This window comes from Amblyomma mixtum, chromosome 1 (genome assembly GCF_055824585.1).
Source record: "Amblyomma mixtum isolate Tamu chromosome 1, ASM5582458v1, whole genome shotgun sequence".
Classification (NCBI taxonomy): Eukaryota; Metazoa; Arthropoda; class Arachnida; order Ixodida; family Ixodidae; genus Amblyomma; species Amblyomma mixtum.
The window spans coordinates 90,986,474-91,117,262 of NC_143012.1; the positions used below are offsets into that span (position 1 = coordinate 90,986,474).

The following is a 130,789-nucleotide window of genomic DNA, read 5'->3' on the forward strand; positions in this document are numbered from 1 at the left end:
TGTTCGACTTGGTACACCAATGCTTGATTCTCAAAGACGAGATCTATACAAGTGCCTCGCGAGGTTGACACAGCCGTGGGACGCGTTACGAGCGAGAGGAACGGGATGTTCTCCCGCATAAGTGTTAGGAAATTGCTGTTTGTCTTTATGTCAACATTAAAGTCCCCCACTACTAACATCGGTGTGGATGGATGGACGGTTAATGCGAGTTGCAGGAAGTGCACGACGTCTTTCGTGAGTGCGGTAGGGGCGAAGTAGGCAGCTACTACCAGCAAGCCGTTGGGCAACTTTGCGGCGCACAGTTCGCCAACTTCATGTGACGTGCCAAACATTTCGACTGGTATTGCAGAGAGACCTGTGCGCAAGTAGATAGCGACTCCCGCCGCTCTGTTGTGGTCTCTGCGAGCACCACAGCAGTATAGGAAATCTATGATTTCGAGAGGCTCTTCGGGATCCATCCAGGTTTCAGCAAAGCAAAGTACAGAGGAATGGCGCAGAATGTGATCGTGGTGTACGTCCTTGGCATGTGCGGCAAGGGAGCGTACGTTAAGAATGTGGTTGTGAATGATGAATCAAGTGCTGCCAGCGAATGACGCGTCCATTGGCTGTCTGCGTGTGTTACTGATGTGTGGTTAAAATGTTAAGCTTCGCCTGTAAGAGTGGAACGCGACAGCGTCTTGCAACGCTGCCAGGGAGTCCACAGAACGCCATCGCCAATTCGGCTGTACGCCTTGCTCATACCCCTCGCCCGGAAATTGGCAACTATTCCCTACCTCAAGCACACTCTTTATGCCGACGATATCACCCTGTGGACCACCCACGGCAGTGACGGCGACATAGAGAACACCTTACAGGAAGCAGCCACCCTCACCCAAAATTACGCACGGACCATCGGACTGTCTTGCTCCCCAGAGAAGTCCGAACTGCTCCTCATCCGGCCTAAGAACCACCGATGTCCCCGCTCCCCCATTGCCATTGAATTGAATGGTTACCCGGTACCTGAGGTTGGCACCCTCCGTGTATTGGGCTTGCACATCCAGAACGATGGCAAAAACACCACTACCCCCAAGAAACTCAAGCAGGTTGCAGGCGCGATATCGCACCTCATCCGCAGGGTTTCGGGACATCATAGAGGCATGAAGGAGCGCGACCTATGTCGCCTCATTCATGCCTTTGTCCTCAGCCGTGTACTGTACACTACCCCATACTTACAACTATCCAAACATGACATAAACGCTTTGGATGCTTTGATTCGCAAGGCATTCAAGGTAGCACTTCATCTTCCCCTCAACACACCCACAGACAGATTACTAGGCCTGGGCCTCCACAACACGATCGGGGAACTGGTGGAGGCCCACCGACAGGCCCAATACATCAGGCTCACAAAAACTTCCACAGGTCGGTATATCCTGGACTCCCTGGGAATCAAAATACCGGCCAACGACCCAACCCTTCTCGCCATCCCACGATCCCTTCACCGAGAGCTTCTCATCAGGCCGCTCCCGAGGAATATGCACCCGTCCCACCATGAGCAGCGCCGCAGAGCCCGTGCGAAGGCACTCCATCGAGCGTACGGCCCCCAGCCGGACGCCGTATGGGTGGACGCTGCCTGCACGGGTGATGAAGCGACAGCAGCTACGGTGGACTCCTCTTCATCCACCCTCCTCACACTACCTCTCCCTCCAGATACGTCCCCAGAGGCTGCAGAGGAAGCCGCCATTGCACTTGCTATAACCCGCACGGAAGCCCGGTATATTTTAACTGACTCTAAAACTGCGATTCTAAATTTTGATCGAGGCCGAGTTCATGTCCCTGCTTTTGGCATACTGGACTCGCCCGATGCACCCCCGCCCCGCCAAGTGGAGCTGATATGGGTGCCTGCGCACTCCGGGAATCCCGGAAACGAGGCCGCCAACCTTTTAGCCCGAGGTTCTTTAAACCGGGCTCAGGTGGCCTCGGATCGGGGATTCACGAAGGATCGTATGCACTCATTCAGTGAGCTGACCCAGGCATACAGAGCCTCTCGCCAGCTCTACCCCCCGCCCCACCCCTCCCTAGATAACAGACACGCAACACTCTGGCGCAGATTACAAACACATACTCTCCCCTCGCCCCTTACCCTATCCCACTATCATCCCTCCTTCCCCACTCCTGCTTGCGCCCTATGCCCAGAACCCTTCGCTTCTTCCCTCCACATCCTTTCCCTCTGCCCGGCGGACCCTCCCCCGCGGGACCTAGAGAACCTCAAGACCTGGGAGGACTGGGAGACCCTGCTGCATTCGGAGGACCCGGCCGTGCAGACCATCGCCACCGGCCGTGCTGCCAGTGTTATGGACCTCAGGAACATAAACACTTGAGTGCAGTGGGGTCGTGCGGGGACCCTGGGGCGTGCCTCGAATTCCTTTGTAAATAAAGTTTTCTCTCTCTCTCTCTCTCTTGCTGGACGGTAAATTTATTTTTTGAGGAAAGGAAATGTATCTGTCTCGCATATCTGGGTGGACACCTGCACCTCGCCGTAAGGGAAAGGGGGAAGATGGGAGTGAACGAAGACGCCGTATTAGCTAGACGCGCCTTTGTTCATTCCAAACCATTCAGCTAGCATTACGGAGCGGCTAGCGTGCTCGTATCGCACTCCGGAGACCCTGGTTCGATTCCCTAACTCGACCAATTTCGTTCTCGGTTTTATTGATTTATGCGGTCTAACTAGAAAGGTTAATTAGGCTATTTCATATTTATATTATTGTATTTCTATCCATCGTGTTCTGTCATTAACCTGTCAATTGTTGGAACTGTCTAGGATGTTCGACACAACGTATATGAAACGAGCAACGTCTTGACCTCGTTGAGGCGAGCGCGGCTTCGGCCGCTTATCTGATTTTTTCAGCAGCGTCCGCTCCGGCGGACGCAGTTGTTGCTGCGACGCGCGTCTTTTCTCGCCTTTTTCTCTTTCCTCTTATATCTTACCTCTCCTCCATCTGCACGTTGGCAGCGGTGGTGGCTTGGCTAGAGCCAGTAGCAGGCCCGTGCAATTTCCTTTTCATCCTTCTCTCAGTCACAACAACAACAACTTACTGAGTGGGGAAGTGCGTGGTGGTGGAGGGAACGCGGCTTCGTACTTATGTTTCTTTCAGCAGCGTCTCCTTCCGCGGACGCTGTTGTTGCTGCGGCGCGCGTCTTTCTTTTCTTTTCTTCTGACCTCTTCATTCTCCTGTATATTAATTAGGCTAATTGATTAATTAAGCAATTAACTGAACCCAGTCCAACTTATAGTTGCAGCATCACTATACGATCCCTTTGATTGGTTGCATGGTTACTAGCCAAAGTACAATTGGCCCCATTTGAAATTCGCGCACTGTGACGTCACGAGCATTTCGACCAATTGAAAAGCGTGACATTGGGGGCGGAGCTGGTTACGAGGCCGACGCCGACGACGACGCGAAACCCAGGAACGGACGCCAAAGAGCTGCGCTCTAAAATACATTTCTCAAGCCATGGTGCCCCCATGTACGTATAGAAAAATCTCTGCCTCTCCCGTAACCAAGAGTAGAGTAAGCATGAAATGTTTACGGGCCTAATGTCATCTCGGTGGACACCCGAACCGCACCGTACAGGAAGGGAGGAACGCCACCACCCGTTCAGCGCGATGCCTTGCCATTTGGTTTTTTGAGGAAAGGAAATGGCGCAGTAATTCTCTGCCATCTCGGTGGACACCCGAACCGCACCGTAAAGCAAGGCAGGAACGCCACCACCCGTTCGGCGCGATGCCTTGCCCTTTGAACGCAGCGCTTCTCCCCCGGGCCCCTGTGCACCTGCGCAGCTTTGCTTCGATGCGCGAAGCCCCTAAGTGATCACGTACGACAACGAAGTGTACGTGGCATTTATGTGCTTTTTGCAGGCGTTATTAGAAATCGGAAATTATAATTCCGTGCATTATCAAACGCACAGCGCGACTGATATCTTGATAAACATTGAGAAGGCACTGGCAGCAGCTATTTTTTGTGACTCGTTTGGAGACCAACCGTTGCTTGCATGCCGGTCGCGTAGGAGGGCTTAGAGAGTCTCGTTAAATCTCGTTAAGTCTCGTACGGTGCCCGGATGTTCTCGTTTCAGAGCCCGGATGACTGGAATTCAGTGCCCGGATGACTCGATTTCAGTGCCCGGATGACTCGATTTCAGTGCCCGGATGACTCCATTTCAGTGCCCGGATGACTCGATTTCAGTGCCCGGATGACTCGATTTCAGTGCCCGGATGACTCGATTTCAGTGCCCGGATGAGTGGATTTCAGTGCCCGGATGATGGCTCTCGGTCTCGGCGTGACGTCACCACACTGCCGACAACGGGGGCTAAAAGCATTTCATGCTTAAAAATTCGAAGGGCACTTTGTTGACCTAAAGTGTGGTGAGGCGAAAGCCTTAAGCGCGGTGAGCAATTGCTGCTTGTGTCACTGAAGCGTTGTTAAGATGTTAGACTTCGCCTCTACGGGGACGAAGCAGAGAGAGGGACACGACAGCGTTAAGAGTGAAACGCGACAGCGTCTTGCAACGCTGCCAGGGAGTCCACCGAACGTCATCACCCGTTCGGCTGCACACCTTCCTCGACGGTAAACTGGTATTTGTGGAAAGGAAATGCATCTGTCTCGCGCATATCGGTGGACACCTGAACCTCGCCGTAAGGGAAGGGAGGAACATGGGAGTGAACTAAGCGCCTTTGTCCATCGAGCTGGCATGGAGGAGTCAAAGGCGCTTAGTTCACCTCTTAGGCGCTTTGTCCATCGAGCTGGCATGGAGGAGTCATTCTGCTTCCGGCAGCCGAGCTGAACGGATCGCAGGGTCATGGGCTCCAGCGGAGCAGCGATAGCGGCCTTTGACGGCCGCGGAAACAGGATCGATGACTGCGGTGATAAGGATTACCAGATTATTTTGCCGACACTGCCAACAGGACGTGTTGTTTTCAACACCGTTTTTCTTCACGGCGACGTGCGAGCGAGGCCGTTCCGGGTCGAGGATTTCCGAGACGCCCTGGCCGAGACCGGTACGCTCCCCGACGTGGTCGCGTTGGGGGCGTACCAAATCAACCACGTGTGGGCGGTTACCCTGCGGAACACGGAGGCAGCAAAGAAGTTGCTCGCCTTCAACGAGCTGCAAGTTAAGAAACGCCGCTGCCTCATTATCGACCCGGAAGACCAGCAGGTAAAGCTGCGGCTACACTGGATGCTTCACGGTGTGGCCGACGACGACATTCGGACGGCATTCGCGGGGTTTGGCAAAGTGACCGACGTTACGCGTGAGCGGTGGCGGATACAAGGCGTCAATGACAAGAGCTCAACGACAAGAACGGTCCTACTGAAGTTGAAGCCCGGCTTGAAAGTGGATGACCTGCCACACCAGGTACGTGTCGCCGGAGAGTTGGCTCTTGTCGTAGCGCCTGGGCGTCCAATGCAGTGCTTGCGCTGCCATGGTACAGGCCACGTGCGGCGTGAATGCAAGGTTCCCCGCTGTACGAAATGCCGGCGGTACGGCCACGCGGATGATGAGTGTGTCCGCACTTACGCGGTGGCTACGGGCGGGGCGTCGAAAGACGACTCTGCGGAACTCCTGATGGATGTAGTCGAGGCTGAAGAATCTGCGAAAGGCATAGAGGAACCCGAAACGCAAGCAGGATCGACGGGCTCTTCGATGCCGGACGCAAGCCGATGCCGGACGCAGCAAGCCGATGCCGGACGCACCGATGCCGGACGCAAGCCTGAGGGGGCAGAACCTACTAGAAAGGAGACGGAGGCGTCGAGCGGTGAAGTAAGCGTGCCAGCGCTCCAAGAAACCGAGCCAGCGACTCTGACCGAGGAGAACCTTGACCAGAGCGGCGTCCGCACGACCGGCGTCCCTGCCCCAGCGAAGCGGCCACACGCCCAGACCGGAACCGAAGACGACAAGGCCGGAGCCCCCAGCGTCGAAGAGCCGCCGGCAAAAACGACCCAAGGACGGCGGTCGTCCATCCGGACACGATCAAATGTGTCGACGGAGAGGAGAGCCCTTGACAAGCCGCCCCCGCTGCCAGGCCTGGCACCAGCACCGGATGGCTCCGGTGTCAACGATGTCGTCTAGCCAAGCGCTAGACGTGAAGGGTAAGCACCATGTTCCCGGCCTCTTTCTTCTGCATTAAAATGGCTCATGCGTTCCCATGAGAGTCGGTACACTTAATGTCAGGGTTCTGGCAAGTAAGAAGAAGCAGAGCCAGGTGTACCGCCTTTTAACTGAGCACGACATTGACGTCCTGGCAGTGCAGGAAACGAAAATTGACGGGGAAGAGGAGACCGGGAGCATGGTGAGACGTTTCACGTCTAGGTTTTTTGCAGTTGTCGCCCACGCTGTAGGAACGTCTGCGGGTTGTGTCATCTTTGTAAAGAATGTACCGGGACTTGAGGTTCAGGCATATACGGCGTGTCCTTCGGGTCGATTTGTTTTGGTTGACCTCCTGTACGACAAAACATATTGGCGCATCATTTGTGTGTACGCCCCAAATGCGGTGGATGAGAGGACAGCGTTTTTTCAACGCGTACAAAAGCACTTCAGTTGTGAGAAATGCCTGATCGTAATGGGTGACTTCAATTGCGTCCTGAGGGGCTGTGACAAAACCAGTGCAAGGGCATTTAGGGACAGAAGCACTGAAGTACTCTCAGAAATTATAGACACGTGCAACCTCGATGATGTGGCCGAATGTTTAGAAGGCGAGCGTTGTGTGAGACTCACCCATTTTCAACGGTCAAGCCATGCACGGCTAGATCGCATTTATGTGTCACCGAACGTTATTTCAAAATGCAGTAGCTACAATGTAGTACCGGTATCATTTTCGGATCATTGTTTAGTGAAGTGTGGGATAGGGACAAAGAAACGAGGAAATCAGTTTTCTTGGGAGATGTGGAAATTAAATAATAAGCTCATTACAGACGACATCTTTAGCAGGAAAGTAAACGAACAAATCAGTAAATTAAAGCCGAGCGGGGAACTGAAAGTATGGCAGCAGTGGGAACTTTGCAAACAACAAATAAAAATAGCAGCAATCGAAAGGTCAAGTTGCATACGACAAGAGGAGAAGCGTGAGGAGGACAATTTAAGATCTTTACTAGCTAGACTTCTCGAAAGAGAAAGCGAAGAGCCTGGCAAATGGATGGATGACATTCGGAAAATAAAAAATAAGATTGAACTCTTTGACGAAGAACACTATCGTGGCGCACTGGTTCGGGCTAGGGCGCAAGATATAGCTGATGGGGAGACACCTTCAAAACGAGCGCTAGGAATGGAAAAAACGCATGCTCAACGAAACCACATTGAACAGATTGAATGGGGCGGGGCGTTATCTGGAGAAAGCGGGCATATCCAGCAGGCATTTCTTGAATATTATCAGGCGCTGTTTGCAAAGCAAGAAGTGGATGTGAGCGCATTCAAGGAAAAGTTTCTTGGCGCTTTGCCGCGATTAGATGACGAACAGAAAGAAAGGCTGCAGCTGTCGATAACTGCGTCGGAGGTCGAGCAAGCGATAGAAAATTTGAACCTGGGAAAATCTCCTGGACCTGATGGGTTAAGCGCCGCTTTTTACAAAGCATATAAACGCGAAATAGTGCCAGTACTGACAGCAGTTTTTAACGAAGCCTACAAAGAAAATGAATTGCCCCCGTCTTATGGTAAATCCCATACAGTGCTAATCCCTAAATCCGATGACGCAGAAAAGTTAAAGCAGGTCACAGCATATCGTCCTATCGCCCTCACAAACGTGGATTATAAAGTTTTCATGAAGATTTTAGCCTGTAGACTACAGTCAGTAATTCAGGATATAGTCGGTCCCCACCAGACGTGTGGGATCAAGGGACGCTCTATTGTTTCCAATATTCATAAAGCGAGGTGTGTGCTGGAATGTTGTGATTACACAAATTCGAGGATTCCAGCTACAGGCAGCAGAAGTTAAGCTGCTGGCTTATGCGGATGATGTCGCGGTGAACCGGGAAGGTATAAACGAGGCCGTGGCATGCGTAAAAGAATTCACCAAGATCACCGGTAGTAAAGTGAATTGGTCAAAGTCCCTGGGGCTTTGGCACGGAGAATGGCCAACGAAGCCCGGCAATTTTGCAAACGTGTCCTGGGTGACGACCCCAGTAAAGTACTTAGGCGTTCCACTGGACGGTTATCGCGATAGCGATTCGTACTGGAAAGCACAGACGCAAGCTACGCGTGAAAAGGTGGAAAGGTGGAAAGGGCGACACCTTTCAATTTTCGCAAGGGCCACAGTGTGCAATCTGTTTTTTATGTCTAGGCTGTGGTACGTGATGCAAGTGTTGCATTGTGCAAGGATGAACGTACAGAGACTGCACCGGATCTTTGCCGTTTTTGTGTGCGCTGCGGACTGGGAACGCTGTAGCCGGACCAATTTGTTTAGGCGGGTGAAGGATGGCGGCCTGAGTCTGGGACACTTATTTCTGCGGCAGATTGTAAGCAGATTTTGTTTTGTGCGCGATGTAAGCGATCCGTTTTTGCGCACTGTGTGTCAATTAAGGCTCGGAAATGCACTGCCGGACTTTGTTGTCACAACCGAAAGTTTCTCGGGACGTATTTTTGGTTACTTTAGAGAGGTTGTCGCGAGTGTTCGATTCCTGTCTGTTCGATTTTCGTATGAATATTTATCTTCTGTTAGCAGCAAGAAGTTGTATAAAGATTTGTGCGATGTAGTTCTTCCACAACCTATGTACAGGGCCTTATACAATGGAGGCCAGGGACGCGACGTACTTAAGCGTGTGAAGGCGATGCAGGTGCCGCCAAGTGCAAAAACTTTTTTCTTTAAATTACATACCGGAACACTACCAGTAAAGGAATTCTTGGAAAGGAAGCAGTTATTTCTACCTTGGGGATCACATTGTTTAATTTGTAAACAACCAGAAACAATAGACCATGTTTTTTTGCACTGTTGGGAGGGGGTATACTTCTGGGACATCTTGCAACGGACTTTAAAAAAGGAATTTCCGCTCGACGCTCATGGTATTCGGTACTTGCCTGTAGAGAGGGAGGATGGGACACCATTCGACCTCATTATGCTAATGGGCCTCCATTGTATTTGGCGCTCCAGAATGGCAGGATATCATTGCGATCCTGATGCACGGCCAGCACGGATCTATTTTCGGGAGTGCATGCATAAGTATATTGAAGTTCAGAAACTTGCTCCTGAAGCTCCCGAGTGGCTCGAAAGAGTCGAGCCTTTGGTGACGCTTAAGGAGTTTTAATATGATGAAGCCACGCACCCCCGGGCGGATAGTGTTGTTAATTATTGCTCATTGCGCTCTGTAAGTGTATTTGTGTACTGTGGTTCTTGCCGAAGTCAGGCAATAAATAAAAAAAAAAAAGCTGGCATGGAGGAGTGGTAGCGTGCTCGTCTCGCACTCTGGAGACCCAGGTTTGATTCCCCAACTCGAACAATTTCCTACTCGATTTTATTTATTTCTCTGGTCTGACTTGAAAGGTTAATTATGCTAATTGGTTATTTAATGAATTAACCAATGTCAGTACCATTTAAGGCGGGGACACATGTCAGGCGGGCGCTCCGAATCCGGTCCGGCTCGCCGCGTCCGGCGGCGCCGCTCCGGCCAGCCGGCGACCGCCGGACGCGTCAAACCGCGTAGACATGTCCGGTGCACCGCGTCCGGCGAATGTCCGGCACGCCGCTCCGGCGGGCAGTGGCAGCCAATGCGAGCGCGCAGAGCGCCAACGTCACAGGTGAGCACGACAGAGGTACAGTGCGCTAGGCGACTATCTACAACGGGAGTCTCGGGGGTGGCGTCTAACTTTTGCGTGAATGCCTGGACATACTGTTTCAGCTCTGTCATCCATGTGTGGAGGTTAAAGGGGGATTCTAATGTTTTGGCGTCTCTGTGCTTTCGAAGATTATCCCAGCTGGTAATCCGGACACGGTAGTTTTTAGCTTTTTTGGCGAAGTCAAGCTGTATAGTTATGATTTAATGATCACTGCCCAGGGCCTCATTTGAGTTCGTCCAGACCGGTGTTCGAAGGTTGCGACCAAAAGTAAGATCTGGGCTAGTGTCGGCAGTGACACTATTTCCGATTCTTGTAGGTGTGCTCAGATCATTATATATGGACAGGCCGTGCATCTGAAGGGTGTTGCGCAATTCCGGTCCTCTCTTGTTGGTGCGTGTGTACCCCCAGTCTACATGTGCGCAGTTGAGGTCACCTAATATAATGAGGGGGTCCTTTTTTGGAGCGTTGGAGGCGGTTTTAATTAGAGATATTAAATCTGAGACCGGCTGCCGCGGAAGGAGGTAACAGTTGAGGATGAAGAGGGGTTGAAATCTGTGAGTGGAGGGGATTAATTCTAGGAATGTGTCAGCTACCGGCGAAGTTAGTACATGGCAAGTGTATGGTACAAAATGTCGGAGGTACGTGGTAACCCTGGGGTGTGGAGTGGTGTCAGAGGGTACCAGAGCGTATCCTGGCAGCGATAAATTTGTGTCTGCATCCTGAAGTGATACTATATCAGGTGGTGTGAAGGAAGCAGAGAGGAGCTGCTGCAGGGGGTCTCGTTTGCGGCGAAACCCCCTGAAGTTCCATTGTAGGATGCTTAATTGGAGATTATTGCCCGTCAACTGGGCCATGCTGGAGGGTGGGGGGCGAAGGATGGGAGTAGCTATGGGGTTGCTAGCTGGGATATGTGAAGACATTCCAGCAATTATTTGTGGAATTTGTTGCAAAGTGGCAGTGGTTACCTCACTGATAATCGTTTCTGGCGGCTTCATTGTAATTTTGAGTCTGAGCCAGAATACTGGCTTCTGAGCAAAGTTTTTCAATTTAGAATCCATGTCTGTAATCTCGTGTGGTCTGCGTATCTTTTGTGGAGGGGGTGTGGGGGGTACGGGTGTTGGTCAAGGGATTTGGGGTGTTGGTGAAGGAGTGGGTGGAGAAACGGTAGGAGGGATAGAACTGATGGCTGCCCTAAGGTGCCTTACCTCTTCCCGCAGGAGAGCTATCTCTTCCTCCCGCTGTGAGGTTTGGGGTGTACTGGTGGGTGTGGTCCAGGCTCGCTGGCGATCCCGATGAGGCACTAGCGGTGGAAAGTCCTTTGGCGTGGGCACTGGTTGCTTGGGTTTCGGCGCGGTCTGTCTACGGGGTGGAGGGGTCCTGGCTTTGCACGAGCCTGTGCCGGTAAGGTGGGAAACACCACACAGAATGCAGCTTGGCGTGCATGGGGTCTCTTGAGGGGTGTGCTTCTCGCCACACCGCGGGCAGAGTCCAGCCTTCGGGAGAGGGCACACGTCGTACCTGTGTCCAGGTTTCCTGCAGTTTGTGCAGGCGTCGGGGCTACCCTTGTATTTGTTGCAGCGGCGTACCACAAACATATATTTAATTGTGTGCGGCACGGGACCTGAGGCAAAGGTTATTAGGATGGACGCTGTTTTTCCCATGCGTCGGGCTGTTGTCAAAGCCGTGGGAGGCGTTACGAGCGAGAGGAACGGGATGTGTTCTTCATAGGTGGTAACAAATTCCCGTTTCTCTTTATGTGTGATTTAAAGTCCCCACTCACCATGCCACCCTGGCAGGTTGCAGTTAATGGTTGATCGCGAGAGTTCGCTCACCGTTCTCAGCGCTAACGCATGCAGTCTACATCTCTCTCTGATCACCCCACCGCGATTCAGGCGTCCGCTGACCCATGGGGCCAGTAAAGCGCACTTACATTCCTTAAAGTGATCGGAGTGTAAAACGCTATCAACGCCAACGCCAATGAACACAACAAACGCCAACGGCCTATAGCTTCAGCGCCGCGTTTCTGGCACAACGTTGTCAGTGCCAACGCATGCAGCGCACATGTGTCACTACCGCCACGTAGCTTAAATCACTATTGAGGTGTCCACTATTCCAAGAGGGCAGTTATCCCTTTTCTCTTTCACTCCCACCTCCTCCCTTCAATTACGGTGTGGTTCAGGTGTCCACCGGGACATGTGAGGCAGACACCACGCCATTTCCTTTCCTGAAAAACCAATTTACGAATTTATAGCCTTCCCTCTGGTCTTCAAGCTCCCACTCCATAGGTTGGTTTGGTTGGTTTATGGGGTTTAACGTCCCAGAGCGACTAAGGCTATGAGAGACGCCGTAGTGAAGGGCTCCGGAAATTTCGACCGCCTGGGGTTCTTTAACGTGCACCGACATCGCACAGTACACGGGCCTTTAGAATTTCTCCTCCAAAGAAATTCAACCGCCGCGGCCGGGATCGAACCCGCGTCTTTCGGGTGGTGGTGGTGGTGGTGAAAACATTTATTAAGAACGAACAGGAGGTATGTTTGGATGAGCACGTAAGGGACCGATCCGTACAAACTCTAGGTGGAGGTCCCTAGTATGGGACCCCAGAGGCGGTTACGGGTGGTGGTGGTGGTGAAAACATTTATTTCGAATGAACTGGAGGTATGTTTGGATCAGCCCGTAAGGGACCGATCCTTACAAACACTAGGTGGAGGTCCCTAGTATGGGACCCCAGTGGCGGTTGCCGCCGCCCGGGCGCGCCCGACTAAGGCTTGTTGGGCCTGTAAGTCGTGGCAGCCGAGCAGGGTCGCCTCCCAGTCCTCCCGGGTTGGGTTGGGGATGGGGGGAATAGCGGGGTTGGAGGGGCAGGCCCACACCATGTGATAGGTGTCAGAAGACACTGCACTACAGTGTGGGCAGCTGCCGCTAAAGGAGGGGTCAAAATGTTTTAGCGCTGCCGGGCACAGCAAAGTATTGGTGAGAAGGCGGAGAAGGAGCCGCTCATCCGCCTTCTTCAGGCCTTTACATGGGCTAGGGTAAAGGCGATGACAATTTTGATAATATGTTGTAATATCTTTGAATGTATAGACCGGATTAAAATCGGGTTCCTGATCGGATGGGGAGGAGAAAACAGCCCGGTGAGAGAGCGCGCGGGCGGCTGCGTCTGCTGCCTCGTTTCCTGCCAACCCCTGATGAGCAGGGGCCCATATGAGGTAACGGTGTGCGGGGTCCGTATCCCGTATGCAATTTTGATATATTCGATAGGCTAGGAAGGGAGTGCAGCCTTGTTCGACGTTCCGACAGGCCCCTCGCGAGTCGGTGATTATGTATTTTGAATTGGAATGTGAGGCCGCGAGAGCAATCGCGACCTCTTCTGCTTGTGTCGCACTGCGAGCTCTAAAAGTTAGGCCGTTAACTGTGTTGCTGTTGTGAACTACCGCGGCCGTGTACCATCCCCCATGGTGAGGGCCGGAGGCGTCCACGTAGTATACACCTGTTTTGTTGCCATAATATCGGGCTAGCGCTTCCGCTCGTGCCAGGCGCCGACCATTATGGTCTTCATGTGACATGTTTGCTGGAAGAGGCCGCACGTGGAGGGCACGTCTCCACAGTTCCGGGATGCGAAACCTGTCTTCCATTGGAGGGGTGTGTTGGATATGGAGTCGAGCAAGAAGGCGGCGACCCGACTCCGTTAGCGACAAGCGCGTGTACTGGTTTGTAAGGTGCGCCTCCCGGAGCTCCCGGAAAGTATTCACCACCCCAAGAGCCATAAGCCAGCTGTTTGAAGTAGTGATAGGGAGGTCAAGGGCACGTTTAACAATTTTGCGAAGGATGACCTCAAGGGCGTCCTCCTCTTGTTTCCGTAGGTGGAGATAAGGAGTCGAATAGAGAATTCGACTAGTTACGAAGGCGTTTGCCAGCCGCAAGGCATCCTTACTTCGTAACCTACCGCGTTTGTTGGAAACCCGGCGGACCATGCGGCCCACCTGGTCCCCCACCTTACGGAGTTTGGCCAATGTAGTGTCTGACCGCCTGTGTTTGTGGATGTAGAGTCCGAGTACCCGTATCTCATCACTTTCGCGTATGGGACCACTCTCAAGAGAGAGAGATATTTTAGTTGTGCACTTCTGTGAGGGGCGGAGGTGCACAAATTCCGATTTTTGAGGGGAACATTGAAGACCGCAGCGGCGGGCGTAGCGGTCTACTATCGTCGCCGCTGTTTGCAGGCTGGTTTCAATGTCTCCTGTGCTGCCCTGCGTGGCCCACAGAGTGATGTCATCAGCGTACAGGGCGTGCTGCACGCCGGCGACACCACTCAGCTGGGCCGGCAGGTGCATCATGGCCAGATTGAAGAGCAGCGGGGAAAGTACCGCGCCTTGAGGGGTTCCCCGCGTGCCGAGTAGGTAAGGACCATGGTCTCTATCTTGAATTCGAATGTAGGATTGACGATCCATTAAAAATTGGCTTATGTATTGGAATGTGTTGAGGCCACAGTCGGTGTGACTTAGGTTAGTGAGTATGATCTCATGTGTTACATTGTCAAATGCCCCTTTAAGATCCAAGGCGAGTACTACCCGGTCATTATGGGGGCATTCGAGGGGGTCAAGGACTTCCCGATTGAGTTGCAGGAGGACATCCTGTGCGGATCTGTGTGGGCGGAATCCGAACATGGTGCTCGCAAAGACTTGTTTGTGTTCAAGATATGTAGATAACCGATCCCGCACCATCGTCTCCATTAGTTTGCCCACGCATGAGGTGAGAGAGATGGGGCGGAGGTTATCTGTGTCAATTGGTTTGCCAGCTTTAGGAATAAATGTGACCAAAGCCGTTTTCCATTCGATTGGCAGGGGGGTGTCCCCGCGCCAAATCGCATTTACGTATTCCAGGAGGGACTGGTACGCCAAGTCGGGAAGGTTCGTCAAAAGCTTGACGGTGACCTTATCCCGTCCTGGCGCAGTGCCCCGTTTCATTTTGGCGAGAGCCGCCCGCAGATCATGGAGCTGGAAAGGTTGATCCAGCTCCGTGTTCTCTCTGCCTGCATAAGAGTACGCAGATCCACGGGGGTCTTGGGCTGTACACAGATACTGGTCCCGAAGTTTCTGTGCCAGTTGAGTCGTGTTGCCAGGAAAAGCGTGCAGTGCTCGCTGCAAATGTTTTTGTGTTTCGGATCGTGTTTGGGTTGGGTCGATTAGGGCTCGAAAGAGACGCCACGTGTTTCGGCTGGACATTTGTCGCGCGGCCGTGTTGCATCTATCTACCCAGTTGGAGTCGGCGAGTTGGGCCGCGTACTCTGCCGCTTTCTGGGTAAGCTCGGCAATTCGAGCTTTAAGCTTTCTATTGTGTTTCTGCCGTCGCCAACGGCGGACGAGGCTGCGACGGGCTTCCCAGAGGTGTAGAAGGTGGTTATCCACGTCCGTGACCGCCTCTGAGAGCTGGATGTGTGTTTCATGCGAGGAAAGGTGTGCCAGCAGCTGTTGGGACCATGCTGTGTAGCCTTGCGCGGAAATGGGTGTATTATCAAGTGAGTTAAAATTTTGCCTGAATTTCGTCCAATCTGGGATATGGGCTTGTGTTCTTGGACGCTTGAGGGGGCGTGTGCGTAGTGTAGTGTTAATGATGCAGTGGTCGCTACCGAGGGTCTCCTCGGTGTTGAGCCAGTCTGCGTGTCGTATGTTGCGAGTGAAGGTTAAGTCCGGACACGTATCCCGTGTCACGGAATTTCCTAGCCGGGTTGGGTGGACAGGGTCCGTGTGGAGGGTGAGGCCCAACGTGGACGCAAGCTCCGCCAGCTTACGCCCGCGCGACTCCTCCTTGCGATACCCCCACTGCTGACTGGGAGCGTTAAAGTCGCCCACAATCAGCAGGGGATCGCGGCCCGCTACTCTTAGCGCGCGGCTAAAGATTTCCGCAAAAGTCACTCGCTTTAGTTTGGGAGAGCAGTACACGTTGAGTATATGCAACGGTGGGTCCCTGCGGCGGACTGGTAGGAGGGTCACCATTACATAAGAGTACTCTAGTTGGAGGTCGAGATCCACTAGGTTGGCTGTGTAGTCTTTGTGAACGAGAAGACAAGACGCGGGGTCCTGTTGGAACGTCGTGTAATTTGAAATTGTGGCGCCCAGGCCTGGCTCTTGGAGGGCAACCACGGCTGGTAAGGACTCGAAAGTTTCAAGGTAGAGGCGGAAATTGGCCCGCTTAGTGCGGTCCTTAAAGCCTCTACAGTTCCACTGTGTTATTGAAGTTGACACGGCCGAATTGGATATGGCCGAACTCCTTTGATTAAGGTGTCTCGCCATGATTTAAAATTCTTGGGGGGGAGGAGGAGGGATTGGCTGCCTCAGAGCCAGCTACTTGCGCCATCAAGGGGGTGATGACGGAAGGAGCGGGGCAGCTGTCCTCATTGTCCGAATCAATAATCAGACGGTTGAATTTTGAAGGACGGGATACGTCCCTAATGGGCCCCGTCCGACGGAGGAGGCGGGGGTTGTCCAATATGTGTTTTGATACTACCGCGGGGATGGCAGATTTGACCTTGGTCAAAATTTGGTCCATGGCGGTCTCGATCATAGATCGTAATTTAGAGGTTAAGCGCTCCTCCATCGCGGAGATGGCTGTCACGAGGGCAGGCGAGATCTCCGCGTCGCTCTCCATTGCGTCCGAATTCTGCGGGCTCGGAGCGGCGGACGCGAATTTTGATTCTAAATTTTGAATTTTGTTGAGCAAAAGCTCATTCTGTGCCCGGAGCACGTCGATCTGTTTTTTGTATTCCGCATCGAGTGCGGAGACGGTAACTGGGGAGGAGGGGGAATGGGAGGAGGAGGAGGCGATCTCAGCCCAGCTGCTCACCTGTTGTTTGCCGTGTTGAGACGCTGATGCCCGGGCGCCGGCAGCGCCATTTGTCTTGAGCGCCGGGAAGTGGCCAGCGTCCCTGCCGCTGGGCGGTGGCGGTGGGGGCGTAGTCTTGTTCCCGGGTGGTGACTTCACCGAGGATGATGATGATGACGTTTTGTTGTCGATGCCGTCAGCTCCACGCGGCGTTCCGCCACCGGCACCTGAATTGGGATGACTTGCCTGCCGGCCAGGTCGCTGTTTTCCAGGGAGCTCTGGGCGCCTAGTCTTGCGGCCGGGCACCTTGAGCTGCCTGAATTTCCCCGTGCAGTCCCGGGAGTTGGTGGCGTGGGCTTGCCCACAGACTGCACAGGACGGTGTGCACTCATGCGGTGTCTTCACCCCGTCGACGGTCGACACCGCACTGCCACAAAGGCCACACTTTTGATCCGGGCAGGGGCATGTGTCCGCTCGGTGTCCCACGGTGCCGCACCGCACGCAGGCCGGGATGGTTTTCTTATATGTACGCACAAGGGTGACTTCCGAGTTGTAATGAACGTATCGCGGCACCACTTTGCCCACGAAGGTGAGCACCGCGACGTCTGATTTTCCAAACTTGCGGATATCGGCAAGCTCTCCAGCACGCCACTGGATCTTGTTTTGCAGGGACTCACTGGTCTCGTGCTTGGCCACGGTGATGACGCCGCGGCACACGTCACCAGTGAGCTTCAACTGGCCGTACATAGAGAGCTGGCCTTTCGGTGTTGTTAGTTCGAAGTCCCGCAATAGCTTGTCTGCGACGTGCGGCTCTCGGGTGCCTGCCACGATCAGGTTTTGCTCCCATGTGGGGAGCAGGCTGAGCGATGCTGCGGCCTTGGCGCCCAGGTAGGCCGCGAGCGCTGCTCCCAGCTCACCATGTTGAAAGACATCCTTCAGAGCGACGGTCACCCGGGGCTTCAGGATGATAACGATGTCTTCGGGATGAAGCCGCGGCAGCGGCTTTGGTTTCCAAGCAGGTCCCTGGGGCCCACCGTGAAGCGCTGCAGCGCGCGCAGCAGCGTTGTGCCGTGTTGAGCGGCCTGGCGACGTGGCGTCCGCTTTCTTGGAAGCGTTCCGCTTGCGGGAGCGGCGTTCCACTAGCTTGAATAACTTCAAGTTCTCGATGGGCGCAGAGGCCGGGCTATCAGGCGCTGGATTTGCTGGAACCTCGGACCAGGCCATGGCGTCCGGGTCGTAGCCACGTTGCAGGTTTGGCGAAGCCATCTTGCCGCGGGTGGGCGACTCACTCACGGCCGGGCGCCGCCGTAGGCGCTAGGCCCAGCGCCGCCGCCACGACACCTAAGTGAAGATCGGCCCTAAAAGGCCTAAATTTTGCACCCACCTGTGTGCGAGAGGTATGCACAGGTAGCTGACGACTTCGGGAAGCCAGACGCGGCTGTGTTGACGGGGTTGCGGTCGAAGATACGTGGCTCCAGCCGAAAATTGGCGGAGCCGATGCACCGACGCTCTCTCGCTCCGCGCGCTCACAGCGCCCCCGTTACGGGTCAGCAGCCGAGCACCATAACCACTGAGCCACCACGGCGGCAAAATAGGTTTCTCAGCTTAAAGCGCGATTAAGGTGTCCACTGCTGGTTACAACGGCAACGGAGGTGGTAGTGGTGAAAACATTTATTAGGAAGGGTTTGGTTTGGTTTATTGGGGTTTAACGTCCCAAAGCAACTCAGGCTATGAGAGACGCCGTAGCGAAGGTCTCCGGAAATTTCGACCACCTGGGGTTCTTTAACGCGCACTCACATCGCACAGTACACGGGCCTCGATAATTTCGCCCTCATCGAAATTCGCCTGCCACGGCCAGGACCGTACCCGCGTCTTTCGAGCCAGCAGCCGAGCGTCGTAACCACTGAGCCACTGCGGCGGGTATTTATTAAAAAGGGACAGGAGGTATGTTTGGATCAGCCCGTAAGGGGCCGATCCTTACAACCACTAGGTGGAGGACCCTAGATTGGGACCCCCGTGGCGGTGGCCGCCGCCCGGGCGCGCCCGACTAAGGCTTGTTGGGCCTGTAAGTGGTGGCAGCCGAACAGGGTCGCCTGTTGTTGTTGCGACTGAGAGAAGGATGAAATTAAATTGCACGGGCCTGCCAACTGGCTCCAGAGCCACCACCGCTGCCACGTGCAGATAGAGGAGAGTTCAAAGATCAGAGGAAAGTGAAAAAGGAAAGAAAAGACGCGCGCCGCCGCAACAACCGCGTCCGCGGAAGCGGACGCTGGCTGAAAAAATAGATAAGCGGCCATAGCCGCGATTCGTCCCAGTTCTCCCGGGTTGGGTTGGGGATGGGGGTAATAGCCGGGTTGGAGAGGCAGGCCCACACCATGTGATAGGTGTCAGAAGACACCGCACTACAGTGTCGGCAGCTGTCGGTAAAGGAGCCGCTCATCCGCCTTCTTCAGGCCTTTACATGGACGAGGGTAAAGGCGATGACTGTCTTGATAATAGGTTGTAATATCTTTGAAGGTATAGATTGGATTAGGATCGGTTTCCTGGTCGGGTGGGGAGGAGAAAACAGCTCGATGAGAGAGCGCGCGGAGACGGCGGCGTCGCGAAACGCAGAAACGGGCGCCAAAGAGCTTCGCTCTGAAACACAGGTCGACGTACCAGCACTGTTTTATGCGCCAGACAAGCTAGCCGCCCTATGTAAACCGGTCAACGCTGACACGACTAAGAAGACGGTGTGCAACAAGAATCATCAGCAGCCATTGAATGCATGCAAGTCAACTGTAGTTTATGAGATTCCGCTTTCATGCGGCAGGCACTACATAGGACAAACCAGAAATTTGTTCACGCTGAGAGTTAAATGTAACTTACACAACCAAACTTCCAGAACATTGAGGTAGGTTTGCAAATACTGGTACAGTGAACGAATATTTTTAACAGATGCGAAAAAGGCTGCCATCCGCACCGTCGGACGGGACCCATTAGGGACGTATCCCGCACTTCAAAATTCAACCGTCTGATTATTGATTCGGACAATGAGGACAGCTGCCCCGCTCCTTCTGTCATCCCCCCCTTGATGGCGCAAGCAGCTGGCTCTGAGGCAGCCAATCCCTCCTCCTCCCCCCCAAGAATTTTAAATCATGGCGAGGCACCTTAATCAAAGGAGTTACGCCAACTCCAATTCGGCCATGTCAACTTGAAAACACAGTGGAACTGTAGAGGCTTTAAGGACCGGACTAAGCGGGCCAATTTCCGCCTCTACCTTGAAACTTTCGAGTGCTTACCAGCCGTGGTTGCCCTATAAGAGCCAGGCCTGGGCGCCACAATTTCAAATTACACGACGTTCCAACAGGATCCCGCGTCTTGTCTTCTCGTTCACAAAGACTACACAGCCAACCTAGTGGATCTCGACCTCAAACTAGAGTACTCTTATGTAATGGTGACCCTCCTACCAGTCCGCCGCAGTGATCCACTGTTGCATATACTCAACGTGTACTGCTCTCCCAAACTAAAGCGAGTGACTTTTTTTTTTTTTAATTCGAGCTGTTTGCCATCAGGCATAATGAAAAAGGAGAGAAAGTTATAAAAAGGAGTGCAAACAAGCCTCGCTTAAAAAGCGGCACAAGTTCGTGATATAGCGATTATCTAGAGTCCACTTGGTATAGTCGTCTGCAACGTCCCATCGCAGGCCAACCTTTCTTAGTAAACGTCGTCTCACGGAAGCTGTAGCCGGGCAAGTCCACAGCAAGTGTTTTTCATCACACTGGTCGGGCGCAGCACCACAATGGGGACACTTGTCTGTCACTTCGTAACGTTTGTCACGCCACCGATGACGCACACAAGGAGTCAGAGCCGCTCCTGCCCGAATCCGGCGCACAGATACCTCCTCCTCCCGAGTGAGACTCCGGGGGAGAGGGTACGAAGACGGAGGAATTAGAGCGCGTGTTCGCTGACGCAAAGACTGTTTCTCGGAAACATGGGACAGGAACGGATCTGAGCGAAGAGGGGAAGGTGGCGGGATATCGGATGTGTCAAGGTGTGTCATTGCATCCACATGAATATTATGCGGATCCTGGGCATGCCCGCGAATCCAGTGTATACGCACAGGATAGGGGTATTTTGTGCAAAGTTGGTGAATGGATTGTGTAACTTGGAATGTGCGCCGGACAGCCTTAAGCTGCTTAAGGGCGGCAAGGGAGTCGGTGTAAATGTGTACAATATCGAAAGTAGGTACAAGTGGAAGGGAAGCAATGGCATTTTGTATCGCCTGAAGCTCCAAGGCCAGGGGGAGCAAGTATCCGTGCTATATGTAGCGCGGGAGTTGAGATGAGGATGTGAGGGACTGTAAACTGCAGTAACTCCCTGCACTGCTGTGTGTGATGCATCGGTGTATATTATGCACCCTGAAGGAAGATGGGCGGCTGATATCGGCGTCGAAGCAGCGGGGCGATTGTCTGTGAGCTGACAGTATGACCTTGGGGGAAGAGTCTGTAAACGATGAAGCTGAAGCGACGTCTTGCGTGCTCTGTTTGCCTCACGCTGGTCGATAAGTTCACTCAATGTATTAAGTTGAGCGTACTCTTGCAGAATGGGTATGGGTGTGATACGCGGAAGATAAGTTATGGCGCGCATAGCCTCCCGATTGATTGATTCAAAGGAGTCCCACTGTCGTCGGGTGAGGCGATGAAATTGCGCTTGGTACACTATGCGCGGCTGAAGGATGGAGCGCACGAGCTGACGGGCAGTATCAAAACGCGCTCCGCCAGAGCGCATAGCTATGCGTCGAATCAGACCGAGAGTAGCGTGAGCCGATTTACGGGTCGCGTTTAGCCACGGAGTCCCAGTCCCAGATGTATGAAGTAGAAGACCTAGAACACGCACACTTTCAACTTGAGGAATTGGAGAATTGTCTACCGTAAAGGTAAAAGGTGCTGCTTTCCGTAAGCCACTTCTGTTGCCAATGCGAATGAAACAAGATTTATTACACGAGAGGGTCAGACCCAAAGGGGGTAGTCGTGATGTTAAGGCATCCAGCGCTTGCTGAAGCGCCGACTGTTGCACAGACGCATCTGGATTACAGGACCACAAGGTTATGTCGTCGGCGTACGCAAGGACGCGCACAGAAGGAATTTTCTCTAGGGCTCGGACAAGAGGTATAAAAGTTACATTAAATAATGTGGGGGCGAGGACGGAGTGACTTTTGCGGACCTCTTTAGCCGCGCGCTAAGAGTAGCGGGCCGCGATCCCCTGCTGACTGTGGGCGACTTTAACGCTCCCAGTTAGCGGTGGGGGTATCGCAAGGAGGAGTCGCGCGGGCGTAAGCTGGCGGAGCTTGCGTCCACGTCGGGCCTCACCCTCTACACGGACCCTGTCCACCCAACCCGGCTAGGAAATTCCGTGACACAGGATACGTGTCCGGACTTAACCTTCACTCGCAACATACGACACGCAGACTGGCTCAACACCGAGGAGACCCTCGGTAGCGACCACTGCATCATTAACACTACACTACGCACACGCCCCCTCAAGCGTCCCAGAACACAAGCCCATATCCCAGATTGGACGAAATTCAGGCAAAATTTTAACTCACTTGATAATACACCCATTTACGCGCAAGGCTACACAGCATGGTCCCGACAGCTGCTGGCACACCTTTACTCGCATGAAAAACACATCCAGCTCTCAGAGGCGGTCACGGACGTGGATACCACCTTCTACACCTCTGGGAAGCCCGTCGCAGCCTCGTCCGCCGTTGGCGACGCCAGAAACACAATAGAAAGCTCGAATTGCCGAGCTTACCCAGAAAGCGGCAGAGTACTCGGCCCAACTCGCCGACTCCAACTGGGTAGATAGATGCAACACGGCCGCGCGACAAATGTCCAGCCGAAACACGTGGCGTCTCTTTCGAGCGCTAATCGACCCAACCCAAACACGAACCGAAACACAAAAACATTTGTAGCGAGCCATGCACGCTTTTCCTGGCAACACGACTCAACTGGCAGAGAAACTTCGGGACCAGTATCTGTGTACAGCGCAAGACCCCCTTGGATCTGCGTACTCTTATGCAGGCAGAGAGAACACGGAGCTGGATCAACCTTTCCAGCTCCATGATCTGCGGGCGGCTCTCGCCAAAATGAAACGGGGCACTGCGCCAGGACGGGATAAGGTCACCGTCAAGCTTTTGACGAACCTGCCCGACTTGGCATACCAGTCCCTCCTGGAATACGTCAATGCGATTTGGCGCGGGGACACCCCCCTGCCAATCGAAAGGAAAACGGCTTTGGTCACTTTTATTCCTAAAGCTGGCAAACCAATTGACACAGATAACCTCCGCCCCGTCTCTTTCACCTCATATGTGGGAAAACTAATGGAGACGATTGTGCGGGATCGGTTATCTACATATCTTGAACACAAACAAGTCTTTGCGAGCACCATGTTCGGATTCCGCCCACACAGATCCGCACAGGATGTCCTCCTGCAACTCAATCAGGAAGTCCATGACCCTCTCGAATGCCCCCATAATGACCGGGTAGAACTCGCCTTGGATCTTAAAGGGGCATTTGACAATGTAACACATGAGATCATACTCACTAACCTAAGTCACACCGACTGTGGCCTCAACACATTCAAATACATAAGCCAATATTTAATGGATCGTCAATCCTACATTCGAATTCAAAATAGAGACCATGGTCCTTACCTACTCGGCACGCGGGGAACCCCTCAAGGCGCGGTACTTTCCCCGCTGCTCTTCAATCTGGCCATGATGCACCTGCCGGCCCAGCTGAGTGGTCTCGCCGGCGTGCAGCACGCCCTGTACGCCGATGACATCACTCTGTGGTCCACGCAGGACAACACAGGAGGCATTGAAACCAGCCTGCAAACAGCGGCGGCGATAGTAGACCGCTACGCCTGCCGCTGCGGTCTTCAATGTTCTCCTCAAAAATCGGAATTTGTGCACCTCCGCCCCTCACAGAAGTGCACAACTAAAATATCTCTCTCTCTTGAGAGTGGTCCCATACGCGAAAGTGATGAGATACGGGTACTCGGACTCTACAACCACAAACACAGGCCGCCAGACACTACGTTGGCCAAACTCCGTAAGGTGGGGAACTAGGTGGGCCGCATGATCCGCCAGGTTTCGAACAAACGCGGAGGGTTACGAAGTAAGGATGCCTTGCGGCTGGCAAACGCCTTCGTAACTAGTCGAATTCTCTATTCGACTCCTTATCTCCACCTACGGAAACAAGAGGCGGACGCCCTTCAGGTCATCCTTCGCAAAATTGTTAAACGTGCCCTTGACCTCCCCATCACTACTTCAAACAGCCGGCTTATGGCTCTCGGGGTGGTGAATACTTTCCGGGAGCTTCGGGAGGCGCACCTTACAAAGCAGTACACGCGCTTGTCGCTAACGGAGTCGGGTCGCCGCCTTCTTGCTCGACTCCATATCCAACACACCTCTCCAATGGAAGACAGGTTTCGCATCCCGGAACTGTGGAGACGTGCCCTCCACGTGCGGCCTCTTCCAGCAAACATGTCACATGAAGACCATAATGGTCGGCACCTGGCACGAGCGGAAGCGCTAGCCCGATATTATGGCAACAAAACAGGTGTATACTACGTGGACGCCTCCGGCTCTCACCACGGGGGATGGTACACGGCCGCGGTAGTTCACAACAGCAACACAGTTAACGGCCGCACCTTCACAGCCCGTAGTGCAACACATGGAGAAGAGGTCGCGATTGCTCTCGCGGCCTCACATTCCAATTCAAAATACACAATCACCGACTCACGAGGGGCCTCTCGGAACGTCGAACAAGCCTGCACTCCCTTCCTAGCCTAACGAATATACCGAAATTGCATACGGGACACGGACCCCGCACACCGTTACCTCATATGGGCCCCTGCTCATCAGGAGTTGGCAGGAAACGAGGCAGCAGACGCAGCCGCCCGCGCGCTCTCTCACCGGGATGTTTTATGCGAAGCATACTAAAATAGCCCAACCCAGCTCCTCGAGCGCGGCGGTGTCGTTACCATTGACCTTTCGTGACCTCCATGTCATACCACGTGATGCGTGACGTCACAGCAGATGAAAAACGGGGGCCCAACTCGCGCCGTTGCGCGAGGCGTCGTGACCCAACGTTCTTAGAAGGGATCTAAAAACGTTGTCGTGACCAAGGATGACCACGTGGTGCGTGACGTCACAGTAGATGAGAAACGGGGGCCCAGCTCGCGCCGTCGCGCGAGGCGTCGCGACCAAGGAGGACCACGTGATGCGTGACGTAACGACATAGGAGAAACGGGGCCCCAGCTCGCGCCGTCGCGCGAGGCGTCGCGACCAATGTGTTTCCTGCTTCTGCCGCTAGGTGCGCTGTAGTGAACACGTGATGCTGGAGCGGCTGCCTGGGGCTATTACCCACGAGCAAAGGAGTTGTTGCCGTATGACTCGGCGCACTCCAAGACTATCAAGAGAGGAATAGCTCGCTATGCTTGGAATCTTCTCTCCAAAAATCGTGCCCACATCAGATGTTCCAGAGCTTTAATTATCAGATAAGCCGGCTTGTGGCTGCAGGGTTTCCCTGGTCGGTTCTGACAGCAGTCTCTGAGGCCATCCTTCAGAAGTTCAAACGTGGAACGACACAAAAAACGGCCGATGCTCTTCAAAAGGCCCCTAGGCCAGAAGATGTGCCCGACCTCCAGAAAATCTCGCACAACCTCAAAAAAGTTGCTGGCAGGCATGGAGTACCAGTCTTGTTCTCGGCTCCCAACAAGTTGGGAAAGCTCTGTCCGTGCCTTTGCAGTGCAAAAAAGCGCGAGTGCCTGAAAAAGCATCAGAAGCCGTTTGTAAGGTGTTCCACTGGAGTGGTTTATTCCATTCCCCTGTCTTGTGGAAAGTTTTATGTAGGCCAAACTGGACTTTGTGTCAACGACCGTCTAGGGGAACACGCCCTAAATTTAGAAAATAAAAGCGATAAATACAAGCATCTTGTTGCACATGTAAGTAAGTGTGGAGCATGCGTGGCCCGGTTTGAGGAGACAAAGGTTCTTGGCAAAAGTAAAGACATGTCAGCACGGATAAGCCTAGAAGCCTACCACATACAGAAACTTGGCAGCGAGTGTATCAGCGAACCTTCTTTATCTCTGTTCCAGGCTGAGATTGACTATTTTAATGCAGCTACTTAGATGGAAGATAAACCGAAGTGTGATGCCCTTGTCAACCCGCGCATGCGCTCGCGATTTGATGGCTCTGACTAAACCCTTGCTTTTTTTGTTTTTTTTCTCTCACGATCCTTCGGCCTATAAAAAGGTGTGGCTTTCACCGAATAAATTCAGTTGACAATAGCGCTTGTGTGTGTATTTCCTCTCTTTTTTGTCCGTGTCTTTGTTTGCGCTATAATATTTCTAATTCAATATGAACTACCAACTCGCCGAACAGGAAGTTTTAATGCCTCTGCTAGGCGTACACGGGATAGAGATGCCTCCTGGAGACAGGGCTGCTCGTTGGAAAGAGAAGCAAAAGTTGCGGCGTGCTACAGAGACTGATGAAGAGCGTGAAGAACGTCTAGCCAAGCGGCGTGCTCGATATGCAACTCGGCGACAATATGCTTCGCATCTGACTAGGCTTAACCTAAGCTAAGCCTCAGCCATTTTTCTCCTCCCCATCCGATCAGGAACCCGATTTTAATCCGGTCTATACCTTCAGAGACATTACAATATATTATCAAAATTGTCATCGCCTTTACCCTAGCTCATGTAAAGGCCTGAAGAAGGCCGATGAGCGGCTCCTTCTCCGCCTTCTCACCAATACATTGCTGTGCCCGGCAGCGCTAAAACATTTTGACCCCTCCTTTAGCGGCAGCTGCCCACACTGTAGTGCAGTGTCTTCTGACACCTATCACATGGTGCGAGCCTGCCCCTTCAACCCCTCCAACCCCGCTATTCCCCCAATCCCCAACCCAACCCGGGGGGACTGGGAGGCGACCCTGCTCGGCTGCCACGACTTACAGGCCCAACAAGCCTTAGTCGGGCGCGCCCGGGCGGCGGCAACCGCCACTGGGTCCCATACTACGGACCTCCACCTAGTGTTTGTAAGGATCGGTCCCTTACGGGCTGATCCAAACATACCTCCTGTTCATTCGTAATAAATGTTTTCACCACCACCACCACCATGCACATGCAGTTTGATGTCACCCTGAATAGGTATATTGCGCATGAGTATGTTAAAAAATAATGGCTTAGCTCTTGTTAAGCCTGGATATACAAGCGAAAAGCTGCAGTTGTGCTTGAAGTCATGGCTGTGGCAGTTGGCGCACAATGCACTGGGAGAACCACGATAACGGTGGTGGTGGTGGTTAAAACATTTATTAAGAATGGACAGGAGGCATGTTTGGATTAGCCCGTAAGGGACCGATCCTTACAAACATCAGGTGGAGGTCCCTAGTATGGGATCCCAGTGGCAGTGGCCGCCGCCTGGGCGCGCCCGACTAAGGCTTGTTGGGCCTGTAAGTCGCGGCAGCCGAACAGGGTCGCCTGCCAGCCCTCCCGGGGAGGCGTTCGGCCGTCCCCACACTGCCTGTACGGAGGCGGAAGAAGTGGTGGTGGTGGTGAAAAACATTTATAAGCAATTAAATTTTTTACAGAAAGGTGATTGGGGTAGGACCCAATTGGCCCTTTCCCCTCACAGTACTAGGTGGAGCCCCTATTCCGGGGCCCCATTGGCAAGCAACGCCGCCCGCGTCCGTTGAACCAAGGCCTTTTGGCTCTTCAGGTCTTGACAGCCGAGCAGGGCCGCCTCCCAGTCCTCTCTGGTGGGTTTGGGATTGAGGGGGATAGATGGGTTAGATTGACACGCCCAAACCATGTGGAAGGTGTCAGACACCTCCCCACAGAACTGGCACGTGCCATCAAAGGATGTATTGAAATGTTTAAGCACCGCCGGGCAAAGTACAGTGTTAGTGAGAATTTTGATGAGGAGGCGCTCGTCAGCGCGATCCAGACCCTTACAAGGGGCCGGGTAGCGCCGGTGCTCCTCCTTGTAGTAATCGGTGATTTGTTTGAATGTAATGGCCAGATTGTCTGATTGGGAGTACCCTTCCAAGGACAGGGAGATAGCCCGGGGAGAGAGGCGCGGGCGGCCTGATCGGCCTGTTCGTTTCCCTGGATTCCCTGGTGATCGGGGGCCCAAATCAGGTTGCGTGGAGTTGGGTCTTCAGATCTACAGCTATATTCTAGTATACGCCAGGCAAGCGGGGGAGCCCAGCCCAACTCGTAGTTCCGACAAGCCCCTCGCGAGTCGGTGATGATGTGTTTTGACTTGGGATTCGTGAGAGCCAGAGCAATGGCAATCTCCTCCGCGTGTGTTGCGCTGTAGGCTTTGAAAGTGAGCCCGTTAACTGTGTTTGTGTTGTGTACGACTGCGGCCGTGTACCACCCTCCGTGGTGTGGGCCGGCAACGTCTACGTAATACACATGTTCTTGGTTACCATAGTATCGCGCCAACGCTTCCGCGCGCCTGGCGACGACCGCTATGGTCTTCTGTGGACATGTTGCGGGGAAGGGGTCGGACCCGGAGGGCGCGTCTCCAGGGCTCTGGCACTCTCTCCCTTTCCTCAATGTGGTAGTCGTGTTTGATGTGTAGCCGGTCCAAGAGGCGGCGACCGGACGTGGTCTGTGCAAGACGCGTATATTGGTTGACTAAGTGGGCCTCTCGAAGCTCCCGAAATGTGTTCACCACGCCCAAGGCCAGAAGCCTCTGGTTGGACGTGGTGACCGGAAGATCGAGAGCCCGCTTGATGACTTTCCGCAGGATGGCCTCCAGTTGGTCATCATCGTGTTTGCGCAGGTGCAAGTAGGGTGTTGAGTAGAGGATTCTACTCGTTACGAAAGCATGGGCAAGCCGCAGTGCATCCTTGCTTCGTAATCCGCCCCGCTTGTTGAAGACCCGGCGGACCATTCGGCCCACCTGGTCTCCCACCGTACGAAGTTTGGCTATGGTGGTGTCGACTCTGCGTTGGTGGTGTATGAAGAGGCCAAGGACGCGGATCTCCTTGGCCTCCCGGATCGGTCCCGAGGGGAGACTGATGCGAAGCGAAGTTGTGTCCCGAGGGGAGGGACGTAAGTGCACAAATTCTGATTTAGCTGGGGCGCACTGGAGTCCGCAGAAGGCCGCGAAGTCGTCGACTAGGGTCGCCGCTGCTTGCAGGCAGGACTCCATGTGGCCCAGGTTGCCTTGCGTGGCGCAGATTGTAATGTCATCCGCATAAAGAGCGTGATGTATCCCGGGCAGAGAAGACAATTTGGAGGGAAGGCGAAGCATTGCCAGATTGAAGAGCAGGGGAGACAGGACCGCTCCTTGAGGTGTTCCCCTCGAGCCGATGGCGTATGGCCCGTGTTCCGCATCTTGTATGCGTATATAGGCTTGACGGTCTGTAAGAAATTGACTTATGTAATGAAATGTTCTGTGGCCACAGTTGGTGTTACTGAGGTGGTTCAGGATTACTTCATGTTTGACGTTGTCGAATGCGCCTTTAAGATCCAAGGCCAGGACCACCTTGTCGTTGTGGGGACATTCGACAGTATCTAAAATGTCGTGGTGGAGCTGCAGAAGTATATCCTGTGCTGACTTGTGAGGACGAAAACCGAACATAGTGTCCGCGAAAATGTGGTGTGTTTCGAGATAATCGGAGAGTCTGTCGCGCACCATCGTCTCCATCAGCTTGCCGACACAAGACGTCAGAGAGATGGGGCGAAGGTTCTCCACATCGATAGGTTTGCCGGCCTTCGGAATGAAGGTCACGAGAGCCGATTTCCAATCGAGAGGGAGAGGAGTCTCTCCGTCCCAAATGCTAGCGCGGCGTAGGCTGCGTCGGGAAGGTTGGCCAAAAGCTTGACCGTAACCTTGTCGCGCCCAGGTGCAGTGCCCCGCTTCATCTTGCTTAAGGCCGCCCGGAGGTCGTGGAGCTGGAACGGCTTGTCCAGCTCCGTGTTCTCTTCGCCTGCATACGAGTACGCCGCCTGCCGGGGGTTCTTAGTGGTGCAAAGGTATCGATCCCTGAGCGTGTGCGCTAGCTGTGTTGTCGTTGCTGTAAAGTTGTGCAATGCCCTATGTGAGTGGCGTTGGGTTGCCGTGCGTGTTTGTATTGGATCGATGAGAGCGCGGAATAGGCGCCACGTGTTGCGGCCAGACATCTGGCGCGCAGCCGCGTTGCACCGGTCCACCCAGTTAGTGTCGGCTAGCTGAGTAGCATATTCCGCTGCTTGTTGTGTGACTTTGAGGATGCGTTTCTTTAGGCGTCTGTTATGTTTCTGTTTCTTCCATCGTTTGGTGAGGCTACGGCGGGCCTCCCAAAGGTGGAGCAAGTGGTTGTCCTCGTCTGTTTGTGTTTCTGTGAGCTGTATCTGCTTTTCGTGTTGCGTGAGTGTAGACGTGAGCGATTTGGACCATGCGTCGTATCCCGACTGGAGGGGATCTACGATAGGTAGAGATGTGCGGAAAGTCGTCCAGTCCGGTACACGAGCTTGTGTTAGTGGGCGTTTCAGGGGACGCATTGGAATGGTGGTGTTGATTATACAGTGATCACTACCCAGAGTGTCCTCTGTATTCAGCCAGTCGGCATGGCGTATGTTGCGTGTAAATGTGAGGTCCGGGCAAGTATCTCGTTGAATCGAATTGCCGACACGTGTTGGGTTGGCGGGATCAGTGTGTAAAGTAAGTCCAAGTGTGGAAAGAAGTTCCGCAAGCTTCCGCCCACGTCTGTCCTCCCGGGGGTACCCCCATAGCCTGCTCGGGGCGTTGAAGTCGCCGACGAACAGAAGGGGATCCCTTCCCGCCACCTGCATTGCTTGGGTGAAAATTTCATTGAACGTGACGTTCTTAAGTTTAGGTGGGCAGTAAATGTTTAGAATGTGTACAGGTGGGTCAGACCGCTTTAGGGGCAGCACGGACACCATCGTGTATGGGAAAGGCGGTGTTGTGGGGAGCGTGACCTCCTGCGCAGTATACTGCTTGTGAACAAGTATACATGTCTGAGGGTTGTGTTCAAATGTAGTGTAGTTTGTGAGTTTGGCACCAGCGCCGGGTTCCTGAAGGGCAACCACGGCGACGAGAAACTCAAAGGTCTCAAGACAGAGGCGGAGATGAGTCCGCTTCGTGCGGTTCTTGAGACCTCGGCAGTTCCACTGCGTTATTGTAAGCGGCTGAGTTGCTCTTGCTCGCGACTTAGGGTTGGGGGCCATGGTCGGAGGCAGAGGGTGGGGTTACGTTGTTAAGACTCCCCAGTCCGCTAGTGCCCGGCGCAGACGTGGAGGAGTCTTCCGAGAAGTCAAACTCATCGGGAATAACTCTGTTGAATTTGGAGGGGCGGTTAGCGTCCCTGATGGGCCGTACGCGTTTAAGGATGAGCGGATTGTCTTTTATCCATTTTTGGATAATGTGGGTTACGGCTTGTGTCACCTGTGCGATGACACTCTCCACTTGACGCGGAATGGTATCGTGGATAATTTTGGGGAGGTCAGCCAATTGTGTTTCAATTGCGGTCACCCGGCTCTCCAGGGCCGCGGCGCGACTCTCCACAGGAGTAGGAATCTCCCTGTCTGTGATATTTTCTTCCTCGTCGCTCGACGCGGGCGGAGTAGGGAATTTGGCTTTGAGCGAGTTAAGCTCGCTGGCTAGTTTTTCGTTTTGAGCTCGCAAGAGGGCGAGCTCGCGCTTGAGTTCCTGCGTCTCGGCGGTGCTGGTGGTGGAGGAGGGAGGAGGGGAAGGAGAGGAGGCGACCCTCGCCCAGCTGCCTACATTGGGTTGGTTGCAGGCGGCGCCGCCAGGTGAGGCGCTGAGAGCTGGGAACTCCGCTGCTCCGGGTGGTGGCGTTACCGTTGCTGTCTTGCCTGGGGGAGGCATCACGCCACGTCGTGGCGTCTTGTGGTTGTTTTGCTGGAAGAGGAGACGCACGTGTAGAGAATACGGTGCTGTCTTAGAAGGTTGCTTTAGAGACATTACTGTGGTGTCCATTCCTTTCGGGTGTAGTAGACCAAGATATGAGAGACAGGCATTTACTTTCCTTAAAACCAATTTTCATTTCATTTCATTTTCCTTAAGGCCCTTACGGCGCAGTTAGGGTATCCACCGAGATATGAGAGAGACAGGCGTCGTTTCCTTTCCTTAAAACCATTTTTCTTTTCATTTTTCTTTCCTTACGGCGCGGGTCGGGTGTCCACCGATATATGAGAATTTCCTGACGCCCTGTTCGTATTTTATTTATTTTTTATTTGTGCCGCGTGTGACGTCACTCGGTTTCGCGCATGCGCAGCTTTTCTCAAATCTTGGCTCCGACGGCTCACGCGAAGCGCGGCTGTGGTGCGGGTAGTGAAGCTTTTTGCTTCAAAAGTAAAGGTGACAGGACCGATCCCTGAGGCACACCACTAGTCTGAGAAAAGGTTTCGGAAGTAAAGGAACGATCGGAAGAGAAGAAACGTCTATCTCTTAGGAATTCCTGTACCCATGCAAGAATCTTAAAAGGCGGCCAAATCTCCTCAAGCTTGTTCAATGGTACTGAGTGCTCTGCGTTGTCGTATTGTCACGTTGTAGTGACGGCAGTCCAGCGGTCAGGAAGACACCAGAAATACTTGCAAAGGAAGCTCTTTATTTGGGCAGACTTGCGCCCGCAAAAGAACTGAATCACTCGGTGGCGCCGTAAGCAACAAGCCTGCTCGTCAATCGTCGAACTACGAAATCCCGCTGCTCGCGGCATCGTTCAATTTAAAGCCGGCAAGAAAACTTCGAGATAACAGGTCGAGACCATCTAGAGTAATCTAGAAACAAGTAGATGCAGCTGTACATGGATGTGAACAATCGTGATTAGTCCGGTCGCTTCTCGCGTCAGGAACAAAAATGATAACACCCCTTTTGTGCGACCTTGCGCGAACGAACGGACGCTACAATGATACGTGTCATTACCCCCCTCCCAAAGAAGCATCGTCTCGATGCTTTAAAATGAAAATAAACACGGAGAATGCAAACTTCGAGTCCTTTAGCGTGCATAATATGGTTTAAGGGCAGCCGTAAAAGCTTCAAGTCTGGCCGTGTTGTCGTCGTCGTCGTAGTTGTCGTCGTCGTCATAGTTGTCGTCGTCGTCATAGTTGTCGTCGTAGTTCTCGTCGTGGTTGAGGCATAGTCTGGTGTTTTCGTCAATGGACGATGTTAGTTCTTGCCCTCAGAAGCAACCTCACCTCCAGAGGCTGCTTTATTTAGTTTAACCTTCGGGGGCTGGGGGAGCGTCCACACACTGTGTAGCCTCAGTTAGGAGATACAAAGCGCGGTGACGATGGCGACGGGGTACGTGATAGGCGGCTGGGCGGTGAGCATTCTTCCCAACGCAAAAACTCTTCGATGTCGGCTGGTCGTTGGCCGGGTCGGGGTCGTGGGGCGTCGTAAGAAAACCCTCGAATACCCCTTCTCCTGTATGGGCAGTACCGGAGAATGTGACCGGCTTCGCCGCAGTGGAAGCATAGTGGACGGCGCTGGTCGGGAGTTCTCCACTCGTCGCATTTCCTCGTCTGTGTGCGGCGCTCGTAGGACGGGCGGGTTGGGGCGAGAGGGCGGCGGTCCAACGCAGCTGGCTGTGAGTGATAGGGGCTTGGGTCCCGTCGTCGAGGTGCAGGACGGCGCAGAGCTGCGGCGTAAGTCATGGCTGGGGGCTCCATAGGCTGCGTGGCGGTCGGCGTCACACCCAAGGCCTGTTGAACTTCATCCCGGATGGCGTCTGTGAGTGATGAAAGCTGCGGCTGCGTTCCCGTTGGCAGCAATCGGCGGAGCTCCTCTCGCACAACAAAAACGGATAACCTCCCGCAGGTTATCGTTGTTAGCGGCGTCCATACAGTTTGCTGAGAAAATGCGCTGCTAGCGGTCATACTGGCGGGCTCGGGCATCAAGAGTTTTTTCCATAGTGGAGGCCTCTTCTACGAATTCCGCGACGGTTTTCGTTGGGTTCCGTACGATGCCCGCAAAGAGTTGCTCTTTAACTCCTCGCATAAGAAGCTTTACTTTTTCTTCTTTCATGTCTGCGTCGGCACGCCGGAAGAGACGCTTCATCTCCTGAGTGTACATTGCAACGGTATCGTTTGGATGTTGTATGCGAGACTGTAGCAGCTGGTGGGCTATCTCCTTTCTTACGACGTTTGTGAAGGTCCTGAGAAGCTGCTCTTTAAAGGTTTCCCAATTCGCGAGGCTGGCTTCCTCATTCTGAAACCAGACCCTTGCTGGTCCCTCCAGGGCAAAGAAGACGTACCTAAATTTCATCGCATCGTCCCAGGTGTTAAAGACAACCACACGGTCTAACTTCTCCAGCCATTCTTCGGGGTCAGCGCCAGGCGAAGCGTCGAAGGTTGGTGGCACCCGGAGCTGCTGCAGAATGATTGGAGTCGTCGTCTGGGGCAAACTCATGGTGGACGTTGCTGCTGGCTTTCGCTTCCGGGCAGGGTCCGGCAGAGTCCCGAACTCAGATGCGTCCCCTAGCAGACGTCGGCTTGCGCGGTGGACTGTCCTCCGGTGAATGACTCACAGGGCTGGCGTCACGACTTGCTGGGGGTGTCCCGTACATAGAAGGCTACCTCGCACCTCCACCAGATGTCACGTTGTAGTGACGGCAGTCCAGCGGTCAGGAAGACACCAGAAATACTTGCAAACGAAGCTCTTTATTTGGGCTGAATTTCGCCCGCAAAAGAACTGAATCACTCGGTGGCGGCGTAAGCAACAAGCCTGCTCGTCAATCGTCAAACTACGAAATCCCGCTGCTCGCGGCATCGTTCAATTTAAAGTCGGCAAGGAAACTTCGAGATAACAGGTCGAGATCATCTAGAGTAATCTAGAAACAAGTAGATGCAGCTGTACATGGCTGTGAACAATCGAGATTAGTCCGGTAGCTTCTCGTGTCACGAACAAAAATGATAACACCCCTTTTGTGCGGCCTTGCGCGAACGAACGGACGCTACAATGATACGTGGCAATATGCTTTGGCGATATCCAAACGACTAAAGCCGCGTTCTTTCTTTTCCATTGCAGCCCGAATTCTGCTTTCCAAATCTAACCAGTCCAGACCGAGCACCATCGACGCAACCCTATCTAAGAAGCACTGAAGGCTTGTAATGCGCTCACGTGATCTGCAAAGCGGCTGTGAACAATGCGTTAAATAGATTTTGCTAAAGTAGGCAAGATGAAAATCAGCCAAATGTTATGGGTTACAAAACTCTTCGTAGGATCTCAGAGAAGTAAGATTGTTTGCTGAATTCTCCATTCGGGAGGGAGCAAAGCCGTCTCAAAGGACACGATAACAATAAGTAAAATATCAAAGGTACATCAAAAGGTATATCAAAATATCAAAAGTCTTGTTCAAGAAACTTCAACATCCCGATAATGACCCCGTCGCATCCAGCCGCAAAAATTTGCATATAATCTGGCACCCGGATAGATGGGGCAGAGAGCAGTCTTCATCAACTTCTATCTGCTCCATCTAGCGACATTGGCCCCGCATCGTCGTCGTCTGCACAAATCCACGTTTTCGCCCAGACTCGAATGTAGCAAACATTATCTCTAGTTCCAACATTTGGCCCGGCCCAACTCCAAAATTCTTCACACAGTACTTTAAAAAAGATGTTAGGCTCATCAAGTTTATTACCGACACACTTTTTTTTCTTTTATATCGGGAGCTCGAAATGCAATCTACGCTAGGCAACATCTCAGTGGTCACAGCTTTCGGCTCTCTATTCACGTGGTTAGTGCATATTTGTCCTTTTTGCACACATCAAACCTTTCCCTGCGTCTAGAAAGATTTCTGCGAGACCACAAAAACCACTTCTAGCATTTCAAACAGCAAACACACGTTATGCTACTAGAACCAAAACGCACTTCAGCATGGAGAAAAAATAACCACGACAAAGTTCCAGCGACTATGATTAGCGTGGTTCGCACAGCAGATTCGTCCATTGCATTCATTGCAGAATGTTCACTGTAAGCAGCACACAGTGTCAGTATATACAAGCAACGTAAGAGCAAATACAGTTTACAGGGCGGGTCAAGTTGCTGATACCTACCAACGCACATTTGTTTTTGGTGCACTTGAAAGGCACGAATACAGATTAGGAATGTCCGCATCAGCGTTTGCAGTATCTCTCGCTTGCAGGCATAGTCTGCTGTTCTTGGCAGAGATTCGCGCACTGAGGCTCTTCTGTCACGCCGATTAATCGAACACGAATTCATTTCTTTCAGTGAAGCCAAAGCTCTTATGGCGTTGCGTAGCACGAACACATCTCCAGCGGCAAACAGCAGTAGGGAGCACTCTTAACTGTGTAACACCGGTTCATAAACCGAGAAGTACAAAGCATCCTTATCTGGATCCCCGGGTATGTGCTCTAGGAATGCACTTTCCTCTGATATCAGCAGTACGGCAAAACATGCGCAACAGGCATGCCAAAGGAACGGCTATGCACTGCGCTCAAAAAGTGCCTCATGAAGCTCAGAGCTACATGCTCAAAAATCCTCGTGTGAGAGCCAGCAGTTCGTTGAAGCAAGGAGAGGAAAGATGCGCACGCGACGTGGTTACGATTACATCGGGCTAATGAAGGCAATCTGGATCATTGCACTGGGTGTGGTTCTAGGCATAGGGCGCTAATACTGCAGCTGACTCGTGCCGAACTCCTCGAGAAAACGAACGAAAAAAAAAACCTTTTTGACAAAGTACATTCGGGCTATTAGTGCCGCCACCATCATTAAGAGATTCTCTCCAATAAGGAGCCAACAATATACCTTAGTTTCGTTTGTCTCTCTGCACAGCGACAAAACAATCTTCGAAGTACGCACGTGGGTAAGTAAGAATTACAACGGGCGGTTAGGAGGCGATTCACAAAGCTTCAAAAATAATCAGTTCTGAATAAGCACATAGAGTGATGCCTAGTTCCTCCACGCTTAACCTCCGAAGTATTAGTAGCACTACCACAAAAACAGCAAGGCTATCGGCTTAAAAACGGGGAAAACAAGAGATCCACCATCGAGCTGCGACCAAGAGAAACTGCTATGTACATAGAGAGCGACTACAGTGCCTACAGATAGCAGCACACGCTGCAGGAAACGTTCCAAAGCCATAAAAGAAACAAAACATAAGAAAAAATCCAGCGTTTCAAGCATGTTCCTAACAAGAAAGTATACCGGAGGTAACGGTTTTGTCCTCGAGTAACCTTGTATGACTGACTGGCACTCAAAATAGGATAAAAGAAAAGTGGTAAAGTGACACAGGCGCCGCGAGTGTAAAAATATGGTACAACAGAAAAAAGTAAATAAATGTGGTGCACGAACACACATCCCATGAAAACCCTTGGTACAAATGTCCCTGATAAGCCCCATGAGACATCAACGGCGCCGCCTTCACAGGAAGGCGCATTTGTGCTCCGGGTTCATGGGTGACCCCACGGGGCAGCTGAAGGCCATGGCGAACGGCTCGAAGTTTCGCATGGCTTCGGTGCATTCGGGCGACACGCGGCGGCGGTCGCTTCTCTCCCAGCAGGTCACGTGACAGGCCGTGAGGAAGAAGACCTGCTCGGCGCTGTACTCCTCCAGGCCCGGCAGACGCAGGTCCCGATCTTCGCTGCGGAAGCGGAGGTAGGCCGCGTGCGCGATCTTCAGCGCCGGAAGGAGGGGGAAGAGCGCTGTAACGTTGCCACCGGAAGTGACGTTAGCCGAGCACTGGCCCAGCTCCCACAGCGCTTGCCCGGGCGTGCTGATGTTGTAGGTGCTCCCTTCGCCAGGGTCGACGGTGGACGACGTCGGATCCAAAGGTGTGTGTGTCATGTCGTCGCTGAGCAGAACCGTGAGGGCGTTGATGGTGCGCGCTAGCTGCGAGAAGCCATGCGGCGGAAGAAAAAAACCGTGCTGTTACTGATGCCGCTGAGAAATACAAACATAACTCCAAGCTTGCAACTCTGGCACCGTAAGATACATCTTCGTAGAAAAATTTCCATCTTGCATTGTTTTTTTCTTTGGCCGTCCCTTTGTTCGCAGAAGTATCGGATGCTCACTGCACACTCATAGAGGCCACACAAATCCCAAAGCAACTCATGTTATGAGGGACGCCGTAAGGGAGGGCTCCGGATAATTTAAACCACGTGGGCTTCTTTAACGTCTACCGGCGTCGCACAGTGCACAAGCATTTAGCATTTCAACTCAGTCCAAATGTGACCGCGGCGGCCGGGATCGAACCCGCACCTTCCAGATCAACAGCCGAGCATCATAACCACTGAGCCACAGTGGCGGTGGTTACCGTATTTTCCGGTGTATAAGACGCGGCTTTTTTTCGAAAATCTTGCTGGTGCGTCCTGTACAAGGGTGCGTCTTATATGCGAATTTTTCATCTTTCTTTTGCGAGTTCATGATTACTCCGGTTCATGCTCAAGGTTTTTTCACCTAAAAAATATATCAGTACCAATAACGCGGTTGTAACACGGTTAATACTTGAATACCGGGACCGCCGTGCGCGACATTCTAGGTGATCTTAATCATGAAACGGCGGGGATGACGACTTCCGGGATCACAAACGCGCGGCTGTTTCGGAGGCCCCAAGCAAAAGTGATGAGAAGCGCCAAAAGATGGTGACAATCGCGCTTCTCGCCATTGTCAAGAGAAGCCGGCGTTCTTTTTTAGTCACATTTTGCAACTTTTTTTCCTCCGTGTACGCAGTGCATGTTTCAGCCGAGTTGCTTCCAGAAATGGTGAACCTTTTGATAGCGCATCTGAAGATGAAGACTTCGAAGGTTTCAAGTAGAAATAAAAAGTTTTTATGGACATATGGGGAGCTGTATCGTTTTTTCTTTTTTGCTAAAACGTGGATGGGTATGGCGTGAGTGTTGCCTTTTTCGATCACTTAGCGTTGCTTAAGAATTGCTCACAGGTACAGTGCATTTCGGTATAGTCGCGCAAGCGTGTTTAATTAAGCCTCACTAGCCTAACTGGGTAAACTGGGGTGCGTCTTATAAACGCGTGCGTCTTATATACGAACTTTTTCAGTGACAGCCTGCATATATGGCAGGTGCGTCTTATACAAGGGTGCGTCTTATACACCGGAAAATACGGTAATATTCCGTCTCGGGTGTCGATCTTGTTGGTAGCAGTTGCTACGCTCTGGAGCGGTCATCTCTAAAGTATATTTGGTGCAGAACATTAACAAGCCAAATGAAATACGGGGCGAACAAAATTACAGTTGTGCCCCTTCGATACGAAGCGGACATAATTTCATTGTCTAATGGCTGGGAACAAAGGTTGTCAACTGTTTTATTTCAGATTTCACCGCATAGGCTTGAATTTAAGGGTTGTTTGCACTCACTGTTGCATAAAAGAAACCATGTATTGGAAATATGAAGCTAATTTATAATTTCAGCAGTACAGTGCAGGCAAACATGTGCAAGAATTATAGAGATAAGCTGTCATTCAGGCTCCCATCGCTGGGCTGCAGGATGCGGGTGGCAACGAACACACGGAAAATAAGCTTCTTTGGTTAAGCCTTCTCCCACCAAGAGAGTACGATTGCTCCTGAAGCTAGCCTAACACTATTCCACACGGATACCAATCGACACTGCTTCATTCTCAATCGCGAAGGCTGCGTTTCGGTGGAGGCGAAATGTAAGACGCCGATGTATTTGGAATATCACAGGACGTTAAGTAACCCTAGGTGGTAGAAATGTATCCAGCCCTCTTCACTGCGGCGCTTCGTTCTCTGTTTTCTTTCCCTCGCCCGTTGACTTTGCATCTCAGCGCTGTTCAGCTGTTCACCGAGAATTTGACATGGGTACTGTGCCTTTGCTTTCCTCAATACCAATATTCAAGAAACACTGGAGATCAGTTTATAGCAAGAAAAATATATAAAGTGGGCAAATTTATACAGAAGGATGTCCCGTGGTCAGTGACTCCACTGGGACCTCGATGCGTTCGATATGAAAGCCCACTATGCGCCAATGCCTATGCACGCTTATTCATATTACCATGTGCGCAAAAACTGTCACGTCATTCTGTATATCTTACACTGTGGGCCTACCTTGGCTCATCTATTCGGTTCGACATTGAGATCAGGAAGCAGAAGGGGGCTCCACACGGTCTCATTTGATATCTTTGCATGCATCCAAACAAAGAGGCCAAAGTCCCTAGTTCGAGACCAAGGTCGATAAAATGGAGCGATTCGTTCCTTATTGCACTCCATTTCTTGAGTTCCCGCCTTTCGTTAGTGACTGAAGTGATGTCATGTCCTTGGCTTCAGCCAGTAAAGGAGGGAGGACGCGGGGAGTGACGGCGCTCAAGGCAATGACAAAGGTGGGAAATTAAACAATGGAATAGAACCAGTTTTGGAATCGCTGAACTAAACAGACAGAAATCGTTTTCATTATTCTTTCATATAAGACGCCTTGTTCATTGTTACTTACGGTATAATCTATGCTGGAGAGAAAGCAAAATGGAGCAGAAACACATCACTCCGTCCACACTCGCCAAGGATCAAGAACTCGAGACCAACATATTGACACAGGTGATGATTTCCGTCAATGCTCCGCGAACGTATACGACAGTGCTGAGTTTAAACTGCATGATGTTGGACACGCACTTAGAGAAGTGAAGAGCTCAGAACTTTCGGCGCCTCTATCATTTTGAGTCGAAATTGGAGATACCAGCGGCCACATTCGTTCTACGATGCATTCCGTTGCCTTCTTTGATGTAGTGCAGTTCTGCAATCTATAACGAATCCGGTAAATCAAGCTGCTTGCCACCTCTATGCTATGATTTCACAGGTGCTATCTCACAAGGTATACGGTGAAAACACAGAAATATTCTAGAAAATTATCTTTAGAAAATAGAGCTCTAAAATGCCGAAGCGCCCTCCTGGACTGGTAAGTTCAAGAAGTGTGCAGACTTTCGTCTTTATTTTGGCGGGGTCATAAAGAAAATTGCTTCATTTAGCAACCTTATTAACCGGACCACTGTCCGAAGACAAAATGATTCAGATTGAAAGCTTCCCGTGTCGGCTTCGCACCGTCCTATGGTTGCAGAAACGCTTGCTTCAAAGTAACTTCGCACATGCCTGCAAGTGGGACGGATACGAAGAGCGGACAGGACGAAGTGGAGTCGTCCTGTCCACTCATACCATCTCACTTTTCGCGGGAAACCGCTTATGAACGCACTATTTCATGCAATGCAAGATTTTGCTTTAGCAATCAATATATCCGAAGATAATCCGACGGCAGTTTTGCATTTTTTTTTACCAGTAACGTTTTTGCTATCATCAACAGCGTTCGCCATTGCTTTTCTCTGGCAGTCCTAAAGGTGCAGTGAAGAGGAATCTAAACTCGTCTCTCTGCCGCGGGGACTCAATCTACACGTTCCAAGCATTCTTAGAAGCTTGACTTATTGCCCTGTTTGGCCGGTTTCCCTAATTAAATCGGATTAACGTCCGGCTGCCACCTTTTTTGATTAATTCTCCCCGTACGGTGGGCAGAGTCGACCAACGCTTGGAGTGCCTTTCAGCCAGCTGCGTGGAGGCTTGCCGCTCTACCATACGCGGAGTAATACGTAGTAATACGCGAAAGCAAATAGATCGCGCGTATTTCTATTTCTGCGGGTTTTGTGGCTATGTTATCTGAGAATGAAACTATTTATTCACGGAAACCTAAAAAACAAAATAAAGCGAAAGCAAAGCCTACAAGGAGCTGGCTGAAAGGCACTACACGCGTTCGTCGACTGCGCCCACCCTACGGGGAGAATTAAAAAAAAAAAGGCGGGAGCCGGACGTTAATCTGATTTAATTAGGGAAATTGGCCGCACAGGGCAAAAAGTTGAAGTTTTAAGAACGCTCGGAACGTGTGCATCGAGTTCCCGCGGCAAAAAGACGAGTTCAGATTCCTCTTCACAGCACCTTTAACTCTCTGATGTAACCTATGGAAACGGTTTAAACGATAGATTATTCTACATATCAGAGGCATGGACTGTTATCTTCAATATTTGTATACAAGTATCTTACAATTTTCGAATTTTCAAAAATTTTTCCAGACAATACTCGACATGAGGTTCCATCGGCTGGCAGTTTTGCTTGCTTGTCTTGTGTCAAAGCTGCGGTGTTTTCTCAGTGTAGATAATGGAGTAAGGAGTGTTTTTACCTGCATGGCGTACATGAATCCGAGGCCTCCGTAGGCCATGGCGTCCGTACCTTCGTCCGCGTAGTACGGCGCGGCGAGCGCTGCCACGGCGACGGAAATCACGTTCGTCACGGGGCTGTACGCAGCGAGGTGGGCGGACTGCAAGCGGAACAACCGAAGGCTCGCCTGGTACTCTTCACTGCCTTGTGACTTCTGCAGCTGCTCGCGACTCAAGCGCCAGTGGCCGAAGAAGCTCTGCTCCATTTCGTAGTCGCGTCCGTACAGGATTTCCAGGCTCCCGCTTGTCATGTACTCTTCCGGGGTCCATATCACGGTGCTGGTGTTCTGCAGCCGCGTGCCGACAGCGCGGACCGCTTTGGTGTCCAGGGTGGACCAGGAGGCGACCTCTCTCAGCGCCATCTTGTGCACATTGGTCAAGAGACTAGAAACGACGAGCCTTTGAGCTTTCGTCATTATGCTGTCATCGGTGCCTGAAAAAAGAACCGTGTACACGAGGGCAGCGTATATACCGCAAGCCATCGGGTACACGTACTCGGACAGCGGGTGTTTCATGAAGAGTTCTCGCACCGAGCTACTAGTGATAGGGGCGAGGAGCTGGATGAACCACCACGCCGTATGGAAGGTCACCTCTCGGGCCGAGTAAGAAGCGAAGATGACCCGCATGGCATCCAGCAGGTTTCCGTTTGTGGCGATGAGTGTGTCCTCTTCATTAAGGGGCTGTTTAGCATTGAAGGCAGATTGCAGGGCCTCGACCCAGTCACGAGCTCGGAGTTTAGGCACCAGATGTGGTAATTGTCGAATCAGCAGGAAACGAGGACTGGGGTGTGTGGCTTCGAAAAAGAGCGACAGGTTTCCCAGGATAGAACGCTGGATGTCATTGCTAGCCTTTGCGAATTCAACAAATGCCGGCAAGGCGGCTCTTTCTCTAAAGACGCTGGATAAGAACCAGCCGGCGACTGTTTCATAGAAGCCTCTGTATTTAACAACCTCCCCATTGATCGTTTCCAAAATGTACGCCACACCCGATGGGCTCATGGATATCGACCGCTGATGGGCGGTGCCATGCCATGGCTCTATGAGGTCAACATAGAACCACAACGGCATGGCCCACAGAACGGACAGGTTCACCAGAGTCCGCAAGGGTACTGAATAATCGTCGGTGTCTCCAAGACGAGCATCGGTGGGGTCTAAAAGCCAGGGGAACAACTCTTTGCTCATGAATTCGATGAGGCTTTTCGAGTCGTCCATTTCTGCAGCGGGGCCTTCGCGGCGAAGGCAGGCGTCCATCATCACCCTCACTCTTTTCCTTAGGGGCCGACGAGGGTCCTCGCGAAGCTGTGCTTGTCCCAGCAGCCAGTGCGCCAAGCGAAAAAGTGGCGCGGACGCACTAGGCCGGGTGTCGTCGTGCAGCCATCCGGAGCACACAAATTGGCCGAAATCTTCGCAGGCTTCTGAGCTCCTCCCTGGTTTCAAGCCCAACGCCTGCGCGTGAGCCAGGCAAGCCCGTGTGGTGCAGACCGCGTGTTCTATGCGAGGCCTGGGCGTGGTGTTTACAAAGTGGAAGACGACCGTGACGACGACGCCGGCTACGAAGAGCACAGATATGATAGTTGCCGTCTTCTTGAGGGTTTCTTTTCTTCCGTACGATTCGGCGGGCGGTGATGAAAACGGAGGCCCCACACTGGCCTGCGGAAGAACACTCGATGTGTGAACTCTGCAGGGCCAGTAGTGGATGAGTTTGAAGATATGCAGATATGTCATGCAGCCGCGATTGCTTATCGGCAGGAACTCATCATCATCAGCAGTCTGACTATATCCACTGCAGGGCAAAAGCCTCTCCCATGTACTTTATATTTGTTGCACCTCATAGTGCCCTATGTTTCACTGTCCCGGCATCTCTTCTCCCTTTTGCCTTAAGATACTGTTCAAGCTTTTCCGTTTACATCTGCCCTTCGTTCAGCCAAATATCCCGAGATATTTCTATTCCGCCACCTTGGGTATTTAATGGCCTTGTATTGTAAGCACCTGATCTGTTGTATCGTTGAGAATCATCACACCTGACTTCGCTGCACTAAACCTGTAACCTAGAGCGTCTCCTAGAGCGTAACCTAGAGCGAGTTTGCAACTATTCCTGGCTATCTGATAACATCATCCGCATACATTGAACCAGGGAGCTGTGGCTCCGCGACATTTCCGCCTAACCTGTGCGACAGATTATAACCTTGATTCCATATTTATCACATAAAACATGAACAGCAGCGGTGATAGAGGACAGCTTTGCCTTAATATTTTTTGTACCTCCATAATTATCGTTCTTTTTATACCTTCCCAATGTAATTCCAACTTTATTATCTGGGTAAATTTCCTGCATAAAATCAGTTGCCTCACGACCGATACTTACATCTTTTAATATGTGCCACCAGAGTTCCATGTTCACGTAGTCGTATGCACCGGTTATTTCAAGTAAGGCTAAATATCAGAGGTCTGTGTTCCGCCTTAGCTATTTCTATGCATTGGGTAAGCATGAACAAGCTATCATCTAAGCGCCTACCCCTTCTGAACCCGTTCTAAGTTCTCCGAGTATTCTATTACTTTCTACCGGTGTCTGAATTTTTAATTTCACCGCCTACATTGCCAGCCTGCGTATATTGTGACGAAGACGAAGCTGGTAGTGGCGCGGGACGGAGCGATCGCGCTAGGCCAGCGGCCATTAACTGTACATGAGTGCGTTTGTATCCGCTATGCACCCTGGCCAATCCCCCGCCGTGGGTATGTGCCATTCAGCCCGAGGATATCATCATCATCATCATCATTAAATCACCTCTTGCTCATGGTTCACCACGCCTCATTCTTCGGCTGGCCGCCACGTTACATTTGGTGTGAGGTGCGGGGGTCCCTTCATCGCCATCCTGGTCACGGAGCTTCGGTGTCCTGCGCCTGCCGTGGACATCGGCCGTGAGTACCTGGTTCGCGCCGCGCGGCCGTGCCCCAGCCCGCCCGACATGAACCGACCTTGCCGCTCACCCCAGCCCCATCCCCCACCCGGACCACAGGACACGATGCACTGACGACAGCGACCTTAATGACCCGACCGACCCAAGACCCACACTTGAAGACACCGCCCCCCTGCCCCTGCCGTCCGGTGCGTCCAAGTACCTTGGCCATCAGCTCCTGGCACCCTCCGGCCCGGATGCTTCGTGGACCGGGACTCATCCTTCGATCATCTCATCCACTGTGGCGGCCAGCACTGCCCCATCTTCTACATAATGTTTAACCCTCCACTCAAGACCATCGCCATTTTGCCGTCTCTTCGTCATCGATCGGGACGATCGCTCGGTGGCCCCGGGTAGTGTGACGAAGACGAAGCTGGCAGTGGCGCGGGACGGAGCGCTCGCGCTAGGCCAGCGCTTATTAAATCACCTCTTGTTCATGGCTCACCACGCCTCATTCTTCGGCTGGCCGCCACGTTACACTATATACGATGTTATCTTAATCAGTGGGAAGGATTTTATGTTTATCTGCTTTCCCTTCATCAATTATATTCATTTTACTTTGCCCCTAGCTGTGTGGAATTTGCTTATTGTTATGACTGTCTCCAATGCTTTTATCATCGTTTCCTTGCTCCTTGGGCCAAGTTCATTAATCAGCTTGATTTAAATTTCTTCTATCCCTGCGGATGTGGTTTTAGGAATATTCGCTTCCGCCTTTTCCCAGTTAACTAGTCAGTTCTAAGCTGTTCGCTATTGTGCTGTCCTGTGTTGCTCCCTCACTTGGGGAGATTCCCTTATCGTCGTTCTTAAATGACTCAGATATAACTGATAGAATGTAGGTCACAGCGTCGTCCCTCTCTAAACATTTTCCCCCAGCATCTTTAATCTATTGCTGCTTCCTTTGCTTCGTCTTACCCAGCCAGCTTATAGGGCACCATTGTGAGACATTCCAGCGGCTAAAGAAAGGCACAGACGAAGGTGGACGAGACAGGACGACCGCCGCCCTTCAACTGAGGTTTATTCCTCAAACAGGTATTATATGCAATGGGGGGCGCAAAGAGAAGTAATCCGTGACACGATAAAGAGCCCATGTTGGGTTTGCATATAATACCTGTTTCCGGAATAAACCTCAGTTGAAGTCCGGTGTTCGTCCTGTCTCCTCTGCCTTCGTCCGTGTCTTTTTTTTTAGCCGCTGGAATGTCTCACAGTTGTACTAGCAGCCAACTAGCCCAGCTTTCAATGCTTAATAATAAGGTTCCAGAACTTTCTTGGCCCTCCTTTATTTGCATCGTGAACTTCAGCCAGCCAGTGATCAGAGGACTGCTGTATTTTAGTCTGGACGAAGACCTGAACTTGCTGTTTAGAACGTGCACTAGCGTCTACTACCAGCCTGGACATGCCAAAGCTGCAAGTTTAAATTATGTAGCGCGAGGAAAGCATTCGGATGAAATAGCGTGCTTTGTTTACTTTTGCACGCGCCTGTATGTCGCAACTTTTACAACTTGACAGCCCACGCAATTCCATCTTCAGATGTGTACTAACACTGCAGAGCAAAACTAACAGGGACCCGTAAGGAAGCCTTAAACCGCTAGAAAACGTTTCGACAAGAAGGACAAGTTCCCTTACCGAAACGCTGTTCGCGCCTTCTCTCTTTCCTGTTGTTGATGGAGTCCTGTCCAGATTACATCTTTCTTGCCCTCCCCCTGCCTTTTATAAACAGGTGAGACGTTTATTGTGGAGTTCTTGCCTAGTAGGCAATAACGTTTTCATTAGATTAAAGGAACCGAAAACGTTGCGTTCAAATTAGCATTTGGAATGCCGAGTTCCCGCGAAGCGTGCCACTTTACGATATTGTAGCAGCTGCTAGCTGCGACGCACTTCTCTGACATCTACAACAGTGGTTACCAAGAGCATAGACCTTTGGGCTAGTTGGTTCCTAGCAGACACGTACAATCGCAAAAAAACACGGACAGAGAAAGACTTGGACAACAGGAGCATTTCGTGTTGTCGAAGTCTTTCTCTGACCGCGTTTTTTGCCCTTGTACGTGTCTGTATACCACTGTGGAATATTTAGGTAGTTTTCCAACACAGCACACCCAGTGTTTCGTTCTTACTGCAATGACAACGAAGTCGGCGTCGGCTCATCGAGCCAAGTGTGGGACCCCGGAGCGTGTTTAAGGCCCACATTAAGCGCAGCCACTGACCTTGAGGCTTTTCATTTTTGCATATTTTCGTGCTCCCAGGGACACAGGAGGCTAACCCAAAGGGTACCAATTAACAAGAAGAGGTCGTATACTGAATTGACTTATTGTGAGAAATTTCTGAACAAACGGGAACGAGGCAGTGGATCAGAGAAATGAGCCTGAAGGTTGTCATAGAGCCTCGTTAGAGTGTACACCTGTATTCAAGGTAGCTACGGCTATTATACAAGCCCACCACAAGGTCGGCAAGATAACCAATGGTCGTTAAGCGCAATGGGCGAGATATCAAGAGAAAGCAAGCGCAGCACAGGGCAACACAAAGTTAGGTGGGTGGATGAGATTAAGAAGTGTGCGGGGATACGGTGGCCAACGATTAATAGGAGAGACCTTTGTCCTGCAGTGGGTTTAGTCAGGCTGATGATGACCACATTATCTATTTAAACGGGCGAAGTAATGTCATGTGACGCATTAATTGGTGCCCCGCCGCGGGGGCTGCTGGCCCCAAAGACGCTGGTGCGATCCCGGTCGCGGCGGCTGAATTTCAATGAAGAAAAAATTCTAGAGCCCCGTGTACAGTGCGATGTCAATGTACGTGAAAGAACCCCGGGTGGTGGAAATTTCCGGAGCCCTTCACTAAGGCGGTACTCATAGCCTGAGTTGCTTCGGGACGTTAAACCCCAATAAATCAAACCAAGCATTAATTTGTGAATAGCCACGTGTTCTAACAGCCTACTTACGCATGACCATGATCCTGTTAGGGCACATAATCCCCGTGGCCTCATTACTCGACGTAATCTTTCCTTGGAATGAATACGACCCCCGTGACCCAATAAAACCGAACCCGCCAACAGCTGACGATGAATAGAATATCATTACGTGAACGGCCTTTGTAACTCTTTTCTGGATTGGACTGAAGGTTGCCGTTGCGCTGGAAGGTCCCACACTTCTTAGCAGCTCGTGCCGCTGGCAGCTGCCCCCACTGTAGTGCGGCGTCTCCTGACACCTATCACATGGTGTGGGCCTACCCCTCCAACCCGGCTGTTCCCCCCATCCCCAACCCAACCCGGGAGGACTGGGAGGCGACCCTGTTCGGCTGCCTCGACTTACAGGCCCAACAAGCCTTATTCGGGCGCGCCCGGGCGGCGGCCACCGCCACTGGGGTCCCATACTGGGGACCTCCACCTAGTGCTTGTAAGGATCAGTCCCTTAAGGGCTGATCCAAACACACCTCTCCTCTCCCTTTTTAATAAATGTTTTCACCACCACCCCGAAGCTGTCTTCTGAGTTTTAAGGCGAAAGCCTTTAATGGCTCATCGTTGTGAACTAAATGTGTCCCGCTTTTGACTGGTGTCCGCCGAGATATGCGAGACAGTTACTGGGTGATTTCCTTTCCTCAAATACAATTCTCATTTTCTTCATTACGGCCCCTCTTTCTCTTTCTGCTTTCCCTCCCACTTCCTTCCTTCCTGTACAGTGCTGTTCGAGTGTCCACCGAGATGACAGAGAATTACAACGCCATTTCCTTTCTGCAAAAAGGGTTGCGTTCAAAGGGCAAGGCATCGCGCGTGGTGGCGTTCCACGGACTACCTGGCAGCGCTACAACACGCTGTCGCGTACCACTCCCAAAGGCGAATATTAAGCGTCATTAATTGGCAGTTAATTAATGCTCCAACAGAATGTGAAAGTGTAGTCGCTTACTTTACTCGTGGCAGCATTCATTGCTACATGCGCAACAATCGCGTAGCACAATACAGCACTCAGGCTTTCGCCTTTCACCAGTTAAGTCGCTAAAGTCCCTCGCAATTTTGCTTCGGCCCGATCTTTTCTTCCCCGGAATCCTTCTACGTCCTCCCTTACTGATTCAGGCTCCCCTTCTCCATTAACAACATATTCAGAAATATTGCAACATTTGCGCCTGGAAAGGCAGACACTCCCGAGGCCCGCTAAGGGTCTCAGTAAATCAGAGGAATGTCACCTTCGCAGGCTACAAACTATGTCTTTTAATTATCCAGCTATGCTTCACGCCATTGAGCCCGAGTCCTTTTCGGCACAGTGCAAATTTTGTGGTCAGAAAGCAAACCTATACCATATGGTATGGGCTTGTCAGAAGAATGACAGCATTGACGTCATAAATCAGCCAACGCGGGAGGGCTGGGAGGCGGCCCTGTCCAGCTCGGATCTCGAGGGACAACGAGCCCTCGTCGCCAGAGCACGGGCAGCGGCTTTTACCAACGGCGTCCCGGACTAGGGACCCGATCAGCCTTCCCTTCAACTAAGGCATTGTGGCTTTCAATAACTGTTTTCATCATCATCAACACTGCGGCTTGAAAGCGCTGAGTTTCTGACAACACTGAATCACCACAGATCGAGCATTCCGTTCATTTGCAGCGAGAAAGCCAGGAGGGCTACAGAAATGAAAAGGCCGTACCATTTCCTGGAGTCTGTTCAGGGCTTCCGCCGCCTCAGCAGTACTATGCTTCTTCTTGAGTGTTCCTAGTGGAATAAATGATAGCACAAGATGAAAACGCCGTAAATGTTCTTTATTTTTCATACTACTTACGTTATCAGGGTGTTATGGACATTTTGTTATGCACGGGTAAATATACTTCTTCTTTTTAGACAAAAAAATAATTATGACTGTGCAAAAAGTGATTCCCTTCATTTTCCCCCCTGTGTTAAATAAATAGTGCGTTCAAATTTTACAGGCAATGCAAAATGCTACCTCTCGCATATGTGTGCCTACTTTCAGCTCCGTCGCACAGATGGCGCCGCTGTACAAGTCAAGAAAATGGCGTCGGTTGTAAACAGCGAGCTGTAATTGAATTTCTTGTAGCTGCAAAGAAAAGTATCCGTCTTATAAAGAACGTTTCTGCGCTGTATATGGAAGCTGCGCACTCGCTAGTAGCACCGTTGGGCGCCGAGTCAAGCGAGTCAAAGCTTCAGAAGGTGCCGAAGCAGAACTGCACGACTGGGCGTGATCTGGGCGCCCGCCCCTGCAGCCAGTCCCGAGACGACTGCAGCGCGGCGACATCATCATCCTGCTGACCGGCGCATTACGGCTCATCAGTTGGCTGAGGAGCAGACCGTAAGCACAGCAAATAAAGGTCAAAAGGGTTTTTGAATTGGGCAAGTCGGTACGAATTCATGCTGCTGTGGCACCACAAGGACAAGGACGAAGATGGAGTGCCACGACAAGGACGAAGATGGAGTGACGACAACACAAGTGCTTGTGTGTGTTGTCTTGTGTTGTCGTCGCTCCGTCTTCGTCCTTGTCCTTGTGGTGCCACAGCAGTATGAAGCACAGGAAGTGCGGCTAGAATCGCTGAGACCCTTGGATCTCCATGATATGCTCTAGGTGGGTTCCACGAAGCCTCACGGCTGATCACCGAGAGTAAAGCCATCTGTTCCCAACTGCTGGACAGCTTCGATGCTGAACAAGAGATTATCTTTTCTCGGATAGTAACCAGTGGTGAAACATAGACTCATCATTCTGAGCCGGAAACAAGAACACAACCGATGGATTGGCGCCATCCATGTTCGCTAAGAACAAGACAGTTCAAGGTGGCGGAGTCGGCTGGAAAAGTCGTGATCAGTGTTCTTTGGATATTGATGAGGTTGTCCTTGTGTATGCGCTGCCTAAGAGCGAGACAGTAAATTCGGACACTTACATCAAAACCCTCCTGAAACTAAAGCAGCGTTGCTAACGTCTCCGAAGTAACAAGAGTCCGCCACGACAACGCCCGCCCTCACACCAGCCTGAAAACAAAAGGAGTGACTGCCATGTTTTGGTGGACTGTACCGCCCCAAATTACTCACAGTCCTGACTTAGCACCATCTGATTTTCACCTTTTCGGGACGCTAAAAGACGTTTTTGGCAGATCCAGCTTTCTGGACGACGAGAGCGTCATTCACTTTGTGAAAACATGGCTGCACCAGAAGGAAAAAGCTTTTACAAAGCAAGCATGCATGGCCTTGATCACGGATGGCGCAATGTCGTGTAAGTTGACGGAGATTGCCTTGAAATATTATATCGATCCAGCATACATTGGGCTCTTACCTATTCTTTGTGAATTATCATAACTTTTATTGAGACTGTTTCTGAACAAAAAAGAGGGACACTACTTTTTGGACAACCTTATACATTCAGTGTGGCCTCTCAGCGCAGTACATTAAGAGATATGCGATAAACTAATCATGGGTTATAGTGAATGAAACAAAGTTAAGGGTGGCTGAAGCTCATTTGAATACACTATTCTAAGGTTTCGTACACTGCAATGAAACGACTGGCGGAAAGCTAGGTCCTAACAAAGGGGTGGTTCTTAATACCTACTTGCCAGCTGCATGATTTGGTACAGAACCATTACACGGCTGTCCATATGCATGAAGCAGTACTGGCCGCTGTGGGTCAGCCAGCAGCCACAGCGTTAGGCTGCTGTGCTATAGCTCATGGCTGTAGTCCCGGCCTCGGCGGTAGGATTTAGGTGGAGGTAAAATGTTAGATTAGTTAATGACATCCTAGTCGAAATCAAGAAGAAATGTTCGTCGTGAGCAGGGCGTGTAATGCGAAGGCATTACAGACACCAATACAAAAATTTTAAACGCAGAGAAGAACAACAAAATGGCGCCGCTTGAATTGCAGCTTGGGTTACGACGAGGCACAATTTTGCGAGTATTACGGTTGCGTCGTGGCAGCAATTACACCGACAAACAACGATTATCACACTAGTCGTTCAATTACAACCAAAGAATGTTATAACTGCACCGAGTCCTTACATAAAAGAAAGCCTCAGAATGCCGCCAACACACGACCATCAATGCTGTGACTGGCTTGCCAATCCCCATTTTCTGCACCCAAAGCTGCCTTGCCTTCGAGCAAAGGTTAAGGAAAGGAACGATGCCTCCTGGATTTTCCATTTCGTCGGCGTACAAAAAGGCACGCCGAAGTGTAGCCGAGCTTTGTTTTTTGCCACAAGATTCCGGTGACGTCATCCGAAAGGGCTCCGGCAGGTGACCGAACCGCCCACTGTGGGCAACCTGCAGGCGAGCTTAATGGCCACCAAAGCAAAGTGCGTTAGCAGGTACGTGCGTAAGCACTAAAGCCCGTAGTGAGCGAATTCGATGATCTTTGCCTGAAGCCCGCCTGACCTTGAAGCAACCTAGGTGACGTGACTTCGTGACGTAATCAACAACTGCCCACCGGATTGCAGTAAGGAAACAGCCCACCATGACCAGTGGCACTTCAAATAACGTCTGGTCGCGAGAGGTTTCACGGGAAGAGCAAAGTGGACGCCACAAGCCTCACCGGCGGCAGCACCTGACATCGCAGAGCAGTGGCGCATCCCTTAATCGCTGCACGACTGGGCCAGGCGTTTTTTGAGGACTGCCACTTATAGAAATGATCTATATAGACAGTCTATAGACTTCTTACTGACTCTGTTTACTTCCTCTAGATATTGCTTTTTGTCTATGAATAATCTGTAGACTGTTTATATACAAAAGTCTACTAAAAGTATCTGGCCATAAATCTACACATTGTCTTTAGACTGTCTATTTCATTTGTATTGCCTGTAGACTGTTCTCTAGTATTTGTCTATAGACAGCCTATAGAAGTCTACAGACACTCGAAGAGGCTGATTGCACGGTCTTTGAATAATGCATAGGGGTGAAATATCAGGACCTGTCGGTTACCGCTCACGCGGGACAGACTAGAAGCGGGCGCGCGTCCTCCTTTCGCGTGAACAGCGGAAACAGCAGCGGAGCGGTGGGGCACTGGCGACCTCACCGCGGGGCGGTGGGCGGCGGAAACAGACCCCATTGCGAAGGCCGTAAGAAAAAGATCGAGCGCGCCCCTCTCGAGACCGGCCGTGCAGCCACCACGCGCGGCCTCGCTAGCCTCGCCTTGTGACGGCACATGTTGGAGCCCTGCTCTTGCAGTTGTGACGTCACACCGCTAGGCGCGCCGCGCGCGGCGGGCGCAGGAGTTAGGCAGCAGCCACCACGCGCGGCCTCGCCTCGCGACGGCACAAGTTGGAGCCGTGGTCTTGCAGCTGTGACGTCACACCGCTAGGCGCGCCGCGCGCGGCGGGCGCAGGAGTTAAGCAGTAGCTACGAAGCGCGGCCTCGCCTCGCGACGGCACAAGTTGGGCCCCTGGTTTTTGCAGCAGATAGTATGACGTCATAGCAGAGGTCAAGCTAAAGGTCAATGGTAGCTACCGCGGCCTCGCCACGCGAGGAGCTGAAAGTGAAAGTAGTATTGCTTTCGCAATAAAAACCGGGGCTCGTGCATCAGCAAGGCCACAATAGTTCTTACAGATATTGATCTCGCTTTCCTGGACACGCGTGGTGAAGACTCAGTGGATTGTACTCGTATGTTCTTTCTTATGTGTTAATATTGTTACGAAGACGAAGAGTGCAGTGGCGCGCGACGGAGAGCTCGCGCTAGGCCCACGGCCATTATACCATATTATCATCTGTCATGATGTCGTCCTTTTCCTAGACTTGCTACCTCGTAACAATATACTGCTTCTTTTTCCTTACACGCAATTTTTTCCAGACGCTCATGCGTATATAAACTTTCATTTCAAGTCGATTAACCTTCCTTGAGACTTAGAGCTCGTTGTGTCTTCTTTAATTTTGTACCCGTCCTTATTAGCGCTCTTGTTTCATAATCGACCGATACCAACCCGCCCAACTATTCTTCCATCACAGCGAGGCCTTCCACGACGCCACCTCTCCTAGGCCACGTAAACCTTGGGGACTATGTAAACCCCACATATACTCTGCTGTATCCTAACCTTAAGGGTAACAGAGTGGATACCAAGAGAAGGCAAGCGTATCAGGGGGCGGCAGAAAGTTAGGTGGGCGGATGAGATTAAGAAATTTGCTGGAATACGGTGGCCGCAACTGGCGAAGGACAGGGTTAATTGGAGAGACATGGGAAAGGCCTTTGCCCTGCAGTGGGTGTAGTCATGCTGATGATGATGATCCTAACCACCAGCGCAGCACTCACTGGGGCTGACGTGACCTGGTGGGGGCCGTGCCTTGAGCTTCGTGGGAGCCGGGGAGGAAGAGGGCTGATCCGGCACTGACGGCAAGGTGTCCGCGACCTGTGGTGCTGGCGATGGCGCAGGCGAGACGACCTTGCTGGCAATGGCCCGAGGGAGGGCGTCGGTGTCGTGCTCCTCGCTCTTACGGGCGCATGGCAAGGGGTGCGATGCGTCGCTGGTGGGTGCCCTGCCGAGGAAGAAGTAATAAACAGATGTTCTACCCTGCCGCGGTGGCTCAGTTGTTAAGGCGCTCATCTACGGAGCCGGAGTACCCGGGTTCGAACCCTACCGCGGCGGCCACACTTCAATGGAGGCGAAACGCAAAATGCGCCCGTGTACTGTGCGATGTCAGTGCACGTTAAAGATCCCCAGGTGATAGAAGTTATCCCAAAGAAGTTCCCTTACGGCGCGGTTCAGGTCTCCGCCGAGGTATGTGAGACAGATACTGCGCCATTTCCTTTCCTCAAAAACCAATTTACCATGTGGTATGCGATGTAAATGCTCGTTGAAGATCATCAAGTGGTCGATATTATTTCGGAGACCTCCAATACGGCACCTCTTTCGTCCTTTCTTCTTTCACTCGCTCCTTTATCGTTTCTCTTACAGCGCGGTTCGGATGTCCACCAAGATATGTGAGACGTTATTACCTTTCCTCAAAAGCAATTTTCAAACCCAATTTTCATGGTTTCTCCGACCAAACACTGTACTGCTCTGGAATACGGAATTTCGGCGCCTTGTGCTATCGTAGGCGGTCAAGATTTTTATCTCCCCTGTTTATCAGGTTCCCGCAGTTTTTTTTGTGCAGACGCTGAACGCATTATTAGTAAAAAATATACTAATCTGTAGTTGCGAGCCTTACCATAGAAGCTTGATTCCTGCTGTAGGCAGCTAAATGAATATGTTTTGAAATATACGGCCATTAACGGGATAAAACAGATTACAGTAGAACTTACTTTTCTTAATCGTAACACTGACGTCACGTGACCTCAGATAACCCCTTCATCTGACCTCGAGTCGCACGCATGAAACTTTTGGCTCGCAACAACAGGTCCCATGCAAACTGTTCACACTTAAAATGGCTCACTTGGTTGGAGAAAAAAATGAATTTTGGCTGATACGTTTTGCCCCTGTTTTCTTGAGCACACAGCGTATGCTGTTTAAGACGTCAATTCATATGTGTCTTTTAATCCAACTAGAATATAGCCTCCATATACGGGCATCATCAGTCACCTAGCTGCGAGTCCCGTACCTATACGGTACGTAGTAAGCGCCCATTAGATTTATGAGCATCTCCAGGAAACCAGGTCGGTGTGCGTGGGCCAGGGATCTTTTGCTGTGTTTCCCAATGTCTTGATTATCGGGCTGATTTGATCTCCTTTTCTGCTAAGAAGTGCTAACTCAGCTGGTAGGCCGTTTTGTTGCCCGTCTTCGTTTTGGTTTACGTGAAGCGTCATGAAATCATAGCTTCACCAGTGCTGCGACGAAAAACAGGCAGAGAAGGAAGGACAGGGAGAAGCGCTTGTCCCTAGCCTTCCTTCTCTGTCTTTGTTCCTCATCGCAGCGCTGTTGACGTTGTGAAGATGTACCAACTTGCTCAAACCACGATTTTGAAAACATAGCGTGAGGCAAGATCCTCGTATATATGGAATAACGTTGCTTGCCTATTTGGCGAGCACTGAGACCCTATAGAGAACGTATTAGCGAACATGAGGACGCAAGCGCAAGAAAAGAATATAGGGCTACTAGCTGCTCGACTATACTGCTAAAAAGCAAACCCTGTAACCTGGGCTCTTTTGACCGACCCTGTACCTGCGCAGACGCGAAATATCGCGAAACCCACCGGACGCCCCCAGCGCAAGTTGACGCTTTGAGATCTGAGACGTTCCTCTCTCTGAGGTTCGAGGCGTTCGTTTCTAACCTGGATTCGCTGCGTAATCATCCGCTTTGTCACGTCCTTGGGGTAACATGATTAGGGTTGACTCGAGCAGAGACGCGCGGGTCACTTAGCCACTGGAAGCGCTGAGAACTCTTCGTCTGCTCTCTCCAGGTTGTGGGGATACACATGAATCCCCTGCCCCATTGTAACGGCCGCGCGTAATTATCACGCGATGCTATGCGCGCGCCGTTCGGGAGGTTTTGCGAGGGAGGGCACTCTCGCCACCCCCGCTTCCTTTCGCTCCCCGCCGCGGAGACTTTCACTCTTTCCCCTCTTACAACGGAGAGACCTCCTCTCCACAGCCCGGGAGGAGACGCGATTCTCCCGAGGCTCGCTTGTCTTCTGGCGGGAGCCGTGCACACGCACGGATCAGAGATCTGCCACGGAGACCGCTGCCCTTATCGCCCGGCCACAGTGTGTGACTTGACCGCCGCGGGCCGTGAGCGAGGAACCACGCGAGGTGAGCGGAACCCTCTTCCCCCACATTTTTGCGTGCGTTCTGCCCTTTGTTTTTCACCCCCGTACGCGAGCGGAACACCCTCGCTCGTTACGGCGGTTGTATTGTTGCTGCTGCATTGTATTGCTCGGGAGCAGTAAACGCTCATCCGAGTAGCATACTCGTGTTTGTCCCCTCTGGCCCGAACCCGCCGTGGTTGCGACTCAGCGCACCGCGGGTTGAGGGTCACAGCTCTGACTGCTAGGGCTGGCACGCTGGTGCTAGAAAGCGACAACTGCTTCTAGCCCTTTGAGCATTACTACAAGAATAACCCCCATATTCTTGGCGCCCAACGTGGGGCCAGAGGTGTGACAAACCGAGTGTCTGTGTGACCGACTGCCGACACACAGACTAGCCATGGCGGCGAGCGGGATTGACATCCAGTCCCTGCTGTGGTTGTTCAATACGGCTTCTCAGCAGCAACATCCTGGTCACGGCACTCACTAGGCTGAGACGCCTAGGCGAGCCGTCCGGACGCCTAGCGCGATGGGCGCTGCTCCTCCAGCGTTACGACTTTACCGTGCGCCACAGGAGGGGTAAGAACAACGTGGTGGCGGACGCACTTTCGCGCGCGCCCGTTGACGGCTTGAGAAGTAACAACACTGCCCATTCCGCCGCGCCCGACAGCCAGAGCAGCGCGACTGCCGCGCAGCTCACACAACGCCCCGAGGGAAGGGACACCCCGCCTTCCCAGGGCGAAAGCGTGAACCACTTGGAAGGCATCAGTTCCGTGGTGAGCGTTTTCAGCAGAAGGGAGCTGTTGGAGGCACAGCGGGAGGATCCATTTTGTCGAAAAGTGTTCGACGGGCTCAGGGAGCCGGGCGGCGCGGCCGCGGCGCACATAGAGGCAACTGGTATTGTTGTCCGTGCGGGGCGCTCGAATACAGCTGGTAATGCTGTGAGCGCGATGGATTCCTATCTGCTCGACTCCGATGGTATCCTGCTGAGATATATCCCCTCCGAGAAGGATACAAACGAGTCCTTCAAGGTGGTGATTGCACGCACGTTGAGAGGAGCACTTTTACGATACTTTCACGACACGTGCATCGCTGGGCATGCGAGTGGCCCTAAGACTTACCTCAAGTTGTGCCGCCTCGCTACCTGGCCTGGCATGAAGCGGGATGCGATACGCTACGCCCGCTCGTGCGACGTGTGCCAAAGGGAACGAGTGGCCTGTGGAGAACACCCTCCCCCGCCAGCAGGCAGCCGCACCGAGAGGCAAGGCTCGACAACAGAGCCCGGCGCCTCGTTACAACTTGCGCCCACGGCAGAAACAACTCTGACCAACGCGCAGGGAGTAATTTCTCCTGCTTAATATGGACGGAACACCCCTTCCATATTTCGCACCGTGGCTTCCGGAGCAAGCACACGCTTTCTCTTCGGAAAAGACCGAGCGGGGTTAGACTAGCTCAAAAAAAAAAAGAAAGTGTAAATCTGGAAAGTAACTAGAAAGAAAAGACAGCCTTGCAGCCGCAGGTCAGCCTTCACAGCGTGCCCGGAGGAGAGCCAGCGGACGCCGCAACGACCGTTGCTTCTTCGAACACCGAGAGCCAGGCCGTTTGGAAGGCGGCCGCATTCCGGAGCCAAGAGCCCGCTGTCGCCACAAAGTTGCGCAGAAGAAGAACAGCTTCCGGTCGGCCGCGGGACGAGCGAGCGGGAATTCGGAGAAACCGGCGCCTGTGTCTACCACGGCGAAAACTGCAGCAGAGAAGCCGCCTTGGAGTTCCCCGTGTCCCTGCGGCAGCGGCTTCGCCCGCAAGAAAAGCTTGGTGCCCCGCTGGGCCCGCCTCGCAAGTCCTCTGCGGCAGAGGGAAAATGGGTCGGCGCGCCTTTGTCACCCCCCAACGAGAGGAAAAGAGGGCGAGCCAAGAGCAAGCGGGTCATCCAGCTGAGTGGGGGCCTGCCGTAGGCTACGACACGGTGCGTAATTGCCCTGAGCCTGCCTGCCGCCCGCGAGTCCCGGCAAAGCTGCCCTGGCCGACTCACGGGACCTGCGGTCATCGACCCCCTTCAACCCTGGGCTCCACGGTCGTCCATGGCGGTCGTCTACACTGCCTTCCTGCCCTGGCGTCCACGGCCTTCGACGACGGCACTGCTGGCTGTGAGCTGAATCTTTTCTTAATTGGTTTTAAAGTTAAACGGCGTTCCGCCGGCCCCACTCGGTACACCCTTTGTGTGAACGCGGTCACTTCTCGGCAGTAGGGCAGTTTTAAGGAGGGGGGGATGTGGGGATACACATGAATCCCCTGCCCCATTGTAACGGCCGCGCGTAATTATCACGCGATGCTATGCGCGCGCCGTTCGGGAGGTTTTGCGAGGGAGGGCACTCTCGCCACCCCCGCTTCCTTTTTCTTCCCGCCGCGGAGACTTTCCCTCTTTCCCCTCTTACAACGGAGAGACCTCCTCTCCACAGCCCGGGAGGAGACGCGATTCTCCCGAATCTCGCTTGTCTTCTGGCGGGAGCCGTGCACACGCACGGATCAGAGATCTGCCACGGAGACCGCTGCCCTTATCGCCCGGCCACCGTGTGTGACTTGACCGCCGCGGGCCGTGAGCGAGGAACCACGCGAGGTGAGCGGAACCCTCTTCCCCCACATTTTTGCGTGCGTTCTGCCCTTTGTTTTTCACCCCCGTACGCGAGCGGAACACCCTCGCTCGTTACGGCGGTTGTATTGTTGCTGCTGCATTGTATTGCTCGGGAGCAATAAACGCTCATCCGAGTAGCATACTCGTGTTTGTCCCCTCTGGCCCGAACCCGCCGTGGTTGCGACTCACCGCACCGCGGGTTGGGGGTCACAGCTCTGACTGCTAGGGCTGGCACGCTGGTGCTAGAAAGCGACAACTGCTTCTAGCCCTTTGAGCATTACTACAAGAATAACCCCCATAAGGTACAGCGGCATACGACAGCTACGGCCTCTTTCGCGAGATGCGCAATATTCACCTTTGAGGGGCGGTTGGTGCCGTCGTGGATGGCGTCGTGCCGCGGTCCTGGCCGGATGGCTGGTCCTTGGCCTTCGACGACTTGCGGCGAAAGTGGCCAGGATGGCTCCCGGGCCCCTTTGAAGACATGGTGGCTGGAGGAGCTATTCGCGTTGCGTGCAGCCGGCTCTCGGGAAGGTCTTCTTCTGCCTTCTTTGTCGCGCGCAGACCAACCCACGCGCACGGAAATGGGATGCTTTCCTCCTCTTTCTTTACTTTAACAGTTTTAGTACCATGTGCTACTTCCGAAGGAAGCGGAGCTGGCGCTGGAATCCTATTTTCTCCCAGATGAAATCCCCTGTTTAATCTCTTCAAACCGGAGCACAAATTGGAGTTGTGAGCGCTAATAAAAATGCATTTCTCAAGCCATGGTGCCTCCATGAACGCGTAGAAAAGATTTTGCGGCCATAGCAGCAGTAGTTCTTTCTTTGTGATTTGTGCTACGTATCTCCATACCTACATAAATATGCGGCGGTATTTTGCGATTAAAATTTAGTTCTATACATACGCATTAGAACCATCATCATAATCATCAGCGTGACTACACCTCTGGACAAAAAAGCTCCTATTCAGTGACAGGAAGGCACGTAGTGAATGTTGCTATCGATAAATAATATCTGTCCTGTTCTATCTTCCGTCTATATCGGCAACTGATTTAAATTAGGGCTAGGGCGAGAGGAGATAATGATCTGCGAAAAGGATTAGTCTGGTCTGCAATTCCGATCCAATCGCTTAATCAGCCCCAGGGTGATAACAAAGCTACAGGTCATAAGCCATTGCGTATCGAGGGTAACTAGTTTTGGAGCCAAAAGGTCCACTTCTCGCATGCAAAGCTGCGGGTTAAATGACACTTGGAGTTCGTATCGGTTTTCATTTTATTGTATTGCATTATGTTTTGTTGTATTAACGTATTATTCTCAGTTGCATTTGCTTTGTCCCCCCCCCCTTATGTAATGCCTCAACAGAGGCCTTTAAGGGTAAAATAAATGATGATGATGATGAACCTCTAACTGAAGTCTCGCCGCAGGTGTGGCTGTGACGTCATACCACGTGACTTGTCGCAGCTGTTGCGACTCGTTCCGCCGCTGCACCGACCGCCGCTCCAACCGCTCGTTCTCACCCATGGAGGAAGAAAAACTGAGGAGAGGCCCTTCGTATCACCAATGCATTGGCGAGAATGTGGCGGAAGTGACGTCAAAATTTAGGCTTAAAAAGTCGGGCCACTAGCAACGTTGTCGTTGTTGCTAAGAAAACTCGGGCCACTAGCAACGGCGTACGGCGTCGTTAGCGTCGTTGTTGCTAGGGGCCCGAGTGTTTCTCGGTGGCGGTGGACGGGTTTTCGGCACGGTGTGTTCGGCCTTGCGTGTTAAAGTCTACATGCCTGACGGCGGGATGTTACGCACACATCTAGGATTGCTTTTAAATGCGGCAAATAACCGCTCATTTGATATTTTGTTCGTCCAACTTGGTGTCGTTACGCGGAGCGATCGATGCATTGAAATGAATCTCGCGAAAAGGTGGCACTCCGGAACCGCGCTTCGACACGCGAAGAAGCCTTGATTGTTTTGAGCAGGGAACTTTTGCACCTCACCAAACAGCACAGAAACATGAAGCCGCTCTCGGCGATGCTGAGCTGCGTTTCGAAGGCCACACGGCGGGTGTACGGTTGCCCGAGGAGGATGGTGAGCTGCGCTATAAGCGGCGCGCAATATCGTCTTTCTTCGCCTGGCGTCGGAAAATGTTCACCGCACCTGTGCGCCGGTCTGTGTCTAGGTGCGTGTTTGCGGGGAAGGAGGTGTAGGAGTGTAGCGGCGAGTGGCGCGGTTTTTTTATACCTTTGTTTTACGAAGCGCTTGAACAAAGTAGAGTTGGCGGGGGTCTGTTCGTCGCACGCTCACAGTGCTGGCATCGGATCACAACGGCGCATTTCATCCCAGCTGATCTTTTGCGGCCGATTTGTGCGTCGATATTTTACACTACTGACGTGTGTCACATATCTGATTAAGTAAAAAGTAACCGATTGCGTCTTTTGCAATGCCGGTATGCTATTGGCGCGGAAGTTTTGGTTGACAAGGATAAATTTGCTCCCAAGTGCAGGGACGAAAACAATTAGTAAGCAACTCATGCACGTGCTAAACATATACACCTTCAAAATGTTCGCTGAGCAGTACAACTACACTGCAACAGAATATCTTTTGATATGTGTGTCTTCTGCAGCACATTTAAAACAAGACCGTAATAAACATCACACTCAAGGACTTTCCAGCTCATCAAGTGAATTTCTTTGCATAAAATCTCTGAGCATTATGTGCGCCTGCAACCACTGCAGAACACAGCATTATTCGAAGCCTTGACGTCTTGGGATAGTGCTGCTGCGCGCACATATGGGCTATTTGATTCATGCGTCTTCATCATATGCAGTGCGCATCCAATGTAGCTTATTTTTTCCTTAGTTCCAAGCATGGTCACCTATTTTCTACTGGCTATAGTCTAACGAGTGTGGCCGACATAATATGGAAAGTCTTTGTCTTTCAATGCAGTGGTTGTTTAATATCTTCAGTTGTCAAAGTAATGCATTAAGCACAAATGCATATTGGTCAAAAACATTTATTAAGGCTCTGTGGACCAACATACGGAGCCACTGAGCACATGTGGAGTGTAGTGCTACAATATCAGTATGCCACTATAAACACTGGTACCCCACACTGAAAGTAGGACAAATTTTTCGGGTAAAATACGCAAATATGAACGTTAATTGTTGGCTGTGATCTGCAGATACTCTGTTCTGGCAGCAAAGTGTTGACAAGAGTGGCCTGCAGACATTTCATAATTTGAAGGACAAAACTTGTAACCATCTGCAAACACAGGATGCCCTGCTGCTAACGCAGTTTAAAAATCTAGACCATGTATGTTTGATGCAGACAGGCCATAAGTAAGCACTAAAGCTAAATATGCAGTGTACAGTCATCCTGCTAAACCAATGAGAGTGCAGAGTGAAAATATGCATTAAAAAAATGTCTCAAAAGGCGTGTACATGAATGCATTACTCTACATGAAAATAGGGGATGGGGGCCCGTCCTCGACTTTCACAGAAGAAATCTTGCTGCCACCTGCAAACACAGGATGACCTGTAACTAATGCAAGAGACAGAAACCAAGCCAATGTATACAGAGAAAGGGAACGAATTAGTACTGTGATAAAATATGTGAAAGTTTTCAGATATGAGCAAAGCAGTAAAGTGCACGTGCCTGGTTATATTCAACTTAATTTCTCGAAATGCTGCTCAAGACTGTTAAAGAAAGCCAAATGCTTCTTCACTGGCTGTGGTGATGCAGAGGTGTCAGCGATCGTACGACGCAATTTCTCATCGGAGCCTACTCCCGTTCAGACGGCGCCAGTCGTGTCCTCGACTCAAGTGGAGCTCACGTGAATCTGGCTCGGTGCGCCGGTCGGTCCAGAGTGCATACCGCATCGCCTGCCTCGAGTGGCGCTCTCGTGAATGTGGCTCGGTGCGTTGGTCGGTCCGAAATGCATACTATCCTCTTCCATTTCTTCCCGGCGCCGTCAGGACGCCGTTTGTGTTTGTGACGTTTTGTGTTTTCGCGAGTGCGGCGCATCGACTCATCAGCGTCGGCGGCAAGAAGCGCAGCGAGAGTGTGTGGTGCGCGAGCGATCTGAGCGGACGTGCGTGTAAGACAGTGCGAACCCTTTTGAAGTGCGCGAACTTGAATTGTAACCACAATATATTCGTTTTTATTCCCCCAAAAAATTGTGCGTGCGTGGAGTGTTCTTACTCGCCCCCTTCCCGTTTTCGGTCATCACTAACAGAGGCTACAGTATTCAGCTGCTTAGCATGAGTGGCAAGTGTTATCTCAGCTGTAGCATTCACATTTCATTGGCAACAAAAAGCAAAAATGTCCATGTGCTGAGAGACAGTGTTAAAGACCCCGGATGGGTGACATCAATTGCTGATAGGTGTTCAGTGTGGCATTTCTTATAGCTACAACACAGCTTCAGGCCATGAACTCCACAAAAAAAGACTTTACACAACTGCGCATAGACCAAATGTGTTTCTTGAAAACGCATAGTGAACAAGGGAGGCTGTAGCTTCAGGGTTCTTGACAGCATTTAGACAAGAGGGCTTGTCTTCGCCAACACCAAGACAAGTGCTCTTGTCGAAGCATTGGCATTCCCAAGAACCCTAAGGCTCTTTCCTCCCTTGTTGACTTTGTGATGTTCACAGTCATGCCATACTAGCTGAAAAGAATGTACTAGTGTTCTTCAAGCATTCTCCAGCACAACACGCAAAGCACACATGCAAAGATATGAAGAAAGCAATATATATGTAATGTAAGAGCAACATGTGCAAATTACATAAGATACCCATCTTCGGGTTTCAATGAAGAAGCTGAATAATTTGCAGACAGATGAATTTATCTGTAAGAGTCAGCCTGGAGATTTAAGCAGAATACAAGTATACAATTCTTTAACGGGTAAGCATTATGAAAAATTTTCGATAAGCAATTGCTATCCAGTTTTTTACTATGGTGCATGTACTCCTCGAGCTGCCCGTATCAATATTGCTCAACCATTATCTAGAGCTAGCAAAGCAGGACATTATACGAGGTACGATGCACGTATCTGCATCGCGATGTTCCGTACTGCACTCTCAGCACGCAGATTTCTTACTAATAGCCGTCTCAATTCAACGCTTAATGACACACTCGGTAGATGCATGCTGCACTTTAGTTCGATGTCACGCTTGTCTCTCGCCAACAGCGTAGTATTGCACCACTCGTAAGTCGGACTAGATGCGACGACGCCAAGGGTGCGCGGTGTCAGCCCACTTCCTTCGACGGAGCTTACTTTTCAACAAAGTGCGCAAGTGAACGTTGCGCAGCATGTTTCGCTTGGCGTAAGCAGATGATTCGATTAAATGCTCACTTCAGACACTGAAACGTCGTGCACATGATTTGCAGCGTGAAACACCAAACCTGACTTATGACAGTCCACTGCTAAGCCACGGCCGACTCAAAAATACTCTGACGACGCAGCGAACGAACTACGCACAACACATTGAGAAGTAAGACTTGAGAAGAGACGAGCCAACTTCTGGTTGCGAGGCGGCTTCACAAAAAGTGACGTCAGGGCCTCTCCTTAGTTCTTTCCTTCCTCCATGGACTACACCTACTGCAGGACAAAGACCTCTCCCACATCTCTCCAGTAGACCAATTTCAGCAGCAGTTGCGCTACGCCACCGCGATGCACTCTGGGAGTTGTGGTACTCCGGCCGATGGCCGCGTCGGCGCGGTGCGTGGCGCGCCTGCGAGAAGCAGTCCTGTTTGCGTCGCAACGCGACGTTTCTCTGCATGAATGCTAGATTTATGAGAGAAGTTGGTTCACCTGAGAGGGTGTCATGAGCTCCGACAACAGTGCGATACAGAGGGCCCAGATTTATTCGTTTTCTCGAAACGATCCCGAGGATGGAGCGAAGAAGCCTGTCATAAAGAGGCAGCTGAAGAAGTACTGTTCTGCACATTTAGCCCTCTTGTCCCTATTGATCAGTACGCGTTGACAAATGGTAAATTTTTGAGGTCTGAAGCTTTGATGTGCCTTTCACTCGCCGCTCAGCTTTGAGGCAGTCCACTGAAATGGCCAACAAGGAGGGTGTCGGATTAACCTTCGCGCCGCTGCGAAATGTTATTGTAACATTAAGGAAGCCGCGGTACCTATGTGGAGCTGGGAGTCCTCTTCTATCGGACTGATTCAATGTCTGTCGTATTAAGGAATCCACTAATGCCCATATTCTTTTCTGATACACTAAGTGGCCATAGTAGCGATAGTGCTTTCCCTATTTCATGGAATAAGAAACTTGGCAATGTAGAATAATTACGGACGTTTTACCATACCCGTAATTTATAATTACCATACGTAATTTATAAAATTCAGGAACATGCCATTTATGCCGGAATATAATTGCCTTTTACTCAGCATTTAAATAAAGAATGGCCATTTAATATTTATTTACCAGTCAAAGTGCTCAGATTCCAACTCAGAAAATAGCTACAGTATTGCGCGGGAGGCGCTTTTGGCTGCAAATATCTCATTACCCTCACTCAAAAAGAAATCATGCTGCAAGCAGTCCGCTGAAAAATCAAGTTGTCAGTCTTGAATTAAAAACCATGCAGCCTCAAAACCTCCCAGATTGGCTTCTCTCTTGCTTATTGGGCACGGAACACGCGCATTAGTCACAGCCATATTCAGGAAAAGGGCATGGCTCGCTAGTACTGCTCAGCCTTCCTGCCGGTAAACGGCTCAGCATATCGTGATTAGATGTATATGTTTATATCAATAAAAAAACTATCACATGACCAGTTTTAGACATGAACGATGATGAAGAAAAAAAAGAAAACACACATATTCTGACACAGCTGCATTTCTTAATGGTATGTGCCGTTAAACCCGCGGACATCATCATCATCATTTCTTAATGAAGGTAGCGTATATTAACACGGCAAAACGAGGTGGCAAGAATCGTAAGCACTGTCTGAAGACGTTCAAACACGTGCATAGCTATGCGCATAAACTTTCTGCTGGCAATACAAGCAAAAGTGACGGTCAAGCATGTTTTCATTGTCACCTGCAACATTTTTAACAAGGCTCTAGTAATATGCACAGCAGAGGAGCAGCTGGGGAGAGTTATTAGTAGAGTTCGCAGAGAGAAATGATTTTCGCATCATGAATACCTTCTTCCTAAAAGTAGAAAGCGGGAAGTAGACGTGCAAGAGCCCCAATGATGAGGCTAAAAATGAAACAGACTTCATACTATGCGCTCACCCTGCCATCGTAGAGGATGTAGAGGTCCTGAGAAAGGTCCGTTGTAGCGACCACAGAATGTTAAGGTCTCGTATTAGCTTAGATTTCGAGAGAGAACGGAGGAAACTAGTGAAGCGGACGCCCATTAACGAGTTAGCGGTAAGAGGGCAAGCAGAGGAATTCAGGATTTCACTGCAGAACTGATATTCTGCTTTAACTGAGGAAGGCAACCGTAATGTAGAAATAATTAGCGATAATCTCACAGCTATCGGTATGGAGTGCGCAGTAGAAGTAGGTGGTAAGATGGTTCGACAGGATACCGGCAAGCTATCTAAGGAGACGAAAGATCTGATTAAGAAACACCAAAGCATGAGGGCGGCAAACTCTACAGACAGGATAGAACCAGCAGAGCAATCATAGTTAATAAATAAACGCAAAGTACTAGACATAAGGAAGTTCAATATGGGGAGAATTGAGCATGCTTTAAAGACCCAAGGTAGCCTAAAAGTGAAGAGGAAATTAGGCATAGGTAAAAACCAGATGTATACATTGAGAGCCAAAGAGTGGCAATGTCATTTGCCACTTTATTGATAAGATAGCTCAAAGATAGCTCAAAGAAGATAGTATTGATAAGATAACTCAAAGAGCTGAAGTTATACACACATCTATACAGTAGTCAACGCAATCAGAAAGTTAATGAGAGAGACAGTAGGGCAAAGCAATGGGACATAGCACTAGTAACGAAAGAGGAAGTAAAGAAAGTCTTAGGAGCATTGCAACACGGGAAAACAACTGGTGAGGATCAGGTAACAGCAGATTTGTCGAAGGACGGAGGGAATATTGTGCTAGAAAAACTAGCCACCCTGTATACGCAATACCTTGTTATCTCGAGCGTACCTAGAGCTTGGAAGAACGCTAACATTACCTTAATTCACAAGAAAACAGATGTCAAGGACTTGATAAAGCACAAACCAATCAGCTTACTGCCCGTACAATGCAAGGTATTTACTAAGGTAATCGCTAATAGAGGCAGGACAACCTTGAATTTCAGTGAACCAAATGATCAGGCAGGCTTTCGTAAAGGATACTCGACAATAGACCATATTCACACTATCAGTAAGATGATAAATGCGCAATATCCAACCGCTATACATAGCCTTCATTGATTACGAGAAAGCATTTCACTCAATGGAAACCTCAGCTGTTGTGCAGACATTGCGGAATCAGGGTGTAGAAATACGTTATTTAGGAAAGTTCGAAGCTATCTATAACGACTGCACAGCTACCATAGTCCTCCATAAAGTCAGCAATTAAATTCTTATAAGGAAGTGTGTCAGGCAGGGAGGCACGATGTTGAAAATGGTATTCACCGCCTGTTTACAGGAGGTATTCCGGGGCCTGAAATGGAAACAGTTGTGGATAAGCTTCTTTAATAGGAACAATGGGTCCGATAACCGGGACTTAAGCGAAACCGAAATGCCATAGCACGTAATTTGCATTTGGCTGAACTACGCAAATCGACCGTCATTTTTTTCTTTTCATTTTGCTGCTCTTAACGCCGACCATGTGCTAACTGCTCCTCCAAGAGCAAATTAGAAGCTTCTGAAGCAGTAATTTTCACGACATGGACAAACTAAGGTGTCAGAGCTGAAGTCGCCTACTTCGGGAATCCCCCGTGCCGCTGGAGCTGTTAAAAAAAGGAAGAGGATCGCCATTTCCGTGCGCGTGGTTTCCGTTGCGCGCGAGAGATAAGGCAGAAGAAGATCTCTCTGAGAGCTGGCTGCACGCCACCCGACGAGCTCCTCCAGCCGCGATGTCTTCGATCGGCACCAGAAACCGTTCCACTCGCGTTGGCCGCAAGTCTTCGAAGGCCACGGACCGGCCACCCGACCAGGGCCACAGCACGACGCGGTCCAGGCCTGTCGCGGCACCACCAGCCACGCTTCAAGGGTAAATATGTCGCATTTCGTGGAAGGGACTGCAGCGTTTCGCAACCGAAGGGGCTCCCGGCTATCGCATGTACGGCGACGTAACCAGGGGCTAAATGACGGCGGCCGCTGTTCTTCGTTGCATTGGATACCCGCTCTCGAGTGAACCCCGAACCAACCCTAAACAGGTCGTCCTACACCTTCCGCCAAGCTGCGAAATTGTGTAATGAATTCAGCCCCGGAACACGCGTTCCTAGCCTCAGAGCGACAAACATTCCTGTTTTTAAAGCTTCTTAGCCCCCTTTCAGAAGCACGGACGAGGCGGGCTTGTCAGAAGCTGGCGGTCATGTCTGGCTCATGACAAGTGCAGCTTGTCATGTGTTTCCTGGCAGCGGCTTAACTCGGAAGAAGGAAGTATAGGACTCGTAATCCGAAGCATTTCTTGGTTTCCCAACAGATGGCCACCCGAGTGCTAAATGACCATTTTGATGCCCTTGAGGGGACTTGAGCTCCTCCTAAGGGTATGACGGGATAGCGTAATGGGTTAATTCTAATATATGCAGAAGGTCATTCTCTACTTTACATTCGTAGATCTCTGGGTGTCCCCCCATCACTCCTGGCGCAATGGTGCGGCAAATAAGCGACGCACCTTTGCCCTGCTATGGCAAGTGCTCCCAGCGGTGGGACTTTACTCTTCCCTAGCGACCATTCATTAACTGCTACTTCCACGCTGACCAGGTTGCTCGCTATACGGTGGGCGAGTTGTGATGACGCCGCAGGGTCACGTGAGCTAGATAGTCCCCCTGCCTCCTAGGTTGCTCTCTGGGGACCACTTGCCAGAGAATACCAGTGGTATTTCTCTCACGACGCCGACACCGGATTTCATGGAGAACGAGGCCTTTAACGCTATCGCGTTAACATGTGTCCGTTAGGAGGTCAAGGGACGTCTGATCGGTTTCGCGATGCTCTAAGTCCGTTAAGGTTTGAGTGCTTTGCTCATCTCACAGGTGCGATAAAATGATAGATCCCATGGTTTCGCAGTCGATATTACGGCGGCACGTGAGCGGCCCCTTATAGTGTGCCGGGTGAATTAATCAAGTGTCTATAGCGCCCAGCGCGAACAGTACATTTGTGATCTAACCAAGAAAGAATTCCTGTTAGAAAGAAACCCTTCTACATACGCAGTATGTATAATGGCTGCATGGCCGCCGCGGTGACTCAGTGGTTATGGTGCTCGGCTGCTGACGCGAAAGACGCGGGTAGGGTCCCGGCCGGGGCAGTCGAATTTCGATGAAGGCGAAATTCTAGAGGCCCGTGTGGTTTGCGATGTCAGTGCACGTTAAATAACCCAACTGGTTGAAATTTCCGGAGGCCTTCACTACGGTGTCCCTCATAGCCTGAGTCACTCTTTGGGACGTTAAACCCCATAAACCAAACCTGATGGCTGCCTACAAATAATGCGATAGCGTTAAAGGTCCCATACTCTAGAAAATTCGGAGTCGGCGTTGCGAGCGTTTAATAGCGGCATGACTCTGGCAATGTGGTTCCCAGGTAGCACCTAGGACGCAGGCGGGGCCACATAGGTCACGTGACCTTGCGTCTTCATCACAATCTGTCAAAGCGAACTTACTACCCACCATGGCAGGAGGAAGCAAAATTAATGATTGGTCATTCGGGAAGAGCAACCAGCGCCGCGCAAGGCACAACGCTGGAAGCATCTGCACGCGTAAGGCAGTGGCGCATCGCATAACAGCTGCTCCACTGCACCAGGAGGGTATGAGAACTCCCAGAATCTATGAATGCACAGTAGAGAATGACCTTCTGCATATATGGGCATTAACCCATTACGCTATGGCGTCATGCCCTTAACCCTTTCATCGCCACTCCCGAGATAACTAGGGCTACCACATATGCACATCCCCTGCCGCTCCCGAGTTAACTCGCTTTGGCTTTTTAACTCACCCCCTGCCGCTCCCGAAAATACACGTGTAAAAAAAAAAACGATGCAAACATGTAGCGCCATCTATGAAGAGACGCCATAAACTCATAGATCTTGTAGGGTAAATTTTACACACCAGATAGCGCGCATGTTTCCACATCCGAGTCGCTTCGTTTTGGTTTCCGCACAGGAGCCATGTGAGGCAATGTGCCACACTCGTCCGCGCTTTGACGGACGAAGAAATTCAAAACTGCTTGTGAATTCGGAGTCCAATGATAATGAGAACGAGGAAGGAGCCCACCTAAGTGCCCTGTCGAGTGATGTCAGCGATGAAGTCCCCGTTCCACCGAAAAAGCCGCGTAAGAAGAAGAAATTTGACAGGCAGGATTGGTTCCGGAAGATTTGATTCAGTACAACTAATATCAATAAGATTATCCTGAATAAACATGTCTACATGCCCTGCAGAGATTTTTAGTGCGTTACTAGCAAAATATTTCCAGGAAACTAACATGCAAAAAAAAAACCGACAGGGTATGTGCAGCTATGAGTAAACAAACCTGGCAGTGAAAGGGTTAAGGCCGAGTTTAAGTCATCGGCATTTTTTTTTGTTCCTAACTTATGCAGTGGTATGGTATCCTATTGTATGATATGGCATGGCAGGTTCAGCTCACAGAAGCTCCATATGGACTATGACAGACGCCATAGGAAAGGTTTCTGAAGGAATCCGACCACCTAACTTTGTGTATCGTGCGCTCATAACGCGCTGCATGCGGGTTTCTTCTGCATTTCGCCTCCATCGAAACTCTGCTGCTGTTGATGACATTGGATGGCGCCTCGGCCTCTACAGCCGGATACATAGCCATTAATTAGGACACCACTGCGGGTGCCTGGTAGGGGTAGGGGCATACGCATGCATGCAGTGCATGTGGGACCCATCCTGTTCAATTTCATTTCATTTCCTTGAAGGACCCTCGGGGGGTGTTACATAAGGTGTGGAGTCAGGAAAAAAAATGAAAAATAACAATGCCTCATGCGATGTTTGGCAAAATTTGAGCGAGGAGAGAGAGAAACCGTTTAATGAAAATGTTGAGACCTTAACCGACAAGAAAAAGTTTCAGCCAACAGTGACTCGCAGCTGATTGGACGATATGCTTTGATCATATACGCCGTATGAATTTATAAGAACATCAATTTGGGCTAGATGGTGCATTATTTGCATTATTTGGGTATGAAGCGCACGCTTCATACCCCACGCGCTGCACGCTCACGTAAAGCATGTTCCGTGCACAGGTCGTACTCTCCACGATGCGACCTTTTGCGGGCCGTTTGGATAGTGTTCCAGAAAGCGACAACTATAAAACTGTTTGCTGCAGTGCACTACGGCGACTGACACCATTTGCCCAGGGCAACATTCCAAGCATAGCCTTCAGGGCCAAATGATCAGATATTCCGACGTAGCCAAAGCGGGTAGTAGTAGTAAGAGGATGAAAGAAAAGGAAAGAAAATTAGCACGGGCCTGTGACTGTCACCACCACCACTGCCGGCGTGCTGATAGGGAGAATAGGTAGAGGGGGAGATGAAGGGTATAAAGGGAGAGAAAGTGTAGCCTCTCAAGAGGCGCCGTCGCTGTCATCAGCCGCCGTGGATCAGGAGTAGCTATCCAGGCCCGTTGTCCTCCAGGAAGGCAAGGAGGGACCGAAGGGCCTTGGGGGCGTTGGGTCCCGAAGGAAGCAGCAGGGCACTTGCCGTGTCAGCCGGGAGTCCCAGGGCCCAGTAGTCAGCAGCAAGCTTCGCCTGATGTGCGACAAAGGCAGGGCATCCGCACAGGATTTGTTCGTTCGTCTCCTCCTGGTGGCCACGGCAGGGGCAGTCGGCGCACGGGGCCAAACCTTTGCTGTAGAGCCTGGCCCCAGTCCAGGAGCAGCCCACTCGGATCCGGAGGAGGAGGGACCTCTGCCGCCTTGTGATACCCTAATCCGGCAGGAGCTGGGGGGGGGGGGGGGGGACGTCCCTTGGGCGACCCGGAGGTCGGGGTGTTCCATGACAAGTTGCCGCTCCGTGATGGAACGGGCAGCATCCAGGGAGTGTGCAACTGATGTGCAACAGGGAGTGGATCCCCGATGAGCTGTTTTGGCCACGGCATCGGCAGCTTCGTTGCCCTGGACGCCAACGTGGCTGCCCTACTGAAAAATCCGGTATGAATTTTAAACCGGAACCGCATACCGGGTTATTGTACAGGATTTACGATACCGGATTACCGGAATATCCTGTATAAAACAGGACTGTCCTGTTTTATACAGGATATTCCGGTAATCCGGTATCGCATATCCGGTATGCGGTTCCGGTTTAAAATTCAGACCGGCATACAGGACAGTCCTGTATTCTACAGGCTAGGCCCGTATTATGCAGGAGGGCCCTGTATCACAGAAAAAAAGGCAGGAATAAAATGCTTCAAATATATCCCACTTGGACTAAATCTGCCCAAAAACTGGTGCCATAAGTGTACATGCCAAATGCTGCAATATACAGAGCATCAGAAACTGATAATCTGCGATTATCAGCGACTCGTATTGCAGTCGATGTGCAATTGTGTTATTTGCTCCCAGCTTTTACCAAGTATTGGTAGCTTGGTGATTATTATAATGCATCAAAAACTTCAAAAGATGTTTATTATTTTCGCATGTCTTGAACCAGCTCACTGAGGTAATAATTTAACTCTTCGCGACGATCTACCGGCGCTGGGGTCTCTACAGGGTGCGGGCCAATGAAGTAGTCAAAAGCACCTGCAGAAAAGAAAATATGATTGGTAGTACATAATGCCCCCAGCTTATCATTTAATTGGGCACTGACACACAACATAATGCATTGAGCACTGTGACATGCAACTTACGGCCAATGGCTTGTAGCTTTTCAGGGGTCATTGGCCTTCTGCCCACTGTGGAGGCTTCTGACTTCAGGTTGCGATGGCAAGCTTGCCCTGTAACGCTCCTTTCCAGGAGTTGTGGAGTCGTCCAAAGGCTGCGTCCTTGCAGAAACGCGAATCTTTGGGTGCCACCATAACTGCTGCCCACGTTGCCGAAGGAATAAAAATTCCATTCCCGAGGTGGACCTGTATGCAATAATTACAAATGCATACCCCAGTAGCACAAACCCTGCTCTGAATTGCGGGCCCTCGTGGGCCCAGACAAGCCACAGACAAGCCAGGCGCCTCAATACGCCAGGCCCTGAGCATTGGCAATGCTCAGTATCGTGAATGCACCTCACGCCTTCCATATTTGAATCAATAATGTATTGCAAATCTGCGTCGTAACATTGTTGGTGTGTAAACAGGTTGCTCGGACGATTCCGGTGCTTGCGTGGTCATCCTCCATTATTTACGGCACATACCGCAGCATCGATGCGATGCGTGATGTTTTTTCAAGGTCTTGAGCCGCTCCCCCTCAGGACGCTTATCGCTGATTGCTCTCGCACGTATACACGATATGCCTCTGTAAAGAAAGAAAGAAAACTAATTTTAGTCGTGTTATCATGAAGGACAAGCAATTTCGGTATGTAGCTGAAAGAAAATTTTGAGCTATTTCGTCCCTCTACGCTGTGCAATCCACAAATTGCTAGTTACAAAGACACTGGACAGTTAGAACGTTTCTGTTGACGCCGAGCATATAACCGAGACGGAGGCAGTACTTAAAAAACAGGGTGATTTGAAATGCGTACTTACGTCCTAGCAGCACGACGTCGCCGTCATAAAATCCGCCTTCACCGCCGTGGCCTCCACCGGTCAAATGTCTGTAAATGTCACGGATCACCACCCACGTCTTTCGGAGCGAAGTCATTCAACACTGAGAGAAGGACGATAGGGTTCCACCATATTTGCACTGCACGTACGCATGTAAGTCGATGTCATCTTCGATCGTGGATTGATCAAGCAACACGATGAAAGGCACAAAAAACTGTATAACACAAATTCAACGAGGACTAGCGAGTGCCAGCGTGTTTTCGTAGCTACCTTCATCCCTTGACACTCAACCCAACCGCAGGAAAGAAAAACCTGTTCCAAACAAACGCGACCGGACACAGTGAACAAGTAGAATCCGAGCCCCCTCTCCACTTCATGGAGCGTCGCGGGGAATGTGGTAGGGAGGGCGGCTAAAATGTTCGGTAGTGGGCTGTAGAGTGAGTGCCTCCTCGCCATTTCGGGGAAGGGGGCTGGGAGGGACAGGACAGACACAAAGGAGACCTCGGGGAAGGAACAAAGACAGACAGAAAAAAACAGGGTTGAGCAGGTTTTTTTTTTTTTTTTTGAGAGTGGACCCAGGAAAAGTAGGGAAGGCGGTGGTGAGAGAAAAGAAAAAAACTTTAAAAATAAAGTGCGCAAAGACAGGTTACTCGTGTGACGTTTCTACGGGAGTATGTTTTTATTTTGTTCTCTCTAGCACTGTACCTTTTCACTAGCTAACCTTTTCTTGTTCGTCGATAGAAATGTTCTCGGCGATTTGTGATTAGTATCTCTTCCTGATAGAGTGAAGGGTGGGGCCGCTCGCGACGGCGCTTGGACAAGTTGAGTTATCAATGAGCAAACACTTGACGAAGAAGTGCAAAGAATTCCTGCACGAAAACCAAGAATTTTCTTTCTTCATCGATGCGTCGCTACAGACTGCCTTTAGCGAACAGCTGCTGCAATGAACGCGACAGTAACAAACCTTTTGGAGCCTCTGGCGCAGTCACCGGAGGCTCGCCATGTTTATCAGCCAGTCGTGAAGTTCTGCACTGTGAAATCCAGAGTAATCTGCGCAGGACTTAGGAAGGCTGCTGGCGGATGTATACTAGCCGTTTTCCCGCACACAGCCGCCCTGGCTTTGTCAGGGTGCTGCACGGGAAGCCAATATGGCGTTTGCCCGCAAAACCCCTTCATGCAGCCCCCGCCTTTCATGCACAAACTGCATGTTTTGCCACTGAGAAGCTCACGCTTAGCCATTTTCTTTTCCTAGCCCTTTCAACAAAACCGTGTATGTGTTGATTATCGCACTTATGCGCACGCTGACCCCCCCTCCCCTAAAAAACATCTGCTGGCGTACAACAGTCAATCTGCAGACCAAGCACCAAAACCGCAGCACATATCGCTCTGAATACAGGCTGGTATGTCCGGTTTGAGCTCCGTACCGGAGTGGTCTGTCCGGTTTGAGCTTCGAACCGGGAATGGACTGTCCGGTATGAGCTCCGTACCGGAGCGGTCTGTCCGGTTTGGGATCGATACCGGACCGGTATGAACCGGTATAGCAATCAAACCGGACGGGTCTCGCCGGTATGAGAGTGATACCGGACCGGTATGAAACCGATATGTTCCGGTAAAATCCGGTTTGCCGCGATACCGGATTTTTCAATAGGGTGGGGACCCAGGCCAGGGATATCGAGCAGCCGCAGGAGCAGAGCGGGCTCAGGGGCAGTTGATGTATAGTGAATTAGTGGCTCGTCAAGCAATCAAATGCCAAGTGATTTGATGATCAGTTCGAACCCGACCGAGTGTAACGCTGCATTAACAAATAATCAGCTAACAGCCGTGGTGGCTCAGTGGATATGACGTTCGGCTGGTGACCGCATGGACGCTGGTTAAAATTCTGGATCTCGAAAAAATACTAAGACTAAACAGGAGTCTACAAGGCTCTCACACAAAAGAAACTTGTTTTAAGAGAGGCTGGAAATAACAGCAGGATATGGGTTTCAAATTAATGCACGTGAATAACAGCTGCTCCAAAAGCGATCAAATATTATGGGCAGGCCGAAAAAGCTAAAGGTAAACGTACGGAAAGGAAAAGTAATACCGTAAAAAATTCAAACATAACAAAATTGTCGCGTAAGGAAAATGTCTACAAGAAAAAGAAAGCTGAAATTGTGGCCACATATAAAGCCGAATCTGAGGAGGATTCTTTCCGAAATTTTCCGTCCGGTCGTACCGGGCATGAAAATACTGCCGTATTCGCAGCCCCTAGCGGAATTTCAACCAGGGCTCACACTAATATCGCAGAACCCAACAGCCACAGAAACCAAGGGGCACAGGGGATTTTTAATTTATTTGTTTATTTTGGTGTGCATCAATTTATAATATAACTAAATATGTTATCGCTTAAATCGAATTGATTAGAAAAGCAGAAGAAAAAACAACCACATGCCGCCGGTGGGATACGAACCCACGACCTCCGAATTACGCGTCCGGTGCTCTACCACTGAGCTACGGCGACAGCTGTCAAACCTTCTGCTTTCGGGGGTATTTATGTTTACAAATAACCCAACCTTGGGAGGGTTCACCAGCGCCACCCACGCTCTTATGCGGCAGACGTAACACGTCCTGAGTTACCGCTCATGTGACGTAGAACGTCATCGAACGGCGAGTGTTTTTTCTTCTGCTTTTCTAATGAATTCGCTTTAAGCGATAACATATTTAGTTATATTATAAATTGATCAACACCACAAAATAAACAAATAAATTAAAAATCCCCTGTGCCCCTTGGTTTCTGTGGCTGTTGGCTTCTCTCGTATTTATAACGAGCCCCTCACTCCCCTTTCCTTGTCTGCTTAATTGCTTAACGAGGGCCTCGGTTCTGGCAGCCTTGAAGCCTTAGGAAGCATAAGAGGGTTCTCACACAGCTTCCACCCTCGCCGTTCGATGACGTTCTACGTCACATGAGCGGTAACTCAGGACGTGTTACGACCGTCGCTTAAGAGCGTGGGTGGCGCTGGTGAACACTCCCAAGGTTAGGTTATTTGTAAACATAACTACCCCCGAAAGGAGAAGGTATGACAGCCGTCGCCGTAGCTCAGTGGTAGAGCACCGGACGCGTAATTCGGAGGTCGCGGGTTCGTATCCCACCGGTGGTGGTGGTGAAAAACTTTCAAAGAGAGCTTGAGGGTAAAAAAAACCCTGCTGCATGGTCGGTATCCTTAGTCCGGGACACCGCATGACGAGGCCCCGTCTCGAGCCCGCTTGACCAGAGCCCTTTGGGACTCCAGTGTGGAGCAGTTGAGGAGGGCAGTCTCCCATGCCTCTCGGGTGGGGGTGGGGGAGGGGGGAAGGTGAGGATTCTGAGTACATGCCCACACCATGTGAAAGATATCGCAGATCTCTCCACAGTGCGGGCAGCGCCCATCTGTGTTCGGATCGAAGTGTTTTGCTATTGCAGGACAGAGAAGGGTTCCTGTCTGCAGGCGCCGCAGAGTTCGCTCCTCCGCCTTACTCAGCCCCTTGGCAGGTGCCGGGTAGAGACGGTGGCTGTCGCAATAATAAATTAGGATTTCGCGGAACCGCAGAAGCGGTTTATGAGCTTCTGAGCCATGAGAGCTAGGATGAGGAGCCCGGTATGTGAGCGCTCGGGCGGCCACATCAGCGGCCTCATTGCCTCGTAGACCCTGGTGGCCAGGAGCCCAGATCACTTTTGTGCGAGTTGGATCGGCGGCATGTGGTTGTTTTTTCTTCTGCTTTTCTAATCAATTCGCTTTAAGCGATAACATATTTAGTTATATTATAAATTTATCAACACCAGAAAATAAACAAATAAATTAAATCCCCTGTGCCCCTTGGTTTCTGTGGCTGTTGGCTTCTCTCGTATTTATAACGAGCCCCTCACTCCCCTTTCCCTGTCTGCTTAATTGCTTAACGAGGGCCTCGGTTCTGGCAGCCTTGATGCCTTAGAAAGCATAAGAGGGTTCTCATAAAGCTTCCACCCTCGCCGTTCGATGACGTTCTACGTCACATGAGCGGTAACTCAGGACGTGTTACGACCGTCGCTTAAGAGCGTGGGTGGCGCTCGTGAACACTCCCAAGGTAAGGTTATTTGTAAACATAAATACCCCCGAAAGCAGAAGGTTTGACAGCCGTCGCCGTAGCTCAGTGGTAGAGCACCGGACGCGTAATTCGGAGGTCGTGGGTTCGTATCCCACCGGCGGCATGTGGTTGTTTTTTCTTCTGCTTTTATAATCGAATCGCTTTAAGTGATAACATATTTAGTTATATTATAAATAGATCAACACCACAAAATAAAGAAATAAATTAAAGATCCCCTGTGCCCCTTGGTTTCTGTGGCTGTTGGCTTCTCTCGTAGTAATATCGCAGATTCGTTTTCCGGTGCCTTAATAGATAACTTGGCCACAGCAGCAGCGTCACGTGATGCATGTTCTAATTGATAGGCTCTCCCTCTTAGTGCTTTGTTTCATTCGTCTTTATCCGTTTTACTGTATTTACTGCGTTTCCGAATACTCCACAGCAATGCAGATAGGACCGTGGAGTCGAACGGGGTCAATGAATAGGTGGAAAGGCTTGCATATGTCAGCGACGGCAGCTTGATATAGTCATATACGAATGTGTGAGCGTTTGCCAAGCGAAGCGATGTAGCGACCCGCCACTGGCGAATAATGGCTGGAAGGGAAGCGGCTGGTTGGGGTGGCTCCCCCGAGAGAAGTCACGGAGACAATGTGCACTTCTTAGGCCGAAGAGAAGGAACCAAGGAACCGTCACGTCCCGCAACTAAAAGACCTGACCGATACGCGGTTTCTGCTACCGCCATCTACAAAACGCCCTAGAATGTGCTGTCCCTTTCGGCTGCGAGACAGTACCCAAGACAGGAACTCAAGGCCTCTAATGGGACTCAAGGTCCCTTGAGAGAAATAATTGAGATGACGTAAGCGTGACGTTAGAGCGTCATGAGGACTTCTCGCTTCGGCTACTGTGGTATTTTTGTTTTTATCGTTTTAATTCGTACAAGACGGCAAATTCTTCTACAAGAACGGCCCCTACAGCTGGCAACAAGGAGGGCTTGGTTAGTAGTTGATCATTTAGTAAACAGCCTGTCAGCGCAGCGATAGATCGCCTTGCAGAAAACTGCCGAAGGAAGCGGAGAGAATGTCGCTCGCGCCGAAATTTCATAATGAGCAGCAGAACAGAGCTTGGTCGGACGACCTCTGCTCTTTCTTTCATCCTCACAGCCCACCCACCAGTGACGTAACGTCCACGTTGCCATGCGCAAGCGCGAACGAGAAGCACGACACCAACGTCCAGCCTGAGACCATTTCCAACGTGGCCGCCTCCCCTGTGGCCGTGTCGCCGCCAGAGGCCGTGGTCTGCGCGTCGCCGGTGCCGGACGAGAACGCCGCATCTTTCCAGGATCCCTCGAAGCTCAGCGCACGGTCTCCAACTGGTCAAGGCGGCTTCAGTGAGTGTTGTGCTGCTGTGTATGTTGTGCACGATATGTCATTACCATCTTCGTCGTCCATAGAGTTTCTTACTATTACCTAAAGGGTAAGCTGGCACCCCGTCTATGGCAGTTTGCGTGGAGCTTCCTGAAGACAACTTCAGCCACCATGGGCGCTCTAAGCATCATGGGGCGGTGAGCTATCGATTGCAGAACTACAACTTCTGGCCAAAAAATAATGCAAAAATAAAAGCTGTTGGATAATAAAGAATGCGCTAACACTCGATATCCTGTCTATAAATTGCAACACACGAGCAGAAAAGCATGTAAATGCAAAGTTTGCCCAAAATGAGAGATGGCTAGATCTCCTGTTGGCCAATTAGCGAACACTACAAAAACTAATATTCCGTGCTTAACAGGTGCACTTTTAAAGAAAATACGTTTTCAAAAAAAATTTTGTTGCTTAATCATTTTAAAAGGTTTTTAATGGCATTTCGGAAAAAGAAAAGCCTCTTATAGGCATCGTGTGCTGTTGCAGTATCGCTACTATGGCTTTTTCACACTGCGTTCGCGCCAAATTCGTCTGCGCAAACACGAAACTAACATTTCAGTAGCGACACTGTGTTCCCGAAGGGGTACCACTATACCGCACCAAGTATCTCACCGGCCCATGATGCTTTGAGCGTCCATGTTGGCTGAAGTGCAGCGCCGCTATCTTTCCCTATAGGTAATAATAAGAAATTTTATGTCGTAAGCATATGTCCTGCAGGACAAATGGCTCACTCATACCCTTCCAGTTAAGGCTGTCTTCTGCCAGCTGCGGCCACCTCAGCACTGCAACTTCCTAATCTCACCCGTCCACATGACTCACTTTACCCTGATGCGCATCCCCTTAACGGCCATTGGCCATCTCGGCTTCGCATACATGCCCCTCCCGCGATCATTTCTTCTTTTCGATTTCGTCCATTATGTCATTAACTCGCGTTTGCTCCCTGGCCAACTCTCCTCTCTTCATGTCTCTTAACCTAAGATTTACCAATTTTTTTTCAATAGGTCGCTGCGCTCTCCTCAACTTATTTTTAACCGTTTTCGTCAGCCTTCATGTTTCTCCCAATACACTAGAACATATAAAATAGGGCTGTTATACACTTTCCTTTTGTATAATAATATCAAACTGCCATTCATTATCTGAGAGCACCTGCCAAATGCACTCCACCCTGAATTCATTCCCCTAACATCATTGACTCGTACGTTTGCGCGCGCGGCCTAGCCTGAAGCCTTTCCAAATCAGAACCCTTCCTCTACAGGCCCGGGCCGCACGAGCCTGCCAACCCTCCTTTCTCACGTACGCTAGGGAACCGCCCTATACCCCTCGTCTCAGATTCGCATCCTGGGCCTCTTTCCTCACTCCGACGGCGCGCATGGCGAAACCATCCGAGCTTTCTAGACCCAAACCCAGCAAGTCATCCGTCCAATCTGGCGCTTGGCGAACCGGCGCGGTGGTCTGCGAGAGCGGAACATTCTCCAACAAGACTCTCACCCAAGCATACATCACGAGCTGCATGGCGTACTCATTCCCCTACCTCTCCCTAAAGCAGAAGGAGCGGGTCCGCATCAACGCGCTCCTCAGGAGCTGCACAAAGGTCGCCCTCCGCCTACCCCGCAGCACCTCTACTGCCCGGCTCCTCAACCTCGGTACACACAACACGTTAGAGGAGCCCGCAGAAGCCACCCTAACAGCACAGCTGACTCGCCTGTCGGGTACCGCGACAGACCGCACGCAGGGCAGCCCGCGCCAAAGCCCTGTACAAGCTGTGCGGTGACAGTTCCAAGGTAGCCTACGTGGACGTGGCAGCGTACTCGTCGGGCTTTCTGCATGGTCCTCGCCGGCTCAAAAATCAGGCCCCATTATTCGCATCAGGCGCCATCACCAAAGACTCATCAGAAATTGCACAGCAAGCAGCCATTGAACTCGCTCTCATCTCCACATCTGCCACCAAAATTGTCTCCTACTTAAAATCCGCCCTATCCAATTTCGCTAAAGGCCTGATATCCTGCACCGCGGCTCGGCTTCTACGATTCTGGCACCTCGCACGCCCCGTAACCCTTATCTTGACCCCCGCTCATGCAGGCCTCCCGTGTAACGAGGAGGTCCACTCCATCGCCCGAAGTCTCGCTTTCCGGACTGGAGATGGACTCCCTCCACCATCCCAAGAGCGCCTGCTTACCTTCGGAGATATCCGTACCCACTACCGAGATACCCGGCGCGTTTACGCACCGCCGGCTCCCTCTCTAACCCTAACCCAGGACTCCCACTGTCGCCGACTCCAGACCCGTACTGCTCCCTACCTTATTCTTCTTCATTCCCGCAACCTGGATCAGTTCCTTTCCTCCTTTAAGCTCTGTGGGAAACCGGGAGACTTTATTGGCATCCTCCTCACATGCCCTACATTCCCACACCCTCCATCCCAAACCACGGCGGAGTCATACTCGGAGACCCTCCTGGCCAGCTCCTGCTGAACCGCACCGGATAATTACCGACGCTTTGGAGCAGATAGCCCTCCAAGGACTGTCCTTTGCCCTTTAAGGGCAGCCCCCTAAAGGTTACCTCGGGCCACGTAAGGGGGAGGGGGCAGGCCTTGCCCTCTTTGCATTGCTTGGCAATGAATTATTCCAACATCACCAACATAGTTTGACGGTTGCCGTCTCGCGCTAGTTTCCACTCTGACATTCATTTCCTTTCCATTTCAACCTTTTCAATAAATACCTCAAGGCCTACGGGCTCAGGTGTCCGCCTTTAGTGAGGGAGTTTTGTTGCGCCGTTAGTTTCTCCACAGCGCCCCAACTCCTGCAATTTTTATATGCTTACTGCAGTCAATCTTTCAGTGCCCTCGCTACCATTTAGCTTTGCCGTATTGAAATTTATTGAGGGCTATTCTTTTCGTCTTCTCTCACATGCTAGTCGTGTTAAAGAAGGCATTGCTGCGCCTTGATTACTTTTAAGTCTGACATGGTCGCAATGAAAAGAAAAAAGTACTGTTAAAATCTTCACCGTCGCATTGAGCAAGGCACACTGATTAAATAATGCTTTCCCACACCACTATCTGCTCACGTTAGTGCTTGAGATTCTGAATTGTTGACAAACTTTATGAGTCAGTCGACGAAAGGTCGTTTTCACATTTAGCCTCTATGTAATGCGGCTGCCGCAGCCAGCACCGAAAGCTTAAAAAGCATCTGAGCTTCTTACTCCTTTGGCGCTTACTCAATTCGGCGAGCATTCCTCCTTGCGTCTTGGCGGCTGTATGATGTTTCTACACCAACTGCTGCACTTTGTTAGGCCCAAACTTCCGGAAGTTCTTTGCAGCGCAAAAAACATTCAGGGGGCACTTTGACTGTCTAAAGTGCGTAGAGGCGAAAGCGTTTTCCGCACCACTTTTACTGCTTCTGTGGCAGTGGTGGCGTCACATGTAATTGAGTGCTAATTACTAAGTGACGACAAATCACTAATTAATGGTTAATTACTGATTTGTGCCTGAATACTAATTAACTGCTAATTAATGACGCTTAAGCTTCGCCTTTAGGAGTGGAACGCGACAGCGTGTTGTAGCGCTGCCAGGCGGTCCACGAAACGCCACCACCCGTTCGGCGCGATGCCTTGCCGTTTCAACGCTTTTTGAGGAAAGGAAAGGGCGCAGTAATTCTCTTTCATCTCGGTGGACACCTGAACCGCGCCGTAGAGGAAGGGAGGAAGTGGGAGTGGAAGAAGAAAGACAAAGATGGCCCGTAATGAAAATGAAAATTGTATTTGAGGAAAAGAAATTACGCAGTAACTGTCTCGCATATCTCGGTGGACACACGTTAAAATTCAAGGGGGCACTTTTTTGACCTATAGTGTGGTCACTGATGTGTGGTTAAGATGTTAAGCTTTGCCTCTAAGAGTGGAACGCGACAGCGTCTTGCAACGCTTCCAGGAGTCCATAGAACGCCATCGCCCATTCGGTTCTATGCCTCGCTCGTCGGCAAATTGGCTTTTGAGGAAAGGAAATGTATGTGTCTCTCATATCTCGGTGGACACCTAAACCTCGCCGGATGAGAAGGGAGGAGGATGGGATTGAGCGAAGACACCGTATTCACTAGACGCACCTTTGTTCTTCCCAAACCATCGAGTTGGCATGGCGGAGTGGATAGCATGCTCGTCTCACGCTCCGAAGACCTGGGTTCGATTCCCGAGCTGGACCAATTTCTTACTCGGTTTTATTTATTTACATGGCCTGACTTGAAAAGTTAGTTAGGCTAATTGAGCAACTAAGCAATTAACTAAGCTCAGTCCCACTTACTTGGAGCATCACTATACGATCCCTTCAATTGGTTGCCTGGTTACTAGCCGAAGTACAATTGGCCGCGAATTGTTTGAAATTCGCGGACTGTGACGTCACGACCGTTTCGACCAACTGAAAAGAGTGACATTTCTGTCGACAACTGCTGCTTACAACGATGAGACATTAAAGGCTTTCGCCTTAAAACAGAATTCATCTTGAACCTCAGTTTTTTGCAACACCAGAGCCACCACAAAACCCATATCCCCTTCGGCACATGACAATAAGAGAACCAAAAGCAAAAACAAATTACGGGTTCAAAGCGACTAGATACCAAACAATTACGTCTTTAAATGAAAACAGAAATTTTAATGACCTCCTCTATCAATGCAGACGTCGAAAAATATACAAGAGAAAAGTGATTGCACTGTTGACTGCATGACTATGCGGTACATACTGTGACATACTGAAAATTGATAACAGTTAACATGATTACATATATATTTTTTTCCTTTTATACCTCCCTGTAATCCAACAGCATGCATTTCAACAACTTTGAAGCTACTGTGAGATTGCTGTATAGTTTGTTTGGTTTTAACATGCTAACAAGTTTTGACATGCTAACTTTGTGTGTATGTCCTGAATGCAATTTGCTTACCCCAGGGAGGAAGGCCCTCGTCAGGCACCACGTATTTTGGCCTCCTTTGTGATGTGCATGTAAAGACACGTCTAATAATTACTTTTCAAGCTTTTGAAATTTATCAAAATTGATGCTTGGTCTATAGAGGTCACGCGGCTGTGTGACGTCATCAGAGCTTGCCTGCAGTGGTCGGTGGCTACCTGCTACCGGGTTGACGACAGAGGGCAGTATAGTAAGGTAAAGAACGAATAATTCTGCACGTGGACGGAACCTGGGCAAAAGAGAAGGAGCTGCGGCGCGGAAGGAATCTGTAATGCTATCGCATGGCACTGCTAAGGCTAGGTTCAGCGTCGTCCAAGATTTCTTCTTCTACTCTATCTTCACGGAGTGCCAAAATAGCCACTTAACCCATTCGTAACAGCGGATGATTTTGGTGTTAAATAAAGCGAGTCCGTTGGGCAGCAACGCCTGTTTATCACGTTCTCATCTTCTGCCGTCGTCTCTTTTCACTAAGACGGTGACCAGGCGGAGGTCTGTTGAAGAGGCGGAAGCCCTCAAAGGACTCCAGGAAATGGTATGCGACGGCTTCCTTCAGGGAAACGCTCGCTGTGCAGTGTCACATTGTTTAGATAAGCTCAGCTTCGTCGGGGTGCAGTGTGGCAAAACATAGAGCCTCCAGTAACTCTGGCTAGCGAGCTGTGCGCGGAATTGCAATCGTCAGAGGATTGAGACACAGACCATTTGCCTAATAATGTGTGATTTTCAGTCATCTTTGCAAAAGGTCGCAGGTTGCGGAGTCATGGGGCCTATAATCATACGGATGAAGGGTCATTGTTGAGTAATGGGGTCACTGGGATCCTGCATTGAAAATGGGATGACTGTCTTTATAAATACGTTATTGGATCACGTGACTCCTCCAAAATTGATAGGTTGCATGAGAATACTTAACGGAACGATTCAAACATGTGATGTGGCCAATTTATATAAGAGGCCAGGTTTCGTCATCGTGTCTTAACTCTTCTCATTCTTTGCAAACTATACCATCTCTGCACCCTTGCCGAGCTGAGCAAAAATTGACCATGAAATTCGCTGAATTGAATAGCACGCTCTGTCGAGTCATTGTTGTAAGCAAAGGATAGTTTCTCTGATTCCATGCTTTATTTCGCGTAAAGTTTTTTTTTTCTTGATAACACACGGGTATTATTCTTCAGGGTTTACACTTGTAAATTTGCTTCACTATGACAGAATGCTCTGTTTTCAAGTTGTGTGTTATCCTTTCGGTACCTTCTCCGCTACCGGGGATCCGGAGACATGTTAAAATCACTTTTTCAAATTTGAACACCTCTGCCTGAATTGGACATAGAAACGTACACCCGCCCAAATCTTTAACTAGCTCTGGGTTGCATCGCTAAATGCGCCTTGAAAAAGGTTCTTTTCGGCTACAACGATGGCATATTCATGCTCTAATTTGACGCGCGAAATGGCATTTTGTGGTTCCTTTTCGTCACATACTGTTTTTGTGGAGTACTCGCCTGTTAGGATCAAACTTATCAGAAATATTCATCGTCTGCCACTACCAAGACCGAAACAAGCGGAATGCGCAACTATTGTTCTGGTCCATATGGCCTCCTCCTCTGTGTAAACTACCAATCCTTTCATGGCAGAAAGTCGTTTACCCATAGCGTGCGGGAATGCGCCACCAGAACCATTGCTGCGTATTCCGCTTGTTTCGGCTCTTCGCAGTAGCGGACGGTGAATATTTCTGATAACTTTGATCTAAACAGGCAAGTACTACACTCAAACATTGTGTGACCAAAAAAAGGAACCACGAAATGCCATCTCACGCGTTAAATTAGAGCATGTATAGCTTTGTAGCCGAAGCTTTTACAAGGCGCATTTAGCGGTGACAGACCCGAGCCAGTTAAAGATTTGGCCGTGTGTACTTGGGTTAACCTCTAGGCTCGATTTATAGTAGGCAGCAACCCAACCAACCAGCAATGTCCTAGGACGGCTTCAAAACCACTGGTGCGGTGGTAACTGAAGACCTTCAACGCTAGCAGCTATACCACAATACTGGAAACGTAGCATTCCGAAGATGAATATGAGCGTAACTTTTTCAGTTGCCTTAAAGAACAGAAAAATTCACCGCCTAGCATGCGAAAATTGACTGAACGACACCCTCGTTAACATAAACATCTTTTCGTCTGGTTAAAACGTTTTAGGCTGGGCCTTCCCAGACCTTGCCTATGAAATTTGCGTTGCCGTATATGTACGAAAGGTAACTGTGATTATCGTGTGGTCTGAAACTGCAGGATTTGAGAATTATGGTGTAAAGGAGGAAGAGCGCCACAATTTTTGCTTTTAGCAATGTTTTGCAGTGTCAACCTTCTTTTCTCGTAGGGAAGCGTATGGCATTTCTCACACGTAGCGGATTGCTGAATTCCTAATAGTGTAACTGGTTATGCTACAATCTCCACTGAATAGCAGTTTCCTGCTTTCCTCCTAACCGCCAAGCCCGGAATACAGCTGTAAAATAATTAACTATAACACAGTAGAACCAGGGTCATCAGTTACTGACAACAAGCCACGCTAACTTTACACAGTTACGATTTTTTGGAGTATGAGCCCATTAAACCTCTGCTGTTTTATTAGTTCTGTGAACGAGAAATTGTAAGCAACTTGATACAAAAAAAGTCAACTAACTATTCTTAGCCTCGAGTACTCTTAGGAAGGCATATCGAAGAATAATCTGGCGAAAGAATGCAGGGAAAGAGCAGAGGCGAGAATTCGGCTTTTTTGTTACATCGACCTGTCATTGCTGCTGCTGTAATCAACGCTCTAATTCTTATATCAAAGCCAAATGAACACATTTTGATGGCTGTGGAGATCAACTTTCAGTGATTACTGACTCCTCTTAGGAAAGACTTTCCCAAGTTCATAGCATCGTAAAATGATGTCATCCGCTGTTGGGAAGTTCTTGGGATGTCTTCACTACTAGCTGGACGGAATTCATTTACGAAACCTCATTCTTACGCAGGTGAGCGTCGGGTCTCCGTTTTCACCATCGCCGCGCCGGATAACTGGACGAAAACTTGGCCCCGTGAGGAAGACAGTAGCTATCGTATTTCTGCTCTTCGTCTTCACCATCTTTGTCGCGGTGGTCTTCTACCTTGCATCGACAATGCCAAGTCGTCGCGTTGTACCCACGGTTTGCACCACACGGGCTTGCTTGGATCACGCACAGGCCCTGGGCCTGAAACCAGAGAGGAGCTCAGAAGCCTGCGAAGATTTCGGCCAGTTTGTGTGCTCCGGATGGCTGCAGGAAGACACCCGGCCTAGTGTGTCCGCGCCACTTTTTCGCTTGGCGTACTGGCTCCTGGGACAGGCACAGCTTCGCGAGGACCCTCGGCGGCCCCTAACGAAAAGAGTGAGGGTGATGATGGACGCCTGCCTTCTCCGGGCAGGCCCCCCTGCAGACATCGACGACTCGAAAAGCCTTGTCGAATTCATGAGCAAAGAGTTGTTCCCCTGGCTGCTAGACCCCAGCGATGCTCGGCTTGGCGAAACCTACGACTATTCAGCACCCTTGCGGACCCTGGTAAACCTGTCCGTTCTGTGGGCCATGCCATTGTGGTTCTATGTTGACTTCATAGAGCCATGGCACGGCACCGCACACCAGCGATCGGTATCCGTGAGCCCATCGGGCATGCCATTCATTACAGGACTAATACATCGCGAGGTTAATAAGTACAAAGGCTTCTATAACTCAGTCGTCGACTGGATCTTATCCGGAACCTTTGGAGAAAGAGCCGCCCTGCCCGCATTTATTGACTTCGCAAAGGCTAGCAATGATATCCAGCTCTCTATCCTCGGAAATCTGTCGCTTTTTTTCGACGCCACACACCCGAGATCTCGTTTTCAGCTCATCCGTCATTTACCACCTGTGGTGCCAAAGCTGCAAGCTCGTGACTGGGTAGAGGCCCTGCAATATGCCTTCAATGCGAAACCGCCTCTGAATGAAGAGGACACACTCATCGCCACAAAAGGCAACCTGCTGGATGCCATGCGTGTGCTCTTCGCTTCTTACTCGGCCCAGGAGGTGACCTTCCATACGGCGTGGTGGTTCATCCAGCTCCTTGCCCCTATCGCCAGTAGCTCAGTGCGAGACCTCTTCATGAAGCACCCGCATTCCGAGTTCTTCTATCCGATCGTTTGCAGTATAAACGCTGCCCCCGTGTACACGGTGCTTTTCTCAGGCGCCGACGACAGCGTAATGCCGCAAGTACAAAGGCTCGCCATTTCGGCCCTCCTGAGCACTTTGCACAAGACTGCGGTAACGGTGGTCGGCTCCTGGTCCACCCAGGACAACAAAGCGGTCCGTGCTGTCGCCATCACGCTGCAGAACACCAGCACAGTGATATGGCCTCTGGAAGAGTACATGGCAAGCCGGAGCCTGGAAATCTTGTACGGACGCGACTACGAAATGGAGCAGAGCTTCTTCGGCCATTGGCGCATGAGTCGCGAGCAGCTGCAGAAGTCGGAGTCGGAAGTCGGCAGTGCGGAGTACCAGGCGAGCCTGCGGTTGTTTCGCTTGCAGTCCGCCCACCTGGCTGCGTACAGCCCCGTGACGAATGTCATTTCCGTCGCTGTGGCAGCGCTCGCTGCGCCGTACTACGCCGACGAAGGCACGGACGCCATGGCCTACGGGGGCCTCGGATTCATGTACGCCATGCAGGTAAGTGGAGGCGCTGCAGGGTCGAAGATTTGAGCTGAGGAAACAGGGCGCCTTGTCTAATTAACGCCAGCAATGTGTCGGAATAGTAAGCTGAAGTAATGGGACGCACGTTGGGGTGTGGTAAAGCCCATTCTTGCTGTACCGGTAATCTACCACGTACCCACCACAGCGGCGGCCTTGTGGAAGCCCATCCCCCTCGCGTTCAGGAAGTGCCAGGTTGGATGCTCAGCGGTGGCGGGTACTCATCGAATTTTAATGGAGTCAAAATTTCCCTCGGCCTGGTGCTTGACTCCTCTGGTGTGAAATGCTTGGAGAAGGGCCTTTGTTCACAGCACGCACAATGTGTTTAAAAGCTAACCGCTAGGTACGAAAATCCTGCTTTCGCGGTGAAGCCCGTTAGGGCCCTCTTTCGGAGTGCCTGTTAACGACCACAGTGACCGGATTTGGAAGCGCCGGCTCCTTTCCCAAGACATGCAGCCGTGGGAAGCCGAACATAAGGGCGGACTATGGCTTGTACGGATTGTACCGATTTGACAAAACCGATGAGTAAGTGGCAGGCAGCAGGATCGAACCCACCACTTAGCGAAGCCGAGGCGGGTGTCGAGTCAGGTGTGGGAGGACGACCCAGTGTCCTCTCGTTTTCTGTCCATGTCTGTGTGTTCTCCACCCCACTCCTTGAGCTCGCCTTTGCAACGGCATCCGAACGGGCTCAGAAGTGAGCAGCTCTTTATGCAAGACCACTGCTAGGGCAGTAGTGGATGCACCGGAAGTTAATCGCGCGAATGAACTGTATTCATTGATCTCCTCTCAATGCGGTGCGGTTAAGCATTTTTTCTGTGCAGTCTGGCCAAAACATAAGACTCATATGTATCTTGAACGCTGATGTCACTTCATATTCTGAGCCTAGGTATAGTCTCATGCTGCTCTAAGCATTGTTTTCTTGTATCCTTGTGCCATGTACCACCTGTAAGGCGGACGATCAAGGCTTAACGCAACTAGACCTACCTGTTCAGATGTCAAACGCTGAACCATTGCTAATATTAGCAGCTCTAAGCATACCGGCCTAGCGCATTAGTCAGCGAAAGCTGATTGGCTTTGGCAGCGCATTGGCGGCAGAGTGGTCTGGAGTAGTAGGCCCGTTTTGTCGTTTCACTCTTATCACTTCCACCACCTCTACGGGACATGGAAGCGTTTTCCATGTGGACATACGGGACTTCTAGTGTTAGGGATCCATCAGTCAGACTTTCAGGAAGACATAGATTTTTTACAATAACGGATAACGGATGCAAGGTAAGTGTCCTCCGCACTGGTTGACACGTCTTTGCTCTGGACTGGTGGGGTTTGTGTGTATATATAGCAGCTTCTTAATAAACCCTTCAAATGCGAGTGAGCGCTGTGTTCCCCCTTTGTGTCTGTGTTTGTAGCGCTTATGTCAATAGCAATGTTGTATTCTCTGCTGTAGTGTATTCTGTGTTAGCGTTGAGCTTCTTTAATTGTTATTGGCTACGGACAAATTAAAGCAAGAGTATTTTTTTATGATGGTGGTCCGCGAGGAATGAATAGCCAGCAGAAGGAAAGTGCTAACTGTAATTTTCTAGCGATATGTACGCATCTCTTAGTGCCACAGCTCTAAGCTTGAAGCTGCGATAGTGTTCGTAACAACTCCCCTTATACCGGACATTCCATTACTGCCCCGCCTCATCGGCTTTCGCAGCTCGCACGCACCATAAACGCGCTCACGGTTCTGCTCAGCGAAGACATGACATAGACACCGTGGAATCCGGCGTCGTCCGCTGTCGGCCCTGGCGAAGGGAGCACCCAGAACATCGGCTCTCCCGGGCGAGCCCTGTGGGAGCTGGGCCGGTGCTCGGCGGACGTCACTTCCGGTGGAAACGTGACGGCGCTCTTCCCCCTCCTTCCTGCGCTGAAGATCGCGCACGCGGCCTACCTCCGCTTCCGCAGCGAAGATCGGGACCTGCGGCTTCGAGGCCTGGAGGAGTACAGCGCCGAGCAGGTCTTCTTCCTCACGGCCTGTCACGTGACCTGCTGGGAGAGAAGCGACCGCCACCGCGTGTCGCCTGAATGCACCGAAGCCATGCGCAACTTCGAGCCGTTCGCCAAGGCCTTCAGCTGCCCCGCGGGGTCACCCATGAACCCGGGGCACAAGTGCGCCTTCCTGTGATTGCGGGGCTGTTGATGTCAAGTGGGACGAATACGAGAGATTTTTGCAGTAGCGCTGATGTGACCCGCATTTCGTGTTCCTAATACTTTGTCGACAGTGTACTATTTTGAGACTTTCGTGAAGCCAGCTTTGTTTGAGCACCTTTCGTTTCTACAAGCTGAGTGGCAGTCAGCCCCGAAGTACGTAACTTGATGACCGAAGCTCCAAGGGACTTTAGGCGAAACTATTTGTTCGAAGGGGTTTGCACATTGTGGAGGCCTGTGGAGTTTTGGCCTCAGGTTATTTGCGCCGCAGTATTTCAACTGCCTTCCTATGGAGGTTTTCCTAGTGCTTATGTTACAACCTTTGTTTATATTGTTTTCACTCTGACGCAGACGTTAACGGTATGCGGATATTTTTGATTGCTTAGTTCTTTTGTTAACGAGCAATGCTACCAACACAGCGGAAGCCTTCTTTTTTTTGCCGCTAGATTTCGTGCTATTATTTCAGATGCGCAAAAGAACAGGCGCTGTCGTTTTAGTTGGCTCAGAAAGTGTGAGTCGATGCTTTGTGAACCGCCTTTTAAAGGGCGCTCTAAACCTGACCCAAGTTTGTCATCGATGCGTAGAATGAGGTTCCTTCCATTGGTTGGGAAAACAGACACATTGCTCGAAGTACCTAGGTTTTTTTCCTCATCAAATATTAATCGTTTTAATGAAATATGATTTATTTTAATGGTGGCGAAGAGAATCCAGGATGTGGTTCATCTTTTTTTTTTCCGGTCGCCAAATTTACCTCCACGTTCTTCTTTTCTTGGAGGTCCTTGTAATGACAACTGAAGCATTATCTCCCCGTGAACAGGACTGCCCACATAGAAATAATCAAGTTATCGAAAAGGAAAATTAGCCCGGGTTCTGACATCATGTTCGCCGTTTTGTTGTCTGAGGGCAGTCCGTCAGTATTCCGTTTATAAACTCTTTGCTGCGCACATTTCTGAGTAAGCGAATTTATGCAGCCAGTGCACGGGTATGCAGAAAACATTAAAAACATGCTCCCAGGTTACCCGGTGTTAAATGCCAGAAAACACTATATTGTTAAATTCAGACGGTACACATTTTGCGCGAGCGGGATGCCAGCGTGTCTTGCGTTCTTCGCCGTGATTGACAGTGATGGCCTCATGTCGTATGAGCTAGCATGAGAGTGACGGTCCGGTACACAATAACTACAAGATCATCTGTTGACAAGGGAGAGTAAAGACTCAGGCGGACAAGAGAACTGCAGCGTTGTGCACATCCGTAGGCGCTACGCCCCAGACTGATATCGTGGTTTAATCTGTGCACATGTGATGAGCTTTTGCGTGCTAGTTCCACCGGACATTCCGCTGTGAGAATTGTGCTCGCCAAGGTCGCTGCAACTATCTCGCTTTTATTTGTTTTTGCTGTGCACCAGAACGAGTTATATCATATTTGCATGTTTGAGCATATCAGTTTTAAGGTTCAGATGAATGAAAATTAAGACTCGCGACTTGTTCCCTCGCGCGAAACGACTGTTTACCGCTGTGCGCTGTTCTCACGCGTGTGAAACAAGGAGGCCTGGGTGCCGTAGCCTTCAACTATTAGCTTCCACCATAAACTTTTGGCAGGCGCAGTGAGCTAGAAGCGTACCGGGTGTATTCAGAGGTGAACAGAATAGATACACGAGGTAATAAAACATCTTCGAACATATGCTGGCAGAATTTCAGAAGTGCACTCTCTGAGGAAAACATCAAAGCCTGTGTATAATCTTTCTGTGTTACAAGATCACAGAAAGAAAAGTCCGTCGACGGGTCGAATTCGAAGTGGGAAGCAGCTACGGAACCTCATAGCCACGACGAGTCTTTCTTTTTTTTCTTGCTCAAGGTCAGAAACTGCACAGCGGTACCAGAGCAAAATAATGCAATAATGTTCAAATTGGCAGCTGCCGTTCATGCTGCGCTGTGATTGAAAAGTTTCTCAGTAACTAAAGGTTGACATTCATTCAGGTTGCTCGCTCTGAGCATTGTACAGTTTTTTCATGGCCCACATTGTGACAAGAAAGGACAAAAAATGAGGCCGAAGCCTGTTTTCAACCAAAGGCTTACATGCATAAGCTAATAAAAATAAATGAAAAGGGGCTAAGCGACCAAAGATAATTTGCGAACAAAAAAGATACGTCAGCCAGGATAGAGAGATCCCGGTGAGAGCGTTTCTTGGTAGAGACCTGTTGAAGACGTAAAAGAACCTGGTCCGGATCTGAGAAGGGCAAAAAAGAAAATCAGTGAGTAAGGAAAGAGCTCTGCGGCGGGAGAAAAGAGAGACATTAAGATGGATGAGAAAAGGTGCACGGAAGAAGATGGTGAAAAAAGGTACCTGAAAGAAAACAAATGCTGAACAGGATAAAATTCTTTGAATTACCACCGAAAGAATTTATGTGCCCCGGCAAGCCTAGGCCTACGGAAAGAACTATGGAAAGATGAAAAAAAGATAGAAAAAGGAAGACATAAAACGAAATAAAGAGGGGAGAAAAAAATTATTGGTAATAAAAAAAGAAAAAGGAAGAGAAAACGAATACAGGTCGACTTTTTTTTGGGGGAGTAGCCCCCATTGTACCCTTATGCCAGGTTGGCAAGGGCGTAGCCCCATCCCATAAAATTGGCCTTTTAATTGTGCTCTTGAACCCGCGGGACATGGGGGCGACCGGAAAATGAAGGGGGGGGGGGGCAACTAGGGACCATCAGGGTATGAACAGACGCGGCGCAGGGGAGGAATTAGAGATGACTGGTGAGGCGAATTAAGAGGGCGCGTGAACGTAGTGAGGATAAAGATAGGCTGCGGTTCAGCTCTGGTTAAACCTGGTAGAGTAGCGATAGGTACATACCCCTGGCTACGCTTAGGTTTCGCTTGAAAGTAAGACACGCGGTATACGTAACGACGTGAACCTTTATTGTTTATACCAAGGAAGACACTCCGGTGGTCTTAAAGTAGTGAGACTTGCGCACAACTGACGAGGCGCGCGACGCGCACACCAGCTGCGTGCTCTGACGTCACTCCGCGCATGCGCACAGCTGGCGGCGGAGCCTGGTTCCACGGCTCAGCGCTCAGGCGCGCTGATCTGGCGAAGCGACTGGCGTAGTGTAGCTCTCGCTACAAAAGAGAACGAACGGTGTCAAGGGAACAGAAATCAGGATAGCCCGGTGGGTGCTCGGCAATGTGTGCAGTGAGGGGACAAGCACGATGGTAATGTCCCGCATCGCTGACATCCGCAACGCAAGGAGAGGAAGGAGAGCGGAGTAAGTTGAAGCGACCTAAACAAGAAAGACAGCGGCCATGGTCAAGGGAAAAGAGGGACTAGAGGTGAGGAAAGGAAGGAGGCAAGCGAAGAAGGGAGCTGACATAAGCACGCAGTAAAGGGTCACTGTGATTTGACCTAGACAGCACCAAACGTCGTGAGGCTGTCCTCAGATGGTTAGCACCACTTCATCCCGAACAGGACATTATAAGCACCTTTTGAGAGCATTGACGGCTAAACACCATAGTTAGGATGTCCTCAGCTTGTACTCTGCTGGAGTATTGTAGAAGAAAAATTCCTCAAATGGCCAACAATCGTCCTCTCGCAGGATAGTATTGTGGAATTGAACAGAGGTAAAACCAGCTCTAGCTGGCTCACTCGGCTCTCATTAATTAAAAGCTGAAGGTTTATTAGAAAACATTTGTAAAATAGAGATATAATGGCCCCAAAAAATATATGCATTGAGGAGATATCTTAAGATATTTTGTTTTTACCCCTGGTCTTACGCATCGCATGCTTCTGATGTTGTTTGACTCTTCAGATTCTTAGGCCATTCATTTTTTTCAAGCCAGCCGGCTGTATTCAACTCCAGAGACAGCTATAGCTTTCTGCGGCTCTCTGCATGTTAAACCCGCCCAGTGCCGATTTTTCTTGCTTATTCTGGTTTGGTTTGGCTTATTGGCGTTTAACGATACAAAGGAACTCAGGCTATGAGGGACGCCGTAGTGAAGGCCTCCGGAAATTTCGACCACCTGGGGTTCTTTGACGTGCACTCACATCGCACAGCACACGGGCCGCTACATATTCTCTTTAGCTTCTCTTACATTAAGCTTTGTATACGGCCCTCATATGGGAAAAAAGCTCTTGATAAAAAATCCTGGTGCTGTACCAAAATATCCCTTAACGAAATCCTCAGGGCGTCCTGAGTATGCGCAACGCATGGACAAATGAATCTCAGCTGGACACCTTGAGGACCAGTTCGAGACAATCTGAGGGCGGCTGAACACCCTAACGCGGGCATCCTGAGGCTATACTCAGGACGTCTCTGCGTTGTCTGAGAAGGGCCAGCCTGAGACCCAAATTTTAAGAACTGTATCACGCATATTGCTACGCATGAACAAGGGGGCGGCCCTAGATCGTCGTGGTAAACTGTGAGCCGATGCAAGTGGCGTGACGCTGTCCGCACTGTCCGCAAACTCATTGCCTCAGACGCCGCAATGCGCCTTGACATCGTAGAGGAAAAATGGACGGTAAAGGAGAAATTAAGGTAACGACGCATTTGATATCCCTTATACGGAAGTCCTGAGTGACCACAGAGTGAAAAGAACAAAAGGGAGAACAGAGAAACAGAGTCAGTATAAATATGCAGAGGGAGAGGAGAAGGGGTGCACGGGGCGAAATAACAACTGCCTCAAGGAAGGCAAGGATTTCGGTGCATATTGCGGTGGTAGCCAAAGACAGGCAAAAACGATCGACTCACTCTGAAGTACCATTGGAGGAAATGGTGGCACTTGCCGAGAGAGAAGACCGGGGAGAGGAGCATAGATGGGGAAATCTGAGGGACGTACAAGTTGAAAGGGAAAAGCGTAAGCCACAGATGGGTGGTCTGACCATGGGTCATTTCGAGGAAGCTAGTTGTGAGCGCCGAAGTAAATGTGGTCAGAACGGGTAAGTTTACGGTACTCGGCGCGGAGCCGGCCCAGATCCGAAGGGAGAAGAGGAGCCCCAAGAAGAAGAGGGCATCTGGACGCGTGGTGGGAAATGCACGTGTTAACGCCAGTAAAGGGACGCGCTGCGCGGTGAGTATCCCCCCAAGTCTCGAGCCAGCTTTATGTGACCACCATGCAGGTGCAACGAAAGTGAGGGGAGGTTGAATAGCCTGAAAATAGAGCATGCAGAGAGAAGAAGGGGAAGAACAGTGACGTGAAAGAAAGACGGGTTGAAAGGATCTAGTCTATCACGGAGAAAAAAAGCTTGAGCAATGAACGAAGTGTGCGTGTCAAATACAATAATTACGGAGCTGTGATTCAAAGACGAGAGAGCGGTCTGTGACGTGCCCGGTAGGGTTGTGCTTCCTTATGCCACCTACGCCGTGCGAAACAACGTACAAAAAATTTTATCCAAGGAGACATTGACACGAGAGTCGGAAGCACACAATCAGCCACTCGCGCGAGGGCGTCGGCGCACGCTGGTTAGAGTTCGCGCCTTGTGCGTGCGGGGACAGTGAAGTGATATCTGCGTATGCTTGATAGGATAGGATAGGATAACTTTATTTGGCTCTAGCACAAGTGTTTTTTTTATGTGGCCAGATTAGTCCATCCGCAACGGTCGGTTGCCCCTTTTCCAGGGCTCCGCTGGATGCTGCCGTCAGCTGAGCCCGCCGTATCAAACCGATCTGGTCATCGGGGCAGTCGCTGGAGAGCAGATCCTCCCATTGCTCCACTCTTGGGTTTTGTATAACTGGGACGATGTCGACTTTTTGACATGCCCATGTGATGTGATACAGTGTAGGTTTTCCATGGCACCACGGACATTTGTGTGCGTAAAGTGTGGGGTGAATTTTACTTAGTGTGTTTAGATTTGAAGTTTTGAAGTTTGAAGTTGTCTCCATGTGACAGCTCTTCTTTGTTTAAAGATTTGTGCGGTGGTGGGTAGCGCATCCTGCTGCCTTTGTAGTTGTTGAGTATGGCCGAGTATTCCTGAGGTACTGGCAGGGATTCCTCAAGGTCGTTGACGTTGGATGCTCGGTAGTTAGTATATCCTCGAGCTATCCTGTCTGCCTCTTGGTTTCCTGCCACCCCCGTGTGCCCCGGTACCCAGATGATCTTATGTTTGATCGCGTTGTGTGGTTTTGCATGTGTTTGTTGCGTCTTGCAGTCTACAGAGCGGAGTATGCTTGAACAACGACGCCGGATGGCATTCGGCAGTAGAGGAGACCGGTATTTTAAAATATTTTGCAGGAGGGCTACTGAGTGTGAGATTCGCAGAGACGGACTCGCCCGCCGAGCGGTCGGAAAGGAGGGCGCCCCACAGGTGGCAGAGGCGAAGTGAACGGCGGCAGAATAAGTGAAGGACAAATCGGTGCCAAACGCTGTTGAAGGCACCCTGAAAATCCAATGATTTGAGGGCAACAGCTAGGCCGGCGTACGGGTCGCTCGAAAAATTTGCAAACCAGAGCGGAGGGATACGAGCGATTGCACGCCACTGTGGGCATGTGTAAATACGAAATGGTTAGCATGGACGCGACCCCGGCGTGCAGAAATTATATTACAAGCGACAGTAGAGTAGGCGCTTAAATATTCTGCCAAAAACAGGGCACATAACAATGGGACCATACGAAGTAAGACGGCAGTAGGTCCGTAACCACAAAGAGGGGAAGTGGCCGAGACATAAGGCGGCGTTGAACGGAAAAAGGAATAGCTGAGGGCTGGCATGGCAGAGGCGGGTGACTAGACGACGGGTGGTGCGCGAACACATCGCGGCGACTGAATCTTGTTGCTCGTGGAGGGAAGGCCCGGAGGGGTAGAAGAAATATAAGGGCAGTGTAAGGGATCGGTAGTGTACGCGGCGTCATCGGAACGCGGCTGGGGCGCTCAAAGCGAAGCGTCTCCTTTCTGGGAACGCGGCCGCTCGCGAACGCGCCGTGAAATACGGGTGTCTTCTCGCCCCGCGGTACCGATTCGCGTACGTGCTGGCACGAACGTGTATTTGTGTTTGTTTTTACTTTTATATTGCAATGGAAAGGGCGTTTTGCCCTACGGAAGCTGGAGGGCTGGTCATGCTCTCTGTAAACCAATAATGTGAGCAGTGTAACATGATTGGAAGCTACCAAATGTGGGCCGGGCCTTTAGGGCTTTAAAACCGGATCCCGGCGCCGGAAGCGGGGTTCTGCGCTAAGGTCAGATGCTATGCATCTTCGGCTACGCCGAGGAGGGGCCTCCCCTAGTGTTATCCAGTTCCGCCTTTTTGTTGTTGGGTACCTCTTTGCCGTCTCGAGTGCCTAAACTTGTATATGCAATGTAAATATCTGTATATAAATCTTCAAGTTTTCGCCTTACCCCTGCGTGTCAACTCATCACAAGACCGTCTCTGACGAGGCACCCCTGGTGCAAAGGAACGCTTCAGTCTTCAAGTTAGATAAACCGTCTCTGGCGGGGCACCATGGTGCAAGGAAAGAGACCCTGTGAAACTTTACTGGCGCAGTCGACAGGATCCTGCGGCCATCGGAAGACGGCGCAGGAAGAAGACTGAAGGCAGGGAAAAAGGCGACGACAAAGCTACAGGTCAGCGTTCGAGAACGGACCTGCAGGGAGAGACAGCGGCAAGGACTACGGCAGTTGTCCAGCGACGCGAGACTGCATCCGGTCAAGGAAGGCAGCGCGTCGAGAACTCAACGGTCACGGGCGGGTCGCAGCAAGTAAAGAAAACGTGCACAGGACCAGCAGCGTGCGACAGCTCATCGCAGCGTGCGGTGAAAGTGGCGGTGGACTCCGACACCAGAGGGCTGGCAATGCGGATCGACGCATCGAAACTGTGAGTTTCCTTCGTCGCATTGTTAGCGTCCCTGTGCATGTGTTGGAGCCGGTAGGACAGTTGAGGGATACAGACGGCGGTATGGAGAGTTATCCATGCCGGCCCAAACTCGACGTGAGGTATCGAGTAGAATTGGCGAAGGCGCGGTTAGCTTATTTTCAGGCTGAACTTGCAAAAGTGAATGGAGGAAAGGCGCCGCTATGCGAGGAAAAACCTCCGGATTTGGAGGTGTTAGAAGCAAGGCGCCAGCAGCTAGAGCTCGAGCTGGCTAAGCTGAAAGAGTCTAGGAGAGCTAGTGAACTAGCGCAGCCTGCGCTAGAAGGCAAAGGCTTGTGCTCGTCAAGCACAGCTGAAGCAAGCAGCAACCAGGTGGCTGTAAAGAAGCAGCCGATATGCAAGAACGCCTCTTCGCTAGGAAAGGCGGCGAAAAGCGCAGGAAGTGAAATTAAGATCCCGAAGGGCGCGAAAATGACACAGCTCCTCCGCCACCGCGAGTGGCTAGCAGCGAAAAGGAAGAACCAAATTCTGATGTTCCAGGGGCAATCGAGACCAAGCTGTCCGATAGCAATCAGGGCAGCGATATAATTTCTGCAGGATCTATGAATGAGAGTGTGACCTCCGACACGGAGCTAGTGTCAGGAGGAAGTCTAACGTTGCCGCAACGGCAGACGGTGTCGGGCAGGTGGCAGGAAGTGCCTCGTAGCCTCAGTGATGGCAGGTAGTTCCATCCGAGCCAGAGAACGGAGGTGGGCTTGTTGCGTCTACCGGGCTGAGCGCCGCGCAATTTTCGAACGCACCCGATGGGCGTCCGACCAGATCCTTCGAGGAAAATGAAATGCGTGGCGACTTGCCACAAGGCAAATTCGGGTCAAGTGACTGCGAGGGAGCTCATGTAGCCTCGGTGCTAAACGATACCACGAAGCCGGCAAGTGCCTATCAAGCAGGCAACGGCAACGTCAGTGTTTGGCCGAGCAGGAACAGGGCAAATGGCTCGAAGAGAGGCAAAGTAGAGAGAGGCAGGTGCATGGCTTCCTCGCTGAAAGTCGACGCGAGGAACAGTATGTTCCGTGCTAGAGGTCGGCATATCAAGTGTAGCAAGGCCGACCGTGCTGGTATATTTGGACCGGCCAGGGGCTATGCTCTTTACGCAGCACGCGTGTCGTACTGGCGCGCCAGAGAGACAGTGCTCTCAAGTGCGTCGCATGGTCAGAGATTTTCACCTATCGATGACCAGGACGTTTTTGATCCTGGTGGGCACCATCTTTTCAGTTCACGACCCGTTGTGGCGCCAGCCTAATGAGTGAGTTACCGTTTAGGCGTTAATCGTGTTGACTGACAACACGTGGAGGCTCGAATGCACAAAGGGACAATCGGTGCGACTAAGGAGGCTCACGTGGACATTGGGCGAGTGCTGTCAACGCTCCAGTCGCGAGTGTCTGTGTCTATGTGTGCTCATTCGCGAGCAGGACGACGGTGTGCATGCAGGTGAACTGGGTACAGCCTATCAACTTGGACTCCGTTTTATGGCGCACAGCAAGCATGCCACCGTGTCTATTTGTGAAATTTGCTTATGTTGTGTTGGTGCTCGTGTGTATTTTGCTTTTGGTTTTGTTGGTGCAACTGGTCGCAGCGCGACAGCTTGGACTTCGGTCAATGCGCTGGATTTAAAGGAGTGAAATGCGCATTTGAAAGTGTACGTTTTGTTTATGTTATGTCACCCAAAGGGTGGTTTCGTGTCAGACACCGATCCCTTTTGTTTGTAATTCTCAAAGTGCCATTTGGGCCCTTTGTAGAATCTTGGGAAGGTCGTGTAAGGGATCGGTAGTGTACTCGGCGTCATCGGAACGCGGCTGGGGCGCTCAAAGCGAAGCGTCTCCTTTCTGGGAACGCGGCCGCTCGCGAACGCGCTGTGAAAAACGGGTGTCCCCTCACCCCGCGGTACCGATTCGCGTACGTGCTGGCACGAACGTGCATTTGTGGTTTTTTTTACTTTTATTTTGCAATGGAAAGGGCGTTTTGACCTACGGAAGCTGGAGGGCTGGTCATGCTCTCTGTAAACCAATTATGTGAGCAGTGTAACATGATTGGAAGCTACCAAATGTGCGCCGGGCCTTTAGGGCTTTAAAACCGGGTCCCTGAGCCGGAAGCGGGGCTCTGCGCTAAGGTCAGATGCTATGCATCTTCGGCTACGCCGAGTAGGGGCCTCCCCTAGTGTTAGCCAGTTCCGCCTTTTTGTTGTTGGGTATCTGTTTGCCGTATCGAGTGCCTAAACTTGTATATGCAATGTAAATAGCTGTATATAAACTTCAAGTATTCGCCTTACCCCTGCATCTCAACTCCACACAAGACCGTCTCTGACGGGGCACCCCTGGTGCGAAGGAACGCTTCAGTCTTCAAGTGAACAAACCGTCTCTGGCGGGGCACCTCTGGTGCAAGGAAAGAGAACCTGTGAACTTTACTGGCAGTATGGCTTAATGGCGGATCTGTTGCACCCTAGATTCCGCTGACCTGTGGAAAATCTTTCATACGACAAAAGGGTGGCTGTGTAAATCAATGGTTAGGTAAACGCCGAGAAATAGTTAACGCCGGACTTGGAGACGATGGCAGCCTTGCATGATATTGGGGCAGATATGTCCCATGAAATGTTCCCTACGTGTTGCGGATGTGTCTATGCGCCATACAATGCCCTCTCCTTCGTCTTGGGGTTCGCTGTACGTGCCTTCACTTTTTTCAGGCTAGCTTCTGCAACAGAAGTCACCACCGACAAGAGGTAGCCCGCTGGAATATTTCTAGCCAATTGGTTCTCAAAGCTAGACTGCATTTCATGGAGGCAGGATCTCTGAAGCGCCGCATCCAGATACAAACCAACTATGCCTCTTCTTACCACCTTCGAATCAGTAGAGTCGTAAGGCAAGAGTAGCTTCTGAACACGAGGGGCGTACATCCAACGAACATGATCTCTGCCCAAGTTCACCCGGATATCTAAAAAACTGAAGTTCGTTGTTATCCGGTGTCTCATAAGTGAATGTTAGTCCATTTCGATGCTTTCTAAGAGCATCTAAAATCTTGTTAACAATAGCGCAGTAGTAAAAGGGCTCTGCTTGTCCAAAAGAATGAAAAAGCTCATCAAAATATCAGTACACTTTGATGACCTCGTCTGAGTTAAAAACAGTGCTCAAAACTTGGTCAATGCTGGCTAAAAAAATTTCGCTTAATATGGGTGCGATGCAAGATCCAATGCAAATGCCTTTCATCTGTAAATAGAGGTGACTGTTAAAAGCGATAAAAGTCCCTTCAAGGTAAAATTCTAAAAGAGTAAAAAAAATGTCAACAGACATACCAGCTGAATTTTACAAAAGGGACAACACCACTCTTATCAATACATTGTCTCAAAGACGCGATCAACTCTTGGCAAGGTATAGAATAAAACAGATCCTCTACATCAACAGAGAATGCAAACCTGTGTTGTCGTCGGTCAAGACAAAATCGACTACGTCCTTAGAATTTTTAATAAGGAACGAATCGTGAACAGTACGCTATTTCAAAAATGTTTGGACAAATTGGCTAGCATGTAACTGTCAAGAGCCTTTTTCGCTTACAATAGTCCGAAAAGGGACCCCGGGTTGGTGCGTGTCAGCACCAAAAAACACATTTAAAGCATTACCTTTAGACTTAGCAAATCGCGTAAACAAACTTTCATTTCATTGAAGCGTTCGTCCATGTTTTGTCCATGTTCCTTCTCTTTGTGCTTGAGCTTCTTTTCTGCCGGTATGAATCGCCCACCTGCCATCTCCCATCGGATTGTGGACAAATTATTCTTCGTTGCAGGTGGCAGTTTAGTTAATGACATCTGTGGAAGTTCAACCTGAGCCTCAAGAGCCCCGTCGATGGCAGACCCAGTCGGTGCACGGGAGAGCCGCACCGCTGCACCATTGCACCAGGAGTGGTATGAGGATTCGCAGAGATCTATGAATACAAAGTAGATATTGACCAAGTTCGCATATAGGAGCACTAACCCAATATCGCTCTCCGAACAACTTCCAGCCGTGAGCAATGGATCCGATCGCCGGATCTGAAGCGAAACCAAAATGCTAGCGCTCCTAATTTGCATTTGGCTGAACTACGAATATCGAACGTCATTTGTTTTTTTTTATTTTGCTACTTTTTAACGCCCACCATGACTAACTGCTTTAACTTTAACAAGCCTCAAACATCTCCCGAGAAGGTTCTGAAGCAGGAATTTACACAACAGCGACAAACTAGGATGTTAACGCTGACGTACCTTACTTCGGAAGTCTCCAGTGCAGCTGGAGCTTTTAAATAAAGAAAGAGGATCGCCATTTCCATGCGCGTGGATTGGAATGCGCGCGACAGATAAGGCAGAAGAAGTTCTCCCTGAGAGCCGGCGGCACGCCACCCGACGAGCTCCTCCAGCCGCCATGTCTTCGATCGGCACCAGAAGGCGATCCACTCGCGTTGGCCGCAAGTCGTCGAAGTCCACGGACCGGCCACCCGACCAGGACCACAGCACGACGCGGTCCAGGCCTGTCGTGAAACTACCAGCCGCACTTCAAGGGTAAATACGTCGCATTTCGTGGAAGGGACTGCAGCGTTTCGCAGTCGAAGCAGCACCCGACTATCGCATGCAGGGAGACATAACCAGGGGCTTAATGACGGCGGCCGCAGTTCCTTTTTGCTTTGGATGCCCGTTATCGAGTTACCCCTAACCAACCCTAACAAGGTCATCCTACCCCATCTGCTAAGTTGCTAAATAGTGTAGCTAATGCAGCGCAAGAACACGCGTTCCTAGCCTCAGAGCGACAAACATTCCTGTTTTTACACCTGTCTAGCCCCTGGCGGAAGCACGGACGAGCCGGGATCGTCCGAAGCTGACGGTTATATCTGGCTCAGGACAAGTGCAGCTTGACATGTGTTTCCTGGCAGCGGCTTAACTCGGAAGTAGGAAGCATAGGACTCGTAATCCAAAGCATTTCTTGGTTTCCCAACGGATTGCCGCCCCAGTGCTAAATGACCACTTAAAAACAAAATCGAGGGACAGTCGAGCTGCTTCAAAGGGTATGACGCGATATATCGTAATGGGTCAATTCTCACATATGCAGGTCATTGTCTAGTTTAGTTCTATAGCTTTTAGTAAGACAACCATTTTGTACAAGCATAGAAACCAGCGCACGCGGGATATAGTTGAAGCGTTCCTGATTCATCAAGAGCAAGAAAAGTGCGTGAGCAAGCCATCTCTTGCGCTCACTGAAAAAGATTATCTCAGCGGCTAAGTGACTAGCGCTGGTTTTACCACCTTCCTTCCTTCTTTCTGTTTTGTTGACGTACTTGATCAGCGATGCAATGCCACGTGTTGGCTGTGCTTTGTTTCTCCTATTTATTCTTTATTCCTGTCTATTTTGCGCAGTGCCTTTTTCGTGTGTTCGTTAGAAGGTTAAGGGACATCAGATCAGTTACGCGACATTCAAAGTCCGCAGAGGTGTGACTGCTTGGCTCATTCCACAGGTGCGATATAATGATAGATCCCATGGCTCGACAGGTTATGGGTCGGTGTCGCGTGCGCGTCCGCTTACAGTGTGCTGAGAGAGTTAAATTTCCATATCGCCCGGCGCGAACGCTGATCTATCCAAGGAAGAATTCCTGTTATAAAGAAACCCTTCTACCTACGCAGCATGTTTAGTGGCTGCCCATGAATAATGCGATAGCGTTAAAGGTCCCATTTTCCATAAAATGCGGTGTCTGTGTTGTGAGCGTTAAATCGCGGGCATGACTCTGGCATGTCGTCCACAGAGAGCACCTAGGAGGCGGGCGCGCCACATAGGTCACGTGACCTTGCGGCTTCATCACAATCTGTCCCAGTGAGCTAATTGCCCACCGTGGCAGGAGGGATTTAAATTAATGTCTGGTCGCTCGGGAAAAGCATAGTCCTACCGCTGGGAGCACTTGCCATCGCAGGGCAGAGGCGCATCGCTTAACAGCTGCACCGATGCGCCAGGAGAGGCATGAGAAGTCCCAGGGAAGAAGAGAGTTACGTGAGAACGTAAACTAGGGAATGCCCTTCTGCATATATCGGAATTAACTCATTACGCTACATACCCTTAAGGTGGATAGAAAGTGTTCACTCCAAGTTCTTTTATTGCGTAAGCAATACTGCGCCAGGTTTCAATCCGCCGCGTAGCTCCCGGCGGGGGCCACGGTCGACCTTCAGCCGCAGCGAGGTCAAACAGATGGCGCGCCGTTGCCATAGCAACTGTTTCAGCCGCGTTCCACCAGGCTCCACGCTGCTTACGCAACTTGCCCTGTTTAACCAGACCTAAACCTCAGTTATTTTTTTTTCTTCGTAACTTATCCAGTGGTATGATATCTTGTTGTATGATACGGCAAGTCACGTTCAGGGCTATAGGACAGACGGCACGAGGAAGCTCTCCGAACGAATTCGACCACCTGACGTTCGTTACGTGCACTGACAGCGCCCTGCATGCGGGTATCTCCTGCATTTCGCTTCCTTCGAAACTGGGCTGTCGGGCCCTCAGCCTCTACAACCGGAATCCATAGCCACTAAGCACCACTGCGGGTGCCTGGTAGGGACATTCGTATGCATGCAGTGCAAGCGCGACCCATCCTGTTCCATTTCATTTCATTTTCTTAAAGACCCCTCGGGGGTGGGGAGGTGTTACATAATGTGTGGAATCAGGAAAAGAAATGAAAAATAATAATACCGCGTGTGTAGAGATACCTGCGATGTTCGGTAAAATCTGAGCGAAGAGAGAGAGAAACCGTTCAATGAAAAAGCAGAAAATTCAACCGGCAATAAAAAGTTTCAGCGAACAGTTACTCGCAGCTGATTAGACGATGTGCTGTGACAATATTTGGCGTCTGAAGCGTCCGCTTCATATCCTATGCACTGCACACTCACTTAAAGCACATTCCGTGCACAGGTGATGCTTTTCACTGCCACCTTTACAGCCTGTTCGGGTAATATTCTTCTATAGTTAAGAAACCGAAAACTAACAGTGCCATACGGCGACTGACACCATTTGTCAAGGGGAAAATTCTAAGCACAGCCGTCAGGGCCAAATGATCATATATTGCGATGTAGGCTGAGCGCACTCAGCAGCAGTTCATGTGTATTGAATTACCCGACTCCTCATCGAGTCAAATGCCAGGTTATTTCATGATGATCAGTTCGATCCTTGCTGCCTGTATCGCTGCATTTTAAAATGATCAACCACCCGCCGTGGTGGCTCAGTGGATATGACCTTCGGCTGGTCGCCACATGGAGGCTGGTTAAAATTCTGGATCTTGAAAACATGCTGAATAAAACAGGAGTCTACAAGACTCCCACACAAAACAAGCTTGTGGTGTAAGAGGGACTGAAAATAACGCAAAGATATGGGTTTTGAATTAATGTACGTGCATAAAAACTGGCCTCAAAGCAAACAAAAATAATGGGATGGCCGGAAAACCTAAAGGTAAAAATTTCATATTCCAGAGCAGAACAGTGTTCCATAGAGTAAATTGATGGGATAGTTGGTTCACAATGCGCAAAGGTGGAACCAGCACTGTGGTGCGTGTGCCTTCTTTTTGTTGTCCTGCGTGTTTTGCTGGTTCCACCTCTAGAACAGTGTTGGATCGGATGACAACTGCTCTTTCATCCTCTACAGGGCATCTACCAGTGACGTAGCGTCCATGTTGCCATGCGCCAGCCCGAACGAGGAGCACGACACCGACGTCCCGTCTCAGATGATTTCCAACATGGCCGCCTCCCTTGGTGCACTGTCGGGGCCAGAGGTCGTGGTCTCCGTGTTGGAGGCACCGAACGAGAACGCCGCATCTTTCCACGATCATTTGAAGCTCGACGCACGGTATCCAACAGGTCAAGACAGTCTCAGTGAGTGCTGTGCTGTTGTGTATGGTGTGGCACGATATATCATCGCCATCATCATCAGCCTATGTCCGCTGCAGGACCTGTCTCTCGCATATCTCTCCAGTTAACCCTATCTTCCGCCAGCTGCGGCCACCTTAGCACCACAACTTCCTGATCTCACCTGCCCACATGACTCACTCTACAGTGATGCGCTTCCCCTTAACGATCAGCAGTTGTCCCCCCTTCGCATTACATGCCTCGCCGAAGCCCATTTCTTCCTCTTGATTTGGACTAGGATGTCAATAACACGCGTTTGTTCCCTCACTAACTCTGCCCGCTTCCGATCTCTTAACGTTACACCCATCACTGTCCTTTCAATGGCTGGCAGCGTTCTCTTCAATTTATGTTCAAGCCTTTTCGTTAGCCTTCACGTTTCTGCCCCAAATGTTAGTACTTCAAGATAGAGGTGTTCACTTTCCTCTTGAAGGATACTGGTAAACTGTCATTCATCATCTGAGAATAGCTGCCAAATACACAGCACCGTGTTGTTTTTATTCTCCTAGCTATTTCAGTCTCGTGTTGTTTCCTTTCCAGACTGTCTGACATTACTACATTACTTTGTGTTTCTTCACATTAGCTTTTCGCTTGTCTAATTCCTGGATCATGGTTTGCGGTTACCCCTGAGTTGATTAGGCAATCTGTGTCATCAGCGAATTAGGGATTGCTAAGATATTCTCGATTAACTTTTATGCCCAACGCTTCCCAATCCAGTTATCATATCTCCTGTAAACATGCTATTAATAGTAGTAGAAAGATCCTGTCTCCCTTTTTGGCACCTTTCTTGTTTGCAATTTTATTAGGTATTTTATCACCACTATACAGGGTGTTTTAGGTAAAATGGTCAGAAATTTTAAAAGATAGGCTTCCTCTGTTACAATACCGCTGTTATCCCCACAGCATTGTCAGCAGTGCAATTTTTAAGAATACAGTTAAGACGTGCTCGCGAGAAGGCTGGCCAACAAATATTGAATAGGTAACTTTATAAGTATTTTTAAGAGGATAGGAAATGGCGCAGCAAGTGTCGCACTTGTCGGTCGACACCTCAACTGCGCCGTTAAGTAGGAAGAAGGGAGTGAAAGAAGGAAGAGATAAAGGCGTGCCGTAGTGGAGAACTCCGGACATTGGACAGCACACGGGCGCCTTTGGGTTTCGTCGCCATCGAAACGCGCCGCCGTGGCCTGGTTCGAACCCGGAAACTCGGGCTCAGGAACAGAGCGCTGTAACCCACAGAGCCACAGCGGCCGGCTGATGGCACTTTCCGAACAGCGCTTTACCACACGGGGCAGTGTGATAGTAATGAAAGTGAATTGTGCTCGGTAGGTTTTGCCTAGTTTCTGGATGCGCACTGTTTTAGCCTGCTCACATCGGAGCCTACTCGTAATGGTGCCAGAGTCGTCACGTGGGTCGACGCGAATAACCGCACGTGAGATGTTGGCGTTACGATTCTGCCTGTCCACTTGAGCCGGTAAAGAGAAAACTCGTCTGCCGTCTCTAACGAAGCAACTGGTTGTTACAAATGCGACTAAAGTGTTCCTCTTCATACAGCAAGTATGCCGTTGTTCCGTGTACTGTAGGATGTCAGTGCACGTTAAAGAACCCCAGGTGGTCGTAATTTCCGGAGCCCTCCACTACGGCGTCTCTCATAGCCTTAGTCGCTTTGGGACGTTAAACCCCATAAACCAACCAACCTGCAATGTACGTTGGCGGCGTCATCACAGCGCGTAGTGGCCATCCCTGCTCTCTCTGGCTTCAGAGCCGTGCTGCTTCAGACGGAAGCAATAACCTGGTGGGGAATATGCTTAGCCGTGAACTGTCCCAAAGGTGAAGGGAACAGTGTATGGCGACTCACCGCTGAGCGAGGGAGACCTTGTTTGCTTTTTGGAGAGAAAGCTCCAGTTCTCGTGTACAAATCTTGACGGGCATGTTAAGGTGCAGATATGATCTTGAAGCGGCGTCAATTAATAAAAAATAGAAGAAAATTGTGGTGTAGGTGCGAATCCAACCCATGCATGCGGCATGCAATGATGATGATAATGAAACACTGTTATTGGTTCAAGGAGGTATGAATGACCGACTATTAGAGGGTCTTAGTTGGTGTTCGAGTAGCGGACCTTAGTGGCGTCGGCCACTGCCCGGGCGGGCTCAGCGAGTGCCTTTTGGGCCTGTAGGTCAGAGCAACCGAGCAGTGTTCAAAGCAAACCTTTAAAAGCCACTCAGCTTCTTACCCCCGTGGTTGCTGATTCAATGCGGCGAGCATTCCTCCATGCGTCTGGGCTGCTGTACAATGGTTCTGTACAAACTCCTGACCTTTGTTTATGCCTATGTTTCGTTTGGTTTATGGGGTTTAAAGTCCCTAAGCGACTCAGGCTGTGAGGGACGCCGTAGTGAAGGGCTCCGGAAATTTCGACCACCTGGGGATCTTTAACGTGCTCTGACATGGTCAGTACACGGGCCTCTAGAATTTTGCCTCTATAGAAAGTCGACTGCTGCGGTCGGGATCGAGCCCGCGTCTTTCAGGTCAACAGCCGAGTAGCATAACCACTGAGTTACCGCGGCGGTCTGTTAGGCCCTAACTGCCGGTAATTCCTTGCAGCGCGAAATATGATAGCTCATAAAGGTGTACGCGAAGGACACCGCTCCCATCTTCTGGCCAAGTATGCCCAGTCTATCACCTTCCCGTTCAGCATCACCAAAACACCTTCGGTTCCGACGAAATTCACTGATAGTTTAGAGAGTTCACGTGACCTCGTGAGGTCATTTGCTACCAGCCCTGATTGGCCCCCCTTCTGGTCGGGATCGGTCACCCGACATTCTAACGTCGTCAGAATCCTGCCCACCGTGGCAGACAACAATCTCACCCCCGGACTGTGAGCAATCCGCCCGCATGGAAACCAGTATTAAAATTAATGATTAGTGTTCTGAGCTCACGTGACCATGTAACGTCATCGCAGCTTGCCTACAGCGGCCGGTGGCTACCTGCTCATTGGGTTCGCGACAGCGGGCAAGTAAGGTAAAGTAGAACGAATAATTTCGCATGTAGGCAGAACCTCGTCGAAAAGAGAAAGAGAAGGAGGGAAAGACGAGAAAGGGAGGGATCTGTAACGCTATCACTTAGCACTTTTAGGGCTAGGTTAGGCGTGGACCAGGTTTTGTTTTTGTACTCCAGCTTGACGCAGTGGGCTCATGTGCACCGTGGAGAGCATACTGCTGTTTCTGCAGATAAGAGCAAAATAGCCACTTAACGCATTCGTAACAGCAGATGATTTCAGTGTTACATAACGCGAGTCCGTTGGGCAGGAACACCTGTTTACCGCGTTCTCATCTTCTGCCGTCGTCTCTTTTCATTAGAAGCCCCGAAGACGCTGACCAAGCGGAGGTCTGCTGAAGAGGCGGAAGCTTTCAAAGGACTCCAGGAAATGGTATGCGGCGGCTTCCTTCAAGGAAATGCTCGTTGTGCTGTGTCAGATTGTCTTGATAAGCTCAGCTTTGTCGGGGTGCAGTGCGGCAAAACAAAGAGCCTCCAGTAACCCTGGCTAGTGAGCATTGCGGGGAATCGCAGTCGTCATATAATTCAGAAAAAGGCCGTTTGGCTAACAACGTGTGATTTTGAGTCATCTTTGCAAAGGGTCACAGGTTGCGGAATCATGGGGCCTACAATCATAAGCATCAAGGGTTATTGTTGAGTAATGGGATCACTGGGATTCTGCATTGCAAAGATGATGACTGTCCTAATAAATAGGTTATTTACTCACTTGACTCTTCGAATACCTATAGGTTGCTTAAGAATACTTGACGGATTCAAAAATGTGATGTGACTGTTTTAAATACGAGACCAGGTACGTTTCGTCATCGTTACACAACTCGTGTCATTCTGTGGAAATAATACCATCTCTGCACCCTTGCCGAGCTGAAGAAAAAGTGACACTGGAAGCCGCAAACTCACTGAATTGAGTTGGGCGCTCTATCGAGGGAGTATTGTAGCCTTAAGGTCAGTTCTTTGACTACTTGCCGTGTTTGGCGTAAAGATTTGTTTTTCCCGATAAGTATTATTCTTTATGCTTTATGCTCTTTATGCTATGCCCGGCAAGAAACGACTATTATTCTTTATGCTTTACAATCAGATATTTGCCTCCTTATGCTCTGTTTTCATGGTGCGTGGTATTCTTTCGGTGGTTTCTGCAGTACTGGGGATCAGGAGACATGCTGAGACCGCTTTTTGAAATTTTAGCAGCCGTGCTTGATTTGGACGTTAAAAACGCCCTTAAGTTAACCTGTAGGCTCAACGTGCTGTTCTCTACGGCGCTTATGTGTTAGTACACAGACCAAAAGCTGCCAGCAATATTTTACAACGGCTCAAGAACCGCTGGTGCGGAGGTGACAGAAGAGCATCGCAGATAGCAGCTATGCTACAATACTGGAAAGTCGGATGCTTCAGGGAAACAATGCATTCAGAAGATGAATATGAATGTAACTTCTGTTTGCTTAACCAACTAAAACATTTACCACCTAGAATGCAAAAAGTGACTGAACGTGTTGCTTGTTAACATAAACGTCTTTTTCCTCTGGTGAAAACTGTTTAGGCTGGCCCTTCCCTGATGTTGGCTATCGATCTTGCGCTGTCGTACATGTAGAAAAGGGAATTGGGAATTACGTGTGGTCTGCAATGGTAAGATTTCTGACATGTGATGTAAAGGCGGGAGAGCGCCACGATTTTTGCTTTTAGCAATGTTTTCCAGTGTGTACAATTTTTTTTTTTTTTGAAGGAAGCATATGGCATTTGTGGCGCTGAGCGGATTGATGAATTTCTCAGAGTGTAACTGTTTATGACGCAATCTCCACTCATTGGCAGCTTCCTGCTTGATGCTGACCGGCAAGCCGAGAGTACAGCTGTAAAAACCCCTCGGCATAACTTAGCAGAATCAGAGTCATCACTGACAACAAGCCGCGCTAACTTCCCACAGTTACGATTTGTTCAGTCTCAGCCCCTTGAGCCTATGCTTTTTTATTAGTTCTGTGAACGTGAAATTGTAAGCAAGTCTGTGTAAACATTCAAAAATGCATTCCGAGCCTCGAGTACTTATTCCAATGTGATATCGAAGGATGCTAAAGACAAATAATAGAGGGAAAGAGCAGCGGCGCGGTTTTATCGATACACCGACCTGCATTGCTGCTGCTGTAAACAAACCATAATCACTCATATCAAAGGAAATTAACAAACGTTATCGGCTGTGGAGATCAACTTCCAGTGATTGCTCACTCCACTTGGATTAGTCTTCTTTTCGAAGTTCAGAGCATCGTAGCTTGAAGTCATCTGCTCTTAGGAAGGTCTTGGGATGTTGGGATGTCTTCACTAGTGCCTGGACAGAGTTCATTTACAAAATGTCATTCTTCCGCAGATGAGCATCGGGTCTCCGTTTTCACCGCCGCCGCGCGGATTAACTGGACGAAAACTTGACCCCATGAGGAAGACGGCAGCTGTCGTATTTCTGCTTTTTGTCATCACCATCTTCCTTTCGGTGGTCTTCTACATTGCGAGGACAATGCCCAGTCGTCGTGTTCTGCCCACGGTTTGCACCACACGGGCTTGCCTGGATCACGCGCAGGCGCTGGGCTTAAAACAAGACAAGGTACAACAATCTGCCTGCGAAGATTTCGGCCAGTTTGTGTGCTCCGGATGGCTGCACGAAGACACCCGGCCTAGTGAGTCCGTGCCACTTTTTCGCTTGGCGTACTGGCTGCTGGGACAAGCACAGCTTCGCGAAGACCCTCGTCGGCCCCTGAGCAAAAGAGTGAGGGTAATGATAGACTCCTGCCTTCGCCGGGAAGGCCCCGCTGAAGACACCGACGACTCGAAAAACCTCGTTGAATTTATGAGCAAAGAGTTGTTCCCCTGGCTGCTAGACCCCACCGATGCTCGGCTTGGAGACACCGACGATTACTCAATACCCTTGCGGACTCTGGTAAACCTGTCCGTCCTGTGGGCCACGCCATTGTGGTTCTATGTTGAGCTCATAGAGCCATGGCACGGCACCGCTCACCGGCGGTCGGTATCCATAAGCCCATCGGGTATGCCAATAATTATGAACATAATAGATAAAGAGGTTAATAAGTACAAAGGCTTCTATAAAACAGTTGTCGACTGGGTCTTATCCGGAACCTTTGGAGAAAGATCCGCCTTGCCTGCATTTGTTGAATTCGCAAAGGCTAGCAGTAACATTCAGAGCTCCATCCTCGGAAATCTGTCGCTCTTTTTCGCCGCCACACACCCGAGGCCTCGTTTTCTGCTGATTCGTCAATTACCACATCTGGTGCCAAAACTCCGAGCTCGTGACTGGGTCGAGGCGCTGCAATCCGCCTTCACCGCGAAACCGCCCCTAAATGAAGAGGACACACTCATCGCCACAAATGGCAACTTGCTGGATGTCATGCGTGTGCTCTTCGCTTCTTACTCAGCCCAGGAGGTGACCTTCCATACGGCGTGGTGGTTCATCCAGCTCCTTGCTCCTATCGCTAGTAGCTCGGTGCGAGACCTCTTCATGAAACACCCGCTGTCCGAGTTCTTCTATCCGATGGCTTGCGGTATAAACGCTGCCCTCGTGTACACGATGCTTTTTTCGGGCGCCGACGACAGCGTAATGCCCGAAGTGCACAGACTCGACGTTTCCGACCTCTTGAGCACTCTGCACAAGACGGCGCTATCGGAGGCCGGCTCCTGGTCCACCCTGGACACCAAAGCGGTCCGTGCTGTCGCCACGCGGCTGCAGAACACCAGCACCATGATATGGCCTCTGGAAGAGTATATGACAAACCGGAGCTTGGAAATCCTTTACGGACGCGACTACAAAATGGAGCAGAGCTTCTTCGGCCACTGGCGCTTGAGTCGCGAGCAGCTGCAGAAGTCACTAGGCAGTGAAGAGTACCAGGCGAGCCTTCGGTTGTTTCGCTTGCAGTCCGCCCACCTGGCTGCGTACAGCCCCGTGACGAATGTGATTTCCGTAGGGGTGGCTGCACTCGCCGCGCCGTACTACGCTGACGAAGGCACGGACGCCATGGCCTACGGGGGCCTCGGATTCATGTACGCAATGCAGGTAAGTGGAAGCGCTTGAGGTTCCAAAATGTACGCTCAGGAAACAGGGGGCCTTGACTAATTAACGCCAGCAATGTGTGGGAACCGTAAGCTGTAGGAATCGCGCACACAGGGGGTTGCGGTAAAGCACATTTTTGCTCTGCCAGTGCTCTACCACAAGACCTTCGAAGCGGGGGTCCACCGAAGCGGTGGCCTTGTGGAAGAGCATCCCCTTTGCTTTGAGGAGGTGCTGGGTCGGATCCGCAGCGGCCGAGGATACCCACCGATTTTTTAATGGGCACAATATTTCCCTCGTCCAGGTGCTCGGCTCTTCTGGGGTGAAGTTCTTGCAGAAGGGCCTTTGATCGCATCGCTCACACTCGGTTGAAGAGCTAATCGCGAGGGACCGAAATCCTCCTTTTGCGTTAAAGACCAATGTGGCCCTTTTTCGGACCGCTTGTTCTAGCCCACAGGGACGGGCGCAAGATCCTTTCCTAAGCACCAAGTAGGACTAGTGGGTTTGTACGGCTTGCACCCATTTGACAAAACCGGTGGGTTAGCAGCTGCTTGAAGGGGAAGTCGACCCCACCGAAAAGAGTCGGGAGGATGATCCAGTGTCCTCCCCTGTGCTGTCTATGTCCGCGTGCTTTCCACCCCATTTGTGCAGCTCTCCTTTGCAACACCGACCGAACGGGCTCAGTAGTGAGCAACTTTGCAAACAAGACCACTGGTAGGGCTGTAGGGGATGCACCGGAAGTGAATCGCACGATTGAGCTGTATCCACTGTTCTTGGGTTAACATGGTTAAGTTATTTTCTTCTTCAGTCTGGCCAAAACGGAGGATTGTGAGCTATTAGCAAATGAAAGGGACAGTCCATTTTTCCTGACGGTGGTCCGCAAGGAATAAATAGCCAATAGAAGGAAGGTGCCGCCTTTAATTTTCTACGATATGTATGTATCTCTCAGTGCCATAGCTGTAAGCTTGATGCTGCGACAGTGTTCGTAACAAGCTCCCCTAGCCGGACATTCCATTACTGTCCCGCCTCATCGGCTCTCGCAGCTCGCGCGCACCATCAACGCGCTCACGGTTCTGCTCAGCGAAGAGATGACACAGACACCGTGGAATCCGGCATCGTCCGCCGTCGACCCTATCGAAGGGAGCACCCACAACATCGGCTCACCCGGGCGAGCCCTGTGGGAGCTGGGCAGGTGCTCGGCCGACGTCACTTCCGGCGGCAACGTAACGGCGCTCTTCCCCCTCCTTCCGGCGCTGAAGATCGCGCACGCGGCCTACCTCCGCTTCCGCAGCGAAGATCGGGACCTGCGGCTTCGAGGCCTGGAGGAGTACAGCGCAGAACAGGTCTTCTTCCTCACGGCCTGTCACGTGACCTGCTGGGAGAAAAGCGACCGCCGCCGCATGTCGCCTGAATGCACCGAAGCTATGCGCAACTTCGAGCCATTCGCCCAGGCCTTCAGCTGCCCCGCCGGGTCACCCATGAACCCGGAGCACAAGTGCACCTTCCTGTGAGGGCGGGGCCGTTGATATCATGTGGGACGCAGAGTAGACTTCTGTGGAGTAGCGTTGATGCGACCCGCAACTCGTGTGCCAAATATTGTTGCCAAAACTTTGTCAGCATTGTATTATTTGAAGACTTTCGCGAAGCGCGCTTTGTTTGAGCCCCTTTATTTTCCATAAACTGAGTAGTTACCGGCCGTGTAGACCTTATCTTGAGGACGAAGCTATTCGCTCGAAGGCGCTTGAAGATTTTTGACTCGTGTGTAACGCTGGCCATGGGTTATTTTCGTCGTAGTACTCTTAATTATGAGCCTATCGAGAGTATCCTTCCGGCGCAGACGTTACAGCTATACAGATAGTTTTCATTGCTAATTTTCTTTGGTATAGACCAATGCTACCAGTTGAGCAGCAGCTTTTTTCTTGCCGCTAGTGTTTCCGCTAATATTTCGTAAAGAGAACAAGCACTAGTATGTGAGATGGTTCACAAAAACGTACTTCGAAGCTTTGTGAACCGTCTTGAAACGCGTGGTCTAAAGCTGACCCAGGTTTTTTCATCCATGCGTACAATGTGGTTGATTTCATCGGCTGTAAAGACAGAATGCACGAAGTCTTTTAGGCATATTTTCCTATCGAATATGTTTCCTTTTAATCGTGCTGGCGGCGTAGAGAATCATGGATGTGCTTCATCTGTTCTTTTTTGTTTGTTTTTTACCACGTATATCTGCTCGTTCATTTTCTTGGAGGGTCTTGGAAGGACATCCGAAGTATTAACTACCTGTGAATAGGACTGCTAACATAAAAATAACCGAGTTACCGGAGATCCAAAATGAGTCCAGGTTCTAACGCCATGCTCCGAGTTTCCTTGTCTGAGAGTAGTTCGTAGGTGTTCCTTTGACAAAGCGGTTTAGTTTTTACTCCGCATATTTAAGACTAAGCGCATTCACACAGGCAGTGTCCGGGTATGCAGAAGACGCCGGAAACACTCTATCCAGTTACTCCGCTTGAAATGTCAGAAAGTGCCCTATTGCTAAATTCGCACGCTCCGAATTTTGAGGCTGGTGGGATGCCGGCGTGTCTTGCGTGCTTCGACACGACTTAAAGCGCTGGCGTCATGTCCTATGAGCTGGCATGAGGGAGGGTCCGGCACGCAATAATCACTAGAACAGACTACATCTGTGAACAAGGGAGAGTGTAAAACGGACAAGAAAACTGCACCATTGTGTACATCTGCAGGCGTTATGCCACGTTTGCGTTTTGGTTGCACCGGACATTCTGCTTTCAGAACTGTGCTTGCCAAGGTCTCTGCAAGTTTCCCGCTCTTATTGTTATTGTACACCAGAACGAGGTTTATTGCCATAAGATATAAATCGTATGCATGTTTAAGAATTACAAAAAGTGTAAGCTTCGTCTAAATGGAAATTAGCCTCGCTACTTGTTTCCAGTGGAGTGGAATTCTCTCGAGGAAAAGACCGTTTCATCCGTGTGTGCTGCTGTCACGTGAGCTAACCAAGGAGGGCGCCGTAGCCTTCCCTTCTTTTCGATACATGCAGCGAGTTTCTTGTCTCCTTTTCACTACCAGCTAGATGTGTACCGGACGTATTCGGAGGTGAACAGAATAGATACGTGGTGTAATAAAAGAATATCTTGAAAAACATGCTGGCAGAAATGGACGAGTGCACCCTTTGGCGAAAATATCAGTGTACTTTCTCACATACGGGTGCTTTTGAAGTAGTACTGGCCCTTCTAAGCTCTGAGCGGTGTTTTTAGTGCGCTACCATGACTGGCCGTGCTCAGCAATTCCACCGATCAATGTGTGGTCCTTCCGCGTGACTCAAATTACTACAGAAAAAAAAGTTCCACGGGTCAAATTCGAAACGAATTACTCAGGGGAAGCGAGTGCTGAATCTCAGACACGACCATTGCCGTGCTACTTGAAGGATAGATGTGAACATGGTCTGCGCGGCAAGGCTGCAGGAGTGGCGGCGGAACTTTTCATGACGTCATCCTATGTGGCGGGAGCGAGCATGAGGTGGATGACGTATACAAACTCGGCCTCCGTGGTCAACTGGAAAGCTACGGCGCGATGGCTCAAGAGGTTCAGAGGTATAGCCCCTGAAGAAGCCAGCTGGTGCGGAGCTGGTGAAGCCAGAAAAGAAAACGGGCGAGCAAGGAATGAGCTCTGCAGGGGGAGGAAAAGATGCATACGGGTAAGAAAAGGTGTACCCAAGAAGGAACTGGTAAAAAAAATGAACAACAAAAAATAAAAACTGCCAGTGGCTTAGCGTAGCTGACTATGCTAGGATATACGTAGCGAGAGATACGGTATATCCCTGACATGAGTGAAAACAGCGCGAAAGATGCCCGAAGGCGAAACGAAGAAGGGACAGGAAAGAGCACTGAATACATTCTAAATTTTAGAATACATTGGAACTACATTACTAAATTTTGATTGCCGACTACGCGTGTTTCGATCATTGAGTATTACTGTTTTATTGTTAAGGTCTGTGCACTTTTTTAGCCCCACGTTGTCACATACAGTCAGTTTTTATTCCTTCCACAAATTCATTTCGTCAGTTTTTATCCGTTTTATCCTTGTTACCTACTATTCTTACCTACTATGGCTCTTACACTAACTGTTCATAGTCATCAAGTGTACCTTTTTTTATTTTAATATTATCCCTTTTGAGATTCAGCTTACTTTTAGCTTTATCACCCTGTTATGTTTTTATCGCTTTTGTGGATCTTTACACCATGTGATGTTGACTGCATGTGATTACCGTTGCCACTGCCTTCCTATATATTGTACGACTTTCACTCAATAAAATTCAGTTGTCAGTAATCAGCGCTCTTTCCTGTCCCTTCTTTGTTTCGCCTTCGGGCTTCTTTCGCGCTGTTTTCACTCTTGCCACAATGAACCAACTAGCCCAGCAAAAAGTTCTGCTTGGTATATCGCTGGTTGCGTCTAGTTGTTTACCTTTTCGCTATGGCTACGTGTTAGGCATGAAAGACGAGACATGTGGCAAAGGCGGCACGCGTTATTCAAATTTATCGATTCCCAGAAAGACGGCCCGGCGGTCCGTAAATTAAACACGCGGCCGTCTCGGGAGGCGAGAGGCGTCGGCGCGCGGCGCCGGTAGCTGTGACGTCACTCGGCGGCTCATCTCAGTCGAATGCGAGTGGCAGGTGCGCGGCTGTGACCTCACTCGGCTCCTCGCGCTTGCGCACAAGTGGCGCTGAAGGCCCGCAGCAAAACGGCGAGACTGCGAGTAATGTAGCTCTCGCTACAATAAATTTAAGTGAGGATCACGCCCGGATCAAGACCACTGAAAAGATTAAAGTGCAAAGGCAAGCCAGGGCCAAAGGAAAGGAAGAGAGGAAAAGACCGTTAACAGGGTGATAAAGCTAAAACTTTTAAAAGAAAGGAGAGGAAAAGTAAAACGAAAGAAAAGGAGTACTAAAGAATTCTTGGTAAAAAAAAGAACAAAGGAGAGAAAAGAAAACAGGCAGTGTTTCGATGAAGGCGCAACACCTTTAGAGAGCACTAGGCAACAGCGTGCGCGTAACGGCGGCACTTGATTGCCGCAATTCGTCCGTGTACCTTCGACCAGCTATATAAACTCAGGTTTGTGAACCATCGTGTCAGACCACACAGCCCCACCATTCGTATAAAATTTGATACCAGCTCTTTGGCGCAGAAAGTTCCAAGTGGTATCAATCAATTAAGTGTGTTGCGGAGGACAAAATTAATAGTTCAGTCAGAGCCTAGTGCACGCGGGGGATACGCTCTGGCGACCCTTGCCACCCCAAACCATGCCTTCGTGGATCTTGAAACGGCCGCTGCGGCCGAACCCTTTGACGCAGGTGGTGGTGGTGGTGAAAAACTTCTATACTCAGAGAGAGTTTGAGGGTCAGAAAACCCTGCTGCATGGTCGGTATCCTAAGTCCAGGACACCGCCCGACAAGGCCCCGCCTCGCACCCGCTTTAGTAGAGCCCTTTGGGACTCCTGTGTGGAGCAGTTGAGGAGGGCAGTCTCCCATGCCTCTCGGGTGGGGGTGGGGGAAGGTGAGGATTCTGAGTACATGCCCACACCATGTGAAAGATGTTGCAGATCTCTCCACAGTGCGGGCAGCGCCAATCTGTGTTCGGGTCGAAGTGTTTGGCGATGGCAGGACAGAGAAGAGTTCCTGTCTGCAGGCCTCGCAGAGTTCGCTCCTCTGCCTTACTCAGGTGCGGGGTAGAGACGGTGGCTGTCGCAATAATGAATTAGGATTTCGCGGAACCGCAGAAGCGGTTTATGAACTTCTGAGCCAGGAGAGCTAGGATGAGGAGCCCTGTGTGTGAGCGCTCGGGCGGCCGCATCAGCGGCCTCATTGCCTCGTAGACCCTGGTGGCCAGGAACCCAGATCACTTTCGTGCTTGGACGTTCCGGATGGTGTCAAACGAGTTTTCTACTTCTACTGTGTACGTTTCCATTAAAATTCGGTTCGTGATATAAAATGCGGATATAACAAAATTTGTACCGGATACAACGAAGGATACGTACCACGTGATCATAGTCTTGAATCCGTTCAAAATAGGAGGCGCTGCGCACAGGCTACCCTGTCGGGCCTATGTAAGGGCCGCACTCCTCATTTAACGATCGATCATACGCAACGTCAGCGTCTGGTTAATTTTTAATCCGGCTTTCCTGAAGCCGTTGACAACCAGATGTTGTGGCTTGGCGTGCCACGAATCAACGACCCACAAGATGCCCTACGCATCCGTTATTTTTCGTGTACGTGTGGGCCCCTTCTGGCACGCTGGCCTTGCAGTTCTTTCAACCATAATTCTTGAAGGCCCGGTTCACCGAGATATCTAAAGGTTGAAAGTGTTTCGTCATGCCACCTGGGATTAGGCCAATTGAACTATCTGTCTATTGCTTTACTTTCACATCCTCCGCGATGGGCGCATGCATGGAATCTATAATCGCAAGGCACTTTGGGCTAAAAAGTGACTCCGTTTTCGCAGTACCTCATCAATCCATTTGAGCTTGATTTGTTCATTCAGCCACCCTTTTTCATTGCAAAGCACACGACAGTTACTAAGAAGATCTTCGTTGGAATTGTTTTGCTTTTGAAGATAACTAGCGGCGGTAAGTTGCCGCCGGTCATGCTGCATGCGAGAACAAAATGAAACAGCTTCGCTCGTTACTAGTTGTCTTAATGCTAACTGTTCTGGTTTCTACGCTGTGAACAGTACGACTTGGTGGCTCATCAAACGACATTGCCCATTCAACCCTGTTGCACACCTGTTGAAAAACGCTGTGCGTTAGTCCCAATGCAACAAGTGCCGCTCGCAGACGACTAAGATAGAACGAATTCTAATAGGCAGCATTTGTAAACTTATCTTACCTGATTTTCTGAGATCCCATCCTTCTCCAGAGACTTCAGCTTAAAATCTTGGAAATCCCTTTTGTTCTCGCGCCAGTCGTCCTCCGGCTCACTTATGCCTACCGTAGTGCGCTGTCGTAGACTCAAATGGTTCCTTTTCCTAAACCTGTCGCACAGCGCAAGACTTCCCTTGAATTCCCTGTTGCCTTCTTCAGCCGCCATAGTACGAGCAATGAAGTCTGATTTTCACCGCCATAACCGGATTCCCCCAATTTCGTCTTTTGCGGTATTCACGCTACACCGTTTTCTTCAAGATGTGGCCATGCTGGCGTCTTCCACCTTCGAGCTTTCTTCTGTGCAGGAATTCCCTCCTGATCTTCCGATGGAACAGCCCAGATCCGCACACTTTTTCGTCGATGTCAAATTATTTTACCGCTGTTCTGTTGGGCTTCAGTGCTTGCGCACGCTCACCTACACTAAGACTGAATGGCCGCCGCGGTGGCTCAGTGGCTATGGTGCTCGGCTGCTGACCCAAAAGACGCGGGTTCGATCCCGGCCGCGGCGGCTAGAATTTCTTTGGAGGAGAAATTCTAGAGGCCCGTGTACTGTGCGATGTCAGTGCACGTTAAAGAACCCCAGGTGGTCTAAATTTCCGGAGCCCTTCACTACGGCGTCTCTCATAGCCTTAGTCGCTTTGGGACGTTAAACCCCACAAAACCAAACCAAACTAAGACTGAATGCTGCCGAGAAGGCTCTTCAGCTTTTCGGAGCCATCGCAACCGTTCTGACTCTGCCAGCCCTGGTGTTACATCTGCGTTTATGTGTCCGCGTATTTATTATTTATTTATATTCATAAAGTTCTGCGCATGCGCTCGCAAATACAAGCACTCGAAAGCAGCCACTCTTCGCTACCGCAACAGCATTTGCTTGCATATCGAAGCTGATTGCATATCGGAGCTGATTTCCCAACGTTGTTTAGCCCGGTAACATGTCGTAGGCACGCACCCGGGGCACGTTTATTTTTTTTTCATAGCCACCGGTAGGCTTCTCCGGCTCTGTAAACAATATGAAAAATAAAATCACGTATAGTCCGCACGCACAGGTAGTCCGCGTGACGCAAGCTTTTAAGCATGGATACAGTCCGCCCTTATAAAAATTTCTATAGAAAGTCCATAGACTGTCTATAGACTTTAGTCTATGAAGTCTATAGACTGTCTATAGACAAATCCTTTAGACTGGTCTATAGACAGTCTATAGATTTATGGCCATACACTTTTAGTAGACTTTTGTCTATAGACAGTCTATAGACAAATGTCTACTGAAAGTCTATAGGTCTATAGGAAGTCTATAGACACATGTCTATAGACAGTCTATAGACGATCTATAGACTTATGGTCATACATTTCCTATAGAGTTGTCTATAGAACGTCTATAGACACTTGTCTATAGACGGACTATAGACGACCTATAGACTTATGGCCATGGACTTCCTGTAGATTACTGTCTATAGACAGTCTACAGACAAAAGTCTACTGGTCCAGTAGACATATGTCTATAGACTGTCTATAGACATTCCATAGGTGTGTGGCCTGGCAGTGCTATAGACCTTTGTCTATAGACAGTCTATAGACCTGTCTACTAAACTATTAGTAGACCATTATCTATAAACTGCCTATAGACAGTCTACAACCACTGAAAAAAGTCACCAGAGTTCACAAATGACACAATCAATATACTTACAAATTTAGTTTTATTTCCAAGCTATCCAGGCCGGGAATATGCAATACATGGACCATAAGAATGCACAATAACATAAATGTTGAAAGTAACAGTCCTGCTAGTTTCCTCAGAAGCATTCTTGCGGCCTGTTGTCTGCAGTCAATCATCCGGGCATGTTCACCTGTACAGCACAAAGGAAAAAAATAACAGAGGAACTGAAAAAAAAATTCCCATACCATCTCTACACATGTGCTTTACAATGAAAGGCATATCCTGGCTATGCCATTCTAGAAAGGCAATCTTGATCTTTTGGTTTGGTTTTATGGGGTTCAAAGACCCAAGGCGACACAGGCTACAAGACGCTGAAGTGAAAGGCTGCGGAATAATTTCGGCCAACTCTGCAGAGTACACAAGCCTTTAGCATTTTGCCTCTATTAAAATGCGACCGCATAGGCCGGAATCGAACCTGCATCTTTCAGGTCGCCAGAAGAACATGATAGCCACTGAGCTATCACGCCGGCGCAATCATTTCAGTAAATACACGACAGATTATAAGTGTCTTCATAAAACATTGTAACAAAGACCCGTAATCCCTGGAGCACTCTACTCTGAATCCAGTACTGATACTGATTTCTGTATGGCAATCCTTTTACATTATTTGTAACAGAAGACATTGGACAATTGTGCCACATATCTGCATTGACTCGCAAGGAGGTGTTAAGAATGCCACCTCCATAAAATACAGATTCAGCGCACCTTACACATGGATCCAAAAAGAAGAATATTGCAGCATTTATTCTTATAACCGCTATAGAAGAAGCGCTTCAAAATACCCTGCGTGAAGCCTGGTATACCCGGCCAAATTTTTAACTGGCTCTGGTGTTGCATCGCTAAATGCACCTTGTAAAAAAGGTGCCTTTTAGCTACACTGCTGGCATATTCATGCTGTAATTTGACGAGTGAAATGTCATTTCGTGGTTCCTTTTTGTTCATATATTGTTTGAGTGCAGCACTTGCGTGTTTAGATCAACGTTATCAGAAATATTCGTCTGCCACTACAACAGCTGAAACAAGCGGCAGACGCAGCAATGAATCTGGTCCATATGGCCTCATCCTCTGGGTAAACTACCACTCCTTTCATGGCGGACAAGTCGTTTACCTAGAGTAAGTGCAAATGCGCCACCAGAACCATTGGTGCGTATTCCGCTTGTTTCGGCTGTTCGTAGCAGCAGACGATGAATATTTCTGATAACTTTGATCGAAACACGCAAGTACTCCACTCAAACGTTATATTAACAAAAAGAAACTATGAAATGCCATCTCACGTGTCAAATTACAACATGAATATGCCAGCAGTGTAGCCAAAAGGCACCTTTTTTACAAGGTTCATTTATCGATGCAACACCAGAGCCAGTTAAAGATTTGGCCGGGTGTACGTAAGCCGATACTCAAACGGGCACAAGCTATACAAAACCAGCAGGCAGAAGCAACCAGTTCACCACAGATTTGCGCCTATAACTTGAAGCACAAAGATGGAACAGCATACTCATACATCTGCGCGTGCTCTTAGAAACAAGCGGGTTGCAGCGCTTCCATGCCGCGCTCATTATTCAGAAAACCCATACTGCACACAGAGGCTGCAGCTGCGCCGTTTCAAAAGCAGTCGCGAGTTTAAGACAACAAATTACTGTCACGATAAAATACCGTCTGAAATTCAATTAGTCTTTCCTTCAAGTGCAGCCCCAACAGCGCCGTAAAGAGGTGTGTTTCTTGCATGGAGGTAGCCTAACCCAACGCTGCTAGAAAAATCAACGAAAGCATTGAACGCGCTCAAAGTACGAAGTATTTAAATGAAGCAATTAACGCTTTCAAGAGGTGCAGCTATAGTAACACGAGAGCTTAATTTAATTTTAGGCGCAAATAAGCGGCGAATTACATCGGCGCTTTCGTAAGTTAGCAGTCTGAAATCAGAAACACATACTTTGCTTCTCGCGCAAATGGTATTAGAGAAATTTGTGCACGCGTGAGCGGGATTCATGAACGAACCACTCGGAAAGAAATGTAAGCCACCTCTTGTCGAGCCGACCTTTACCCAGCTTTCAAAATGAAGCGCCCGCAGGCGAGCGGGGGCGGCCAACGGCTCTGATGACAGACATGGAGGAATCCGTACGTGTGGAACGACGGGATGGAGCTCGTGGGTTCTTCGCGGTGTTTGAGCACGCCGGCCAATCGCGCGGGCAATGAATTTTATACCATCACACTAAAAGAATTCCTTCAGCGCTGCTTAACTACAACTTTGACAAACGTCTCGCGCTCCAGTCTGTAGCGTTACAAGACACCTTTGCTGAAACGTCGGCGCCCACGACGCGCACCGAGCGAGCGTCCATATACGTAGGAAGGAAATGCACACCTCAAAAAGAACAGCACTCCAAGGTCCAGACAAGCGATAACACAAAGATTAGAAAATAAATGTAATCCACCACAGAACGAGAGTGTATGTAAGTACGTTTTCGGAGGTGCAAAGTAAATTGAGCTCACACGGCGCTAACTACCGCACAGTTCCATTTCGGCCGTCATTCACAGGCTAAACGACATTTCTGGCCGCGCGTCTACCTTGAAACACGAAAACTCTAGTAGACAGCTCGCGAGGAGCGGCTTATCATCAAGGGCATCGCACAGACTGCCTTTCCGCGCGTTAGTAAAGACAGCGGGACAGAGATAAGCGGCATTAGTCGAGAACCCGATGGCTTCCGCCTTAGAAACGAAGATAGGACGTTTGTCACTGCGCACATAATCTGTTCTGCACACACAGCTCTGCTTAGAGTGGTTTAGGAGACCAAATGAATAAAATATAAACGTATAGACTTACCGTAAGCGGACGATGCAGCTGGATTTTGAAGAAAACGTAATCCGCGAAAAAAACGCCGACTCCACCGATGCAGCCACGCACAGGGTTGTTTGCAGCCCGAATGATTTTCCGCCGTCTCGTGGTAAAACGGTAAAACGTGAAACAGAAACCCATTTCACGGTCGTATCTTTATCGCTCGCACTCTTTCCGTGTGGAGCTTGATCTGATATCCAAGACCACAGAAGGTAACTGGTTTATAAGCGTGAATTCTTCGCATACCCTCTAAAAACCTTATTGTTTTCGTGAAAAGAGAACCGAAATCTAACTGCTTGACTGTATACGCGCCGCATCTCCCACCGAATAGTATGTGGTACAATTCTCAAATAATAATTATAATGTTGCATAGCATAACGTCTTTTTTGCGTGTGTTCGTGTTTAGAAAACTGATATGCTCAACATCAGCGTGTCATCGGCTCCGAAGCAACAGGTGCAAGGGTAGGAACGAAAAAATACTGGCTTTCTGATTGTTGCGTCGGTGAACTTATTCACGAGAATACAAACTGCAAAGGTATAAATGGGAGATGTTAATTGCACAGAGGACCAGGCTCTTTGAGACTGTTCTGAGGTGTTTCTAAGCGATGGGCGCTTCCTTGAATTCTCACACCCGTCTTTCCCCCTTTATTTTCAGGACGTTTTAAAGAGAAATGTAGAAGCGTTGATGAAATGTGTCTGATTTCAGCGCGTTGGACAGTAACGATCGAAAGATGGAATGGAACTGTGTCGAGCGATTCCTTTAAGGGACAGCGTATTCATTCGATGTAGTACAGTTTGCGGCGCCTTTACTTCAATAACGGCTGCCTTTCCGCGGCTTACTTGTTAGCATTAAATATTTAACTGTATTGACAATATACGTCACGATATAACGAAAAGGAGCTTGTCAAGGCTCCTGAAAATATACAGGTGGGTGTTGTAATGTCCTCACGCAATACTTTTTTAATTTCCGTAGTAGCGAAAGAGGTGGAGGACTCCCGACATAGTTGCGGTCACCAGATGCAGGTCCCCGCAGCATGCAGTGCAAAAATAAATTGGCATTGTTCTATACTTAGTCGAAAGGCAGTGTATCGAACATTGTTAGATAAAATTAGGATTGTTATAGACTTGTCTATAGACAGCAGACTATCTCTAGTGTACACTGCATAGACGAAAGGAAATTGAGGTATTTGTAGACTGTAGTCTATAGAGAGTCTATAGACCGACTATAGACGAAAGGAAATTGAAGCAGCTATAGACCGTAGTCTATAGAGAGTCTATAGACCGTCTACAGACGAAAGCAAATTGAGGCTATAGACCTTAGTCAATAGACAGTCTATAGACCATCTATAGACGAAAGAAAATTGAGCCAGCTATAGACTTTAGTCTATAGAACGTCTATAGACAAAAATAAATTGAGGCAACTACAGACCTTGGTCTATAGAGAGTCTATAGACCGTCTATAGACAAAAGGAGATTGTGACAGCTATAGACCTTAGTCTATATCGAGTCTATAGACCGTCTATAGACAAAAGGAAATTGAAGCAATTATAGACTTTAGTCTATAGAGAGTCTATAGACAAAAGGAAATTGAGGCAGCTATAGACCTTAGGCTATAGCGAGTCTATAGACTGTCTATAGACGAAAGGAAATTGAGGTAGTTATAGACCTAAGTCTATAGGGAGTCTATAGACCGTCTATAGACGAAAGGAAATTGAGACAGCTATAGACCTTAGTCTATAGGGAGTCTATAGACCGTCTATAGACGAAAGGAAATTGAGACAGCTATAGACCTTAGTCTATAGATAGTCTATAGACCGTCTATAGACAAAAGGAAATTGAGGTAGTTATAGACTTAAGTCTATAGAGAATCTATAGACCGTCTATAGACTAAAGGAAATTGAGGCTGCTATAGACTTTAGTCTATAGAGAGTCTATAGATAGTCTATGGACAAAAGGAAACTGAGACAGCTATAGACTTTAGTCTATAGATTTTCTATAGACTGTCTATAGACAAAAGTAGAAGTCTATAGGATGTCTATAGAGTCTATAAAAAGTCTATAGAAAGTCTATAGACCATTTTTATAAGGGCGCGGACTATAGTGCGGAAATTACGGTATTTAAGAATATATGAGTGATTGTTGATCCGCTCATTTGAGTGCTTTCCTAAGTAGCTTAAAGGACAAATTGCAGAGCATATGATTCAGAAACTGGACAGGCATGCAGAGCTAAGGTAGCTAAGGGTCTAAAAATAATACTGCCGCGAATCTTTGTTGCGTTTGCTTGTTGTGTTTGTTTGTTCATACTTCAAGGCTGCCGCCACGCCGCTTTATTGCTTCGTTTGTGACGCAAAACACCCCTAGATTTATCTCAATTGATCGCATCCAGGCGGAGCCGATTCTACTTTGCGCCAGAATGTTCTAGTAACTTTCAACGTTTTATCTCGAAGGTTCGCTATCAGCTTTAAAAAGAGCACGGCCGACAGCGGCGGGGAATTCTGTTCGACGACCGCCGAGCACGCTTGTTGCTACTCCGTCGCCGAGTGATTCAGTTCTTTGCGGGCGCAAGTCAGCCCAAATAAAAAGTTCCGTTTCGAACACATCCTCGCTGTTTTCCTGTTCGCCGGACTGCAGTCACCACGACATGACATCTGGTGGAGGTGCTAACGGATGTCCCTGTCACCCTCACCCCCTGAGAGCCGTCAGAGCAGCCCGAGCCGTCTCGAAGAAGATCCCGCGAAAGACGCACAAGCCGCCGCCCCCCCCCCCCCCCCCAAAGGCGCAGGGCGAAGCAGCCGTCGTCTCCAAAGGTGTCCACCAGAATTCGGACTGCTACCGGACCGCACTTCAGCAAAGAAGGACCCCTCAATTTCGACTTCAGCCATGGCTACGACACCAGCCCCATTATTTTACACCAGCCCCGACTGCCGCCCACGTTCAACGCTTCACCGGGCGAGGATCCCGAGGAATGGCTGGAACAGTTTGATCGTGTCGCCGTGTTCAACAGTTGGGACGACCAGACTAAAATGAGCCATGTTTACTTCGCCTTGGAAGGACCAGCGAGAATTTGGTTCGAAAACCACGAAGCTTCTCTAGCGACGTGGGAATTATTCAAACGGGAGTTCCTGAAGGCCTTCACAAGCATCATCAGGAAAGAAAGAGCTCAGCTGCTTCTACACTCGCGCATCCAACACCCGAACGAGTCAGTGACCGCATACGTAGAAGACATGAAGCGTCTTTTTCGACGTGTCGATCCTGACATGACGGAGGAGAAGAAGGTGGAGCTTTTGATGCGTGGTGCTAAAGAGGCACTTTTCGGTGGTCTACCCGCAATCCACCGACGACGTTCGCGGAATTCACCACTGAAGCAGCCGCCATTGAGAAAACCTTGGAAGCACGAGCCCGTCATTTTCCTCTAACCCCCAAGTGGCCGTCGACTGCCCTCTCGGATGGCACAGCATTCGGAGGCAACCTGCGGGATGTTATTCGAGAAATTGTACGGGAAGAGCTGCGTCGCCTGCTACCATCTTCCAACCAGCCTCAAGTAGCGACCCTTGAGGAAATCGTACGCGAAGTGCAGCATGCGCTAGGCACCCCGTCATCCTCGCCTCCTGCTGAAGCTCCAGCCTTAACCTACGCCGCTGCACTACGCAGTCCTCAGCCCCAACGCGAGAGCCGAAACCCGCCTCTTCGACGTGAACCAGCCGTTCCCGAACGCCGCCCCCCTGCCCCCGCCCGCACAGCCTACGAACAACGCCCAAGCCCAAGGAAGTGGGACGCTGGAGGACCTCCAACAACCGCCCGCTGTGCTTCCATTGCGGCGAAGCCGGTCACATACTTCTCCACTACCCGTCCAAACGCATCGGCCTGCGAGGCCTCGCCATCCACGCCCGACGACCATTCCCCGGCCTGCGACCACAGGAAATTGACGACTACCTGCACAGAGGGGAGTACGTCTCGTCAAGCCGTCTTTCCCGCTCGCCGTCGCCGTCCACTGCACGTTTTTCGTCACCGGGCCGCAGCCACTCCGCGGCTGTCGGAGGAAGGTCCCCTAGCCCCCGTAGGGCAAAATAAACAAAGCAACCTGTGGAGGTCAGGTTGCTTGCCGTGGAAACGACGAAGATCCTCCACCGACCACGCCGCATGAAGACGTCGCACCCACTAGGCCGACGCCGCATACAATGACAACCTCGACCACGACGCAATGTTCCTGCGAAGTGATCTTGGGCATGGATTTCCTGAATGAGCATCAGGTGATCATCGACCTGCGATCCAAGCTGATCACACTTTCTACGGGCGAGGGCATCCCGTTAATGAGGACTCCAAAACATTACGTTGCACTTAGTGTCCTGGAGGAACAAGTGAGTGTCCCACCCCGCTCAAGCGTCATCGTCACTGTAGGCTCCAGGGAAGCGAGTGACACTGAAGCCATTATCGAGGGGAACATGCAGTTGCTTCTCGACCGAGGAATCTGCATCGCAAGAGACATCGCACCTTTCTACGAAGGACAAGCCGAAGTACTGCTGACTAACGTCAGCGAAGAATACCGGCACGTTAAAAGAGGAACGACGATTGCTTTCCTCGACGAAGTATCAGACGCACGAGACTTCTTCGCCTTCTCCGACCCATTGGAAGTTTGACGTAACCGTCGTTTACAAGTCCGGATGCAAGCACTCTGACGCCGACTGCCTGTCACGAGCCCCTCTAGATGCACCACCGCCGGACGGCGATGAGGACGCCTTCCTGGGACCCATCAGCTCCAGCTCTTTTGTGCAACAGCAACGCGCGGACCCCGACATAAAATGCCTCATCGAATACTTGGAAGGCAAGGTTTTTCCACCACCCGCCTCGTTCAAGCGAGGACTGTCTTCGTTCTGTTTACAGAACCATGTCCTCGTGAAGAAGAACTTTGCAGCGAACAAGACAGCCTACCTCCTTGTTGTACCTGCAAGTCTGCGCGGAGAAGTTTTTCAGGCCTCGCACCCTCTGCCGCATTCAAGAGAAGTATTACTGGCCCCGATTGTCTGCCGATGTCGCACATTATGTGAAAACCTGCCGAGATTGTCAGCGACGAAAGACCCCTCCAACCCGACCAGCAGGATTTCTGAACTCCATTGAACCCCCTCAACGCCCTTTCAGCAGATCGGCATGGACTTGCTTGGCCTTTGCCGAAATCAACGTCTGGAAATAAGTGGATCACTATAGCGACCGACTACATGACCCGCGCCGAGTCAAAAGCCCTACCGAACGGAACAGCAGCCGAAGTCGCCAAATTTTTCATGGAGAACATTCTTCTCCGACACGGCGCCCCC

The 130,789-nt window shown here is 50.3% G+C and overlaps 3 protein-coding genes and 2 non-coding genes across 5 annotated transcripts; 3 read left to right on the plus strand and 2 right to left on the minus strand.

Moving 5' to 3' along the window:
• Window positions 1-37,021: 37,021 nt before the first annotated feature.
• Window positions 37,022-59,522, minus strand: LOC149367185 (membrane metallo-endopeptidase-like 1). The gene is made up of 5 exons (XM_089573065.1): window positions 59,395-59,522; window positions 53,985-54,208; window positions 49,399-49,468; window positions 41,785-43,465; window positions 37,022-37,489 (listed from the first exon to the last, which is right to left on the minus strand). The coding sequence occupies exons 1-5, from the start codon at window positions 59,520-59,522 to the stop codon at window positions 37,022-37,024; spliced, it is 2,571 nt and encodes an 856-aa protein (XP_089429191.1).
• A 16,757-nt stretch (window positions 59,523-76,279) lies between these two features.
• TRNAT-CGU (transfer RNA threonine (anticodon CGU)) lies at window positions 76,280-76,351 on the minus strand. Its single transcript has one exon. It is a non-coding gene; the product is annotated as a tRNA-Thr (tRNA).
• Window positions 76,352-77,983: 1,632 nt separating this feature from the next.
• On the plus strand, window positions 77,984-78,055 carry TRNAT-CGU (transfer RNA threonine (anticodon CGU)). Its single transcript has one exon. It is a non-coding gene; the product is annotated as a tRNA-Thr (tRNA).
• A 950-nt stretch (window positions 78,056-79,005) lies between these two features.
• Window positions 79,006-91,167, plus strand: LOC149367188 (membrane metallo-endopeptidase-like 1). Its single transcript, XM_089573073.1, has 4 exons — window positions 79,006-79,315; window positions 84,697-84,824; window positions 87,288-88,985; window positions 90,754-91,167. The coding sequence occupies exons 1-4, from the start codon at window positions 79,006-79,008 to the stop codon at window positions 91,165-91,167; spliced, it is 2,550 nt and encodes an 849-aa protein (XP_089429199.1).
• Window positions 91,168-106,692: 15,525 nt separating this feature from the next.
• LOC149367189 (neprilysin-11-like) lies at window positions 106,693-115,523 on the plus strand. The gene is made up of 4 exons (XM_089573087.1): window positions 106,693-106,888; window positions 110,282-110,349; window positions 112,327-114,018; window positions 115,056-115,523. The coding sequence occupies exons 1-4, from the start codon at window positions 106,693-106,695 to the stop codon at window positions 115,521-115,523; spliced, it is 2,424 nt and encodes an 807-aa protein (XP_089429213.1).
• Window positions 115,524-130,789: the final 15,266 nt, after the last annotated feature.

Bases quoted from the DNA above. Each gene is read 5' to 3' on its own strand.
- LOC149367188 (XM_089573073.1), top strand. From the start codon at position 79,006: ATGTCGCTCGCGCCGAAATTTCATAATGAGCAGCAGAACAGAGCTTGG. The intron at 79,316-84,696 runs GTGAGTGTTGTG...TGTTAAATAAAG, and splicing joins AACTGGTCAAGGCGGCTTCA to CGAGTCCGTTGGGCAGCAAC. The intron at 84,825-87,287 runs GTATGCGACGGC...ATTCTTACGCAG, and splicing joins TCAAAGGACTCCAGGAAATG to GTGAGCGTCGGGTCTCCGTT.
- LOC149367185 (XM_089573065.1), bottom strand. From the start codon at position 59,522: ATGTCTTCAAAGGGGCCCGGGAGCCATCCTGGCCACTTTCGCCGCAAG. The intron at 54,209-59,394 runs GTGAATATTGCG...CTTCCTCGGCAG, and splicing joins GCACCAACCGCCCCTCAAAG to GGCACCCACCAGCGACGCAT. The intron at 43,466-49,398 runs GCCTTTTCATTT...TCCGCAGGCCAG, and splicing joins AGACTCCAGGAAATGGTACG to TGTGGGGCCTCCGTTTTCAT.
- LOC149367189 (XM_089573087.1), top strand. From the start codon at position 106,693: ATGTTGCCATGCGCCAGCCCGAACGAGGAGCACGACACCGACGTCCCG. The intron at 110,350-112,326 runs GTATGCGGCGGC...ATTCTTCCGCAG, and splicing joins TCAAAGGACTCCAGGAAATG to ATGAGCATCGGGTCTCCGTT. The intron at 114,019-115,055 runs GTAAGTGGAAGC...CGGCTCTCGCAG, and splicing joins GATTCATGTACGCAATGCAG to CTCGCGCGCACCATCAACGC.